Source organism: Bufo gargarizans, chromosome 9 (assembly GCF_014858855.1).
Source record: "Bufo gargarizans isolate SCDJY-AF-19 chromosome 9, ASM1485885v1, whole genome shotgun sequence".
NCBI lineage: Eukaryota > Metazoa > Chordata > Amphibia > Anura > Bufonidae > Bufo > Bufo gargarizans.
In genome coordinates this window covers 24,237,292-24,380,784 of record NC_058088.1, presented here as the reverse complement: position 1 = coordinate 24,380,784, position 143,493 = coordinate 24,237,292, and the positions used below count along the sequence as shown (strand labels likewise).

The window sequence follows — 143,493 nt, the reverse complement described above, 5'->3', positions numbered from 1 at the left end:
ACCCATATAGGTTTTCAATATCTGATCAAAGAGGATCCGACTACTAGTCCCCCCACCGATCAGCTGTTGGACTGCTGCCGCCGCTTCATCCTATACCAAGTACAGCGCCTTACATTATATAGTGGTTGTACTTGGTATTGCAGTTTAACCCCATTACCTTGAATAAAACTGAGCTGCTCAGAGGCCATGTGACTGATGGACGTGATGTCACAGGCCAAGGCGGCCTCTTCAAACAGCTTATCGGCAGGGGGTGCCAGTAGTCAGACCCCCATCAATCAGATATTGACCAATAGGCCATCAATATTTAAAACCTCTTCAACATTTTAAAGTATAAGTCCAAAGAGGTAAAATATGGTCTAATGACAGTATAATCTTCAGGCATGTTTATGGATTCCGATTTTTAAAATATCTATGGAGGCAATATTTTTTTACATTGCATGTTACTCATTTTTGGCTAATATACATTTTTTCAATTGGCCGTTATTAAAAATATTGAGCTGTTCTGTCACAAAGGGTTAACTGTTTTTCTAGCTGTGTGACTGGTACTTTCACTTTGTGCCGGTCATCTAATACCCCTTATCTCTAAACTACTAAGGGGTCATAAACAGGTATCGGTAAGATAAGAACTGAGCTATAATGAGTGTTTAGGAGGTCAGAGAACAGAGATAAGGAGTCTGTCAGCTCCTGGTCTGACGGAAGAGACAGGAAATCCAAAGGGTGCTACTAGAGCATCTCGGCTCTGTACAGAAAAAAGGAAGCCGTATTTCTAATAAAGACCTATGAAAAACATTTTTTACCCCAAAATAAGTTCAATGCAATAATAAAAAAAAATTACCCCCAAAGGTGTACATAGCCTTTAAATCTACTTGAATCTATTCCTTTATGATAGTTGGTGGATATATAATAGTGAGGAAAACATATGAATAATGGCTGCAGGTCTGGTTTTGGAGTTAGGCCCCAGCAGACGGTACCATACATCATAAATTATTAGGAAATAATGAAGCTAAAATAGAATAAGCCCTTGATTCCCCTCTCCCTTTCTATGCAGATTGTTCTAATGAGCTGAAGGACATCCTGTGTGCCTGCTCAGGTGCTTCCTCTCGTACCCCCGCTGCTTCCCTGGAGTTCTGGAAATGAGAAAACCAGTGAAGGGTTGGGGGCGGCGGAAAAGCTTTCTGTTTTTGCCAAAAGTCTTAATGGGTTTAAGGCTCAGCTTGACAGGGAAGGCTGATCTGCACACAAAATCCATTAGGAAGTGAATTGTTTTATATGTGAAAATTGATATCCCAGTGAAGAGTACTGATTTCTTCATTGCTTGTATAACTGTCAGCGGCCTTAGAGACTTTAAAGTCAAAGGGGTTGTCCTACGAAAAATATTTTACATTTTACAAACCAGCACCTGGAACTTAAAACTTCTGTAATAGCATGAAATAAAAAAAAATTGTATAGCCACTGAGTTATCCAATTCAATGCATCTATATAGCGCCACCTGCTGTTTGTTCCTTTCCTTATTTCTCTCCATCTCGCTTAGGTCAGAAGCTGTGATAGTTACATGAAGAGAGCTGCAGCAGAAAGGGCATTCTCCCTAAGAAAGGACACACCCACAGAGCCACCAGCCTGAAGAAAATCTATCAGAACAACTGGACTAAGGAATGGATTCCATGTGAAGTACAGGGCTGGTTCTAGCTTTGTTAAAAAGAGATTGTCATGTACTATATGATGTCTGATTTTCATGTTTTACATTAAAATTGGGATGGGATAACCCCTTTAAATTAACACAATGATTATATACAGTGGATATAAAAAGTCTACACACCCCCTGTTAAAATGTCAGGTTTCTGTGCTGTAAAAAAATTAGACAAAGATAAATAATTTCAGAACTTTTTCCACCTTTAATATGACCTATAAACTGTACCACTCAATTGAAAAACAAACTGGAATCTTTTAGGTGGAGGGAAGAAAACAAAAACTAAAATCATGTGGTTGCATAAGTGTGCACGCCCTCTTATAACTGGGGATGTAGCTGTGTTCAGAATTAAGCAATCACATTCAAAATCCTGTTAAATAGGAGTCAGCATACACCTGCCATCATTTAAAGTGCCTCTGATTAACCCCAAATAAAGTTCAGCTGCTCTAGTTGGTCTTTCCTGAAATTAGGGCTCTTTCACACTTGCGTTCTTTTCTTCCGGCATAGAGTTCCGTCGTCGGGGCTCTATGCCAGAAGAATCCTGATCAGGTTTATCCCAATGCATTCTGAATGGAGTGAAATCCGTTCAGGATGCATCAGGATGTCTTCAGTTCCGGACCGGAACGTTTTTGGGCCGGAGAAAATACTGCAGCATGCTGCGCTTTTTGCTCCGGCCAAAAATCCTGAACACTTGCCGCAAGGCCGGATCCGGAATTAATGCCCATTGAAAGGCATTAATCCGGATCTGGCCTTAAGCTAAACGTCGTTTCGGCGCATTACCGGATCCGACGTTTAGCTTTTTCTGAATGGTTACCATGGCTGCCAGGACGCTAAAGTCCTGGCAGCCATGGTAAAGTGTAGTGGGGAACGGGGGAGCAGTATACTTACCGTCCGTGCGGCTCCCGGGGCGCTTCAGGGTGACGTCAGGGCGCCCCAAGCTCATGGATCACGTGATCGCATGGCACGTCATCCATGCGCATGGGGCGCTCTGACGTCACTCTGGAGCGCCCCGGGAGCCGCACGGACGGTAAGTATACTGCTCCCCCGCTCCCAACTACTACTATGGCAACCAGGACTTTAATAGCGTCCTGGCTGCCATAGTAACACTGAACGCATTTTGAAGACGGATCCGGCATTCCGGTATTTTAAATGCCGGATCCGGCACTAATACATTCCTATGGAAAAAAATGCCTGATCCGGCATTCAGGCAAGTCTTCAGTTTTTTTCGCTGGAGATAAAACCGTAGCATGCTACGGTTTTCTCTTTTGCCTGATCAGTCAAAATGACTGAACTGAAGACATCCTGATGCATCCTTAACGGATTACTCTCCATTCAGAATGCATGGGGATGAAACTGATCAGTTATTTTCCGGTATAGAGCCCCTGTGACGGAACTCTATGCCGGAAAAGAAAAACGCTAATGTGAAAGTAGCCTAAGACGATGAACCATTTGAGTGTTGGATAATGCTGAGGGAGTGTATAGGAAATACTTATCCAGGGCAAATAAGTTGTATGTTCCCCCAAATCCTTTAAATTCCTCCACTGCTGTTCTCAGCTGTGGGGTCAGCCATGGGTCTGTCACACACTATGTATAACCTGCAGCAAACAGACTCTCCCCTACAGCCTAAGGCCCCATGCACACGGCCGTGTTTCACGGCCGTGTGCGGGCCGTGGAACCGCGGCCTGGATCCCTCCTGAGAGCAGGAGCGCACGGCGTCACTGGTTGCTATGACGCCGTGCGCTCCCTGCTGCCGGCACAGTACAGTAATACACTGGTATAGATCATACCAGTGTATTACTGTACTGTGCTGTGCCGGCAGCAGGGAGCGCACGGCGTCATAGCAACCAGTGACGCCGTGCGCTCCTGCTCTCAGGAGGGATCCAGGCCGCGGTTCCACGGCCCGCACACGGCCGTGAAACACGGCCGTGTGCATGGGGCCTCAAGTGGTGAAACTATTAGGCGCTAGAAAAGGAGACATGAACATTTATTATCCTGCAGAAAGTACAGTGTGGGAAAGTCTCAGGTAGCTAAAAAGAATGATTAATTGAATGGCGGGCTGGGCATTAAAAAGCGAATCCACAGTTTTTTGTAGTTTAAATTTACGACGCTCAGTATGTGATATAATGAGCTTGTTATTTTTATTGTATGTTTCAGTACAATGATGATGATACCAAATATGTATAGTTTTAGGCTACTTTCACACTTGCGTTTGATCGGATCCGTTCTAAACGGATCCGATCATATTAATACAGACGGAGGCTCCGTTCAGTACGGATCCGTCTGCATTAATAACTTAGAAAAATTTCTAAGTGCGAAAGTAGCCTGAGCGGATCAGTTCAGACTTTCAATGTAAAGTCAATGGGGGACGGATCCGCTTGAAGATTGAGCCATATGGTGTCATCTTCAAGCGGATCCGTTCCCATTGACTTACATTGTAAGTCTGGACGGATCCGCACGCCTCCGCACGGCCAGACGGACAGCTGAACGCTGCAAGCAGCGTTCAGCTGTCCGCCTGGCTGTGCGGAGGCGAGCGGAGCGGAGGCTGAACGCCGCCAGACTGATGCAGTCTGAGCGGATCCGCATCCATTCAGACTGCATCAGGGCTGGACGGAAGCGTTTTGCTCCGCTCGTGAGCTCCTTCAAACGGAGCTCACGAGCGGACAGCAGAACGCTAGTGTGAAAGTAGCCTAACTTGTTTTTTTTAACTACTTTTGGATAATAATAGCACAGCTCACGCAAAAGCAATCGTGTTTTAAGTCTTTAGTCATTTAAGATGCCACCGGTAGTATTTACGGTTCCTGTCCTAACGAGATCTCCTTGACGCTGGCGGACAGGCACAAATAATTTTGTACAAAATGTATTTGCCAAGAATCTCACATTTACAATGTAGCATTAGTACATTTTCTGCAGTGAGTACGGCACTGTTGTATTTACTTTATTATTTGTGTTTGCAGAGTGCTATTGCATTCTGTTTGCTTTCGCTTTTGCGCTTTCAGCCATGGTGACCTGCACCTGCTCTTTGGGATGTGTTGACTAACCCCCATTTCTTTCTTTCGAAATATAATTTCCCCCCAATAACTTTTCTTTTTATTGTCTAACAACTAATAGTACTTCCTTTTATTGTCATTATGACACCTATCATTCATTCTATCCTGATTATTCTAAAGTGTTATCCAGGAATTTGATATTGATTGTCTACCCTCAGGATATTGCAGCTCTGGCCCATTCTCTTGAATTGAACTGAGCTGTGTCTTGGCCACTTGACCAATGTTCAGTGACTTCACTGGCCTAGGAAGAGGCCTTAGCAGTTACAGAGCTCTGAGGCCTCTTCACACAGCTGATCGGCCAGGTTGTCGTGAGTCAGACCCCAGCCGATCAACTGTTTGAAGTAGCTCCGTGAGTGCTTAGGCCAGTGACGTCACTGTATATTGGTCACATGTCCTAGGTGCGGCTCAATTCCATTCAAGTGAATGGGGCTGAGCTGTAATACCAAGTACAGCCACTATAGTGAGACTCCCACCAATCTGATATTGATGACCTATCCCGAGGACAGAACATCAGTATCAAATTCCCAGAGAACCTCTTTAAAGGGTTTCTACCACTTTGTTTTCACATAATTAGGTGTCAGACACTAGCGATCCGCTAGTGTCTGCTCTGCCAAACAATCCTAATATAATAGCTTTTGGGGCAGCCGTTTCGCTAAAAAAAAGAACTTATATTGATATGCTAATGACCCTCTAGGTGCTATGGGGGCGTCATTAGCACCTAGAGGATCGGTCTACCTTCACAAGATGCCGCCGCCCAGCGCGTCCCTCCAGCCCGCCCATCTCCTCCGGAATGCGATCAAGCGGACGAATTCTCTGTATTCGGCGCATGCGCAGTGAATGTCCGACTGCTTCCCTGCTCAGACATCTCCACTGAGCCTGTTCCTTGGAGCACTATGACGTCATCGGCGCAGGCGCAGTGGAGATGTCTGAGCAGGGAAGCGGTCGGACATTCACTGAGCATGCGCCGAATACAGATGCGCACGGCGCATGCGCGAGAATTCGTCCGCTTGATCGCATTCCGGAGGAGATGGGCGGGCTGGAGGGACGCGCTGGGCGGCGGCATCTTGTGAAGGTAGACCGATCCTCTAGGTGCTAATGACGCCCCCATAGCACCTAGAGGGTCATTAGCATATCAATATAAGTTCTTTTTTTAGCGAAACGGCTGCCCCAAAAGCTATTATATTAGGATTGTTTGGCAGAGCAGACACTAGCGGATCGCTAGTGTCTGACACCTAATTATGTGAAAACAAAGTGGTAGAAACCCTTTAAAGATCTACCATTTCACAGAATCAGTCTATAACTTTGCATTCTCTAGGACTTTTCCTACTATCCCTTAAAATCTCCACACGTGGCCATACCAAGCATCGCTGGTTCTTGTAGGATAATTCTAATTTTGTGGCTCCATAAAGACCTCAACCTATAAAAAAATTAAATGTGATATGTGTGGTTAGGTAGGAGTCGGTGTTCTGTTATTCACTGTGCCAAGATCTAGACAAAATTGCAGAAATGTTAACGACGTGTCAGTTTTTAGCATAAGGAGTAGGGAGTAAGAACACCCAAGACATCCAGATAACATGTCAGTAATGTGGTTACGTGTTTCAAGCTTTAAAAGGATTAGGATTTTTTTGACAATTAGGATATTACTTCATAGGGGTCCAGTCATGTGCCAGGATATTCAGGCTAATTAAATCTAGTCTCGGTTTAACTAAGTGCACGAGAGCCTTGAGGGACAGAGCAGGGTCAGCACAACTGTAACTGTGTGATGTCTGGAAGTCCACACAATCCTACACCAGTCCAGAACCATCAAAATCGCATACTCTGCCATCAAGCCTCAGAACTCCATACTTGTCATTTATTTGTACCCATATCTGAACCCAAAACTATGTAACAGCATGTCATCTAAACAGTGATATGAAATATAACATTAAGGGTCCATTCACACATCCGCAAAATGGGTCGGCATCCGTTCTGCAATTTTGCGGAATGGGTGCAGACCCATTCATTTTCAAAAGATGCGGACAGCACACTGTGTGCTGTCCGCATCCGCACTTTCGTTCTGCGGCCCCTCAAAAAAAAAAAGAACATGTCCTATTCTTGTCCGCATCCACGGACAAGAAAAGGAATTTCTATTATATAGGCATTGCCAGTGTCCGTGTTTTGCGGATCCGCAAAACAGTTGCGGACGTGTGAATGGACCCTAAAAGGACATCTGTCAGCAGTTTTGTACCTATGACACTGGCTGACCTGTTACATGTGCACTTGGCAGCTGAAGGCATCTGTGTTGGTCCCATGTTCATATGTGCCCGCATTGCTGAGAAAAATGATGTTTTAATATATGCAAATCAGCCTCTAGGAGCAAAGGGGGCGTTACCGTTACACTTAGAGGCCCTGCTCTTTCTGCAACTGCCATGTCCTCTCCGCTTTGATTGAAATTCAATCAAAGTGCAGAGAGCGTGGAAGTTGCAGAGAGAACAGAGCCTCTAGGAGTATTGTAAACCTCCCTGTTGCTCCTTGAGTTGGAGGTGTATGAGGTTGAATAAGTATAACGTCTAGTATGGAGGTCTTCAGTTCACAACATTGTGACATTTTGTGCAAATACCTTTAAAGGGGTTATCCTATGATTAATGTAAAAATGAAAATCATCTAGTACATGACGGTCTCTTTCTAACAAAGCTAGAACCAGCCCTGTACCTCACATGGATCCCAAGATCTCCTCATTCATTACTCCAATTGCTAGATTTATTTCTAGCTGGCAGCTTTGGGGGCGTGCACTTTTTCAGGAGGCGTGTCCTTTCTACCGCAGCTGGTGGCAGTTGAAGGATGCAACTGAGCATGTGCTTCCATCCCAGTGAGCAGGACAGTGAAATTAGAAAAAAAGCAAACAGCAGGTGGCGCTATACAGATAATGAATAACTCAGTGGCTATATTAAATTTTTAATGACATACAATTATAACTCCTCAGGATAGGTCATCAGTATCTGATCAGTGAGGGTCTGACACCCGGGAACCCCGCTGATCAGCTGTTTGAGAAGGCACTGGCGCTTCTGTGATCGCCACGGCCTTCTCTCAGCTCACCAAGCACAGCGCCGTACATAGTATAGTGGCTGTGTTTGGTATTGCAGCTCAGCCTCATTCACATCTATGGGGCTGAGCTGCGCCTGGGTCATGTGATCGATGAATGTGACATCACATGGCCTAGGGAAAGCTACAAGAAGACCGTGGTGCTACTGCGAGCATCGGTGTCTTTTTAAACAGCTGATCAGTGGGGGTTCCGCGCGTTGGACCCCCACCGATCACACATTGGAATGCCCCTTTAAGCCTCCTTTCCAGCAGAATAGCCTATTTTCTGTACATTACACTGACAGTTCTCATCTGTTGGTTTAATGCCGTCGTCCTTGAGATATTTCCATAGCGGTATGAGGTTTAACTAGTGCCGGTCTGTCAACAAGCCTGGATTATACGAGAAATAATGCCGCTTATCAGTCTCAATATCTCCTGCGTGGGGTGAACTTGTGGCTAATATCAATACTTGGCTTTTATGGCGGTGGTATTTATTATGTCAGTGGGTTTATACAGTCAGGAATAAGAAGTACAGGTCAGATCTTTGTGTATTGTGTGCACGGCTTGGAAAGTATTTTATAAGCTGTGACTGTGACGGGTGTTATAGTAGAGCTGCCAGTATAAACAGACACTCCGCGGCTAGAGGGGCGACTGTATACAGATAGAGTAAACTGCGCACCAAGATGGATATCTCTGCATGGGTGTAACTGCAAGATTTACTAGGAGGAAGAGGGGGAAAGGGTGAGTGTGCTAATATGGAAAATATGGGGGTTTTATTTTATTTATTAGGGTCAGGTCATAGCTATAGGGACTTCAGAGCTAGAAACATACCCAGACCTTGGTTCTTAAAGGGGTTATCATCATGATTCATGTAAAAAAATGAAAATCGGACATCACATAAAACACTACAATACCTTTCTAACAAAGCTAGAACCAGCCCTGTACCTCACATGGGTCCAGAGATCTCCACTCACTGCTCCAGTGGTTCTGCTACATTCTGTTCAGCCTGGCAGCTCAGGGGGTGTTTCCTTTCTGCTGCAGTTCTCTTCCTGTAACTGCCACAGCTTCTAACAGAACATATGGCTGGCAGAATTTGAAGATTCCAACTCAGCACGTTCGACCAGCTCAGTGAGCAGGACAAAAAAGTAAGGAAAAGAACAAACAGCAGGTGGCTGTCACGCTCTTGTGTCGGAGGGAAAGCCCGCACCGAACATAGGAGGGAAAAGGGAAAGAAAATAAGGCCTGAAAACTAGGGAAGGAAGATGGACACCTCCTAGTGAAAACCGTAATTAAAGCCCTGACTGACTAACAGTATGAAGAGACACCAGAGGTAGGTGAGTTCATACACAGGAATACCTAAAGTCCTAGCTAACCCTAAAGGACCCTGGTACTAAGGACAGGAATGAGACAATCTGTTCCTCCAAAAGGAAGGATGAACAGGAGTCTCCCTAAGGCCTAATAGAGAAACGACAAGGAAATGCAACACACAGAAAAGCCAAAATACAAAGGGAAAGATAACACTTAACTTCCAAGAAGCTATGGCAGCACCAGGAAACCAGCCAAGATACAAACACCAGCTATCCACAGGTCCAACTGAAGCTATAAACCGCACAGCATTGTGGGAGAAACAACTATAAATAGGGAAAGTTAAATGACCACAACAGCAACACCTGGAGGTTAAGGGTGTGGCCAGTACCAGAAACAACACAGACGTTTATTGATCCACAAGGTAGACATGTCAAATCAAACCACGTGTTGCCAGTCTCAAAGATCTCCTGCCACTCATTGTCGCGGGGACGTCCGTATATGTCTCGGTACGTCCGTGACAGGGGCGCTATACAGATACATTTTTTGGAATAGCTTACTGGCTTTACTAAATTTTTAAAAAGTATTCATATCCAGGTACTGGTTTGAAAAAATGTAGAATATGTTTTGTGACACAACCCCTTTAAAGGGGTTGTCCAGGATTTTCCTATTAATGGCCTATCCTATCTTAACGCCAGGGGTTTAGCACCTCACATCAGCTGGAATTGACTTCAATGGGAAGTCAGCTCTGTCCTCTACACACTGCCACTTCCGGCATTGCAGCTATCTGTGTTTTTTATAGGAAAAAAGTAGGGGCAAGTCCTCCATGAAGACAATCCCTGTCCATTATGTCCTAATGGGGCATATGGATATAATAGAGGAGGCCCCCCACTGTATCAGCCAGAGTGGAGAGTCGCTCTAACCTCCATGTAATACTACTACTAAACCTGTCGGACATTTATGGCATATCCTATCATGTCCCAGATGGGACTACCCCTTCAAGTGACCATGTATTATTTCTGTGACCACTGACAGCATGGTCCAGGGCATGTAGTGTTTCCTATAAAAATAAGTGCAACCAGCAAACAGCTCAGTTAGAAACAATGAAAAGCCACTAACACATGTATTATATGGTTGCCTATTATATATTTAGTTTAAAAAAGCTTCAGGGGAGGTGACTATCCATCCCACCTACTTCTCTACAATCATGAGGTTTATAAATGAATATACTTTAGGCCCCAGGCACATGGCCGTATCCGCTTTGCAGGCCGCAAATGGCCAATCCGCAAAATACAGATGCGGTCTGTGTTGCATCTGCATTTTTCACGGACCCATTGACAGACAAGTATTGGATATTGGAGTTCCTAAATACGCATTTTTACCCACATAAGGAAAATTTGGGGTCTGCGTCTTTCAATGTGTCCTAGAACATTGTACTAAGGCTCTGTTGACCTCATGTTAGGGCCTTCAGTCAGACTTATACGTATGAAAAAAACACATACCGTACCACTGATAGAAGGCTCTGATGTATGCAGCTATATATGTATAGAGCATAGTATTCCTTTTCCTGGTTACATCGGCATAGAATTCTCTACTACACTTTTCTATACAGTTAAAATGTGATATTGAAGCATACCGGCCTGCACAACATTTCTTTTGGCCTCCATCAGGTGAATGGATAAGCTTGGCCTATACGCCGAGTGCTTTGCATATCAGATATGCCAAATGTGGGGCTTTTAAGAGAACCTGTTTGCAGTGCAGGAGCTGAGCTGAGCAGATTGATATATAAATTTGTGGGAAAATATTTAGTATAACTAGTAATTTATCCATTTATATTCCTGGTCATTCTGAGCTTAGGAGTCCTGTGGGCGGTCCGAATTAGGATTGACAGCTAAAACTGTCTGCACATTGACTGATAGGACTGCCCACATGACTCCTAAACTTAGAATGATCAGGAACTGAAATTAATAAATTCTTACTAAATGTTTACAGTCTTTCTAAATGTTTTCCTACAAAACTATACATCCATCTACTCAGGTACTCCTGCAGATTGCATTGCATGTTCATGGGGACATCTTTAACCTGCTCTGAAGACATATGGCATGGACTTCTTATACACAATGAATACAAATCAGGAGCCCAAATTCTTAAACCTTATATACATGTTTAGTTATAAACCTGTGTCACGATATACCAGTCACCATGCACAAACCTCTCACCTCCTCCTGTGGTACAGACTGGAGGACATAGACCTCTCATCTCCTGATGTAAAGCCATCAGACATCACTTTCTGGAATGGGTATTTCTCTTACCTGACATTTTGTAGTCTTCTCTGATGTGACTTTCTCCTGTTATTCACTTTTTTCATTAGGACTTTCTCCTTATTCCCACCAGGATTCAGATGACTTGTCTGATTATTGATCCTTTGGATTGTAGAACTAATTGCATCATGAAGTGACACATTGGTTTTAAGAATCAATAAACCATTTTCCAAAGTAACACCTGAGTCCCTTTCAGCTTGTTGTGCCAGGGGCCAGAGATACGAATGTCCAGCCAACCACAGAAGAAAAGTCATAGTGATAGAAGTCATGGTGCAAATTCATACAGAAGTCACAGACAAGTTGGCAGCAGGAAGAAGAGGGTGATGGCTAAAGAGAACTTAGAGAAATAGCAGAGCAAGAATGCAGAGAGATCTTGTAGTGAGTAACCAAGACACAAGAGACCTTACATCAGAATCAATCCAAGCAAGAAAGGATTTGCATTAGGTTGGAGTGACTAGAACCCAAGGCAAAGGGTTACTACTGAAGGATTAAGGCAAGTAGAAGGCATAATATAATGTCTAGAGTTAATACTGAAGGATGTAGAGAGGATGACAAAAGAAAACTCACTGGAATGTGAAGAGTTAACACTCAAAACAAGGATGAAGACATGGGAGCTTGATAAAGAACGGACTGTTGAGAGTTAATTCTGAAGAGAAGGATGAAGCCAGGGCTACACAGGAATTTAAGAAACATGAAGACAAGAAGACAAATAACATTCAGGAGAAGCATAAAGATGGAAGAACACGAATTTAAGAAGGGTAAAGCCAAAAAAAAAAAAAAAAGAACTTCCAAAACTGAGGACTGACAAGAGTTATTACTCAGGAGTAGGATGAAGACAAGGAAGAGAGATAATAAGACACACAAAGACAGAGGACTAAAAGAGCTTGCAGAAGAATGGACTGACAAAAGTTAATACTCAAGAGAAGAATGAAGACAAGAGAGGCAGAACATCAAACAAGGATGAAGACAAGAGAGAATTTTTTCTTGCAAAAGGATGAAGACAAGGAGAAGACAGAACTTGCACATGAATGAAAACAACAGGAGGACAGAGAACTTACAGGATGATGAAGACAAGAGGAAGACAGAGAACTTGAAGAGCAATGAGGAGGACAGAGAACTTACAGGATGATGAAGACAAGAGGAAGACAGAGAACTTGAAGAGCAATAACTTAAAGAAGGATGAAAAGGACGGAGAGAACTTACAGAAGAATGAAGACAAGAGGAAACCAGAGAACTTGCAGAAGGATGAAGAGAAGACAAGAGAGAGACAACCTGATGCAGTATGAAGACTAGAAAAAAAATATGTAGAACAATGAAGACTGGAAAGGATTAACCTGTAGAAGAAGGAAACTTGCAGATATGTGATCCACCAAGAACAACTATGCAAAACTCTGAGACAATGAAAAGTCAAGGCAGGAACTAAATCCTGAAGAAGGATTACTTATAGGAGCTTGTAAAAAGCTGTGTAAAGAATAAAGCCAGGGATTATTAGGGATAATGGTGAGAGTTGTGAGGGAGGAAATGTGTCCAAAAAGGGGGATTTAATATACCGAAAGAAAACATCAGATCCCAATGCCTACTCCTCCTGGTCCTCCCTCTCCCAGAGACTAAGTACAGAAATCTCTTTTATTCCTTCTCCCCTTACACTGGGGCTTTCACTGCCCACCAATGGCTGACTAGCTCTACCCCCGTCCCCCTCCTCTGTTCTCACCCTATCAGCACCATCAAAGGGGGCTCAGGATTACAGGTGCTTAAAAAGGAAGGGGACTCAAGTCTATGGCACAGAATAAGGCACCTAGCTGTACGCACATGTAAAAATATACCCTTTTACAATTAACCCGTTTAAGGTTCTAGCTAACACAGATATCATTTAAGGGGTTCTAAAACGTTTAATAAGGCCCAAATTCTGACTTCAGGCACTATGGCGGTGTCCAAATATGCATATAGATGGGATGGTAAATTTATTAGATGGATACATAAATCTGATACATAGATGAGATTCTACATACCTCATTCATACAGCATCAGATACAGTACATACATCATATAAATAAGTCAGATTTTTTATACCCCATCAAAATGCCACCGGATACATACATCAGAGTCTGTGCCTTCTTATGGCATTGGATACATACATGAGATTTTATGTATCCCCTCCGTAGATATAATCATCATATACATACATAAGTTTTCACGTACATCACTCATACGGCATTGGATACATTCTTCTGATCCACAAAGATTTTTTGTTTTCTGTATGACATCAGATACATAGATGAGATTTTGTGCATCCAATCCATATAGCATCAGGTACACATGCATGAAATTATAGGTATCCAGTCCATATGGATACCTATAATTGTGCACATAGATAATCCCAAATGTACAGGATCAGATACACACATTAGAGAAAAACATGAAATTCTACGTATCCCATCCGTACAGCATCAAAAAACACACAAGAATCTATATATTCCATTAATCTGGCACTGGATATATACATGCGCGTATGAGTATCCCATCCATATGGCACCAGATACATAGATTTAATACATATGAGATTCTGTATATCCCATTTATATGACATAGGACCCATACATATGGCAACAGATAGATTAAATCCATGTATGAGATTCTATGTTTCCCCTAACTACAGCATCAGATACATACGGCAGATTCTATGCTTACTGTATGTATTACAAATATATATATATATATATATATATATATATATACGTGAGATTCTATATATTCCATTCATTTGGCACTGGATATATACATGCCAGTATTAGTATCCCATCCAAATGGCATTAGATACATAGATCAAATACGAACAGTATGTGAGGTTCTGTATATCCCATTCATATGGCATTGGATCCATACATATGGCAACATATAGATTGCATACATGTATGAGATCCTACTGTATGTATTGCATTACATGTAGCATGGGAAACACACATGAAATTCTATACATTCCATTCATTTGGAATTGGATATATACATGAGAATATAAGTATCCCATCCACATGGTAACAGATACACAGGGGTGCACCTAGCCTTTCTGCTGCCTGAGGCGAAAAATTAAAATGGTGCCCCCCCCCTCCGAATGCCAATTTCTTAACCTAACCCCTTTGCCACAATGAAAGCACTCATTGCCCATGGCCCTTCCGCTGCCCCCCTCTTTCCCCTACCTGGTGCTGCCTGAGGTGATGGCCTCATCGGTGGTGCACCCCTGCAGATACATAGATCTAATACATATATGATATTCTGTATATACCTTTCATATGACATTGGATCCATACATATGGCAACAGATACATGTAGATCAAATATATATATATATATATATATATATATATATAAACATGCAGGGCCAGTTCTAGAGAATTTTACCAACAGGGCGAACATTAAAATAGCGCCCCACTCCTTAAGGGGGTTGTCTCACTTTAGTAAGTTGCATTTATCATGTATCAGTATTACACATGATAAGCTCTGATACAGTAGCTCAGTCGGCGGTATCATACACTGCCTTTGGCTGCTATCAGTAATATTTTCCTTAATCTACCAGTGCATTTCCAGTAACAGCCTTCCCAGCACACGATGACATCACACAGATATGCTATTATGGCCGATCTTTGCAGACAGGTTTAGCTTTGCAGGAAGTAGCCGCTAAGCCTGCCGGTCTATCAACCACCTAGGACATGACGTCACTTTCTGCTGCTGAGATGCCAGTCACGGCGTCCGTGGGCGGGGCGTAGTGGAATGGGTGGAGGTCAGAGGCGTTGCTAGGGCCAAAAAATATCCGGGGCCCAAGCCCCAATGAATATGGCCCAATTCTCTAAGCGCCACATACCTCTTACATCCAGTGACGTCTCCGTTGATGTAGATGTTCTCTTTCCTCATCTTCTCCATTCAGACCAGACCATAATTTTTCAGCCATTTTTCGTCTCTGCAGTTTGACAAAAAAAAATCTTAGTTTACTACTTTTCCATCATCCTCCCATCTTCTGGACAAATCATCCTACTACCCCCAATACTGTGCAGCTGTGCTCCCCAATACTATACTGCAGAAACAGATAAACCCCCTGATAATAGTAGTACCACACAGAGCCCCCCATATAAAAAAAAAACCTTCTTTGTGGCCTCAGTAGAAGCCCCATAGTGTTCCTCTCCCCCTTCCCCAATATAAAATACCCCTTCTTTGTGGCCTCAGTAGATGCCCGCATAGTGCCCCCCAATAATGTGCCAGTAAGAAGTGTCCCCATAGATTCCCCCAATAATGTGCCAGTAAGAAGTGCCCCTATAGATGCCAATAACATGTGCCAATAACAAATGCCTCTCCATGCCCCCCAATCATGTGCCAATAACAAGTGCCTCTCCATGCCCCCCAATCATGTGCCAATAACAAGTGCCTCTCCATGCCCCCCAATCATGTGACAGTAACAAGTGCCTCTCCATGCCCCCCCAATCATGTGCCAACAACAAGTGCCTCTCCATGACCCCGCAATCATGTGCCATTAACAAGTGCCTCTCCATGCCCCCCCAATCATGTGCCAGTAACAAATGCCTCTCCATGCCCCCCAATCATGTGCCAATAACAAGTGCCTCTCCATGCCCCCCAATCATGTGCCAATAACAAGTGCCTCTCCATGCCCCCCAATCATGTGACAGTAACAAGTGCCTCTCCATGCCCCCCCAATCATGTGCCAACAACAAGTGCCTCTCCATGACCCCGCAATCATGTGCCAGTAACAAGTGCCTCTCCATGCCCCCCCAATCATGTGCCAGTAACAAGTGCCTCTCCATGACCCCGCAATCATGTGCCAGTAACAAGTGCCTCTCCATGCCCCCCCAATCATGTGCCAGTAACAAGTGCCTCTCCGTGCCCCCCAATCATGTGCAAGTAACAAGTGCCTTTCCATGCCCCCCAATCATGTGCCAGTAACAAGTGCCTCTCCATGCCCCCCTAATCAAGTGCCGATAACAAGTGCCTCTCCATACCCCCCCAATCATGTGCCAGTAACAAGTGCCTCTTCATGCCCCCCCATTATGTGCCAGTAACAAGTGCCTCTCCATGACCCCCCCCCCAAATCATGTGCTACAAGTATTGTCCTGTATAAAAATAAAAAACACTTAGGCCCCTTGCAGACAAGCGTGTCCGGATTAGGTCCGGATGCGTCCTGGTGCATTGCAGCAAACCCGCGCGAGTAGGTACGCAATTGCAGTCAGTTTTGACTGCGATTGCGTTCCGTTGTTCAGTTTTTATTGCGCTGGTGCAATGCGTTTTGCATGCGCGTGATAAAAAACTGAATGTGGTACCCAGACCCGAACTTCTTCACAGAAGTTCAGGTTTTTGGTTCAAGGTTGTGTAGATTGTATTATTTTCCCTTATAACATGGTTATAAGGGAAAATAATAGCATTCTGAATACAGAATGCATAGTACAATAGCGCTGGAGGGGTTAAAAAAAAATAAAAATAAAATTTAACTGACCTTAATCCACTGGTTCGCGCAGCCGGCATCTCTTCTGTCTTCTTTTGTGAGGAATAGGACCTTTGATAGCGTCACTACGTTCATCACATGGTCCGTCACATGATCTTTTGCCATGGTGATGGATCATGTGACGGACCATGTGATGAGCGTAGTGACGTAATTTAAAGGTCCTATTCCTCAAAGAAGAAGACAGAAGAGATGCCGGCTGCACGAACAAGTGGATTAAGGTGAGTCAAATATATTTTTTTTTAAATGTAACCCCTCCAGCCCTATTGTACTATGCATTCTGTATTCAGAATGCTATTATTTTCCCTTATAACCGTGTTATAAGGGAAAATAATACAATCTACACAACCTTGAACCCAAACCTGAACTTCTGTAAAGAAGTTTGGGTCTGGGTACCACATTCAGTTTTTTATCACGCGTGTGCAAAACGCATTGCACCCGCACAATAAAAACGGAACGCAATCGCAGTCAAAACTGACTGCAATTGCGTACCTACTCATGCGGGTTTGCCGCAATGCATCGGGATGCATCCGGACCTAATCCGGACACACTCGTCTGCAAGGGGCCTTATACTTACCTCCATGGCACCGATGCAGGCCTCTTCCAGCCTGTGCCCCGCAATGTACGGCACAGGCGGCGCGATGACGCACCGGCCTCAATTGACCCAGGCGCCCCGTGCGGTCGCACCCCTCGCCCGGCTGTAGAAACAGCCCTGTGTATATATATATATATATATATACAGTATATAACATACATACAGCATGGGAAACACACTCTATATTGTATATCCCATTCATATGGTATTGGATCCATACCTGAATTTATAAGTCTCCTATCCATATGGCAACATATACATAGATCAAATCCATGTATGAGATTCTATGTATCCCCTACCTACAGCATCGGATACATACGGCAGATTCTATGTATCCCACCCATATGGATAATACATATGTAATAAGCTCCCCCCATCTACAGCCATAGTGGGGTGATTTCTGCCGTTTCAATGTTTTTCAGCATTTTACATGAAGCCTCCCTAACGAACTGCATGATCCACGAAAGGTTTAACGCAGTTGTCTAGATGCAGGATTTCAGCGTGATGAAATGTACTGTGGCTTTGAGACTGGTTTGCATGTGGTTGCCATAACAGTACCACGGTAAAGACTGTTTGCTGGTCCCCTGCCAGGCTGTGCCATGCTGGGAGGGGGGCGCCCACCGTCCTTGCTTCAGATGCCTGTGATGTGGCATACAGACACAAAGGATATTGCTGAAATGTGAACCTCTCCATCTCTTTTCAGCCGCGCTGCATTTAAACAAAAGCTTCGGAGCCAGAATGAATGAGAGAGAGAAATCAGGGCACAGAAGGAGAGCGCGAGGGACAGACGGGAAGGCGGGAAAAGGGAGCAGAGACGCGGACAAGAAGAAAGAGAACAGGAATAATGCAGATAGATTCTGATCAAGTGGTGGAAATCACTATCGGACTATCGGAAGGTGAAGGCTCCGAATTTATTTCACATTTTAGTGAATTTCGGTGAGCGGGATAAGTGGTAGGCCCGAAAACAGAGCAACAGAAAATCTTACAGAATTGCTTAAATATCCAATGCAAACAGAAAACACTGCAAGAATTCCCAGACAGACCATGGAACGCCATTGTAATTCGTAAGGGGGTCCAGAAGACCCAGTAAACTGTATGTGTTGAAGGATAGCAGCATAACCAGTGGGGTTTTGGAATACCCCTGTAAATCTAAAATTAAAGGGGTTGTCAACAAACAGCGCCGTTCTTGTCCATGGGTTGTGTCTGGTACTGCATCTCAGTCCCATTCACTTGACTAGAACTACCATTGAATAGGTGATGATTGATTCCATATATAATATTAAGGGTCCATTCACACGTCCGTGTGTGTTTTGCGGATCCACGTTTCCATGGATCCGCAAAACACGGACATCGGCAATGTGCGTTCCGCATTTTGTGGACCGCACATAGCCGGCACTTAATAGAAAATGCCTATTATTGTCCGCAATTGCAGACAAGAATAGGACATGTTCTATTTTTTTCGGGATTGGAATTGCGGACCCGGAAGTGCGGGTCTGCAATTCCGGATCCGGGCCGCACCTCGTGCGGCCCCATAGATATGAATAGGTACGCAAAATGCGGAACTAAATTGCGGACGTGTGAATGGACCCTAAAGGGGGCTTCTAAAAATAGGGCAATAGTTCTGCTTTTCCTACAGAAATAGCACTACTTAACTTGTGTAACTGCTAGATTGGAGGGGGTCTGACAACTGACTGCCAAAACATAGATACCCCAAAAATCTTATTAATGTTCACTGCACATCCTCTCAAGTTTCTCTTAACTGCGCACTCTGGAACGCATGGTCGGTTCGTACTAAACTACCCACAATCCACAATTTCTTCCTCTCACGCTCTCTGAACTTGCTAGCCCTTACAGAAACCTGGCTTCAACCCTCGGACACTGCTTCCCCTGCTGCCCTATTCTATGGTGAACTTCACTTCTCCCATACCCCCAAACCTGATGACAGGTACGATGGAGGAGTAGGCATACTACTTTCTCCACAGTGCACGTTTCAGGTCATTTCCCCTGTACCCTCTCTCATATTCCCCTCTTTTGAGGTTCACACCATCAGACTCTTCCATCCATTCCCCCTGAGAGTTGCAGTTGTCTACCGTCCCCCAGGCTCCCACCACCAATTCCTGGATCACTTTGCAGCTTGGCTTCCTCACTTCCTATCTTCTGAATCACCAACTCTTATTATGGGTGATTTTAATATCCCCATTGATGATCCTATCTTCCCATCAGCCGCTCACTTTCTCTCTTTAACCTCTTCTCTTGGCCTATCACAACTTCCTTCCTCTGCCACGCATAAACAGGGCAATATACTTGATCTAGTCTTCTTCCGTCACTGCTGAGTCTCAAACATTAGTAACCCATCCTTCCCACTTTCTGACCACAATCTTCTTTCATTTACTATTAGGACCTCTCACTTTTCACATGACAATCCTACTTTTCACACTTACAGAAACTTACACACCATTAACTGCCAGCAACTCATGAACACTTTACAATTAGCTTTTACCCCAATCTCTTCCCTCTCCGGTCCAGACCTGGCTGCCAATCATTACAACCAGACCCTCAAAACCACCCTTGATGAAGTTGCTCCAATATCAATCCAACCCTCCTGACATAGAACACAAAAACCCTGGCACACATCTGAAACACGTTTTCTTCAGCGCTGCTCCAGATGTGCAGAACGCTTATGGAGAAAATTGCGAATATCTCAACATTGCCGAACAAAAGTACTTCACCTCTCTTATCTCCTCACGACTCTAACACTTTTCCTTTCTAAGCCCTAAAGTTCCAGAACCTGTTACTGACCGCTGCATGGCCACCTACTTCAGAGACAAGGTTGGCAGTATCCATCAGGAAATAATCTCCCAGTCCCCAAATAATTTCAATCCTCCCCCCTCCCATTCCTCCACATGCTCTCTCTCCTCTTTTGACCCTATAACAGACAATTAAGTCTCCAGGCTTCTCTCTTCTTCTCGACCCACGACCTGTAGCAGTGATCCTATTCCATCACACCTCCTCTAGTCCCTCTCCCCGGCTGTCATCACTCGCCTAACTACAAATTTTAACCTCTCTCTCTCTTCTGGTATCTTTCCCTCCTCTTTCAAACATTCTGTTATAACCCCTCTACTAAAAAAAACATCTCGACACGACCTGTGCTGCTAACTACCGACATTCTCGTTGTGACGAATACCGTACCCCGACGGACGTCAAATACGTAAAGCCAGAGAGATACAGTATAGTCACTGGTTACGCCGTAACGCCGTCCCTGAGGAGCAGGTAAGGTCAGCTTGGTACAGTGATCACAGACTCCTCCTGTCCACACAGGCACAGAGAGGCAACAAGCTGAGGGAGCCTTTTTACTGCCCCAATGAAACAGCGCTTCCTCAGCCCGGGAAGACTGCCAACAGCTTCTCGTTTGATATAAGCCCGGTCCGCTAACAGGATTATATAGGGTGAGAACCAACCCGCAGTAGCTTATAACTAGGCTGAAACACGGACGTGGAGATTCGTGATCAACCAGAACAGCACAAGATTAAATGATATATTTATTACCTTAAGGGCTCACTAGACATAAAACAATATACACAGAAAATATATACAGTGGTCTGAGTGGTAAATACCGATGGCGTGGTACAACAGGGTTAAGCAGAACAAAAAGGTCAGTTTACCAGTTATATGAGTCCTTTGGGTTGTGATGAGTTCTTAGCTGTAGTCACATGGAAGGTGGTGATGTCAGCCGGTTGCAGGTCCCACTAAACACATGGCACGATGTGACCTCCCTTCAGAGAAAAGACCCGCCCGCTTGCTGGCACAAATCTTTTAACCTGTAGCTGGCCCCTCCCCTTCCAACTTCTGGGAGGGGTCCCCTCCCTGTCTGCTGGGGCTGGCAGCAAATGAGCCACAAAACCGATTAGGGCTCATGGCTCCAGACCAGAATGGTACTGTTATTTGGTTTATGTTAGAAGATATGTATATCTCCCCTCCCTGGCATCCCACCACCAAACTATGACCACGGGCCTGTTCATCGTAGCCACAGGGACACAAATATGTATCTGGTTTATGTCTGTGATGGATAGCGATTCATAATTCGTTATGAATCGCCGGTTCCATGATATCTGAAAATGTTCATCGAACTGGGTAATGGCCTAGACCCCCTGCAGGGAAGCTTTCCTGCAGGATCCATGCTATCTGAATGGTGGTGAGAAATTGTAAACAAAGGTGGCATGCTAGAAGTTATCTGCCATTTGGCTGGGCTTTGAAACAGGGCCCTTCTGTGGAGTTCACTACCTCTGCTAGCTGACAGCAGATGGCTGGTGTGGGAACATGGCTGACAGTAAATAATAATCCATATTCCTCACACTCGTCTTCACTACTGCAACGCATTACTAATCGGTCTGCCTCTAACTAAACTCTCCCCCCTTCAGTCTGTCCTAAATGCTGCAGATATAATATAACAAAAACAAAGACAGGTGCTCTCTGCGGTCTTACTAAGCCCTCAAACTGGTGTTAAAATTGAGAGATTAGCCAACATGTCCTAAGTGAGGACATGTCTGAGCCCGAGCACCGCACCAAGGTTTCTCAAGTAGCTCGGGACCTAACGCTAAACCTACCTGGGCCATGTGGGCAATACCAGGAGCCAGTGGGTTTATCAATCCACACATTTGCTATCCTGTGTAGGATGTCCATTGTGGTACTTGTGGTCCACTGCAGGCATCCTCCATTGTATGCATTTTTGCTGGGGATTGCCATTAGCAGCGGACCACAAGTGCAGGATCTGCCACCCCCCATTATAGATGCACCACTGCATATAGGGTTAAGCACTTCCTGCTTTTTAATACCACGCCAATTTGTAGTTTGTATCCTAAATGCTGAAGCCAGACTCATCTATCCATCCAACCGCTACACTGATGCTACTACTCTGTGCCAGTCACCTCATTGGTTTCCCATCCACCACAGAATACAGTTGTAACTTCTCACCCACAAAGCTCTCCCCAGTGCTGCACCTCCATACATCTCCTCCCTCATTTTCGTCTACCACCCTACTCGTCCTCTCCGTTCTGTTAGCGACCTTAGATTAATATCCTCCATAATTCGTACCTCTCACTCCCGTCTTCAAGACTTTTCTCGAGCTGCACCTACTCTCTGGAATACTCTGCCCCGGAATGTTAGGTCAATCCACAACTTCTCCACCTTCAAACGTGCCTTAAAAACACATCTTTTCAGCCAGGCTTATCAAGCTGCCTAAAATTGCTTTTCTCAACTAAACCTCTCCCCCACCAACTCCTCTGGCCTGAACTCGATCCTCTAGTAGTCCCAAACCCGAAGCAGATCGGCCGACACCACTCCTTTCAGCTCAAATCCTACTTATCACAATCAACTACCTTATGTGTCACCCCCAATTCCTCATCGATTGTAAGCTCTTGCGAGCAGGGCCCTGACTCCTAGTGTTTCAGTTATATATTAGCCAGTTACTTTTGTTTTGTGCAAAGAGAATTGTAAAGAGCTGCGGAATATGGTGGCGCTATATAAAAAAATATTGTTATTATTAAGTAGAACTGGCTTACTTGCCCATGGCAACCAATCAGATTCCACCTTTCATTTTCCAAAGGAGCTGTGAAAAATGAAAGGTGGAATCTGATTGGTTGCTATGGGCAACTAAGCCAGTTCTACTTTACACCAGTTTTGATAATGTTCCCCCTATAGCTACATGGAGTTTAAATGGAGTGGTTTCAAGTAGAGAAGAGCGAAGTATTTGAAAATTCGATTCGGCAGCTTCACGGAATTAAAAAAATAATAATTTGGTTTGTGACAAATTACTTCATCACGAAGTACATTTCTTTGTAAGTAGTAGGAGCGGCAATTGCGCTTATCCGCGTCAGTGTCCCCCTCAGATGCCGCTTTCATACATGATCGTAGCATATGATAGCAATAATCAGGTGCAAAATAAATCAAAAAATCATATTTACCCTCATCCATTTGCTTGCAACGAGCCAGCCGCCGCCATCTTGATTGAAGATCTAGAGTGAAAACTCGTGCAAGCCCAAGATGATGTTATCACGCCGGGCGGTGTAGTGACGTCATATGTGACCAAGCACGGGATTTCATGCAAGATCTTTAATTTGTTTTTTACACTATTTCAGGTTAAATCTATTTGCTACCACAAAGCACAAGGAAATTGGGCTTCGCGGCAAATCTAATTTATCCTGAAATTCGTTCCCACTTCTTGGACTTGGATTCGCTCATCACTAGTGTCAAGCATGGACCAGCCGCTCAGTTCAAAGTCTATGGACTGAAGACTAAAGTCAAGCACAGCGCCCCAGACCTATCCAGTGAAGGGCGATGATTGCTTGTGGCTAGAATACCCCTTTATCTAGAAAGGAAGTACAGGGTGGTACAAAAGTATGGAGACACCTGAAAAAATGTAACAGGGTGGCTGGAAACGCCAGGTGTGGCATAGTACTAAGGGGAAGGGGGAAAATCTGTGAGGGGAGGTGTCCAACACGGTGGCCATTTTGAAAGCTGCCATCTTGGAACCAAGTCTATATTTTCAAATGGGCAAGGGTGCATGTGATATATGTATCTGAGAATTTGGTGAGGAATCCAAATCTGTGCTAAAATGTGGCGCACCTTTATTCCTGCCAAAGTTTTTAACAATTTTGTCTTTGTTACAGACACAGATATGGCTGCGAAATAACACATTAGAAGAGGACAGCTGATTTCCAGGAGTGCACCCTAATAGACCACCCATTTGCCATAACACAGTTGGCAATTTTCGACAAACGGGTTCTGTGTTGGGTCCGTCAAAAAGTGGACGTGACAAAACTGCCCCAGAAGAAGCAACAACAGTGGACGTCATTGTAGCACCTGGTGTCTGTCAAAGGAGGGCAGGGTGAGTCAAACCGCCATTGAGCAGGTACTGGCTACACCTAAATGGCACCCACACACGACTCAGTCGCTGCATCATCTCAATGTGAACAATGCCAATCGGTGTGTTCAATTTGCGGAATGGGTGTCACAGCAGTGGCAATGGGACCCACATTTGGCAGGCCCAACACAGGACCTGTTTGGAGAAATTGGTAGATAGGTGGTCCACTAGGGTGCCATGCGTTGAAACTGCCGCAATCACTCGGGAGTGGTATTGCACTCTTCGCATATCATATATCATGTATGTGTTAATCTGTGTCTGTAACAAAGAGAAAAGTTTTGATAATTTTTGCAGGATTAAAGGTTGACCACATTTAAGCACAGATTTGGATTCCCCGTCAAATTCTATGTCAGATACATATGTCACATGCACCACTTTCCATTTACAAATATCGACTTGGTTCCAAGATGGCACGTTGCAAAACGGCCACCGTGTTGGACACTGCCCCTCACAGATTTTCCCCTTCTTCTTAGCAACATGCCACATACAGGATGGCATTCCCAACCACCGTTTTACGTTTAAGTATTTCTCCCGACTTTTGGACCACCCTGTACATTGTTTCATAGAGGGTCAACTGCTATGGGGTCCATGCAGAAAGGGGGCCTATTCCAGGTTGGTATCACCCTTTAATGGGTGGTGAAAACCTTCACCGGTTGTCTCCATAGGTTCCACAATATTAGTAAAAGGGAAGTGTCAGATGGAGTCTCTATGGCCTCCTGTTCTGGAAGTTATGAATTGGTGTCAAGCAGCACCTGAAAGAGGCCTCATTTTTATCTTTGCTTTGAGTCCCTCCATGTATCCCACTGATTACAGGCTTAGCAATTCTCAAAAAGTAAATTCTCCAATAAAACTGAACTATGGACATGTAAAGTCTGTAATCCATGACAAGCATCTGTTTCTTCACTAGGTGGCAGTATAGTTCACAGACCCAGTTTTTTTGTTCTGCTTGTATACACACTCCAGTAGATCCTGAATAACCATATTTATATAGGAATAGCAGAAGGACCCGGCTTCGCACGGGTATATTTTATCTATTTCATTTAACAGTGGAACAGTGACTTCCACAGTACCCCGCTCCCTTAACAGTGACCTCACAGTACCCTGCTGCCTTAACAGTGACCTCCACAGCAGCTTCCCCTTTAATAGTGGCCTGCACAGTCCCCTGCCCCCTTAACAGTGACCTCCACAGTGCCCGTCCCTTTAACAGTGACCTAAACAGCAGCCTACCCCCTTAGCAGTAACATCCACAGTGAACGCCCCTTTAACTGTGACCTCCACAGTGGCCGTCCCTTTCTTAGTGACCTCCACTGTACCCCGTCTCCTTAACAGTGATTTCCACAATAACCCGCCCCTTTAAGAGTGACCTCCACAGCGGTCCGCCCTTTATTTGTGACCTCCACAGTACCCTGTCTCGTTAGCAGTGATTTCCATAATAACCAGCCCCTTAACAGTGACCTCCACAGAGCTCCACCCCCTTAACAATGACCTCTACAGCACCCGCCCCTTAACACTGACCTCCATAGCAGACTGTCCCCTTAACTGTGACCTCCACTGTGCCCTGCTCCCTTAACAGTAACCTCCACAGTGCCTGCCCCTTTAACAGTGACCTCCACAGCATCCCGCCCCTTTAACAGTGACCTCCACAGCATCCCGCCCCTTTAACAGTGACCTCCACAGCGGCTGCCCTTTTATTAGTGACCTCCACAGTATCCATCTCCTTAACAGTGATTACCACAATAATCCACCCCCTTAACAGTGACCTCTACAGCAATCTACCCCTTAACACTGAGCTCCATAGCGGGCTGTCCCCTTAACTGTGACCTCCACAGCAGCCTGCCTGCTTAACTGTGACCTCCTCCGCTCCCTCAACAGTGTCATCCACAGTGCCCTGCTCCTTTAAAGGTGACCTACAGCAGTGAAGAAAAATGGCTGGGTTGTTATGGAAACCTGTTGTAAAACTGTGTGCATGTCGAAACTGAAGGACCTACGAGTTTCTATTGGCTGATAAGGGTCATGTGACCGTGTGTATGGCAGTTGGGATATGAGGAGAAAGACCTGTAGGCTTCTATTGGCTAATGCAGGTCATGTGATGTGCCATATTTGCATTTTTTGGGGAATATCTCAGGAACGGTACGTCCTAGAGAGCTGAGACCCATCTAAAACCTTCCCGGACACCTGATGTACCTGTGTGCCAAATGTGGTGCAGATCAGTCCAGTCGTTTGGTCGCACATAAAGAACAGACAGACAGAAACTCATTTTTATATATATAAGAGATGAGATGTGGATTTCTTATCATCATAGGACACAATTACCTGCATGTAAGGTGGGTGGGGTCAACATATAGGTAAGAATTGTGCCATGTAATAATGAATATGAAGATAAATTACACACCGGGATTTTCAGATTGATGGCTTCAGGATAGGTCATTAATATGAGATCGGTGGGGGTCTGGCTCCCGCCACCCCCGCCAATCAGCTGTTTGAGGAAACCATGCCACCCACTGGAGCTCCAGTGAACATTATGACTCTTCACAGTCCTAGACCCGAAAGAGGACTTGTCACCACTTCTGCCATGTCTGTTTCAGTAAATAATTTTATTCCCCATAACTCTTTTCTGTTCCTCAGTTATTGTTACTAGATGTTTGTGAATAAGTGTACAACTGGAAGTTACTAGATAGGGGTGTGACCCTGCACAGTCTGACACTGACAGGATCGTGTCAGACTAGTTGTTCCTTTATTCATAAACGTCTAGCAGGAATAATAGAGGAATGGCTAACAGAGACATAAGAATAAATGCACCAAAATGTATTTCAGTGATTAGGGGTTGTCTCAGGAACCAGACCCCCACCAAACATCTCAAAACTTCTAATATGATATGTTAAAACTTTTTAAAAATGTTAAGTACCTTTAAAGGACATCTGTCACCAGCGTTTTTGGCCCTTTTTCATGGCAGCATAAACTAGTTACAGAGACCCTGAATCAGGGATGTACAGGAATCTCATAGGGCCCCATAGCAAAACGTAGTATGGGCCCCCCTGCCCTACCCAGTTTTTGACTGCATGCGTCAAACACTCCAGGCAACACAGAGCGCAACTTCCTGATTTTAAATGAAAAAAAATAAAAATAAATATGTCATAAAAAAATCGCCCTCTGCCTCACCCACTTTATCCAACTTCTATGTCAGCAAAAGTGGAACAGTTACTTTATAAATATGGTGCTTATTCTGGCCATTCATAGTTCTCAATCACTTTACACCAGACAACTGGCATAAATAGATTGATAAATCTTCCCCATAAAGCTCCAAATCACAGCTTCCTTTCAGATAATATATTACAAAACTGTCTGTCTGCAGCCACCAGTAGGGGGAGCTCAGTGCATAGGAATATTTACAGTTACCATTGTCTGCAATGGAAGCTGTAAAATACCTTTGCACTGAGCTCCCCCTAGTGGTGGCTTCATGAAAATGCATTTTTTCCCCCGTCAGGAACAGAAGAAGGAGTTTTCCCGTAGCAATCACGTGGTCTGCCTACATGGAAGTTACGCCACCTCCCTGAATCCTGGGTCACTTACTTTCTTGTTGGACTTTTATAAAATCAGTTTCCCTGTAGAAATCCCAGAGATGTAGTCCTCTCGTATCTGTGTGCATGTGCAGATGAGCTGCGGTTCCCTCTCACCACTGATTGCCAGCTTTCTTCCAACTGGTTTATCATTGTATAATATTGTCACCAACGTCACGTCCTCTGCCTGCTGCCATTGAATGGAAATATCCATGAGACTTAAGGGGGTACTCCAGTTACATCAAGTTATCACCCACCCCTAGGATAGCAATACAGTGCTCGGCTATTTGTCTTAGTCCCATAGAGATGAATTTAGCGGCAGTACACGTGCTTGACCTGCCCTTCCAATCATTCCGTGGGACCCCATACCCTGTACTGACAGCAAGCACAGGTCTTGTTGTGGAATTGAAACATAAAGTATATTAGTTACCCGATAATGATTCCATTATTAAAGGGGTTGCCCAGTGGGACAAAATTTTTAGCAAAGTTCACAGAGTGGTTTTAAAAAATTAAAGAATCCATGCTAATTCCCTAATTTTAGCGCTTTCTGGGTCCCCGTTTGTCTTCATTTCCTGTTCCCTGTTCTTGATGTCCCCTCAGCCAGTCACTGGCTGCATCAGTGATTGACTAAGCAAGCATTTTCTGGCATTGTTGAAACCAGACCAGGGAAGGGAGACCAATAGGAACCCCGGGAATCAGAACAGTAGCCGCAGGGGATCAGTGAGGGTGAGTATGGATTTTTTTTTACACCACTCTGAGCACTTTACTTTCTCCCTATAGACAACCCCTTTATATAAAACAGGATTAACCCTAATCAATGATGATTTTGAAAGCAGAATATTTTTTTTTGGTTGAAAGACAAACAAGTTGGGTGTACACAAATCTCATAGCAAAACTCAGTATGGGCCCACCTGCTGCAGCGGCCAGGTACGGGTGGATAATATTCTGTGTCGTGACGCCAATTGCAGCGTGCGCAGGGCCCTTCCAACGTGTTATAATGCACGTCCCAGATTAGGAATGCCAGAGTGGTGTAATGGCCTATAATGTCTCTGTAGGGTGGTGATAATTGTGTCAACGGTGTCTCCTACCTGGGTACGGCCGGACTCCTGGCTCCTGGCTCACTTGCAATAAATTTGAGTGTAGTGATAGTAGGAGTAATAGAGGAATTTTGCAGAAGAAAAGATGTCCAGACCTTTAGAAGAAGTTCAAACTTTGCCATTACTTGAAATGACTTGCTTCCAAGCAGTATACAGCTTTGGTCTCTTGGTCCCTGCAAGTTTTGGCAATGATTGGCAGGAATGAGTACTTCTGCTTTAAATGTGGAGCTTGCAGGATAAAATGTCTGCTTGGTAGCTCTGTAACTATGGCAGGGTTAGCTTCTGCACTTATCTGGTAACTTCTGTTTGGTGGGGACAGACTACCTGAGGAGGAATTGGCTTATCCTAGGACTCTGGACTTATCTCACAGATGGATTCTCAGGGGATGCTTTCTTCCTGGAACTCTGGAGTTTGTCTGTAGTTTCTGCTTTCCTCGTTCAGCATAGCCGAAGGTGCTCAGACTGGGTATATGGCCAAGTCTCAGCTGAGACTCGGTCCTTGCTGTCTTCCCTATGCAGGGGGTCTCCTCACACACACCCTACCCCTAGCAGGGGGTGGGCTACACTGACTCTAACTTCCTTCTCCACCCATGCTGCAGGATGTGGGAACTGCCCACCCTCTCCACAGAGGGTGAGCCAAGCTGGAATAAACCATTCCAGCTCAGATACACTAAACTGGGACTTGTACTTGCCAATGTGTTGCTGCTACCTACTGGTAACCAGACAAATTACATGAACAATTGCATTTAACATAGGTTTATGCACAGTTCTGGAGGACATAAGCAAAATCACATCTGATTTCATTATAAAGGCTCTTAGGAGACCGTAGCGGGGTAGAGGCATGTAGTAACACAACTCCGGGGTGTTACACTGCCCCACCCAGTTTCCCAGTATGCATGTGTCACGGTCTCTTCTGTGACAGAGGTTAAAAGATCTGAGAGACTGGCTGCATGTTAGGTTATCTTGTTGCAGTGTTGTTGTTGGTAATGACCACGCCTCTTGTCTAAGGTGTAGCTTGTGGTCATTACTGCTCCTCTATTTAGTCTGGACTCACACTTCATACCATGCGGTTGATATTATCTGCCTGGAGTTGGAAGAGCTTGTGTGAGTTCCTCATCTGTGTTCCTTCTCATCCATTTTCTATTGAAGATAAGTGTACTTCCCTTTTTATTTTGTTGTTCCCATTTGCTCGGTGTTTACTAAGCCTCAGAGAGACGCTGGTTTGTTTATCTGGGAAGGAACCAGTGGTCTCAGACCCAGTCACTACTCCTAGGGCTTTTCAGGGTTTCTAGGGCCTAGGTTTACGGTGTATGAATACTCCCACCTTCAGGGTCTATTCATACTGACAGGAGTCAGGGCTAGGTTTAGGGTTTCCTAGGTGGTGACCTCTTCCCTTTGCCTAGCCGTGAGGCCTAGTTTCTGGTCATTTTCCTTCTGTTGTCATTCTGGTGGTCCTCTCCTCCCCCCACTTTGTGACAGCATGCTTCAAACACACTCAAGCAAAGTACAATTTATGATTTTTTTTATTAAGTGGGAAAAAAAATAATTAAAGAATAAATATAAAAAAATATAATAATTGTATCTCTACCTCACCCACTTCTATGTCAGCAAAAGTGGAATAGGTGTTTCACAAATATGGCTGTCATTCTGAACACAATATTTCTGATAGAGCTCTAAATCACTGCTTCCCTTCAGATAAAATATTACAAAACTGTCTGTCTGCAGCCATCACTAGGGGGAGCTCAGTGCATAGGAATATATACAGTTATCATTGACTGTATCTCTTTGCACTTTCCCCCTAGTGGCTTCATGAAAATGCTGTTTTGTGTACACCCTGGTTCAGGGTCTCTGTGGGGGCAAATTGACAAAAATGTCTAAAAGTGTAGTAGAATTAGGGCAACACTATTGCATGTCCTGGGATTTATTTTCTGTTATATCCCAGTCTCATTATTAATGACACAGTCATGCAGAAACACTTTGTTGCCCATAGTATCCAATCAGAGCGCAGTTTTTATTTTTCAAGAGCAGGATACTCTGCAATGTGTGAATGGGAATCTCTAAAAATCTGTTCTTGTTGACCTCAGCCTAAACGATAACCCCCTTCCCCACCACCATTCCTCCCTACAGCTAGACCTGTCTTAAAAAGACTCTTGTTAATGAAGAAGGTCTATTAAAATAATGTATTGGTGTAAATTACAGTATTAGCTCTATTTGGCAGTATACAGTGCCTTGCAAAAGTATTCACCCCTTGTATGTGATTGATCAGAACACAATAGTCTAAGTTGGTGAAGCGAAATGAGAAAAATATATAAATAAAACTATTGTTTAGAAATAGAAAACAGAAAATTGGCATGTGCGTATGTATTCACCCCCTTTGTTAGGAAGCCCATAAAAAGCTCTGGTGCAACCAATTACCTTCAGAAGTCACATAATTAGTGAAATGATGTCCACCTGTGTGCAATATAAGTGTCACATGATCTGTCATTACATATACACACCTTATTTGAAAGGCCCCAGAGGCTGTAACACCTAAGCAAGAGGCATCACTAACCAACCACTGCCATGAAGACCAAGGAACTCTCCAAACAAGTAAGGGACAATGTTCTTGAGAAGTACAAGTCAGGGTTAGTGTAATGACCGGCAACACGCACAGGGAGGAAAACAGGGAAAGCCCTGCCCAAGGGAGAGGGAAAGGTGGTGACCCCTAACTCACCTTGCAGCTGGCACCTGACTGCCCTGACGTCCCTAGACGGGTTCCTCACCCGTGCGGCGATCACGTGCCTAAACCCTGGCTTTCCCTGAAATGAGCCCTAGATAATGAACGGGCCGGTGGGATCGCTAGTCCTCACCACTGCACTAAGAGGGAAACACCAGGGAGAGGACAGACAAACACAGACAAACACAAACACCCAGGTGGACGGCAACAATTGTCCACAAAGGTCCAACAGGGATCCGGAGGGTAGCGTTCTAAGGCAACACTCAGAGAACGCAGCAACACAGCTCCAGTGGGTCAGAATAGATGTCCAGGCAGGAAGCTCTATATCTGGCAACCAGAGAAGTGTGAGAGGGGAATATAAGGAGGATTGGGAGTGCTGGACAAGGAACAGCTGAGAGAAGGAGCTACGGATCCCTGAGTGAGCCAAAAGGGTTTGTAAAGCAAACCCAGAAAGCTACAATAAGGAAACTTCCCTATCTGACATAGAGCGCGCAGCCAACCGCTGCGACCTCCTGACCCCGGGTACAACGGAGTCAGGCGTGGCTCTTGACACCCTCGTGACAGTTAGTCTATAAAAAAATATCCAAATCTTTGATGATCCCTAGGAGCACCATCAAATCTATCATAACCAAATGGAAAGAACATGGCACAACAGCAAACCTGCCAAGAGACGGCCACCCACCAAAACTCACGGACCGGGCAAGGAGGGCATTAATCAGAGAGGCAGCACAGAGACCTAAGGTAACCCTGGAGGTGCTGCAGAGTTCCACAGCAGAGACTGGAGTATCTGTACATAGGACGACAATAAGCCGTACGCTCCATAACGTTAGGCTTTATAGCAGAGTGGCCAGAAGAAAGCCATTATTTTCAGCTAAAAACAATAAGGCACGTTGTGAGTTTGTGAAAAGGCATGTGGGAGACTCGCAAAATGTATGGAGGAAGGTGTTCTGGTCTGATGAGACTAAAATTGAACTTTTCGGCCATCAAAAAAAACGCTATGTCTGGTGCAAACCCAACACATCACATCACCCAAAGAATACCATCCCCACAGTGAGACCTGGTGGTGGCAGCATCATGCTGGGGGGATGTTTTTCAGCAGCCGTGACTGGGAAACTGGTCAGAGTTTAGGGAAAGATGGATGGTGCTAAATACAGGGATATTCTTGAGCAGAACCTGTCCCACTCTGTGCGTGATCTGAGGCTAGGACGGAGGTTCACCTTCCAGCAGGACAATGACCCCAAACACACGGCTAAAGCAACACTTGAGTGGTTTAAGGGAAAACATGTAAATGTGTTGGAATGGCCGAGTCACAGCCCAGATCTCAATCCAATAGAAAATCTGTGGTCAGACTTAAAGATTGCTGTTCACAAGCGCAAACCATCCAATTGGAAGGCGCTGGAGAAGTTTTGCAAGAAGGAATGGGCAGAAACCCCAGTGGTAAGATGTGAGAAGCTCATAGAGACTTATCCAAAGCTATGATTGCCGCAAAAGGCTGCTCTACAAAGTGTTGAATAGGGTGAATAGTTATGCACATTGACTTTTTCAGCTATTTTGTCCTATTTGTTGTTTTCTTCACAATAAAAAAAAAAAAAAAACATCTTTAAAGTTGTGGACATGTTATGTAAATTATATGATGCAAATCCTAAAACAATCCATGTTAATTTTAGGTTGTGAGGCACCAAAATGCGAGAAAACTCAAGGGGGTGATTACTTTTGCAAGGCACTGTATTTTAATATTAAACAGTGGGATATACCACAATGTACAACAGGGAAGGGGGGTAAGACACCCTACTACACAACATACAGAAAACGGCCTGTCTATTGACCGACTGCGGTTTTCTTCTTCCAGTAAAAATCAATCTTTGCTGTTTTCTCCGAAGTGAGTGATCACCCCCCAGGAATGTGATAGATATTGCTGACATCTATGAGTTATGGTGACGAGGGCAGCGCAGCTTCCAGCCTGTCGGCTTGATTTAAAAGGGTCCCTTTGTGTACGGAGAGCTGTAACAAGACAATGCTTGATTGGACTGCATTGATTTCTCTAAGAAAAGGTGTATCAGTTCCTTTTTTAATGGGTGGGAGGTTACAGAAGGCCCAGCTGTTAAATTACTCCCCTCTTCCTAACCATCTATAGCCTGTTAGAAATAGAAAGTTAATTGACTGGGACCAAGCTTCTGCTTTCATGTGTCATATCCTTCATTCCATTTGTCAGAAAAGGATCTGGGTAGTGTAAAACGCCCCTAATCCGGAGTCTGGAGATCATGCTGGGCCACGACATATAGTACCAGTGGATATTTTAGACTGGAGATCATGCTGCGCCCACGGCACTTAGTCTGGAATTGATATGTAAGGTGGAATTTATCGGGTACAAATCAGGGGTGTATAGGAGTGTAGAAGGCCTAGACAGGAGCAGACTGGCAACTTAAAATGGCCCTGGAAAAAAAAAACTAAAAGTGGCCTATTCAAATTGACTGAAGGTGGGAGCAACACAAGTAGGTGGGCTCAGCCATACCATATGTAGTGCAGGTCACAAGCCTCTTCCAGCCTTGGTGCCTTAGTTGCCTGGGTTCCTGTGCCGGTTGTACACTGTTTCATAGGCTTCAAGTCTAGTGGCTTGATTCCTGTGAGGGTGAACAGTGGGGCAGGAAGTCATTGGCAACTTAAAGTGGCCCTGGAAAAAAAAACTAAAAGTGTCACATTTGATTTGAAAGAAGGTGGGAGCTGAGGTGGGCTCAGTCATTCAATATGCAGTGCAGGCCACAGGCCTCTTCTAGCCTTGAAGCCTGAGAAGCCTGGGTTCCTGTGCCGTTTGTCTCATAGGCTTCAAGTCTTGTGGCCTGTTCCTGTGCCGTTTGTCTCATAGGCTTCAAGTCTAGTGGCCTGTTTCCCATGAGGGTGAGTGGTGGGGTAGAAAGCAATGGACAACTTAAAGTGGCCCTGGAAAAAAAACTAAAAGTGACCCATCCAAATCGACAGAAGGTGGGAGAAACACAAGTAGGTGGGCTCAGCCATACCATATGTAGTGCAGGCCACAGGCCTATTCCAGCCTTGGTGCCTTAGTTGCCCGGGTTCCTGTGCCGTTCGTACACTGTTTCATAGGCTTTAAGTCTAGTGGTTTGTTTCCTGTGAGGTTGAACAGCGGGGCAGGGAGTCATTGGGCCACTTAAAGTGGCCCTGGAAAAAAACTAAAAGTGTCACAACTGATTTGAAAGAATGTGGGAGCTGAGGTGAGCTCACAGCCATACAATATGCAGTGCTGGCCACAAACCTCTTCCAGCCTTGGAGCCTGAGTTGCCTGGGTTCCTGTGCCGTTTATACACTGTCTCATAGGCTTTAAGTCTAGTGGCCTGTTTCCCATGAGGGTGAGCAGCGGGGCAGAAAGCCATGGGCAACTTAAAGCTGCCGTGAAAAAAAACTAAAAGTGGCCCATCCAAATTGACAGAAGGTGGGAGTAACCTGAGTAGGTGGGCTTAGCCATACCATATGTAGTGCAGGCCACAGGCCTCTTCCAGCCTTGGAGCCTGAGTTCCTATGACGTTTGTACACTGTTTCATAGGCTTTAAGTCTAGTGGCTTGTTTCCTATGAGGGTGAACAGCAGGGCAGGAAGTCATGAGCAATTTCAAATGGCCCTGAAAAAAAAAACTTAATGTCACATCCGATTTGAAAGAAGGTGGGAGCAACACAAGTAGGTGAGTTCAACCATGCAATATGCAGTGCAAGCCACAGGCCTCTTCCAGCCTTGGAGCCTGAGATGCCTGGACTCCTGTGCCATCTGTACACCATCTCATAGGCTTCAAGTCTAGTGGTCTGTTTGCTATGATGGTAAATGGTAGGGTAGGAAGCCATGGGCTCCTGTGCCGCCATAGTGTTAAACTGTTTTACTGTCCTGTTAATGGTGATACATTTGAATTCAGGAGGCATCTGTGGTACCCGGCTGGGTATACACTGTAGATACCTGATGCTCCTATCGTTAATGTTGAGATCATCAGATTGTTATGTAACTGGCGTCTTGAGGGAGGCTCGAGTGGCCCCCCTGGGCATCAGCCCACTGGGAAATTCCCCTGTAGGGTCTATGGCCACTCCATTCCTGGGCCTAGAAGAAAAATGAATGGGTTCTGCTTGAGGGTGCATGATCCACAACTTGCAAAATCAATAGAGGAAAGTTGTGAATATGATGTAAATTACAGGGGTTTTCCAAGAGTTTGCTATTTATGGCCTATCCTCATCAATATCTGATCAGTGGGGAGCTGACACCCAAAACACCCGCCAATCAGCTGAAGAGGCCCACCTTTGCACAGCGCTGTACGTTGGATAGTGGCTGTGCTTGGTATTGCAGCCCAAACCCAATCACTTGATTTGGACAGAACTGCAAATAGGCCGTGTGACTTCACTGGCCTAAGAAGAGGCTGTGGCACTCACCTCAGTGACATGGCCTCTTCAGATAGCCAATCCAGGACAGGACATCAATATTCTACTCCCGGAAAACTGCTTTAACAGATAATATGACTGGTAGATGATGACAATGGTTACATTAATTTAAGAGAACATAGAGGGTTCTCAGCTACTTCTTTAAAGGGGCGGTCTCATCAGGATGAGATCCCTGGGGCAATCCGTTGATCACCCCAGGTTCTACTCCCGACACACCTGGGGTGATTTTGCTGGGGGGAAATTAAACTGCAGGTGAAACATAGTATTACATGGCAGCCAAGGATGCCCATCCTTGTGAAACAAGGATGGTTTTGGTCCACCAGGGCAGAAGCTTGTATCTGGGTATAGGTTTGTATCACCTAGAACCTAAAAGGATACTAAACCTAGTCTACTAGATGAGTATTTTTTTAAACCATTTATTGCTCCCTCCAGGCTGGGGGGAGGTGGACCGTCGTGTTTGTGAATGAGTTTAGTGACATGACATAGAGAAAAAAGTCATCTTCCAAGATCACAATTGTACCGTATATACCGTACCTCCAGATCTGAGGCCTTCTAAAAGGATGTTCATGTGGTCCTGTCATATAGGCTTTGCAATTATCAGCTTTGTTCTAGCACTGTTAGGCTTACTGGCCCTTTAAGAAGCAATCCTTGAATTACCAGACGTCACCAGCACTTTGTTTCTTACAGTGGACCCTCGGCGTACAGAATGAGGTGCCTTCTCCCAGTTTTTGAATGGGTTAAACCAATCACTACTGCGTAACAGAAAGCAGAGGGAGGTGGGAGAGGTACCAGAGTTGGCATAAATCATTTAACAGCCAATCTATCCATTTTACACATGGCTTCTCTTGCTTTTACCCAGGGGACCAAAGACGTAAGACTCAAACTGCTCCCATTCCGCATGGTGGACTATGAAGAAAGACACCAGAGAGCATTTAAAGGGACATGTTCATGATATATTATTTTATATGTCCATTCTGTCTAATATTTAGGACAATATTTTAGTTTTTTTCCTCAATGATCAATATAGATAAGTGAGGAAAAGATAAATGAGCAGCACATGGACAAGGCATTGTATAGTCAGATGGACTATCCAACCATGGTCTGCACAGTAAAAAACAAAAAAAACAGGGTGTAAAATTAACCTGTAGCTGTCACCTGAGACCTAAAGTGAAATGGTGCCCCTCATCATCCTAGGGTGGGTAGCAGTGGTGTAACTAGAAATAGCTAGGCCCTACAGCAAATTTTTGAAACCTCGCCCCCCCCCCCTCCCGAAACTTCTTCGTAGCGCTCTCAGACCAGGCCCAGTAGCTGCTCTGTCAATTTCCTACAGTTTCACTCAGTGGCGTAACTAGAAAGATAATTTTTGCACCGGGCCCCCCACCCCAGCAAATTCTTTGTAACCCCCACTCCTGTGGCTAGTCAAGATCGTTCTTTCAGACTAGGCCAGGCAGCAGCTCAGTCCGCTTCCTACAGTGTCTGTATATATTGTCACTGTATAATCCTGTCAGGGTGCCCGGACAATAAAATATTTTAGTCCTCCTCCTGGGTGGGCCCTTTCTGAGTTTGGGCCCCAAAGCAGCGGCTTCCCCTGCTTCTCCTATAGCCATGCCCCTGGTGGGTAGGTCTAGTAAGATAATTTGTAGGAATGGACACAATTGTAGTATATTACCTCTACAAAAGGGAACAGAATATGGTGGGAGCTGTTGTCCCTTCCTACAAGGTAAGATCTCAAGTTTATAGTCTCAGAATTTCTAGTATGACGCAATTCAGAACTACCGCTTAATAATTCTGGTCGGTCTTATTAACCTATTTTTCACATTATACTTTGGTGTGCAAACTTCTTTTGTCTTCACATACCTCAAACCTTTCACAACAAGGGTTCATTGTCCCTAAGGGCCTACTAGATCTCAAAAGACCAATCAGATGGATAACATTTCATACATTTATCCCAAGTAACAAAAAAAACTAAAAACAATTCACCCAAATAAATAATAATTTATTAATCGTTTTATTTATCATGAAATACATAGAAAATACATTTCATCTGAGGACAACCTTCAGAATTAAAGTACCTCATCCACCTCTTATGGAGTACAAAGTTTTTTTCCCTTGTTTTTTGTACAAGTCCTGTGGAAGACCAACATTGGAAGTTTTGTAACGTACTTATTATAACGTGTTATTTGCGTCACGCTAAAAAATTATTGTTGTCTCACCACCAGTACACTCAGAAATATATGGAAGAAAGAAATGTTTTAGCACTTATAGGATAATGTCGCAGAGGAAAAGATATATAGATTATGTTTTTTTGTTTTTTTTTTCCTCTGTGATTTGTCCTCGTGTACTTTCAAAAATCCTGAGCAAATTTCGTGAGGGAACTTGTGACCCGAACATTCCTGCAATGGAAACTTTCATTGATGTAAACAGTTGCCCTCTATGGTAAGAGACAATATAAAATGATTCCACTTTCTCAATCTCTGAGACCTTATCATTAAACACATGTGACCTGAATCTCTAGTTCAATACCGTAACACCAAGGACCATCCATTATTGTCTTCATAGGAGACAGTAGCAACCTCTCACCGGGGGCTTGACACCTTGGATCTGCAGTAGTAGGCATTAACGAAATGGCAGGTGCCCATACTAATGCTGTGGAGGACAAATGGTGTCTTAAATACCTTCTAGCTAAAAAAAAAAAGACTACTATCGGCCAAGTTTGGAGAATAGTTTGAGCATGTACACAAAATGGCTGATACACTCTAGATAGTATTACAATGCAGCATCGTCTTGCCGAACGTTTATGAACTGTCATAGGTACTGATGTTGGTTCCTTAACATATACCTTAATAAAATAAGCAGTATGGCAGCTTTCATTTCTTATCTCCCCCTAAAAGTTCCACCACCTTGTTGGCTTACAAGGATTATATTAGACCTGATGGTTTCATAGACTTCATATACAGATATACAATATAGTCCAGAAAGACCAGGTGCCCTCAATGTTTCATTTCCATCTAAAACTGCAAGAAAGCCAAACAGTTTTGTAATGGATCCTCTCATTACCTGTACATCTTGGGATCAATTTCTATTCTGAAATGTGACCATACATTGGAGGCGCATTCTCTTTTTTTTCCAAAAACCTCCATCCACTGTGAAGGATTACATAGAGCACAATGGTACACACCTGTAATACAGGCTACATCACCGCTACAAGAACATTTTGTTTCCCAAGTTCCCCTGAGACTCCTTGCAGTTTGGCACAAGAGCTGCACTGAATTACAGAATACGAGAATCACTGAAACTAAAAATCAGGCCTGGCATTGCGAAATATATATGGTCACTAATGGCACCCAAGAACTGAAGAAGAACAGAACCAAGAGGCAGACTGAAGCTAAGAAGAAGTTTTGGACACCAGACCACATTATTGGACGCCAAAGTAAACTCCAGAACTTCCATAATTCCAGCCCAGGCGTCATTAGAACCTTTATATATCCACTAATAATGCAATTTTTCTCGGAAACCATGGTGAATGGCCTGGACATTCATCTAGTTGCCTGAGCAGAAAGTGGCTACAAAGACAGTCTCTTGTTTTGGAGGATTTGGCATGTCCATGCATTACATGGCCAGCTCATTGATTTCAATTGAGAGCTTTGTAATGCTTAAATTCTCCTGCGGAGGTGCTGCATGGAAATTGAAAGCTTGCTGCAACATGTCCCCCAGATGACAACTGATCATTGGGAGTACCGGCAGAAGAAGGACAATCAAATTTTGTTGTGGGACCTTTCTAATAAAACCATTTTGTCCAAAAGTGGACAACCCCTTCCATGAGTGGCCAAATCTGATGGTATTAGGCTTTGAAGATAAGGTTAGGCTTTTTATCATCATCACAAAGAATCCCTTCTGTTTTTAGCCTACGCAAGGATCGTAAGGTGACCTATTTCCCATTAATGCTACAGTATTGCTCTCACGTGGGCGGCTTATAGACCTAAAATGACCCCCGTTCCTCTTTCAGTGCAGATTCTGGTTGAATTTATTGAATCCAAATTGGAACCGATCCACCGTATGTAAAAATCACTCATTGCTTAGTGGAAGCTGGTTAAAACTGGAAATCTGCTGCTACCCAGGAGGCTGCTGAGCTATCGGAGAATGCGAAACTACAGGGAACTACGGCTGGCATTAAACGCTGAGCATTTGGAAATAACAAGATGCGACCACTGCTCTGTGCTAGACATTGAGTCACATAACACAGGGGTGGGCGCCTGGAGGGGCTGCATGACTAAACTGTGGCCTAGATAAATGCCGTTGTTTTAAAGGGTAAAATGCAGCAGAATTATAACCAAAGGTTATAACGTGATTAAATCGGAAAATTTGTAAGTGAACATTCTGCGATCGCCCTAATGTATCATCAGCCGTCGTCATCCATTCCCATGATCTCGGCGTACACTAGTCAGTAATAATCATATTCCCAATTTATAGATATCTAGAAGAAGTAGGGAAAAAAACACAGCATTTATTCTTCATCTTTCTTTGATCCCATGTTCACCATTATGTAGGTCCTTCTCAGTTAAGACGACCTTCCCATGACAATACCTGTAGGTGATGATTACCAGCATTTTTTTCCTTAGATCTTGTTTTATGTCACCTTTTAGCTTAGCTTTATTCGGGACCATTCACACAATAGTTTTTTTTATGCTGTTCACGCGTTTTCCACGCCAAAAGATGCCTCTAAAAAGCCTCCCGTTTATTTCAATGGGATCCAGAACATGCTTCTATTTTTATTCTGCGCTGAAAACAAGAAGCAGCATGGAACAGAATCTGCGCTGATTCCCTCCTTGAAATAAATGGGAAGCTGAAAAAAACGAGGCAAAAACTGAACCAAAACCGCACAGAAAATCCGTAAATCCATTGTGTAAACATACCCTTAGGGCTGGGATCTGTGACTACCGTTTAGCTCCAGTGCCTACAGGGAGTTCTGAGGTAGTCTGAGACACACCTCCTATCTCATCATTGGTTTAGGCTGCTGCTTTCTCCCGCCCCCCTGCAGCTCTGCCTCCTCAGATTGGCTTCTGTGTATAAACAGGAAGTCAGTGCAGGGAGAGATGACTTCCACTGCAGCAAGCACAGAATGAATAAAAAATACAGATTACTAAGTAAAAAAAATTGATTATCAGGTAATTGAAATATTGAGGCAAAAAAGCTTCAGTGAAGGGGAGTACGGATGGTTGCTTTAATAGATTTTTCATGTACTAAGTCCCAGAGGAGAAGTGTCTATTACTCTGGAGGACTTGGCATCTCTGTGCATTACAAAGACAAGTCATGGATTTCCATGGCCAACTTGTAATGCTCTATTTCCCCTCCGGTGGAGCTGCAGGGGAATTGAACACTTACTGCAAGGTTCCTTTACAGATTACAGCTGATATATAGGTTCCCAACAGTATAATACTCTGCCATTGTCTTATTTAAAGGGGGTCCTTTTAGCAAAATGGGATTGCCCAAAGCCGGCAAGCCCTTTAAGTCCTATGTAATCATCAGTGCTCGTAGTTAATATATAAAACACTACATGAAGTACTGAGGTTCTGCAATTTTACTACCCACCATGATATTGACATCTATGTCTGATGATAATTAAACCCTTTACAATGGACTTTTCATGATGTGAGATCCCTGGTGTCCTTATGGTCAGTTCATGTAAATGAAGCTCAACGACGAGTGAAAAATTCCTATTTCATGACCACATCCATCAAGTACAGTTGTCAGGTTGTCCCTGGTTTCTTGCCTCTGGTTCTTCATGGAGATGGAATGGTGCCCATGAATTGTAAGAGTCCTATAACCATATACTAGTAGATGGAGGACAATCTGCATACCAATATTTTGCACTACAGAAGGTGCAAGAAATTTGAGACGGTCAATGGGAGACCACATATTCCATCCCACTTGTGCTTTTTCTAATTACCTGTAGCAGTATATGTTTGCTCCTTATTGTAAGAACCGGATGCCGAAGGCTGTGAGTAGTGGTGACCGGAGAGCACCATGGCAGCACCTTTCCAAAAATGTCAACAGAGCTTTATAATCCGGTACTAGGCTCAAAAAATTGGTATCCAAACAAAGACTTTGTAGGCATGATATCGTAAATTGCCAGGCTTTCTTCAAGGCTCTTTGTGCCAATTATTTGAATGGAGAAATACTATGGTTCTATATTGTTGTATATATATACACAAAGATAATAACCAGAAGATTTAAGATGGTTCCGATAATACCCAACATGGCTAAAATACGTTCCTCGCGGTCTTCCTTGGGTTCTCCTGTCTGCTCAGGATTCATTCCTTCTCTTCGACCCCCTGGAATCATTTTCACTTAGACCTGTTCTTTTTGTAGCCTTATCACTCCCTGAAAGAAACGAAAATATGTGTAAGTGACGGCCCAGAGGTGAACAGAGCCTAAGGGAATATTATTTGGATGCTATATAGTAGTGTTATGTGAGCTGAATATGGCAGCATTGTCTTGGAACTATATGGTGGCATTATGTCGACTGTATATTACAGTACTGTCTAGGCAAGCTGGTCAGTGGTTGAGCCCTGCTTGGCTTGTTGTATAGGCCCTCTTAGGGTCCAAATACTTGAGCGGATACACTGGCCAATGATCGTAATGAACCATTAGTTCCCAGTCATTGCCCATTCGTTAAAGGCGTTTTCTGGTTGTTTAAAGGCTATGGACACCTTCAGGGCAGTTTTGTTTTAATGACTGCATATTACTCATTTTAGGCTAAAAAATTTTTTTCATTTGGTCTTTATTAAAAGTTTTCAGCAGTTTTTGTGATACTTGAGGTTATTTGCAGACTATCCCTTCTGAGTTTCGTCAGCTGACGGCTCATGTGAAGCTTTATCTCTGTTTTCCTGATCTTATAAACACTCATTTAAACAATATTGTTATCAGTTTAAGTGTTTATGAGGTCAGGAGATCAGAGAGAAGGCATCACATAAGCCGTCAGCTATTGAAAATCATAAAAAAACTGCTCTGAAGGTTTCCATAGCCTTTAAAAGGCATCTTTCAGCAGATTAGTACCAATTACACAGGCTGACCTGTTACATGTGCACTTGGCAGCTGAAGGCATCTGTGTTGCTCCCATGTTCATATGTGCCCGCATTGCTGAGAAAATTTCAATATTTAGTCCCCTTTTACACTGGCGAGATTTCCACGCGGCAAAGGGTGAACGCATTGCACCCGCACTGAATCCGGACCCATTCATTTCTATGGGGCTGTGCACGTGAGCGGTGATTTTCACGCATCACTTGTGCGTTGCGTGAAAATCGCAGCATGTTCTATATTCTGCGTTTTTCTATAGAATTGAATGGGTCTGCGTGAAAATCGCAAGCATCCGCAAGCAAGTGCGGTTGCGGTGCGATTTTCACGCACGGTTGCTAGGAGACGATCAGGATGGGAACCCGATCATTATTATTTTCTCTTATACCATGGTTATAAGGAAAAATAATAGCATTCTTAATACAGAATGCATAATACAATAGGGCTGGAGGGGTTAAAAAAATATAAATAAATAATATAACTCACCTTAATCCACTTGATCGCACAGCCCGGCTTCTCTTCTGTCTTCTTCTTTGCTGTGCACATGAAAAGAACCTTTAATGACGTCACTGTGCTCATCACATGGTCCGTCACATGATCCATCACCATGGTAAAAGATCATGTAATGGACCATGTGATGAGCGCAGTGACGTCATCAAAGGTCCTATTCCTCAAAGAAGACGACAGAAGAGATGCCGGCTGCGCGAACAAGTGGATTAAGGTAAGTTTTTTTTGTTTGTTTTTTAACCCCTCCAGCCCTATTGTACTATGCATTCTGTATTCAGAATGCTATTATTTTCCCTTATAACCATGTTTCAGTAGTTTCATGTGTTGCCGACACATAATGATAGGTGCTGCATAAGTGTTTTACTTGTATGTGGGAGTGATCGGCAGCCCATTTACACCGAGTAATTAACGGGATTGACTGCTCATAGAAAAATTAGTAATTGTCCAGATCTGATCATGTAAATGGCTCTTATAAAACCAGAGAGAGGACAGATTTTAAAGGCCTTTTACACAGGCCGAGAATCCCAAAGATAATCGCTAAAGAGTGTTCATAGGAAAGCTTGTTAGCGATTATCTGGTGGTGTAAATGTGCAGCTGATTTACCAGATGAATGAACGAAACGTTTATGTGGACAAAAAAATTATCGTTTACTGCCGGCAAACAACGAGTCAGTACGGGGATCGAGCGATGTCATTAGTGATCGCTCCTCCTCATACTGTGAAGAAGATCTCTGCATGTTATAGTAGTGGTCTCCTCCATTAACAACCAAGCGATTGTCCTTCCCGACAATCTGCTGCTCTGTCGTCCCGTGCAAGACGAGATTTAAACAAGCCGACTGAGCGGCCGATTGTCGGGAAGAAAGCACTCCTTTCCAACAGTCGGCTGCTCATTTAGTAAAGTAGACCTCTGTATTTACATGCAGCGATCTCCTTCACAGTATGAGGACGAGGGATGGCTATAGTGACCTCCCGTCCTCATACAGAATCATGGCTTCTGAGCAGCAGATCTCTGTTTAGACCACACGATCTGCTGCCCAGAAATGGTGATCGGTGGGCCTGCACGAGCGACAGGATCGCCCGATGAACAAGCATTTTGATCGTTCATCGGGTGATTGGCCATAGACCCTACAGCGAAATTTCCTGTTGGACCAATGCCTAGGCGGGTCACCCAAGCCCTCCTCACGATCATCAGCTGGGTACATAATGATCTGATTCTCTCTTACGCACCTGACCAGCAGCCCCAGGTGCCCTCCTGAATTCAACTGTATCGACGATCTCAGGACAGCGATACAGTTGAATACCGTGGAGCAGATGGCAGTATTTTGTGTGGTTCAGCTGGGGTGGTATATTGCTCTGCCCTATAGTATTGCTGGCCTGCCTACTTCTGTTGTCCCTGCCTAATAATGTTGCCCCGCTTTCTGTCAATTTAGACCTGCCTGCAACATGGGGCCACTTTTACCTTTTTTTTGTCCAGGGACACTTTTAGTTCCCAGTCCGCCCCTGGTGATCGGCCACACATTTAGACGGCCAGGTGATGGGTCTAAAAGCACCTTAGGGACCTTTAGTATGCTTGATCATTTGTTCTCCAGGGTATAAGCGACACCTGAGGTGTATGACAGCCACTTATTTCCCTGCGTCTATGAATGAGATAACTATATAAGTCTGAAATGCCAGTGCGCCACCTCTATCACCCACCCTTCTGAAATCACCCAAGCATAAGATTCACACTTTTAAGCGGCTCTTTTTACGGATACATCACATATTCTTGCTACTATGCAGTATCACCTCAGCGCTCAGTAGTTCGGAAAACACCGCAACTTGATGCTGTAGCGCTTAAAGGGGCGCTCCGATAGTTTGGCATATTTGCATAAACCAGGGATGCTCATAAACCAGCCCTCCAGCTGTTGTAAAACTACAACTCCCATCATGCCCTGCTGTAGGCTGTCTTGGCATGCTGGGAGTTTTAGTTTTGCAACAGCTGGAGGGCCGCAGGTTAGGCATCCCTGGCATAAACAAATTTTCTATAGGGATTTTCTATAGGATATTTAAATTTATATAAAAACGTTGAATTCTGTCTATACATACATCTTTATTTAGATTTCCTTCAATATGTCAGGCTATACGGGTCTTCAATGACCAAGCCCAGATTTTAAAGGGCAGTTTCACCCACATGGTATGTATAATCCACCCGCATTTATACAAAGCAGTCTACAAGCTTAGTGTATCCTCAAATTGGGTTAGGATATTTGCACCGTAACAAAAGGTAAGTGAATGCCAGAAAATGGCTACCCTACCGCCAGCGATATGGGTGGAATGGAAGGAGGTAGGTGAGTATATTGCTGTGCGGGGTATTCTGGGGGCTTTTTCCTTTGTGGGTCAGGATTAGAGAAAATAATCTGCTTCCAGAAACAGCCCCACTCTTATCCATAGGCTGTGCCTGGTATTGCAGCTGAGGCTAATTGACTGCAATACCAGATGCAGCTTATTGACAAGAGGGGCGCTGTTTCTTTTCATCTAATCCTGTATGATGCCATCAAAGTTGCAGCTGTTCTTTGGTACTGCACGTATTATTGATTCATATGGTGCTGTCATCTGCTAGCAGAGAGGGTAAATACCATTTATATAATTGTGATCTGATGCCAGGTGTCATGGCTGACACTGAGACATATCACCATGCCTTTAAATAAGGCTACATTAACAAGACCATGCCGTGTTTTGCGGTCAGCAAATTGCGGATCCACAAAAAACATGAATACCGACCGTGTGCTTTCCGCATTTTGCACAGGGCTGGCGCTATATGGAAAATGCCAATTCTTGTGTGCTGTCCACATCTTTTGCAGCCCCATTGAAATGAATGGTCCACACCCGTTCCGCAAAATTGCAGAACGGATGCGTACCCATTCATACAATCGTGTGAATGAGCCCTAAAAGTGTGAGGATAAAAGTACTAAAATAGGAACACTACCCTTAATGGCCCATGCACGTTACCAGTGATAACACTGGGCCGTATGCTATGACTGCCTCTTATGCCAGCACTAAAGAAGTTTTGCCACTAATAACATTTATCCCCTATCCATAAGCGTTTCATCTCTGGAGGTCCAATCTCTAGGACCCCCAATGATCACAAAAATAGGGCTCTGCAAGTGTCGCTGAACTGCCTCATGGGAATGGAACAGAGTGATGCATGCGCGTCTTCCATTCACTTCACTTATATGGGACTGCCAAGTCCAAGCTTGCAGCTGTCCGAAAGAAGTGGATGGAGCAGAGGATGCATGTGTGCAGCACCGCTCCATTTCATGATTATCACATTATATATGCTCATTGAGATTGACACCCTAATTACATCATTAATGATTGATTGTCATTGGTGGAAGCTCTTGGCTACAGATGTTGATTCCCTCTCCTCAGGATAGGTCATCAATATCAGATTGGTGGGGTCTAACACCCACCACTTCCACCGATCCCGCTGTGGCACCGGAAACTATACTATGTACAGAGCTGGAGGCAGACAGATCCGTACATAGTGCAGTGGCACTGCCGGTGTCAGTTAGAGGGTATGGAAGCCTAGCTTCAGTAGGCTGGAGCCACAACCTACCCATTGTACGGAGCCTTCTGCTTTTGTTTTGTACATTGCATTAGTTCTGGCCCAAAACAGCTGGTGCCGGATATCAGACCTCCACCGATCTGATATTGACCTATCCTGAGGATAGGTCATCAATATCTTTAACCGGAGAAACCATTTAAGATGGCTATACACATTAGATCTGTATCAACTTAACCTGTCAATTTTAGTGGGTTCACCCTACCATTTAAAGTGTATGGCTTCCTCCCGATTCTCCCCCCATGGCAAATGGTGGGGCAGATAAGGATCGGGCATGTTGGATCTAAATGTCACAGCGGGGCATGGGGGAAACACCCCGCTGTGCAATGGCGGTGGCTGCTAGCCAGGTAGCAGGGAACAGAGAGCAAGTCACCTCCTAATGCAACCCTAGGTTCTCCCTAGACTCCTAGCGCATGAGCCGCCTCAGATGGTAAGGGGGCTCATGCTCACCGACCTAGGACCCTGGGAATCCCAGCTGTGCCCTAATCCTGAAGACAGGGCAGAGACCACCCATTCATCCTTCACCACGGATGAATGGTGTCTCCTGAAGCCCAGCAACTGACCACCAACTAGACAGGGCCACAGCCGAACGACAGGTAAGTACATAAGACAACAGACAACAAAAGTTATCAGGACTTACCTGTCGCCGACGAGATGGACCAGAAACTCACAGTCTAGCAGTTTGCTTAAACCCCTCCAGGAAAGCAAGCCCCATAAGGAGCACACACACCAGCAAACAAGGCCCACACCATACACATCATACACCACAGGTGGGGAAGGGTAAACAGAAGCAAGCAGGAGGGAATGCAAGGGAAAACACAGACATAATCTCAACAGCCCAGGAGCAGAGCTCCACACCAAGCTGACAACAAAATACAAACTGACCTCAGGCTCCACCACGCCAACATATAAGGCCTGAGGTCACACCCACCACACCTACCAAACACACCTTAACCCCGTGCACACCAAAGCAGGGAAAACACCATAACAAATACACGTTGCCGGAGGCAACAACATGCAAGGCAACCATGTCACGGCACACACCACAAAGGCCGTGACACTGCCCCCGCATGCAGACACAGCAACACGTTGCCGCAAGCGTGGCCAAGTATCACAGCGCACACCAAAGGCCATGACACTGAACTGTCGATTCTTTTGTTCTTGTGGAGATACAGTATGTCCCTGCCAGAGGAAACTGGCCACGGCTTCCTACAACTCTCCCCATTCACTACATCTACATGGTCGGCCGAGTAAAACATGCATACGGGAGGATCGGGAGAGAGATAGCAGTCAAATGAATGAGCATCCAGCTAACAACTATCTCATATGTAGGCCAGGCTTTGGTATGGATGTGTGAATTATAATGTATGGACCAGTAAGTATGAGTTCTAATTGTGTATGTTACTTTTAAAGGACGCCTCCCCCAACAATCAATGGATCACCACAGATTCTGCTTTTGAAACCCATGGTGATCACCTTTGTTTTCTGAGGGAAGTTTCGGCTAGACAGGTTACTCCTTGAAAGGCTGCTACTAGAAAAATGTAGGATTTCATGGCATCAATTCAAATGAATGGGTGACAGTATACTACGTCGCCTGGACAAGTCCACCAGAATGGGAGACAGTCTCCCACTGGCTTGTAAAGGGAGAACATCCCACTATGATGTCCATGTCCTAATAAGCCATACGGGGAGGGGTTGTCCCAACTAAATAAAACAGCATTAATGCAGACTCTAAAGATGCATGCCTCCTTCTGTTCTGTGCATGGACGGAGCAGATTTGCCTGACGGGTGTTGGAGTTGTACACTGACACGTGAATACTTGTATACCACAAGATGCAAAGCCATCAATTTTCCGCATAAAGTTGAGGGTGACAAATAATCTACATTTTTGGATCACCAGCTGTTACATGGAATTTATGGATTGTGGAGGATTCTTTTGCATGGGCAGATTTTAAACGAGGTCACTCGTTTATACATACAAGACCATTTTAATGCTGGCATACAAGATCCAAGAGCCATTTGGTCATTTGTGGCTAATCATCAGGACTTTCCCAAAGGCCAATGATTGGGAACAAACCTTCTTTTTGGCAGATAATCGGCCTTTGTAAAAGGCCCTTAAGTCTCTCTATGTAATGTATATGTCAATTGTTATATTAGTTAGACAAGTCAAAAGGTCACAACAGTAATTGTTGGGACCTCCTTTTACATCCTAAAAGAACAGATATCAAAGCTTATTTGCAGAGGCATAGCTTGAAGCTCCTGGGCCCCAAGGCAAAACCTGTAAAAGGCCCCTCTTCTATATGACATTTCTAATACTAGTGCCTTCAGGATTTTTCTGAAACTTCCCCTTTTTCCATTGGATAGATGGTGGACAATGTGAGGCCAACTCTGCTGAAAGTAAGTAGTGGGACCCGTTCAATCAGGACCTTGGTGGAGCACACCGGTCAAGAAATTCTACCAGTGTGGCCTTACCTTTGACATCTCAGCAGGTTTTACAAATGCATATGAAAACCTGCGACATGCAGCATGCAAGAAAAGACAAATGAATTAAAATATACATGTCCACAAGGATATAAATGCAGCGCTGAAAAGCATGGAAAGATATGGAAATATTTTCAGAAAGACTGCATACTCAAGCACATTGTAGAAAATGTCCTAAAGGCAGAAAGCCCTGTCTTGCATTACACCCCTGGTTCCTACTGTAGATAATGGTTAAGGATTTGCATATCATCATTGCCCTAAAATCCTTGATGTATATAACTGTATTAACAGGATTTGGGTCATATCTGCCACTTATGACCATGCCTTATGTCAGGAATGACTACCTACCAAGCTAAGCATCACTTTCTGGGAACAGATTCCAGTAGAGTAGCTGCTTTCCTCCACAACCTCCTCCCTTTCGAAAAAGATCTGGCCAGGAAACTTCCCCAATCCTCTTCTTTTGTTTAGTAACTCTTTAAAGAATGCACAGATAATCTTCTAATACTGAGCCAGATATCAGAACATCTGGATAGGGGGCAGTGCTAGGTATCTTCATTGTGAGGGTCCTTACAAGGCGACTTCTTCATATCTTCTCCAGATGTGCTGCAGTAGATGGCTCGATTTCAAGGCCTGAAGCTTCTATCATCTCTTGTGAGACGGTAACGCAAGGAAGATGTAAACAGATTTCACATTAAGCCTGGGTAATCCCTTGTTAAAGTAGAGACTATAGCTCTAATCTTGTAGAAACCAGGATACAGATGTGGGTACAGGCTTCTTCTCCCGTGTACCTAGTACAACCACCGCTTGAGAATGAAATTTTCTTGGCTTTTATTGAACACCGTGGATATGGAAACAACTGAGAAAACAATTGTAAATCTATCGTACTGGATGAAAAATGCTGTCAATGTATTGTCCAGACAAATCCTACGATGCAACTAAGTCAAGTCGTGTTATCTCTCCACACATGCTGCAAGTTGTTGAAGTCTGGTACATGCAGAATCGTCACGTACTCGCAGGAGACACACAGGGACAAATGGCCCTTCATGTATGACATAAAGTCATTGTTTTAGCTCCCACGAATAGGCCAGGTTGGGGTTACTACATCCACACAAAGCAATCACTGGAATCCTAATACTGATGTATGGTGAGCCTACCTACTTTCTCCCACCCTGGTCCAAGACATCTTCCATGGAGACAGTGATTTCTGCTTAATGCTTCAATTAGACTATCACCTGATTATTGCCCTTGTAACGTGGTAAAGATTCCTGTTGAGAGATCCAAGGGTTAAGGATGGATACGGGTGCAATAAATGGAGTGTCTCTTTGTGTAAATCCAGTCTCCGTACTTCACCGCGAGGTACGTTGGATAGCTCTCGGCTCCACAGTGGCACAGGTGGTCGTTTCTCAATCGCCTGCAAGGCTCTTTCCAGACTGCAAGAATGGAGACTCTGCACTCACTGATGTCCACCAATCTCCTCTCGGTTATCTTTTATCATCTATCCAGCAGAACGTGTCTTTTACATTAATGTCCATTTTCCTCTTCTCCCTGAATCGTTCCTTGTTCTTCTATAAATGATTCCTCTCACCCTCTTCATTCAATATCTTCCCCCCCTGCTCCTCAGCCAAAATTCCCCTCCTCTCTCTACTCACATGCTGCCAATTCCTCTCTCCCTTTCCCCAAATCTCCTCTTCTTCCTTCTCATCCTCTTCAGTATTGCACCTCTCTCCTTCTTCCCAACCTGGATAATGAGACTGCCCACCCCTCCTGTTTCATATCCTCCCTCGCCCTCCTCCTCTGTCTCTTCCACCCACCTCTCTGTCCATCTTCCCATTATACTACTCATTAGATGATGGTCTTAAATTCCCTTATCATGCCTGCAAAAAACCCTGAATATGATCTACACCCTGCTACTGTGTCAGAAGCCCTCGGCTTGAGGCTTGATATGAGAGGAGCAGGGCTTATGGGATGACCGACCCTTAGTTCTTAAATATTTGAAGGTCTGCAGGCATAAAGTTATCCTAACATGATGCACGCATATACGGTAAGACAGAATCTCTGGATTCCATATGACACTGTACAATGTAGGACTTCTATACAATTCTATCATGATCTTTACCTTCTCTTTCAGTTTTACTATGCATGGACCATACCACTTGACTTACTGCATCTTTCTTTGCAGCCTCTTTTTTTAACCCCACCAGAATCCTCATGCCCTTTTTTTTTTTTATAAGTTCTCCTTGCTTAAAGGGGTTGTTGTATGAAAAATATTCTACATTTTTCAAACCAGCACCTGGATCTGAATACTTTTATATTTGCATGTAATTACAAATTTAGTATAGTCATTGTATAGTGCCACCTGCTGTTTGCTCTTTTTCTAATTTCTCTGTCCTGCTCACTGTGATGGACACACATGCTCAGTTCCATCCTTCAACAGCCACCAGCTGCAGCAGAAAGGACACGTCCCCCTGAGCTGCCAGCCTGAAATAAATCTAGCAGAACAATTGGAGCAATGAATGGGGAGATCGCTGGATCCATGTGAGGTACAGGGCTGGTTCTAGCTTTGTTAGAAAGAGATTGCCATGGACTATATAATGACTGATTCATGGGATAACCCCTTTAAGCAATATCCCATTTAAAAGGACCCACAAGAACTAATGTGGCACACTAGCCCTTCTTGGACATTTCTGCCAAGATGTCCTCAAAGATGGCTTATTAAGATTTTGCAAAAACATCAAGGACAGAAAGTGTTCTCGGTTTGTATAGAAGTGTATTCACATAAGGGACATCCTTAGACTAAAGCTGTAGGAACTTAATACACCATAGGTAGATGTAGATGTGATCATGGACTCGATAGAGCCATCACATGTAGCATGATGCCCTGCAGATATTATAGGAAGATCATGTAACATTATACAAAATAGGTATCTATATAATGATATATGGATTATTGGGAGACCTTAATTATCCTGTCATGCAATGGTGAACGTGAAGGCAGCAGTGAAAGAGTTATATTGCCTTGCCGTTAAATAATGAGGTAATGACACATATTCTAGGATGGGCGTCAATAGGGGGATTTACAATATTTACTTGCTAGAACGTAGAAGACCCTGGGATTTCCTTATCCTGCAGGATACCCCCCCTCTACAGCATTCCCTCCCCCCATCCCATCCATGTCAGCTTATTGCATCTGGTTGGGATGTGATGAGGGGACCTTGTTGCTTAGCAACCGCCTCCTGGGAACAATGCTCTGAATTTCAACTAGGCCTCAAAACACAAAAATACCACCAGCACACGGCAAACACGTATGTATGTATGTGCTAGTGACACCCTGGAAACAGGTATGTGGGACGTGTGTCATCTGCCCCATATCAAGGCAAAAAATGTGAACCGAACCCCAACACTTTAATGTATGGTAAAGATATGTCCCCAAATCTAGAATATTAACATATATATATATATACATTTCATCGACCATGTTATTAAGTGCAGGCCATACTGCCACATAGTCATAAAATCTGAGAGATTAAAGAGAAAATCATTAACATATATAGTTTTTAAGATATCATATAGAAAAATAGAAAGATAGAAATGAAATAGATATATATGAATTAGATAAATAGATATAAGAGATAGATATGAGATAGATAGATATGAGAAGGATAGATATGAGATAGATAGATAGATAAATAGATATGAGATAGATAGATAGATATGAGATAGATAGATAGATAGATAGATAGAAACAGAGAAATCCACAGCACATCCAAATAGTAAAAAGTAAAAAAGCGACTTTATTCACCAAACACGCAACGTTTCGATCCACTCAATGGGATCTTTTTCAAGCAGTGACTGCTTGAAAAAGATCCCATTGAGTGGATCGAAACGTCGCGTGTTTGGTGAATAAAGTCGCTTTTTTACTTTTTACTATTTGGATGTGCTGTGGATTTCTCTGTTTCTATATTTTTGGAGGTAGATCGCCTCCTCAGCCGCTGGCACTCCGACCGTACCGTCCAGACAGCTGTGCTGCCCACACCCCTCTACCTGTGTTAGATAGATAGATAGATAGATATGAGATAGATAGATAGATAGATAGATAGATAGATAGATAGATATGAGATAGATAGATAGATAGATAGATAGATAGATAGATATGAGATAGATAGATAGATAGATAGATAGATAGATAGATAGATAGATAGATATGAGATGGATATATAAATGGATAGATAGATTAGATAGATAAATGAGGAAATTATTACTGTATATATTTTTTAAGAAAATGGTTATGATATAGAAAAATAGAAAGTTAGATAGAAATGAAATTGATAGGCAGATAGATACACAGATGGCTAGATATGAAGTAGATAAACGGATAAATATATAAGATAGATAGATATGAATTAGATAAATGGATAGATAGACAGCTAGCTAAAAAATTAAGTTAACGTATGCAGCAATTCTCATACCTTACCTTGACCATGGTATTCAGTAAAAGTCATACTTTCAGATATATCCATGAAATCACGTCTAAAAAATTATTATCATCATTAATGTATATAGTTTTCAAGAGAAATAGATATGATACAGAAAACCAGATAGATAGATATCTTGCTGCATTATTTTTTCTGGTAAAACTGACAGATCTGTTATAGTTAATGGGATCTGTTGAATGCCATTCGTTTCCGGCATTGACAGCTCTGGCATTTCTGTTATTGGTTCTGCTTATATAACTGAGCAGAACCATGGAAATAAAAGCACTAGTGTGAATCCATCCTAAGATAGATAAATATGAGATAGATAGATAGATATGAGATAGATAGATAGATAGATAGATAGATAGATAGATAGGAGATAGATATGAGATATATAGATATGAGATAGGAGATAGATAGATATGAGATAGAGAGATAGATATGAGATAGAGAGATAGAGAGATAGATAGATAGATAGATAGATAGATAGATAGATAGATATGAGATAGATATGAGATAGATAGATAGATAGATAGATATGAGATAGATAGATAGATAGATATGAGATAGATAGATATGAGATAGATAGATAGATAGATATGAGATAGATATGAGATAGATAGATAGATAGATATGAGATAGATAGATATGAGATAGATAGATATGAGATGGATAGATAGATAATAGATATATAATAGATAGATAGATATGAGATAGATAGATAGATATGAGATAGATAGATAGATATTAGATAGATAGAGTCCAAAAGTTGTGAGCAGCACAGCAAAAAATGTAGAAGGCGGGTGCCAGCGGTTATAGGAGCGATTCAATCTCCAAAATACAAAGCCAAAAATGACCACGGCACTTCCAGAAGTAAAAAAGAAGTGTTTATTCACCAAACGGCCACGTTTCAGCCCTCTTCCTGGGACCTTTCTCAAGCAGTGATATATAACACTCATCAAACAGTGAAAGAAAATGTGAACACAAAAAAATGTAAAACCAGCATGGATCCTATAACATTATGAAATATATTTTTTGTATTATCTGTAGGTAATTACGGTGTATATCTTTTTGACATGGTCTGTTATAGATAGGAATCGTTTATATAGGCATTTTTTGCCCCATTAGGAGATCGTAATTATAGGGTATTAGCAAGTTATATATGGAAATACATTTGGGGACTAGCTGACATGGTTGTGGGCCGATGATCCATTTGTGGGCCGTCGGACACACTATGTCAATTTGTTGGGGTTACTGGGTTTTTGGATTGATTCCATCTACTTTGAACTTCGATTCTTTCCAATTATTACTCCAGTGCCTCCCCTTATAATGTATATACTTTTCTCAAAAGGGTGATTTGGAAGTGTGGCTGGCACAGTTAGATTCTCTGTCTGGGTTCCAGATAATGAATGACTAGTGCTGCCCCCGAAACACCATGGCCGCATCCGATGATGAGACTGGGTGTTAAGGATTCCATAATTCACCTGTATTCTACAAATAGGTCTTGCTACCCGACAACCCGATGGTCTCTATATTTCTGAGTTTCTATGATTACAATAACCGGACTTTGCCAAATATGATACTATGTAATTCTACATGCCGTTACTACCGTACAGCTTGCGGCTTGGGATGAGTGTCACGAACTAGCCGATCATGTGATCGGCTCCTGAGAAGTCATGTGTGCGTTCCAAACATGCATTCCACGATAGGAATGGAAGTGGAAATACATGCCGCGCATGCGCAGTTTACTGAGGATCGCGCTAGAACCACCTGTTGAACTGAGATCCACGCCGGTTAAGTGTTTACATGTTTGTTTCTTTTAATAACTTGTTTTTAATCCGCACCTGTGCACAATGCTAAAAAGTCAGACATGCAGTACTTTTAGTCCGGCGGCCTCTCGCCGTGCACTACTGTGCTGCGCTTGAGCTCCGCCCCCCGTCCCCATTATAGTCAATGGGGCCGGAGCAGCGGCACGGAGAAATAGCGGCAGGACGGATCCGAAAGGGTGAACATCCTGTCAGATCCGTCCTTCCGCTAGTGTAAAAGTACCCTTAGTTTTCTTCCTTTTAATAATTCTGGTTATTTTAATATATTTACACATAATTATGTTAATTAATGAATTATATTGTTAACTCTATTTATATGCACTGAGCACCTTTGTTATATATCACTGAGTGAGAAAGGTCCCAGGAAGAGGACTGAAAGGTTGCTGTTTGGTGAATAAACACGCTTTCACACTTTTAGGCTACTTTCACACTTGCGGCAGAGTGATCCGGCAAGCAGTTCCGTCGCCGATACTGCCTGCCGGATCCGTCAAAACGTATGCCAACTGATGGCATTTGTCAGACTGATCAGGATTCTGATCCGCCTTACAAATGCATTGAAATGCCGGATCCGTCTTTCCGGTGTCAACCGGAAAAACGGATCCGGCAATTATTTTTGTCACCTTTTTTTCGGTCTGCGCATGCGCAGATCGGAAGGACGGATCCGGCATTCCGGTATTTTGAATGCTGGATCCGGCACTAATACATTACTATAGAAAAAAATGCTGGATCCGGAATTCAGGCAAGCTGCGGTATTATCTCCGTCCTGAGCAGTCAAAAAGACTGAACTGATGACATCCTGATGTATCCTGAACGGATTGCTCTCCATTCAGAATGCATTAGGATAAAACTGATCCGGTATAGAACCCCTAGGACGGAACTCTGTGCCGGAAAAGAAAAACTCTAGTGCGAAAAGTAGCCTTACTTCTGGAAGTGCCGTGATAATTTTGGGCTTTAGATAGATAGATAGATATGAGATAGATAGATAGATACATTTGAGATATATAGATAGATATATAGATAATAGATAGATATATAGATAGATAGATAGATAGATAGATAGTAGATAGATAGGACATAGATAGATAGATAGATAGATAGATAGTAGATAGATAGGACATAGATAGATAGATAGATAGATAGATAGTAGATAGATAGGACATAGATAGATAGATAAATAGATAGTAGATAGATAGATAGATAATGTGCCAGATACCTTCCTAACATATATAAGGGGTGACCATGATGAGATTAATAGCCCCCGATATATAATCCTCCTTTCAAATCAATTAGCCATGTACATCCACACTACAGAAGAGGCTTCTATCATAGCTCCTGATCGATACTGGAGTTTTTTTCTCATTTTAATGAGGTTAACCCCGTAGATACAATTACATAGGTAGAATTAGCAAGTCCTGCTCGTTAAACCTGAAGTTTGTTGTGGATCTGTAGACCGGACTCCTGGAGGTGTACCATTCAGTTCTAAGGTTCCCCCCACCCTGGATGTTGTAGACGAGCCTCGCTAATTAGCAGGAGCTGAGATGTGGAATTTTTTCATCATAACTGGTATTCGAATTCTTGAAGCATGGTTGTAAGTTCCTCAAGGTCAAAGGTTTAATGGTGACATGTATCTGTACGGACAATACCATGAATGACTTCTCCATGATCATTGCTCAAGTCATCGAACATATTTTCCATATTTCAGGGTCATGTTATTATAGAAGAGGGTCTTCCCTGTTGTAGTGGATAAGCTCATTAGATAAAATAGATAGTGTTTCATGTAGGTCCCCAGAGACTGCAATGTTTGTGGCTAATTTTATACAGCTAAATATTGGCCTCCATTGTAAGGATGAGGAACACACTTGGCCAGTGTGGATATTTAATTGGATGTAAGCTAGGGTTTACAATGGGTCCTTCTAAAGTAAAATCGGTTGATCTTAAAGTGATTCTTTGGTTCAAGAAAAAAAGTTCAAACTGGGGAACAAACAGAGCACTTACCTGGTGACCTTCCCTTTTTTCAGCTGCAAATCCACCAGTTCCCAGGCTTCTTCACTGCCATCCAAGAGGGTGGCACCGCTTCTCAGACTACCTGGTACATACTGTGCATTTGGTAGCCCAAGAAACTTCCTGCTGCCCTTAGATTGGCTAATACGGCTCACATGAGCAGTGCTGGCCAATCCAAGAGCGGGGCAGATGATGTCGGGGCAACAATGTGTCTCAGGAAGTCTGAGAGGCAAAGCGGCCATCTTGAATGGCAGAAGAGGAGTCTGAGAGTTGGCAGATCTGCAGATGAAAATATAAAAATTAAAAAATCAGGTAAGAGTTCTACCCATTCCGCAGTTAATGTGAAGTTTAGGGTGCCCATACACCTTCAATAAATATTGGCCCAAACCAACAGATATTATTTTTCCCGACGACCCAGACACACATGCACACTCAGCCAAACCTGGAGAGGTAACAGGCCGCTGCCAGACACCTCCAGCCACGGCTTACCTCCCCAAAAAAAACAAGTATAGTGAATATCAAAATTCACCATGTCCGATCCTTCGTTGCCCCGACATCATCTGTCAATGAGAGTCATTACATCCCCATACAAGTTGCCCATTACTGCCCACTCTGCTCTTATGTGTATGGCAACCTTAACTCTGTGATCAATCCTCTCTAATTCTGCCCACAGATGACTCTATTTATCTTAACAATATAATAGTTTATGGGGTTGTCCTATAAAAAAATAGTCTACATTTTTCAAACCAGCACCTGGATCTGAATACTTTCGTAATTGCATGTACTTAAAAATAACTTATAGCCACTGAGTTATTCAATAAAATGCATCTTAACAGCGCCACCTGCTGTTTGTTCTTTTTTTTTAATATTTCTGCCCTGCTCACTGAGACGGAAGCACATGCTCAGTTCCATCCTTCAACTGCCCCCAGCTGCAGCAGACAGGACACGCCCCCTGAGAAATGACACATCCTCCTGAGCTGCCAGCATGAAATAAATGTAGCAGGGCAATTGGAGCAATGAATGTGGAGATCTCTGGATCCATGTGAGGTACAGGGCTGGTTCTAGCATTGATAGAATGAGGTTGTCATGTGCTATAATATGATGTCTGATTTTTATATTTTACATTATTCAAAGGGACAACCCCTTTAAGGAAAAATTGGCAACGTTCAAGGGCAATAATACATGCTTCCAACAATCTAGGTTCTAAAATGTTTGAATAACCCAGTTTGGTTGCACAAGTACATAAATGGAGGATTCGAGATAGACAGATCTCTCGAGATCAGTCAGTATTGGCAAGACGCTTGGCTGTGGTCAGCGCCCTCTGCAGGGCACATCTGGTACTGCATGCTCACCATGCAGAATGCATACAAGCAGTGCTTACTTCAGTTACTTCTATCTATGTGTACACCTGGAGATCCCCTAGTGTAATTTAGCAAATAGAAACAGACGTCTAATTGGTTGTTACACACGATACGACTACATATACAGTACAGGCCAAAAGTTTGGACACACCTTCTCATTCAAAGAGTTTTCTTTATTTTCATGACTATAAAAATTGTAGATTCACACTGAAGGCATCAAAACTATGAATTAACACATGTGGAATTATATACATAACAAAAAAGTGTGAAACAACTGAAAATATGTCATATTCTAGGTTCTTCAAAGTAGCCACCTTTTGCTTTGATTACTGCTTTGCACACTCTTGGCAGTCTCTTGATGAGCTTCAAGAGGAAATGGTTTTCACTTCACAGGTGTGCCCTGTCAGGTTTAATAAGTGGGATTTCTTGCCTTATAAATGGGGTTGGGACCATCAGTTGCGTTGTGGAGAAGTCAGGTGGATACACAGCTGATAGTCCTACTGAATAGACTGTTAGAATTTGTATTATGGCAAGAAAAAAGCAGCTAAGTAAAGAAAAACGAGTGGCCATCATTACTTTAAGAAATGAAGGTCAGTCAGTCCGAAAAATTGGGAAAACTTTGAAAGTAAGGGCTATTTGACCATGAAGGAGAGTGATGGGGTGCTGCGCCAGATGACCTGGCCTCCACAGTCACCGGACCTGAACCCAATCGAGATGTTTTGGGGTGAGCTGGACCGCAGAGTGAAGGCAAAAGGGCCAACAAGTGCTAAGCATCTCTGGGAACTCCTTCAAGACTGTTAGAAGACCATTTCAGGTGACTACCTCTTGAAGCTCATCAAGAGAATGCCAAGAGTGTGCAAAGCAGTAATCAAAGCAAAAGGTGGCTACTTTGAAGAACCTAGAATATGACATATTTTCAGTTGTTTCACACTTTTTTGTTATGTATATAATTCCACATGTGTTAATTCATAGTTTTGATGCCTTCAGTGTGAATCTACAATTTTTATAGTCATGAAAATAAAGAAAACTCTTTGAATGAGAAGGTGTGTCCAAACTTTTGGTCTGTACTGTATATATATAATTTTAGCTCCATGTATTTAGTTTGCAAACACTGGTCATACACATAATAAAATAAAGCTGTGCCAACTGCATACACGATTCTGTTCCAATATGACCGTCACCATAAGAATAGCAAAAAGTGTTTTCCCTGAAAAAGCGCAACATCTGCTCATAGGTTGTGTCTGGTATTGCAGCTCATCCCCTATTCAGGCCTAGTTCACACGAACGTATGGCTTTTTCAGTATTTTGCGGTCCGTTTTTCACGGATCCGTTTTTCCGTATGCCATGTACATTATACAGTAATTACATAGGAAAAATTGGGCTGGGCATAACATTTTCAATAAATGGCTCAGAAAAAACGGAACGGATACGGAAGACATACAGATGTATTTTCGTATGTGTTCCGTTTTTTTTTGCGGACCCATTGACTTGAATGGAGCCACGGAACGTGATTTGCGGGCAATAATAGGACATGTTCTATCTTTGAACGGAACCATTGAAATGAATGGTTCCGTATACGGAACACAAAAAAACGGCCCGTACACTCGCAAAAAAAACTTTCGTGTGAACTAGGCCTCAAGTAAATGGGGCTACTAGGCAAAGCTAATAGAGGAGATCTTAAAGAGGGGGGGGGGGGGGGGGGAGACAGTAGACCTATAGTATTTCTCTAATATACTGTGCATGTACCTGTACCTAATTACTTTGGTCCCATTATATTGATGGTTTGGGACCTCCCCCTTGTTGTGAGATCCAAGGACTATGAAATATGGCTACGTCTGCAATACCTGCTCTCCTAAACACATTAGGGGCAGGTAGTGCTCAGTAATGAGGAGGCGCGGAGCTTATAGACTTTAGCCTCGCTTCCAATAAGTCCTGGTACTAATTAGCGGAAAAGCCGGGTCTCAGGGTTTATGGCCTATTTTAAGAAGCTTCCATCTCTGGATATCTCAGAGGAGCCTAGAAGATAAATTGCCTGCCCATTTCTGTGCTATTAAATGGTCCCTGACTCTTCTTCCTTTGTATGAAAATCTCTGGAGAAATTAAAGGGGATGTGAGGGGTTATTATGGGTCATGAGGGCAACAAGAGAAGAATCCTCTGTATCCACCGTGTGCCGATTCCATTTTTTTGCTTTGGTTTGATTATACCTGAGGCCGACCATAGCCGGCGGTTTCATCTTATATTAGAGCTTATAGCGCCTGTCTCTTATTTTCATCCTTTTTTCAGTCTTCACTTTAGACTCCAGGTTACTCTAGGGCAGTGTTTCCCAACCAGTGTGCCTCCAGCTGTTGCAAAACTACAACTCCCAGCATGCCCGCACAGCCAAAGGCTGTCCAGGCATGCTGGGAGTTGTAGTTTTGCAACAGCTGGAGGCACACTGGTTGGGAAACACTGCTCTAGGGCAGGCATGTGTAAGAGGCAGCCCTGATCATCCAGCAACATTTCCAACACATATATATATAGCAGACTGTCATGTTTCCCTCCAGCCACCAGAGGCCACTGTGGCTGAGTAGGACAGTGTGAGGAGTTGTTTCCAGAGGACAAGGAGTTAAGTGTTTTTCCCGGGCTGAGCAGAGAGCCTGGGGTGCAGGTGTCTGAGTACACAGGAAGAAGGACGCTGTGCACTGAGAGGGAGATCCACAGGGAAGATTAGAGTGATTGCTCCCTGCCTGCTGACACAGTATCTGGGACATTAGAGTGTGTTTGCTCTCTGACTGAGCTGATGTGTCCTGGTGTAGAAGAGAGACTGCTGTAGTGTGAGGCACTTACCAGAGGAACTGTGAGAGAATTCCAGGCCCTGCCTGATTACACGTCCAGAGCTGCTGATTATCTCTAACCAGAGTTACAGAGACTACAAAGAGAGGCCAGAGCTGAGCCACGCTGAAGCAAGCAAGCAAGCAACTAGATCGGGACCCAGACTGTATCTGCCTGCATGTGCCGGACACCGAACTGTGAGTGCACTGATGCTAACCGGAGCTAGGACATAGTGGAATAGGATTTAGTTTAGTGCACCGTAGAGGTGCACCCCGGGTAGCGGGGACAGATAGGACTACCTAGAAGAGAGTAGCCTGCTATTGTCTGTACTTGTGTTTGTGATTCATTTGTGTTCTTTATGCAAATTTCCATTATCTTTGTTGTGAATTCTCAAGCTGTTCATATTGTAAATCTGCTTCTCCGGCAGTTAGAGTTCTCCTTTAATAAAGCCGGTTTCTACTTCAGCCTCCTTGTCTGCTGCACTGTACTTGAGTCCTGCTCTACGGTCTCTTCCTCTGCTGACCGTTACAAGTGGCGCTGCGAGCAGGGTACAGTCACAGAGATGGAGGCGGCTGAAGGCAATGTGCATGATGTTAATGTGAGTGCCTCAGGCAATGGTGGAACCCTTGCAAGGGCCCTTCCTATTGGCACGTTGTTCAACTTGCTACCCAAATTTGATGGCCAGAACATGACACTGTCAGACTGGGTGACAAGGTTACAGAGTGCTGTTAGGATTTACAATGTCAGCCCAGATCTACAAGTAGAAATTGCTTTGGCCGCTCTCGAGGGTGAGGCCCGAAGAAATGTTCTCCTACAACCAGAAGCCACGCGCAATACATTGCAAGAGATGGTGAGATTCCTGGAAGAAATATATGGGGAAACAGCCAGTGCAGGGCACCTCCGGGCGAAGTTTTTTTACCGGATTCAACGGGAAGACGAAGGTGTCTCTCAGTACGCTACAGCCCTACAGGAAGTGTTGGCCGAGGTACAAAAAAAAGAGGCAGATGGGGTTACTGGCATGGGACCCATAGACCGGATACTGCGGGAACAATTTATTCTGGGGCTCTACAGCAATCCCCTGAAACAGGCTCTGCGGGAACGAGTCAGAGTAGACCCTACCCTAACCTTTCGACAAATTTTGGCAGAGGCCGTGACGCGAAACAAAGAAGACGGCTATGCTTCTGGAGTAATACGGACCCAGACCGTTACACCCCCCGGGGTTACAAGAAATGAGGAAGCCCTGGTCAGAGTGGTACAAGACTTGCAGAGCTCCCTGAGTGCCATGCACGAAAAGTTGACACACCTGGAGAAACGGATAGAGTCGCGCCATACTACTGAGGCTGCCTATCCAGCCCGACAACAAACCTATCAGGTGACTCCGTGGGTTCCTACACCCGAATGCCCTTATGCTAGTTTACCATACCATCAAGCCCCTCATTACCCTTCAGTGGGGCCATCCAGCCAAGCTCTGAGGGCACCTCCCACTCGCAGGCAAAAAGTGGGCCGTCAAGGGGCACAGTGTTGGCGGTGTGGAGATCTAGGACATTTCGCCAGAGAGTGTCGGAATAATCCAGCTGGACGCCAAGAGCCGCCGTTAAACTACCGACCCCTGCAGTAGTGGGGCGTACTGCAGGGGAGGTGGAGAGCCAAGTTACCCAGCAAAGCTCCGAACACCTGGTCGCAGGGTGCCCCACTATACGAGCTGAGTTCGAAGGTGTTCCTGTCGACTGCTTAGTGGATACTGGGTCTCAAGTGACAACTATGCCCGAGTCATTCTTCTACCGTTACTTTCAAGCGCTGGCCAAGCCAGAACGAGAGACACTGGTCCGGGTTACAGCGGCTAACCAACAACAGATTCCTGTCACAGGGGTCGTGTGGATGAATGTACGGCTATGTGGACAGGAAGTGGGGCGGAAAGGTATCTTGTTGGTCCCCGAAACGTTCAAAGAAGATGTGCCGGTGATAATGGGCATGAATATCCTGCGAGAATTGGATCAGATCATGTTCACCAAACGGGGGCCGGGTTACTGGAAACAAGCCACCCCGCACAAACCTACCCAGAAAGCATTTCAACGGCTAATCCGTTTTTGTGGAACACAGAAAAGTGTACCAGCACACCAGGCGGTGGGAACGATCCGAGCGCCAGGAAAGGCTACCTTCACCCTTCCCCCTGGTCGGGAGACCGTGCTGACGTTACCCGTGGGAACTTTCCGTAATCTTGAAGGCATGGAGGTGTTCGTTGAACCAACAGGCCTAGGAGAGCTGGGTCAGGACGTCCTGGTGGCCCGGACACTGGGAGTGGTCCAGAATGGACGAGTACCCATAAGAGCTGTGAATGTGGGATATCTAGAAGTTCCCTTGACGCCAGGGGTGGAACTGGCTCGTGTGTACCTACATCAGGGAGAAATCCTGAGTCAGAGAGAAGTGACTCTAGCTCCGGTAGGGGATGCTGGTTGGACCCTGGCAGTTACTGCCAGTGAAGAAGAGGCGCCGACCCCAGAATGGAATGGGGGAACCATCTTGGATCAAATGGAGATAGATGTTAAGGCTCTCAGTTTAGACCAACAGCGAGCAGTTGAAACCATGCTGTGGGAGAATCAGGCTGCGTTTGCCCGCCACGCCGATGACTTTGGCTGCACGAATGCTATCACACATGATATACCGACGGGGGACACTCCACCAATTCGGGAGAGATATCGACAGATTCCGCCCAAGTTGTACCAGGAAGTGAAGACGCTATTGAAACAGATGATAGATTCCGGAGTGGTGCGGGGAAGCCAGAGCCCTTGGGCAGCCCCAGTGGTGCTTGTCAAGAAGAAGGACGGCACTATTCGATTTTGTGTGGATTACCGGCGGTTGAATGCTTGCACTGCGCGAGACTCATATCCTCTGCCACGCATCGAGGAGTCTCTGACGGCTCTAGGACGAGCCAAATACTTCTCCACCCTGGATCTAGCAAGTGGGTACTGGCAAGTACCAGTGGCTGAGCAGGACAAGGCAAAGACAGCATTCATACTCCCCATGGGGTTATTTGAATTCAACAGGATGCCATTCGGACTGACTAATGCCCCTGGAACCTTCCAGCGGCTGATGGAGAGATGCCTGGGAGACCTGAATTTTGAAGCCACTCTGATATACCTAGACGATATCATCGTATACTCTGCTACTTTTCAAGAACACTTGAATCGGCTAGGGCAGGTACTCGAGCGACTGCGATCGCATGGCCTGAAGGTAAAGCCAAAGAAGTGTCATCTCTTCAAGAGGGAGATCGAGTACCTGGGCCATAGGGTGTCCCAAGACGGAGTGCTACCGTCCCAAGACAAAGTGGCTGCAATACGACAATGGCTAGTGCCGAGAACACTGCGTGAGTTGAAGGCCTTCCTGGGACTGACTGGGTACTACCGGCGGTTCATCAAAGACTACGCAAAAATAGCGGGCCCTCTGAATGAGTTGTTGAGAGGAACGGCTGGGCAACCCAAGGGCCAAAGTATCCCCTGGGGACAGAAACAGGAAGAGGCCTTCCAGGCCCTGAAAGAAGCCCTGACATCGGCCCCCATCTTGGCTTATGCCGATTTTGATAAACCATTCATCTTAGCTACTGATGGCAGCCTCTACGGACTTGGGGCAGTCCTGTCGCAGGTACAAGATGGACATGAGAGAGTGATCGCTTATGCCAGTAGATCCTTGCGAGATACGGAGCGAAACCCCCATAACTACAGTTCCTTCCGGCTGGAACTCCTTGCCCTGGTGTGGGCTATGACGGAGAAATTTGCAGGATATCTGACAGGAGCTAAGATCTTCGTACGGACGGATAACGATCCCCTGGCCCATCTGGGTACTGCCAAGTTGGGAGCCCTGGAGCAACGCTGGGCGGCTCGCCTCGCAAAGTATGACTTCTCAATTCGCTACCGCTCCGCTACAGAGAACACTAATGCTGATGGTCTCTCGAGGGTTACTTTTGAAACTCCAGTAGGGGATATGGATGAACAAAAGGAAGAAGATGAAACTCCTGACTTCCGCAAGTTTGCTCCCCCAACAGTCGCGGCCCAGACAAGTGGGGAGGCCCGTAAGCTACCCAAATCATTGGGGAGAACTAATGAAGAATGGGGCAGATTGCAAGATGAAGACATTGGACTGCAGCAAATGAAAAGCTGGGTAACCCAGTGCAGGAAACCCAACAAAGAAGAAAGGACTGATCTGGATGCCGAGATGAAGTCCGTTCTACATCAATGGGACAGACTGGAAGTGCATAGAGCTGTTTTGTTCCGCAAGTGGCAACAGCCTGCCGACCTAGAGGCGAGGTGGCAGGTAGTGATACCCAGAAGAATGGCACGGGAGATAGCCAAAGAGGCTCATGAGTTTGGAGCTCACTTCGGGCCAGTCAAGACATACCAGTGGCTGCAGCGTTATGTGTATTGTCCTCGACTGGAGGCCACAGTTGAAGAAGTTTGCCGACAGTGTCGAGTGTGTGAACTCACGAAGAGTACAGAACAGAGAGCACCCCTACAGTCCATCCAGACCACAGAACCGCTGGAAGTGTTGATGATAGACTATCTTCTTGTGGGACAATCGTCAATAGGTCCACAGTATTGCCTGGTCATGATCGACCACTTCTCCAAGTTTGCAGTAGTCACCCCAACTCGGGACCAGACGGCCGAGTCCGCGGCACGAGCCATTTGTCAAGACTTCATTCGGGTCTATGGGTGTCCAAAGCGGATCCATTCAGATCAAGGGGCGTGCTTTCAAGGAAAAGTGATGGAAGAGCTACATCGACTGTACGGCATTGAAAAATCCAGGACAACTCCTTATCATCCCCAAGGAAACGGAGCCTGTGAGCGCTTTAACCGCACATTGCTGCAAATGCTGAGGACGCTAGAGGAAGACAAGAGGGCACACTGGCCTGACTACCTGCCAGAATTAGTCTGGGCTTACAATAATCGTGTCCACACCACCACCGGTTACACCCCATACATGTTACTGTTCGGTAGGGCTGGTCGAGAGATCGTGGAATTAAACCTAGAACAGCCAGAAGACCTAATAGAGCGATCAACCACCTCATGGGTGAAAGAACACCGTCGGCGTCTCCAGACCATTCGCCGGTTGGCAGGTCAGCGGTTACAGGAGAGAGCTCATACAGACCGTCCTCCAGTTCAGGAGGTTCCATTGCAGCCTGGGGATCGGGTACTGGTACGAGAGAAACGTCCCAGAGGCAAATTGAGTGAGCGTTGGGAAGTACAGCCGTATAAAGTGATCAAGAGAGTGTACCCTAATGGTCCGGTCTACGAAGTGCAGGTTGAGAATGAGGAATTTGCTTCACGGACTCTACATAGGAATATGTTACGGCCATGCCGGTCCAAAGATCCCGCACCTGTTCAGAGGACACCTCCTCCTGCCTCATACTCAGAACTTGTTATCTCTGATGGAGATTATGGTGAAGACTGGTGGACTGATCCCAACACTGAAGGAGCCTCCCAGGTTACAGGTGATGAAGGCACTGTCACAGAACCATTGCCAGCCCGTAATGGAGAGGGGCCCTCGGACACACCCAAACCTCCTATTGTGGTGGATGAATCCAGACTGGCAGTTCCTAGTGGAGAGAGTCAGGTCGTAACAGATAGCCAGGACCTCCGGAGATCCAGTAGGCTTACTGCAGGGGTTCCACCAAACAGGTACGCTGCTGATGAGTTCATTTGGTCCACCTGTATATATTGTGGACAATGTTGTACTGCTGTATAAAAAGTTACATTAACCATTATTTCTATGGACTATATAGCAAGGCCGAGGACGGCCACCTTTAAGTGGGGAGGCATGTAAGAGGCAGCCCTGATCATCCAGCAACATTTCCAACACATATATATATAGCAGACTGTCATGTTTCCCTCCAGCCACCAGAGGCCACTGTGGCTGAGTAGGACAGTGTGAGGAGTTGTTTCCAGAGGACAAGGAGTTAAGTGTTTTTCCCGGGCTGAGCAGAGAGCCTGGGGTGCAGGTGTCTGAGTACACAGGAAGAAGGACGCTGTGCACTGAGAGGGAGATCCACAGGGAAGATTAGAGTGATTGCTCCCTGCCTGCTGACACAGTATCTGGGACATTAGAGTGTGTTTGCTCTCTGACTGAGCTGATGTGTCCTGGTGTAGAAGAGAGACTGCTGTAGTGTGAGGCACTTACCAGAGGAACTGTGAGAGAATTCCAGGCCCTGCCTGATTACACGTCCAGAGCTGCTGATTATCTCTAACCAGAGTTACAGAGACTACAAAGAGAGGCCAGAGCTGAGCCACGCTGAAGCAAGCAAGCAAGCAACTAGATCGGGACCCAGACTGTATCTGCCTGCATGTGCCGGACACCGAACTGTGAGTGCACTGATGCTAACCGGAGCTAGGACATAGTGGAATAGGATTTAGTTTAGTGCACCGTAGAGGTGCACCCCGGGTAGCGGGGACAGATAGGACTACCTAGAAGAGAGTAGCCTGCTATTGTCTGTACTTGTGTTTGTGATTCATTTGTGTTCTTTATGCAAATTTCCATTATCTTTGTTGTGAATTCTCAAGCTGTTCATATTGTAAATCTGCTTCTCCGGCAGTTAGAGTTCTCCTTTAATAAAGCCGGTTTCTACTTCAGCCTCCTTGTCTGCTGCACTGTACTTGAGTCCTGCTCTACGGTCTCTTCCTCTGCTGACCGTTACACATGCTCAACCTGCTGCCCTCCAGCTGTTTCAAAACTACAACTCCCACAATGCCCTGCTGTAGGTTGATGTAGGCTGTTCGAGAATGCTGGGAGTTGTAGTTTTGCAACAGTTGGAGGGCCGCAGGTTGAGCATGCCTGCTCTAGGGGAACACTTACCTATCACCATGTAAATGCAGCGCAATCTTCCGGCATTATGTTAGAGAGCAGGAGAAGCTGAGCAGATTTATATATAGGTTAATGGGGAAAAGATTCCAGAGAACTTGTATTTATTCATTCATTAAAAAAGGGGGTCTGTCAGCAGTTTTGACCATAGTCAACTGCTGAAAACACTAGGTAGGGGCTGGGGACAGCAGGACAAACATACATTTTGTGGGGCTTTTATCAGGAATAGTGGAAATGTGAAGTTTTATTCTAGCAGATTCTGCTCCTGCCAGTGCCCAGGAGGCGGAGCTTCACAGTAAAATGCTCTCTGCATTCAGATGCTTCATAGCCCCTCTTCTCTGCTCTGAGTGACAGCTGTAGCATCCAATCAGGAGACCACTGCAGCTGTCACTCAGTTCAGAGGGGCTGTGAAGCAGCTCAATGCAGAGAGCACTTCACAGTGAAGCTCCGCCTCCTGGCCACTCACAGGAGTAGAATCTAGTAGAATAAAACTTCAGATTCTCACCACTCCTTATAAAAGTTCCATAAAAGGTATGTTTGTCTTACTCTTCCCAGCAGTTTAGCATGGCCAATAAAACTTGATTATTTGGGCTTTGGAGTGCAGTAGTCGGTACTATCAGTGATTGAAAGCTATCTGATTTCATAGAACCCCATAGCAAAACTCAGGGTAGCTTCCATTCACTTCGGCTGTTTCCGTATCACTTCCCATCCCTGGCGATGCCGTGTCAGGGTTATTCCAATCTCAGTTCAGCTCAGATGGCTAATAAGCCTTTATTACTGATTCACTAGAATTTCTGTATACCATATTTATCAATGTATTATATTAGACAGCTAGTATAAGGCTAGGTCTACACGACGACATTTGTCGTGCGACAATAAGTCGCAACATTTGTCGCACGACATTTTGTTGCACTAATGTCGCGCGACAATTTTTATAATGGCAGTCTATGGTGTCGCACTGCAACATGCGACATGCTGCGACTGCGACGCAACAGTCGCTGAAAAATCCATCTCGCATGGATTTTCTGCGACTGCTGCGTCGCAGTCGCAGCATGTTGCAGTGCGACACCATAGACTGCCATTATAAAAATTGTTGCGCGACATTAGTGCAACAAAATGTCGCGCAACAAATGTCGTCGTGTAGACCTAGCCTAAAGCTCCCCTGCACTGCTAGAAATCTGATTTCCTTCACATAGTATATTATAAAACTGCCTGCAACCACCACTAGAGGGAGCTCAGTGCATAGGAATTTATAGTTACCATTAAACTCAAAGGAAGCTGTAAAATCCCTTTGCACTGAACTCGCCCTAGTGGTGGCTGCAGGAACATATAGTGAATCTGTGTCAGGAAGCAGGGGAAGTTCAGAGCCAGACCCCTCTCAATAGGGGCCCCAAACCAGTGCCGTGGCTTGCTTCATGGTAAATACGCCGCTTACAGCTATCTCTGTGTGCACAGTCAGTTACTGATAGGACCATGCACTGCAGTCTCCAAAATCATTACTGTATAAATCTTGTTGGTCATGTGCAAATCATTAGAAACGTGTCCCCCACAATGGGCTATAACTGTAGGGGGTGCAGAGATTGCAGCCAGTGGCAAAAAGGTCCACTGGCCCATATGATGAGATCACTACTATAAAGGGTATGTTCACATGAGGCAGATTTATTAGCAAAAAATAGTTCCACACAGTCTGAATGAAGCTATTTGGAGTCAAGTCATGGATTTCTGCAGGCCTAATTCAGATGAATGGGACAGTTGCCAAAAATTTCTCCTAGAAACCTGCTGCATGTTAAGATGGAAATCCACCGTCACCCGTAATACTCTTCCAAACCAAAGGTGAAGTGGGGCCGACCCCAGAGCTCATCCCAGGATATACTACAAAATCATCTGTATCCGGCTTCTCTACAAAGAGCGCATAATATTATCTCTGCCACCTGGTGGACATTGGTGGTACTGCACGTTTTATTTTTCGGTTTCCCTGCTAATCAATTTCTCTATGATTATTCCAGGTTTCTAACACTAAGGCTACATGCACACGAACGTTGTTTGTTTCCGTGTCCGTTCCATTTTTTTTTTTCTTTTTGCAGATAGGATGTGGAGCCATTCATTTCAATGGGTCCGCAAAAAATGTGGACAGCACACCGTGTGCTGTCCGCATCAGTATGTTCGTTCCATAGCCCAGCAAAAAAAATAGAACATGTCCTATTCTTGTCCGTTTTAGGCATTGTTACAATGGATCCGCAAAAAAAAAACAAAAAAAAAAAACGGATGGCATATGGATGTCACCCGTTTTCTTTTTTTGCGGAACGCAAATCACATACGGTCATCTGCATGTAGCCTTAATCACAGCCGCACCTCTACAGATAAAGCATGGGGCACTCAATAACTGGACATATGTCAGATAAAGGAGTGATTACGAGATCAGACCCTTTTCTCAGCTTCTCAATCCCTGCCTGAAGTAGCTGATTAACCGAGAACAAAAGCTTGTAGTAGATTACAATAGATGGAGATATGAGTTTGGGGAAATTAATTAATATTGATTAGCAGGCCTGGGTGTACACGGCACGGTGCGATATAGTCTCCGGCTCCTTTTAGGTCATTTCGGGCTGCGGACAGCTAACGTTCGGGTTGTCTCTTTTCATTTCCCTTCTTCTGCCTCAGTCACTTTTTCAGTTGGAAAATGTCTGTTTTCAGCAGTTACAGACACTAATGCTGAGAATATATCACACCCTTTGCTATAATTTGACTTTTACCAACCACAGGCCATAGATACAGACCAGTATTTGCATTCTCAGCAGGCCAGTAATGTGGAACCTACCTGCTGACTTTCAGGCTTGGCCACCCACCTTCACCCTGGGTCTGTGATCAAACCGTGCCAAAGCTGAATCAAGACATCGTGGCTGCTCAAGCATTGCCGCCTCCAGATATACGGGCAACACACTTTCTTTTTCAATGTTATAGCAATATTGCTTTTTCTTATATCGGATCATTGCAACATTTAGGTGAAAGAGGGACCTCAATGGCGAACTTAAAATGTTCGGGAACTGTAATTCCTGCACCCTATAGGTTTAGTGGTGTACCTCTCATAGCAACAAGGAACACAACTGCTATAAGGTCTGGCTGTGGATTGCTATTCCTTGCTGTGACACTGTCATAGTGGCTTCCTGCAGCCACCACTAGGGGGAGCTCACTGCATACAGATTTGTACAGTTCCCTTTAAGCTCTGTATATACCCATATAATGCTCGCTTCCCCAGCTGGAGAATTATTATCTAGGTATTATTTATCAAGCTAGTAATATACCGCTCTTCTAAATTAATGAGCTCAACATGGTGGATTATCCCGTTCAGTTTTTCATGACCCCTTACAAACAAACTGTTTGAGTTGTTGGGCCCCATAGTAGCTGCTATGTCTGCTACCCGGGTAGTTACACCCATGTGATGTTAACAGCAGTGGCCAGGCTTCTCCCGGCAACCACGGAACATATCTGATTATGATGCAGCAGAGTTCTAAAGACATCCGGCAGGTTCGTGATGACAGTTGACATTTTCTACCGGCACAGAGCGGAAATCTGTCATGACTCTACTTCAGTCAAAAACCGACTGCTACCATGTAATTGAAGAGCTTGGTAGAGGGACGTTTGGAAAAGTACTGAAAGCTCGGAAAAAGGGAACTGGCCAACTGGTGGCCATTAAGGTGATCAAGAATGATCAGAAGAGGAGCAACGTCATCAAGAATGAGATCAAGCTACTTAATGTGATCAGGCAGGTCGATCTAGATGCATCCCATCTTGTTTGCTTCTATGAACATTTTCGTGTCCAGGATACATTTTGCTTGGTTTTTGAGCTTTTACACAAGAACTTGTATGAATATCAGAAAGAGATCAGATTTGCTCCGATTCCCCTAAGACACATAAGGACCATCACCGCTCAAGTCTTAGAAGCCCTTTCCAAATTAAAAGAGCTCTCTATTATCCACTCAGACCTAAAGCCAGAGAACATAGTTCTGGTTGATCAAGTAAGATATCCATTTAGAGTAAAAATCATTGATTTTGGTTCAGCAAGCATTTTGAGTGATGTGAAACATGTGAAGGAACCATACATACAATCACGTTTCTATAGAGCTCCAGAAATTCTTCTTGGTCTGCCTTTCTGTGAGAAGTTGGATATGTGGTCTCTTGGTTGCATTATCGCTGAGCTTCACTTTGGTTATCCTCTTTTTCCTGGAAACAGCGAGTATGACCAGATCAAATACATCTGCGAGACACAAGGGTTGCCGGACAACTATTTGCTGAATGCGGCTAGTAAAGCCCTCTTCTTCTTCAAGTACACGGTGGACAACCAAAGAAAAATCAGATGGAGGATGAAAACGGAAGAATACCAACTGGCACCCAAAGTGAAACCTGTGGAAAGAAGGAAATATATCTTGAAATCTCTCGACCAAATAGAGCTATTGTATGAAACTAATTCCTATTACCCAGAGCTAGAAGTCCTGGCCGAACGTTATGACCTGAGGAACATGGTAGAGCTTATGAAGAGAATGCTGACCTGGGACTCCAACAAGAGGATAAACCCTAACACGGCTCTTAGGCATCCATTTATTTCTCTCCAGCATTTGAAGGTACACTATAGGAACTCAAGATATTACCAGCTGTCGAGGCAGTGCCAATATGATGCCACAGACCATCTTGGTCTTTGGTCTCTCAACTATTACCAAGGTCTGATAAATGACATTACTGGTGGAGAGGTCGAAAAGATGACAGAGCAGATGAACGAGCTCCACATTGAAAAGGCTGCTGAAGAAGCTCACTTGAAGATGACAGATGAAGCAGGCCATGCAGACATACAGCTATGTGATTTATCATGTTTCGCTGAACCCCTTCCCCCAGATTCAAGAAGGGAGATTGTAGCAGAACAGTTGGATAATTATTACACCTCAACAACGTCTAAGGCTCCTCAGTACTTAAAGTCAGCGGTGTGTTTTTCAAATCTAGTTTTCATTGGAAAGCAAACCCCAGAACCTGCAATCACATATGATAACATCAACATCTCCATCGCCAACACTCTTCATTTATCTCCATGCAATTCAAACGTAGAAGCCCATACTACTGCACGGAAACCAGAGGTGAGCACAACGTGAAGATTTATGTATTCATTTACTCTGCGTTAGCCCTAATCCGTTCATTCTGAGGTTTAATCTCAACATCTTGGTCGTAAAATCTGATAGATATCATGGGAAAGAGATGGCTTTGAGAAACCAGTTTTAGCTAAGTGTTCCCTGCAGTACTAAGCTATATTTCCCTAAGGGTGCATGGTGTAAATTGAATTATTTCCTACCAAGGTATGGAAATAACAGTATGAGGAAACAGGCCAAAACGATGCGATTATGAAAACTATCATGTTGACATCATTAATAAATTGTAGTTACCTTGTCCAGCTGTTCTGGAGACAACTGGGGTCTTTCTGCAGCATTTCCATGTCCATAAGTTCCGGTCCTAGGCTTTTGGGAACCTGTCCGTTTTTTGTACAAACCAGGAGCTGTCTGTTAACAAGAGTTGTTCAGGACCTCAACCTGCAGCCATGGTGAAAGACCCACACATGTAAAGACCCTCATAAGGAGGTTTTCTTCTTCCTCTCAGGGGAAAGTAGGATTTTTAGCTTTAATTTTGGTGCAGTTACCTGGCATTATGGATAGGGGGTTAAATCATCTATAGCAGTGATGGCTAACCTATGGCACGGGTGCCAGAGGCGGCACTCAGAGCCCTCTCTGTGGGCACTTGCACCCTGGAAAAGTCTATGGTGTACCAATATGCCTCCTGCACACGAACCCCGTGGCCGTGCTGCGGGCCGCAATGCAAGAACACTGACCATGGGGCAGCCGCAGTGGATCACGGACCCATTCACTTTAATGGGTCCACGATCTGCAAAAAGATAGGACATGTTCTATCTTTTTTCGGAACGGAAGTACGGGATGAAACCCCATGGAACCTCTCCGTAGGGTTCCGTTGTGTGCTTCCGTTCCGCACCATTCCGCATCTCCGGATTTGGCGGACCCATTAAAGTGAAAGCTTCCGCATCCGTGATGCGGAATGCACGTGGAACGGTGCCCATGTATTGCGGATCCGCAAATGCGATCCTCAATATGGCAACGGGACACCTACAGTTATGTGCAGGAGGCCTTAGACTTTTCCTGCCATTCATCAGCGCAGGCGTACTATGAACACCACAGGCAGCGCACTGAGTGTAAACAGGCTTTTATAGCGAAAAGTACATGGAAGATATACTATACTGGACTGTAGTATTCAGGGGAAATTCCCATGTTGGCACTTTGTGATAAATATGTGGGTTTTGGGGTGCAGTTTGGGCACTCGGTCTCTAAAAGGTTTGCCATCACTGATCTATAGGCATATGTCATTTTAATGAGACATTTTTAATCTGCAGACAGAAACGGAGCAGCACAGCACAGGTCCACTCATGGACAGGGTCTGCCACAGCACGGACAAGTGGAAGACTGGCATAGAAATGTGGGGAGACCACGTCGACCCTCCATTGTGTGGCACTGCAAGTCACATAATGGCCTGCATGACCTACATCGGCCAGCAAGCAGACCAGATGACATCATAGGAGCTCTCCATCTGCTGGACCATCCAATGTACCTAAAAAAACTAAACATTTGATATATTAATTTAACAAGGATGAGAATATTCCTATTTTGTGCACATTAAAATAGCAGAAAGAAAAAAACCACCTGTGACGTTTCTTGGTTATTATGTTTTTTTTCATACAAGCTCAAGGTGCTGTCTGCCAATCATCAGGTGGATTCATTTGTACAGTAAAACCACGTTATTACTCTTCTCAGGCTGCACCTCTTCAAAAGGGGATTATGCTTTGAATCTTCAGTGACTAGGCCGGAAATAACAGAACACAGATGTCCATGTGGACAGTTTAGGCTACTTTCACACTGGCGCTTTGTCTTTCCGTTTGTGAGATCCGTTCAGGGCTCTCACAAGCGGTCCACAACCGATCAGTTTTGCCCTAATCCATCCTGAATGGAAAAGGATCCGCTCAGAATGCATCAGTTTACCTCTGATCAGTCTCTATTCCGCTCAGCTGCCTGCTGCGTTTTGCTGTCCGCTTGATGAAACTGAGCCAAACGGCACACAATGTAAGTCAATGGGGACGGATCCGTTTTCTCTGACACAATCTAAAACAGATCCGTCTCCCATTGACTTTCAATGGAGTTCATGACGGATCCGTCTTGGCCATGTTACAGATAATACAAACGGATCCGTTCATGACTGATGCATGAGGTTGTATTATGGTAACTGATCCGTTTTTGCAGATCCATGACGGATCCGCCCAAAACGCGAGTGTGAAAGTAGCCTTAAAATGGACAGTATGCAGGATATGGAGAAAGAGCCATGGACATATCCCATCCATAGAGCCAGTGGCTGCGGCTCATCTGGTTTCCCATCCACAGCCACTGAAGTGGAAAGGTGGCACTTATTAAAATGAATAGGCAAATATGTTAAATATGTGTTATACGGCCAAGCCCTCTATGGCAGTATCCACTGTTTGCATAGGTTCTAGCACTCAACTCATCCAGACCATGGATGCCAGCTGACTAGCCCCGCAGACCTGCCATACCTCATCCAGTGCACCTATGATGGCAGGTCTGCAGTCATGAGTAAAAGTACCACCCAGTACATACGGTTTGGTTTCAGTACTGTGAGAGAGACCCAGAAAGAACCACCATGTTTTCTGAGTCAGAGGAGATGCAAGAGTCCAGTATGCCCCCTGCCTTATACCGGGCTGTGGGTTGCCCAGCTCTGTGTGGCCCCTGGTGATCAGCTCAATATTTCACTTTCCCCTCTTTGAATAGTTGGAGGAGTCTGTTTAGGGCCTAAATGACTTTAGGGGTCTGTCCTGAGGTCTGATTAATGTTTCAGAATAATTTCGAGGGCTGGTTTGGTACTTTTAAAGGGCATCTGTCAGCAGATTTGTACCCATGACACTGGCTGGCCTGTTACATGTGCGCTTGGCATCTGAAGGCATCTTTATCGGTTCCATGTTAATATGTGTCCACATTGCTGAGAAAGATTATGTTTTAATAAATGCAAACAAGCCTCTAGGAGCAACGGGGGCGTTGCTGTTACACCTAAAGGCTCTGCTCTCTCTGCAACTGTCAAACCCTCTGCACTTTGATTGACAGTGCCAGGTGTCATCACATTTATACTGCCTGGCATTGACGATCAAAGTGCAGAGGGTGCCGCAGTTGCAGGGAGAGCAGAGCCTCTAAGGTGTAACGGCAACGCCCCCGTTGCTCCTAGAGGCTCATTTGCATATATTAAAACATGTTTTTTCTCAGCAATGCGGGTACATATGAGCAGATGCCTTCAGCTGCCAAACACACGCAGTAGACCCCAAAATGAATTATGCATCGGATCTGCTCTAGTTTTCCTAACAATAATAATGCTTGATGTAAATTGTTTGCACCACCATCATACTCTGTATGGTACAGCAACAAAGTCATTATTGTATTTATTATTTTCATGGAAATGTGGCATTCACTCTACCAGTGCACTACAAGAGACCAGGTCAGTCATACTTCAAACACCACATTAACTTTATTCCAATATCAACAAATTAATTGATCCCCCACCCCAATAAAAAGTCTCAAATGCATCAAGTTCAGGGGTCTCCAGTAAGTCGGAGGTATATTTGTTCTTGCAGAGAAGCTCAGCACCCTCCAGTACATGACTGGAAAAGGAAGAGAACCCATAATGCTCTCATACTAAACACGAGAGGGTGCTGGTCTTGCAGTGGTAACAGAAAAAAATTCTTCAACAACTGCTGCAGGGGTTACTGCTGACAACCCACTGATGGTAACGGATGGCAGAGTGATCGGTGTTCCGCAGTGGGTATAATACCTGGGCTTTCAGTTTGATCGGAAGGTTTGACAGAGCTTATTCTCTGCAATGTCAGAAGTCTCTGCTGTATGGAAGCTCCTAGGGTGTAGTCCTCAGAAGATGCACTTTTCCTTGTAGGATGTCAGGGAGTGCAGTACTTTGGTATAATTGGAGTTCCAGTCTCTCAGAAACACATCTTTCAGCTGTTCCTGCATGGTGTTTGTGGCATTCGCTGCAATGGTCTGATTTACCACTATTGCAGATCCGGCTGTACGGATGAAATAATCTCCAGCCCAGTTGGAGGTACCTGAGGGAACAGAGCGTTCGTCAGTAATGGAGGGAACAAACTGAAAGCACAAGACAACCAAAGCCTAAAGGGATTTCAATATTGATGACCTCAATACTACTATCTGATCAGTAAGGGGGGGGGGGGGTCTGACTACTGGCACCTCCACCGATCAGCTGTTTGATGGGGCTATGGCCCTTAGGTGAGCACCAAGACCTTTTCCTTCGGCCTGTGACATTAAAGGGAAGGGGTCATCAGAAAATGGCCTAATGTTTAAATCACGTTTTTATGTTTGACATAATTTTAAAGAATTTTTGATTATTTTTAATTTTTCATGTCAATATCAATATTTCAAACAAAAGCCATAAAATCCTGCAGTTTTCATACCGGCCACCAAGCCTGATAATAGGTGCCACTTCTTGGTCTGTACAGATCACATAACTGCAGTTACCTGCTTATCTCTCATTCTACTCCTGCCTGTAATGATATCACCTCTGTGTATAGATAAGACAGGATCCACCATTCACAATAGGTGACTGTCAGAGCTCATCTACTCTTTCCTTGTACAATGACCTCTTGTCTAGAAAACTCTTCCACAGAAGTCAGTGTGGTCAGCTCATTGCATGGCCACCCTCTATTCACTTCTATGGGACTGCTGGAAATCCATGCCACTCATCTTAATAGCTAAAAAAAATGTTAATGCAGTTGTCCTAGAATCAAAGAAAGGCTCTTGTCTATGTGCTGTGTCTGGTATTTTAGTTCCAGACTACACCTCCAATAAAAGGAAAAAAACAAAAAAAAAAAAAAAAGGCCATTACGCAAAAAATAGAACATGTCCTCTTAGGGTCCATTCACACGTCCGTTGTTTCTTTCCTGATCTGTTCCGTTTTTTGCGGAACAGATCTGGACCAGATCTGGACCCATTCATTTTCAATGGGTCCTGAAAAAAAACGGACAGCACAATGTCTGATTTTTTTTCAGGACCCATTGAAAATGAATGGGTCCAGATCTGGTCCAGATCTGTTCCGCAAAAAACGGAACAGATCAGGAAAGAAACAACGGACGTGTGAATGGACCCTTATTGTCCGCATTACAGACAAGTATAGGACTGTTCTATTAGGGGTCACCTGTTCAGTTCCGCAAAATGCAGAATGCATACGACCTGTATCCGTGCTTTGTGGATCCGCAATTTGCAGACCACAAAACACCCAACGGTCGTGTGCATGAGCCCTTACATCAAGCTAGTATCCACTGTCTGTGCAGATTTCAGCCCTTTTAGGACTTTGTGCACAGTAGCAGGAACTGACGGGATGCTTTGCACTGAGACGTATACTTGCCTATGTAAGCTACTCTGTCAGTCACCATATACTTGTTGTGATTTACACGGGCAAAGGGGATGTGCTTCTGCTCCGGCGATACTGGAACTATGAAAATTTTCTTAACAGAAAATAGAAGGAAAAAAAACAACACAGAACAGGTTAAACAAAAAATAAAAATAAAAAATTCGACATTACAACATCCATAAAATGCGCAAAATTACAGTGAGAAAAATATGAAAACCACCGGAGTTTACAGCTGAAGAAACAAGCAATGTGATGGGAGTAGTGCTGACCCACAATAATAAGTCTGGCACCGCCACGTTAGGTAGAGCCCTATACACACACTGGATTTTCTCAGCCGCCAGTATCCACTGCGCTTACAACCTGCACGGCTCACGTAGACACTTCTGCTTCTTTGTATCACAGTTCCAGTGCAAACAGTCTCCACCAATGTGGAAGTCCATTTAGTCCAGTGGCCTCAATGAACATGGCTGGAACTAGTCCAAAGGAGAGTCCGTGTCTGCACACCTGAGCACCATTTCAGGGACGTGCACTACACCGACCACTCACAAACACTGACGGAGAAAGACAGATGAGAGGTAAAGTTAAACAATCTTGTGGTGGGTGCTCATGCTTATTATTTCACTGAGATTTTAACACCCTGCCACCAAGATCGCAAGTGCTATGGAGGCAGTTACTTCATGTGCAGTGTCCTGAATGATTGCTCTAAGTGATGGCTGTAGCGTTCAATCAGGAGACCACTAGAGCAGAGGGGTTGGGAATCACTTGGCGCAGACAGCCTGGGACACTACACATAAAAGGACCACCTCCATGGCACTTGTGATTGCAGCAAGGAGGGAGCATTAAAACGTCTCCTACTCGATAACGAATAAGCATGAGCACCCGCTGAGGTTATTCACCCATTGGTGACGCAACGTTTCGGCTCCAACATGAAGCCTATCTCAAGCCCTTAAGATAGGCTTCATGTTGGAGCCGAAACGTTGTGTCACTATTGGGTGAATAAACCACTATTTTCCACATTATCCTGGAGTGCTGCTCTATTTTTTTTGCACTGGACTTTTAAGAGACCAGCACAGTCCCAAAATACAAAAAAGTAAAAACCGGGCAGCACAAGCTTGAGAAAGGCTCTAGTGTTGAGCCGAAATGTCGCTTTCTTTCCACATGGGTGAATAAAAGTTTTTTTTTACTTTTTCACTACTGGAGTGCTGCCCGGTTTTTATAATAAATATATATATTTATTTTTTACTTTTTTTTGTAATTGAAATGGCAAAAAAAAACACATTTGTCTGTAGGAAGAAGTGCAAATTATGTCCCTTTCCAAAGAAAAGAAAAGTAAGCTGCGCCTATAGCGTCACCTGTTGGAAGGCAGCTAGCCTATAAGTCAACGTTCAACCTTTTACGCGGGCCTTGAGACCTTAGGACTATAGCCAAGCCAGTACCTCATCTGCAGACTGCTTTTTCGGGAGGATTGTCCATCATCAGTGCAGAGCAAAGAGAACTGGCTTAGTAGGGTGAGAGGCCTAGGTCAGGATCCAGGGGGTACTATTTCTCTTTGCGGAGAGCAGATAAGAGGCATTCGTAGTAAGGTATGCAATACATAGGACACATGAGAAGACCTACCACTTCTATTTTATAGTGTGTTTTTTCACTATGCAGAGCAGCAAGGGAGTTCAGGAAGGCAAACATATTAGGATTAGAATTTGCCCAGCAGCTGATCAGCAGCCGGACAGTCACATGTCTCTCGTAAACGGCTTTTCTCAGATGATTGTCAATTGCTGGCCAGTACCTACAAAACAAGGAAGGGAAACATATGGTAACGCAAACTGAAAAGGAAGTCATGACATGTATTACAACTAGCTACACAGCACAGAAATATCACATTATTCACAAATACAGGAAATCCCTCAAAATTATCTCTCAGTTTACCACTACTGACCATGCTGGTCTAGCTTTTTTTTTTTTAAGACAGTATGTCACTTCCTCTATACAGCAGTATGGGGAAATGACATTGCTCCAAGTCATACCATGCAAAAACACATCAACCAAAAAGCTTGTGTGTTCCGAGTTGACCATGTCCCATAGACTTTCATGCAACACCTGGCATTTTTTGCATGAAAGATGTTGTAAAAAGCACCAGGGAAAAAAAAAAGCAAAGACTGCAAAGTCCTCAAAACATAAAAAAAAGGGCTAAGAGCTCATGCACACAGCTATTGGCCGGCCGTGCCTGTATTGCGGCCCACAAACAGCAGGAAAGTCCGGTGCGGAACAGAGGCAAGGAACCCCACGGAAGCACCACAGAGTTGTACTGTGGGATTTCTGTCCGTGCCTCCGCACCACAAAAAAGTAGTGCATACTACTTTTTTTCGGTGCGGACAGACCACGGACCCATTCAAGTTGAATGGGTCTGGATCAGTCTGCAGAATCCACACGGATGTCGCCCCGAAATTGCGGTCCTCAATGCACGGAAAGCCCGAGCAATGGCCGCATGCATGAGCCCTAACACATCAAATGTAGCCCTTTACTCCATCAGATGGCTTCCATATTACCTGCGTGGTCTAGAAAACTCCTCAGTGGGAGTATAATCCATGACAGAGATATACACAAACTTCTTGGCGTCATCTATAATGCTCAGGATGGAGTCTATATCGTCTGTTCTCCCCTTTGCAGACAGTGGTGGAGGAGAGCTCTAGAGAAGAGGTAGAAGTGTATTGGTGAATCCTACAGTCCACACTTACAGCCATCATCTACCAGGTCGATGGCACTCAAATCTGGAGGGCTACATGTGAACAGTAATGTTGTACTTACAGACAGATACACGAGAGAGGCCGTGTTGTTTAGAGACACTTCCATGGGAGTTTCCTTGTTATAAACAGTGGAGAATTTGTCTGGCCATGGAGAAGGAATAGTAGTATTGGCTTCGCCAAGTACCCAATAGGCCTCAAAGATTTTTCCCAAATCTTCAGCAAGACAAGTACAGTTATAGATGGTGGTGCCCAATTCTTTAACCTGTCAGGAAAATTCATCAACTCATTACAACGGAATGGGCCTAAAGCTGGCCATACACAATGGACAAAAGCTGTCTGAACCTGCTGATTTTTCCTGGATCGGTTGGTGATCTGGTGATGTTTATGCGGGGAATCCCCACTGCCTCCAATGGTATATGTCAGATAAAAGATGAGACATGTTGGATTTCAATCCTTTGATGTCACAGGAGAAAAGCTACATCTTGTTCGCCTCTCCCCCCTTAAGTCAAATACTCTTAACTAGGTGAAGTCATTCCAGCTCAATCCCTTCCAGACATCGCACAATGTTCTGACAACTTTTGGCAGAATCCACCAAAACTGGACTAGGGTTATGAGAGATTACTAAATTACCTGTGTTAATGACCTCCAGTCCATGTTGGCACTACCAATATATAAGTGCTTTCCATCCACCACCCAGAATTTGGTGTGCAGCACGCCGTTAGTCAAGCTTGGCAGGTTTACAACCCGAACCTCCGCTCCTGGGTCATGACAAAGATGGGAGATGATACATTGTCACAAACGCGTCCAGCACATACAAGGACAATGTGTTCATTGTTGCAAAGTGACCATAAAAAGTAGGAAAGTTAAAAAAAAATATATATATATATATATATATATATATATATATATATATATATATATATATATATTATAATAATAATAATAATAATAATAATAATTCACAGTGTCCTGGTTCCAGAGCTGCTTCACAGCCACATTGGAAGTCATAAGGTGCAATAAACACGCATGTGGCCGCTGCTGGCCAATCAATAATGGCTTCAACAGTGCCGTGTATGAATGGCACATTACCAGTGAGGCTCAGGGGAGTGCTGTTTATTCTGTTCAGCTGCCCTGCAATTTTTTTCGGACAACCCCTTACACCCCTTGTGGGCCAAAACAGTAATTTATTTATTTTTTTATATCGTATAACTATTGCTACATTGATATACCTTTATATAACGTATAACTATTGCTACATTTATTTTACATTGTTACAGACTTGACAATACATAATATGTACCGTATATACTATTTTATGTTTGGTGAATTTTAATAAAGTTTACTTATTGTAAATAATTGGATTTTTGTACTTACCATAAAATCCCTTTCTCGTTCAAATCATTGGGGGACACAGCACCATGGGTATATGCCTAGCTACCACTAGGAGGCGACACTAGATATTAAAAAGGTTGGCTCAGGAACAGGTGGGCTATACCCTCTCCACAGACACTAGGCCAGGGATGGCCAACCTGAGGCTCTCCAGCTGTTGCAAAACTACAACTCCCAGCTTGCCCAGGCTGGAGAGCCTCAGGTTGGCCATGCCTGCACTAGGCTAATCAGTTTGTACCAATAGCAGTAGGAGAGAGAAACAAAAGCAAAGAACCAACATGTCCTGGACCGGGGAAGGAAGAACAGCAGCAGCCCGGTGACAGAAATGAAAACAAAGGGTGGGATCTGTGTCCCCCAATGAATTGAACGAGAAAGGCATTTAACGGCAAGTACAAAAATCCAATTTTCTCGTTAATGTCATTGGGGGAGCACCAGGGGACGTCCCAAAGAAGTCCCCGAGGGTGGGAAGGAAATCTCATGCAAAAGGTTGGGTGCACAGGTGCAGGAGAACCATGCGACCCAACAGGACCAGGAGAGGCCATAGCATGAAATGGTAGATAGAAAACTAAGGAAGTGAGCCGAGAGGCTCCAGGACCAGAAAGAGTCCAAATAAAAAAATTGTTCGAGACCGCCAGGATCCCAAGGACAAGTACCTGGGAAAAAGGCCAGATGCAAGACGAAACAAAGGGAAACACTCAGCTGCACCCAAGGTGGGAACAAATGAAGATTACTTTTACTGGTAATTGGATTTTCCTGAACCCACGACAGCCCCACAGAGAAAAAGGCTTCACCCCCATAGACAGGAAACCTGAAGTACAAAAAGGCGGAGGTTCTCCTCCCACTTCAGTATGTCTTTCCAAAGATGAGGAACTCCGTCCGTAATTATTACAACCAACTCAACACCTTTTTTTTTTGCTACACCCACACGTGCACCACTCACCAATAAATAGGGAAGGGAAATAAGGGTGCTGTCGTGGGTTCAGGAAAATCCAATTACCGGTAAGAGCAATCTTCATTTTTCCCCTCACCCACGACAGCACCACGAGAGTGAGAACCAAGGAACCATTAGGGTGGGTTGACAGCCGAAAGCACCTTAGTAGCAAAGGTTACATCCGAAGAAGAGTCTAACTGTAGACGGTAATGTTTAAAGAAGGTGGTCGAAGAAGACCAGACAGCCATCTTACAGATATCCTCTATAGATACAGCAGCCCTCTCAGCCCAAGAAGTGGAAATAGCCCTATTAGAGTGAGCTCTAAGGCTTTCTGGAGGAGACTTTCCTGAGGAAGAGGAAGCCAATGATATGAAGTAATCCATCTGGCCAAAATATTCTTTGATGCTGCATGGCCTTTTCTTCTTCCCTGAAAAACATTGAGAAAGACTTCCTCCAGTCTTTAGTCCTGGACAAATACGGAGTTAAACACCTAACGTCGAGACAATGACAAGCTTTTTCTTCTTCAGTAGATGGAGACCGATAGAAGGTTGGGAGTACAATCACTTGAGAATTGTGAAACTTGGAAGCCACCTTAGGGAGAAAGGCTCGATCAGGTTGAATGATCACCCCATCTTCTAGTATGGTGGTATAGGGAGGATTGATGGAAATACTGTGAAGTTCACTAATTCTACACGCTGAAGTCAGAGCTACTAAAAGACATAGCTTAAAAGATACATGCTTTAAGGAAACCTCCTCAATAAGCTCAAAGGGATGTCTTATTAAGGCGTTTAGGACCAAATTTAAATCCCAAGGTGCTATCTTGGGTGCAAGATTAAGAGAAGAATGGGAGACGGATCTAAAAAAATCTAGATATCCACGGATCTGATCACAAGTTTTCATTAAACAAAGCAGAGAGAGCCGAAACCTGAACTTTTAGGCCCCTTTCACACGGGCGAGTTTTCCGCGCGGGTGCAATGCGTGAGGTGAACGCATTGCACCCGCACTGAATCCGGACCCATTCATTTCTATGGGGGCTGTTCACATGAGCGGCGATTTTCACGCATTACTTGTGTGTTGCGTGAAAATCGCAGCAAGCTCTATACTGTGCGTTTTTCACGCAACGCAGGCCCCATAAAAGTGAATGGGGCTGCGTGAAAATCGCATCATCCGCAAGCAAGTGCGGATGCGGTGCGATTTTTACGCACGGTTGCTAGGAGACGATCGGGACCGATCATTCTAAATTTATAATAATGTATTCAGAATGCTATTATTTTCCCTTATAACCATGTTATAAGGGGAAATAATACAATCTACACAACCTTGAACCCAAACCTGAACTTCTGTGAAGAAGTTCGGGTCTGGGTACCACATTCATTTTATTTATTACACGCGTGCAAAATGCATTGCACCCGCGCGATAAAAACTGAACAACGGAACACAATCGCAGACAAAACTAACTGCAATTGCGTACCTACTTGCGCGGGTTTGCCGCAACGCATCCGGACCTTATCCGGACATGCTCGTGTAAAGAGGCCTTAAGGTGCTAGGAGATAACCCTAACTGCAACCCCTTTTGAAGGAATTCTAACACCTGGAAAACCGGAACCTGGGAAGGGATGTCCCCAAAATCAATTTCAGCAAAACTCCATTTTTTTCCCCAAACTCTAGCATAAATGGAATTTGTCACCGTCTTTCTACATTTCAAGAGGGTACCGTATTTACTAAGTTGGACGAGAAACCCTTCTTGGCTAGCAGAAACCTTTCAAATTCCATGCCGTCAGATGGAGGCTCCTTATCTGTGGATGGAAAATTGGTCCTTGAGACAGAAGGTTGTGGATCTCCGGAAGGACCAACGGGTCCGACACAGACATCTTTCTTAGCCAAGTAAGTCACGTTCTTCTGGGCCAAAAGGGAGCTATTAAAATCACCCGAGCACAATCTTCCCTTGTCTTCTGCAATACTCTAGGAGTCATGGGAAAGGGAGGTAAGGCATACCCCAAGGGAAATTCCAACTGTGCAGGGAGGCATCTAGACCACAGGGGGATCCCTCTGGAGACAGAGAAAATAAATCCTTTACTTTCTATTCTGACTAGTAGCAAACAGGTCTACTGATGGAACCCCCCAAAGCTTAGAAATCCCATAAAAAATTATCTGGTTTAGACTCCATTCCCCCTGGGAGATAACATCATGACTTAAAAAATCTGCCTGAATATTATCTGTGCCTTTAACGTGAACTGCAGAGATGGAACTACAATTTTTTTCAGCCAACTGAAGGATCTCGCTTGTCATTACCATTAAGGCCTTGCTCCTGGTAACCCCGTTTGTTTAAATAGGAAACTACAGTGCTATTGTCCAACATAATTCTGAGAGGTCTGTTAGATATTAACGGAAGAACCTTTAACATAGCGAATGTCACTGCCATAAGTTCCTTCACATCTGATGAAGCCGACTTTTGACCACCTTGCCATAAGCCCTCTAGTCTTCCTCCTACAGGCAACCTGGAGTCATTGCTGGTCCCCTGACTTTTTCTTATCAGTAAAGGACTGGCCGAAGAAAAAAAAAAAACCTCTTCTGCTTTTCCTCTGATCTGTATTTAAACTCTGTCTTTTTTGTCTCCTTCTTTATTACCTCGGAAGGAGCGAAAGGGACTATCAGATCTTCCTCTAGCAGAAAAGGTTTGGATAGGAAATTTATTTTTCTTATCTGCCACCATTTCTAACAGCTCGTCTAAAGCAGAACCAAACATGAACTCTCCCTCACAAGGGACAGCACACAGCCTCTTAGACAGCAAATCCCCACTCCAACCCTTAAGCCACAACGTCTTATGGGCAGAGTTAGCGAGAGCAGAAGATCTAGAAGCCAGCCTAATAGAATCTGCAGAGGCGTCTGCTAAAAAAATATAATTTAAAAAAAAAAAAAAATCTGCAGCTTTTTTAATGGTAGGGAGGCCTGCTAGAATTTCCTCCCTATGGCACTTGTTTTTTACTTGATCTTATAGTTCAGAGAGCCCGAAAGAGGAGGTGGCCACCTCCCATGCACCCTTCAAAAACCCATCAGCTTTTTTATCTAATGGGTCCTTAAGGGAGCCCATATCCTCAAAAGGGAGACACGATCTCTTAGTTACTTTAGAAATGGCAACATCTATCTTGGGCACTTTGTTTCAATCTGCTTCTGAAAAGGGGTATTTTCTTTTAAAAAAATTTTTAAAATATAATCTCTCCTACCTGGCTTATTCCACTCCCCTTTAATTAAAGACGCTACATTTTTATGTACAGGAAAACATCTCTGATGTCTGATTTCAAGCCCCCCAAATATCATATCTTGTACGGACTTCGGCTCTTTAGAATCTTCAAAGCCCATGGCCGAAAAAAGGGCCTTCCAATCTCTTTCTCCTCTTCATCAGAAGAATAAGATGATCTGTCAGAACCTGGATCTTCCACAGAAAAAAAAACTGCTCCTGTTCTGAATCAGAGGAGTCTCCCAAATCTACCTGCTGAACTCGCTGAGATCTTTGCTCCTTCTGACCCCCGGACTTTTTCAAGGAAGAGCTGACCTCAGACCTAACTAACATCTGAAGTTTTTTTTTTATAAAAGGACAGCAATTCCTCCGCTACTGTTTTAATCGATGCAACCCTGAAACAACCTCTTCATATATTTTGGAAGACAAAAGGGCATCTGCATAGGGACCATTCCTTATTCTTCCTTTTAGATATAGCCTTCTTGGGTTTACCCCGTAATGTATATACACATATACAATTAGCACCGGACCATTCATTGGCGAAAAATAGGGCCAGAAGCCGCTCACCCCCTTCAGGTACTGGAGCTGGAGTGGAGGGAGGATCATCAGGCATATCTTTCTAGTCTTCCTCCGTAGTAGCTTGCCACAGGCTGCAATACTCCCCTGTCAGGAGATATTCCTTATACGAGGACAGCTGACACCACTTCCTCCGATTCCCATATCACCCGTCGGCAGCTACATTCGGGTTACGCGCATTATAAGCGCCTTCCCTGACGTCATTACAGATCGCCCGCACATCCGGCGCTTGGATTCCAGGCCTCCCTTCCAGACGTCTTCCGCTTGCTGTTAAGCCACTCAGGCTTCCGGAAGCTAACGTTCCTCCCCTCGTAACCATGCCATCAAGCAGGCAAGCCCCATAGCGCTCTTGATCTCTCCACGCCGGCTATCACGACTCTGCACGCCCGTAGGCGCATAAATAATGCCGCCATCTGCAGAAAGGGACCGCAGGTAACTGGGGCACCCAAGGGAGAAGCCACTTAGAGAGAACTTCAGCCTTCCCTCAGAGACCGGAAACCATACTAAAGTGGGAAGAGAGCCTCTGCCTTTTTGTACTTCAGGTTTGCTGTCTGTGCGGGCAGAGCCTCTCTCGTGGTGCTGTTGTGGGTGAGGGAAAAATAAGGAGGTAGAGGATAGGGAGCAGGGCTAGATGTCCTGCGCAAGAACAGAGAGTTGAAGAAGTGCGCACTAGAGAGCGAGAGGAAGGATCTGGAAGAACCAGGACTCCCTCTTAAAGAAACAGGGGAGCAGCACAACCAAAAGGCGCTCTGCATATAGAAGGATGCTACAGGAGGATGATCTAAGGGGACAGACCCAACCAGAAAAATTAGCCCATGAGGGGAACCCGGTAGAAGAGAAAATGCCTGGAAAGGACAGGAGCAGTCCCGAATCAAGGAAGAAACTTTCTGGAGACAAACTAAAAGGAAGACCCTCTGGACCACCCCTCGGCAAAAGGAAGACTATTCCATAAGGCCTGGAAACAAGGGACCCGACCAGTAAGAGGACCCGGCAAGGAAAAAACTCCAAATTGTCTCAAGCCAAAAACATTGTCTGTCCGAGGCAAACACCATGTGAAGGCGAGGGTAGAGGGGAAACAAGGAAGCACTGGAGGCTGAACGATTGAGAGAAAGAAAGCAAAGACACACCATGGGAAGGGAGCAAGTCTCCTTTCACTGCAAGGCAGGTGGGAAAGGAGAAACACCATATGAGAAGGTGGAAACCCCATCCTGCCAGAGAAAGCAGCCAACCTCTGGGGTAGAAGGGGGTCCTTGGTAATGGCTAGGAGAAGGGAACGTAAAGACATGGTACCCATACAAAGGAGGCGAGAATCAGAAAAAAAATGGAACAAAATATTACTGTGAAACGTAAGACCAGAGAAATCCCTGGCCACATGAAGTCTCAGGAAACCAGGGAACCAGTTGCAGGCCCTGGTAATACAAGTGGAGACACACTCTTCTGAGATATCAGAGTAGAAGAGAGAGAACTCCAAACAGCCTAAGGGTACTTTCACACTAGCGTTTTTCTTTTCCGGCATAGAGTTCCGTCACAGGGGCTCTATACCGGAAAAGAACTGATCAGGCATATCCCCATGCATTCTGAATGGAGAGTAATCCGTTCAGTTTGCATCAGGATGTCTTCAGTTCAGTCGTTTTGACTGATCAGGCAAAAGAGAAAACCGTAGCATGCTACGGTTTTTTCTCCGGCGAAAAAAACTGAAGACATGCCTGAACGCCGGATCCGGCATTTTTTCCCGTAGGAATGTATTAGCGCCGGATCCGGCATTCAGAATACCGGATCCGTCGTTCCGGCATGCGCATGCGCAGATCGGTAAAAATGCGAAAAATGTACAAGACGGATCCGTCGGTCCGCATGACAAGCGGAGAGACGGATCCGTCCTTGCAATGCATTTGTGAGACGGATCTGCATCCGGATCCGTCTCACAAATGCTTTCAGGCAGCAGCAGATCGGCGGATCCGGCGGCCAGTTCCGACGACGGAACTGCCCGCCGGATCACACTGCCGCAAGTGTGAAAGTAGCCTAAGGAGGAACAGTTCTCAACTAGAGGGAAAACTCCATCCCAGAAGTGGCCAATATGGATGTAAGATAAACAAAAATGACCCAGGGTATCCCCAGGGCGGGTAAGGAACAGTGCCCACCCTTGATAGCCACAGGGGATACACCTAAAGTGTAACTCGGTAAAAGCTCCCGAGTGAAATAGCAGAAACAAATGGAGAGAGAGCTCATATTACCAAAAATATATAACTTTTATTACAATATGTTAAAAATAACAGAAAAAAGAGAGAGGTAGGTTAATACATGAGATGCCGTGAAGCAAGGTGATGAGAGCGGAGAACAAAAAGAGCGCCACCCTGGGAGGAAAAAGCACACGGATATAAAAATAGAAAGATCTAATATACAATGATATCTAACATGGGAAAAAAGAATCTTGGGTACAGTGCCCAACCCATGAAATAAGTAGATGGATAATAAAACCATACAATATCAGGTAAAGCGAGGTCAGCTCATGCACCCCCACTGGGAACAAATGCAGACGCATAAAGATGGAAGTATATAGCATAAGAGGCAAAGTGCAGGTGGACAAAAAAGACCACACAGCCAGCGGGGGGCAATGGGGGACCAGAGCTCACCTGAATGAACCGAGTGCAAAGAAACCCAGGGTGGCGCTACCCCAACGCGCGTTTCGGCGTGCCTTCGTCAGGGGGTGCCCTGACGAAGGCACGCCGAAACGCGCGTTGGGGTAGCTCTCTCTCCATTTGTTTCTGCAATATGAATGTAAGTTGCAACCAGAGCAACTAACTCCCAGGCACCAGGACCTGAACCTGGGGAGACGGGAAGAGAGGTTAAATTCTCAAGAGGGGAACAAGCCTATGGGGACCCAGGAGGGAAAAGAACCAAACCGGGCCCAAAGAAGCAGCTGTCATACAGAGCATGTGTGGTCATAGATAGCATGAGTAGCTTCCCCAAAAGGAACTGGCCAGCTAGTTGGTCTAAGAATCATTGGGGGAGGGACTCCAAGCAGGATTACCCAGTCAGAGGCTCAAGTAGGTTCCACATGACTGGACTACATGAGGACAATAACAGCCAGATTATCAAAAGAAAAATGAAATGTAGCAACCATAGGGAAAAAACATCAGCCATGGTTAGCCAACCATCCTAAGTGTAGTGACTAGCATACTGTATAACACTGCCCCGGAATGGGCAAGTACAGCAGCCTGGATTTTGTAAAAGAATCGCCAGACATCCATATGTCAGAAAAGGATGCAGAATTGGACAGGGGAAGCCGGGAGAGACTACACTGACCTGTAGAAACCAGCTACCAGCAGAGCACAATGACACCCCCAAGGAAGGGGGGAAGAAATAGACAGATGCAGACACTGGCAAAGGCCTAAGGGAATGGCACTTCTGTCATGTAGCACCACTAATCAGAGAACATAAGGGAGTACCAAGATCACCCCGACCATGGACGAACTATGGGACCATTTCCGATACCAGAGCGAGCAGCGGAAAATTCCACCCACCAAGTAGGTGAGTTGCGCTCACTAGTCCTGTCACAGCCATATCAGAGAGGACGTCCAGCGATGACCCGAACACTGCAGTAGCGGCTGGTGCTCAACATGCTGCATATCCCTGCAGGATAGAGCATCCACTGAAGATCCAGGTACTCTGCCAGGACTGGGCCATGCAACTCTGTGGAAACTAAGCAGAGAAGCCGTAATAACGCGAGTACTCTATCCATGAGATGGGGTAACGCAGCTGTGCAGAATACAGTAGTACTTTAGAGGGTTGACAAAGAACAAACCTAGCATAATAGCCAACAACCTGCCCATGGCGGAGGGAGTGTGGTTGTCTGGTGCATAACAGGACTGAAGTCCTGTTTAAGTGGTGCGTCAAGCAATAAAGTAAAAATCATGCCTGGTACAGGGGCAATGAGAAGACTTGGTGCACTCAGAGGGACCGGTTCAGGAGGTACTGCACCGGGTGTCAGATCTGAACAGGCCAGCCATATACTGGATCTAACAATTGCAACTCTACTCCGCAGAAGGAGGGGAACATATGGTTAGGAGGGGAACACCAGGATGGTTTGTCAGATACAGCGCCTTGAGATAGTAGAAGTACACGGCCGAGGACAGCGGTAATGGGGTGCCAGATGCATACTAGAACCAGCAAAGAGTGATGATCACAGTGACTGGGGATGGTACCATCACTCTGCATGAAGAGGGGCCACAGGATTGCCAAGCACACATCAGAGCCAGGAGCAGGAGCTGTATGAGCCACAGATTGTACCAATAGGGCACAGCATTTGGAGATACTACAAATACTCAGCCTGAGAATAGGAGTAATCTGACTGCATGGTGCACACTATAATGAGAGTGGAAACATGGCTACACCATCTGGAAATGGTATAGGTACTCCGCTTGATAAAGAAGTAATATGACTGCGTGATGCACACTAGAACCAGACAGGTGTGATGACTACAGCATTTGGAGATGGTACAGGTACTCTACCTAATAAATGAGCAATGTGGCTGCATGGTGCACACTAGAACCAGACAGGTATAAAGGCTACAGCCTCTGGAGATGGTACAGGTACTCCACCCAATAATGGAGTAATATGGGGCACATTAGAACCAGACAGAACCCAGAAATATAGGAAATCCATTCCTGGCCAGGAAAGGGGGGCTAAGCTGGGGGACCCCATGGGTCAGGGACACAGGGGAGATACTCACCGTCCGGCATCTTCAGGCGCCGCAGGGGCACCCTTTCGGCAAACTCGTCACAGATGTGGGATTGCTGGCATGCCACTGCGGATGCAGTTGGGGGACTGGGTGACCGACGAGGTACTCCGAGTACGTGCCCGCAGGGGGTGCAACTAAAGTGGATATCCACGATGGAGCCCCATCCTGCAGCGAGCCGAGGCCTGCAGAAGAGAAGAAAAAAAAAAAGCAGCAAGACCTGCAAAAAAACAGAGCAGGTCATGTCTGCCTCCTACGGACACTAGACTAAAACTGATTAGCCTTGTGTCTGTGGAGAGGGTATAGCCCTCCTGGAGCGGAGCCAACCTTTTTCATATCTAGTGTCGCCTCCTAGTGGTAGCTGGGCATATACCCATGGTGCTGTGCCATTGACGAGAAAAGGTATTGTACTTTTTTTTATTATTCATTTAACTTTTTTTTTTTATCTGAAATGTGCGGAAATATATCTATATCCTGTGCACGGATAGTACTCCAGCAGTTGTTAGCACATAAATACTATAAGTATGCCATCAGCACTGGATTAGAACATCAGGATGTAAGACTAGAAGAATGACGGTTACTTATCTTGTATTCAGTTACAGAGTTGTGCAACTGATTATGCAGATCACAGAGATATATAAACTGTAAAACTGGAGTTAAAGGTTATCCGGGTAATTATAGTGATGACCTATCCTCAGGATAGGTCATCATTATCAAACTGGCGGGGATCCGCGTGCCGGCACCCCTGGCAATCGGTTGTTTTAGGTTGCCGCGCTGCAGCCTTCCAGCAGGCCACCAAGCACAGCTTTGTACATTGTATTGCGGCTGTGCTTGTAATTGCAGCTCAGCCCCATTGACTTGAATTGAGGTTTTCAATTGAGGTTTTCCTAGGCCATGTGACCAACATACAGTGATGCGTTTCAGCTTGAAAAGTAATGTGATAATAAAGAATACATAATAGCAGCGATAAGTGAGTGCCGGTCTGTTCTTCATATGTAAGCGGAGTGCCTCTCCTAGACACGAGCACCACATCCTATTGATACCGGAGTGCCGACCTATGAATGCTACCAACATACAGTGACGTCACTGGCCGAGGAAGAGGCGGCACTGTTCACTGAGCGCCCGGCCTCTAACAGCTGATCAGCGGGGGCGCCAGGTGTGGGACTCCCACCAATCTGATATTTATGACCTATCCTGAGGCTAGTTCATCAATGTCTTTTACCAGATTTTTCTTTTAGAGGATTTTTCCATTGCTCCCAATTCAATTCATTTTTACAAACCGACAGCAATCCCTACTTCGATTATCCAGCTACAGCCAGACTCTTACCGCTGCCTCTCAGTGCATTAACATCTGCGTCTTTCGCTGGGGATCCTGATGGATTGACCGCCACTCTTAGACTGATCCCTCGCTGCTTTAATTTTAGCATTTCTTGCAGGATTAATTCCCCCTGTAAGCAAAATCATTTGTATGGTGAAATGTTTTAATCAATAACACAAAAATGTTATAATAGCAAAGAATATGAAAAGCTCAACACTGACTATAGATCTGCTGTCTCCTCTAAAAGGTGGAAATAGACATCAGATATTTGTAGGTCACCAACATCGACAAGAGCTGCCAAAAATCCAATGCTCAGGCCACCTAAAGAGCAACACTTATGGTACTGCCAGTTGTTAGATATATCAATGCAATCGTTACATAAAGTTGTAAAAATATTTATATTGCAGTTCTTCACCATCTTCAAGATCTCTGCTTGCTGTGAATGGAACATGAACATCCCTGTTGCCCTTCAGAAACGGAAAACCTATCAATCACAACCTACTCACAAAGCCTCACTGGAAAATGGCGGCATCGAAACACAAAGGGGTAAATTTATCCAAGGCTGTACACCAGAAACTTAAAAATGTGCAAAAACCCCCACAATTTTTACATGACTTACCACTTTTGAAATAAAGGTGGAGCTCAGTAGAAGGGGCAGAGTCTCTGACATTCCAACATATTTATTATAATTTACCCCAGAAACTGCAGTTTATGATATTGCGAATGAATGTCAGCTCATAGTTGGTGTAGATTTGCTTTTTCTCGTGCAAGGACTGCCAGAAGATGAACCAAATGTGCCTCATCTGAAATTTGGAGCATCTTATGCCAGTGCTCAACTTACTAAGACTAGCATATGGAGTGCCGGTCTCACCACCTAACTTGCGCATATATTTTGGGAGTAGTCTATTTTCAAGCTTTAATTTTCATAAAAATCAAAAAGCTCTTTAGCCTTCGAAAAAACCCAAATAGCCACAAAAAGCAACCAATAAAAATTACCACTACTTAACCCATTAAGGACCCAGCCATTTTTCACCTTAAGGACCAGGACATGTGTCACTTTATGTGGTAATAACTTTAATACACCTTAAAGGGAACCTGTCACCAGTTTTATGGTGTCCTAACTAAGGGCAACATAAATAAGTGACTGATTCTCTTAGCAAAATGCTGGGTCACTTTCTTTAATTGACCCAGTCAATCTGCCAACATCTTGTATTGAAAAGCTCCAGCTGATAATGATGAGTCATGAATATTCATGAGCTCATGACTCTCCCCGCCCACCTGCTGCTGAATGACAGTTTGTTTCCATAGGAATCAGCAGCAGGTGGGCAGGGGAGTGGCTATAGCTCTGAATTAAATATACGCTAGACTCGATGACATCACGCCCGACTCGAATCAGCTCATTAGCATGCGGCATCTTTCAGTGCTCCAGACTAAAAAAAATACCTGGTAGCCATTGGCTCCTGAACTGAAAAATGTAGGAGCCAAATTAAATTTTTAGTCGCCAAATCGAAACCGAATCAAAATTTTGGTATCGTGACAACGCTACTCCGATCAGATCGGCATAGGGTTGTTTTGATACCAAAATTTTGATTCGCTTTAGTCACCATTGCGATACTCAATACCGCGCAAAAAAAAAACAAAAAAAAACGACAACACCAAAAAAATCTGCGTGCATTTCGCATTTTATGAAATGTTCGGCCCATAATAGAACAGTCCTATCCTATTTTTTGGGGTGACAAGGTGACTAAAAAATGGTGAATGCTCACCGGATAGGAGATATTTTTTAATAATTTAATAGTTTGGACAGCGCTATGTAATATATTTATTTATTCTTTATATATTTTATATGTAAAATTGGGAAAGGGGGGGATTTAAACTTAATATTTTAGGGTACTTTCACACTAGTGTTTTTCTTTTCCGGCATAGAGTTCCGTCACAGGGGCTCTATACCAGAAAAGAACTGATCAGGCATATCACCATGCATTCTGAATGGAGAGCAATCCGTTCAGGATGCATCAGGATGTCTTCAGTTCAGTCATTTTGACTGATCAGGCAAAAGATAAAACCGCAGCATGCTACGGTTATATCTCCGGCGAAAAAAAACCCGGTAGATTTGCCTGAATGCCGGATCCAGCATTTTTTCCCATAGGAATGTATTAGTGCCGAATCTGGCATTCAAAATACCGGAATGCACCCGCACTAAATCCGGACCCATTCACTTCTATGGGGCTGTGCACATGAGGGGTGATTTTCACACATCACTTGTGCGTTGCGTGAAAATCGCAGCATGCTCTATGTTGTGCGTTTTTCACGCAACGCAGGCCCCATAGAAGCTAATGGGGCTACGTGAAAATCGCAAGCATCCGCAAGCAAGTGCAGATGCGGTGCGATTTTCACTCATGGTTGCTAGGATGACAGTCTATTCACTGTATTATTTTCCCTTATAACATGGTTCTAAGGGAAAATAATAGCATTCTTTAATACAGAATGCATAGTAGAAGGTCAATATAATTAACATTGGCGGCGCAGTGCGCCCCCCAACACCCCAGTATAATAAACATTGGGGGGCGCAGTGTGCCCCCCTCAATATAATAAACATTGGTGGCGCAGTGGGCAGTGCCAATGAGGGTTAACAAAATAAATAAAAAATTATTAACACCTCCTCCAATTGATCGTCTCCTGTTCTTTCTTCAGGACCTGTCAAAGGACCTGTGGTGACATCACTGTGCTCATCACATGATACATCACATGATACATCACCATGGTAATGGACCATGTGATGAGCTCAGTGACATCACCACAGGTCCTGAAGAAAGAACAGGAGACCGGCAGCTACGCGATCAAATGGAGGAGGTGAGTTAATTTTTTGAAATTATTTTTTAACCCTCATTGGCACTTCCCACTGTGCCACCAATGTTTCTTATACTGGGGTGTTGGGGGGGCACACTGTGCCACCAATGTTTCTTATACTGGGGTGTTGGGGGGGGGGGGCACACTGTACAGGGAGTCTACGAAAGAATCGAATGAGTCACTAACTAAGTCGGATCTTTAGTTCTTTTCACCTGTGACTCATTCGATTCTTTCTCCATGTACTTGTCAGTGACTCAGAGCTGCTAGTGCTTGCCTTGCCTTGCCTCAGCTCCGATTGGTTGGTGGGCGGGGAGGGGAGGGGCTGGCAGAAGCAGCTTCCACTCTAGGATCAGATTACACTCCTCCCTGTACTGTGTGTGACTCAGACTCAGAGCTGCTAGTGCTTGCCTTGCCTCAGCTCTGATTGGTTGGTTGGTGGGTGGGGAGGGGAGGGGCTGGCAGAAGCAGCTTCCACTCTAGGATCAGATTACACTCCTCCCGAACCCCTCGCCTCCCTGCTGCCAGCGGCTCTGCTATTGTCTGTGTGCTGTGACTCACTGCCTCAGACTGAGAAGAACATCCGCGGCGGCGGGGCAGAGAACTATCAGCTCCTGTGCCCGCCGCTGTTCAACTGCAGAGCTGCCGTGGAGGGTCTAGTCGCAAATGGCAACAAGACTAAATAGTCTTGTCGCCATTTGTAAATTCTAAGTCGCATTGGCGACCATTTTGGTCGCCATCTGGAGCCCTGTCTTTGTGTGTATATTATGAGGTAACCATCTGTCACACCAGTAAGTGAATACATCTAAGGTACTTTTTAGTAGTTAATGATTGTATATAATTAGTTAGATTATAATCAAATATCCGCATGACAGGTTCCCTTTTTACTTATCCGGGCCATTCTGAGATTGTTTTCTCATTACATATTGTACTTCATGACACTGGTAAAATGCAGTCAAAATATTTCATATTTATTTGTAAAAAAATTGCAAATTTACAAAAAAAATAGCAAATTTACATTTCTCAACTTTTATAATAGATAGTAATACCTCCAAAAATAGTTATTACTTTACATTTCCCATATGTCTACTTCATGTTTGGATCATTTTGTGAATGCCATTTTATTTTTTGGGGACGTTACAAGGCTTAGAAGTTTAGAAGCAAATCTTGAAAATTTTCTGAAAATTTCCAAAACCCACTTTTTAAGACCAGTTCAGGTCTGAGGTCATTTTGTGAGGCTTACATAATAGAAACCACCCAAAAATTACCCCATTTTAGAAACTACACCCCTCAAGGTATTCAAAACTGATTTGACAAACTTTGTTAACCCTTTAGGTGTTCCACAAGAATTAATGGAAAATGGAGATGAAATTTCAGAATTTCACTTTTTTGGCAGATTTTCCATTTTAATCAATTTGTTTCCACTAACAAAGCAAGGGTTAACAGCCAAACAAAACTCAATATTTATTGCCCTGATTCTGTAGTTTACAGAAACACGCCATATGTGGTCGTAAACCGCTGTACGGACACAGGGCAGGGCGCAGAAGGAAAGGAACGCCATATGGTTTTTGGAAAGCAGATTTCACTGGGATAATTTTAAAGCTGCCATTTGAAGCCCCCCTGATGCACCCCTAGAGTAGAAACTCCCAAAAAATTACCCCATTTTGGAAACTACGGGATAATTTTAAAGCTGCCATTTGAAGCCCCCCTGATGCACCCCTAGAGTAGAAACTCCCAAAAAATTACCCCATTTTGGAAACTACGGGATAAGGTAGCAGTTTTGTTGGTACTATTTTAGGGTACATATGATTTTTGGTTGCTCTATATTAGACTTTTTGTGAGGCAAGGTAACAAAAAATAGCTGTTTAGGCAGTTTTTATTTTTTGTTATTTACAATGTTTTTCTGACAGGTAAGATCATGTGATATTTTTATAGAGCAGGTTGTTACGGACGCAACAACACCAAATATGACAACTTTTTTTATTTATTTATGTTTTACACAATAACATTTTTTAAACAAAAAAAATATAAAAATCATGTTTTAGTGTCTCCATATTCTGAGAGCCATAGTTTTTTTATTTTTAGGGCGATTGTCTTAGTTAGGGTCTCATTTTTTACGGAATGAGATGAAGGTTTAATTAGTATGATTTTGGGGTGCGTAAGACTTTTTGATCGTTTGGTATTACACTTTGTGTTTTTTTTTTTTTTTTTTTTACACAGTTTTTTTTATGGTGTTCACCTGAGAGGTTAGGTCATGTGATATTTTTTATAGAGCAGGTCGTTATGGACGTGAAAATACCTAATATATATACACTTTTTTTTATTTAAGTTTTACATAATAATAATAATATCATTTTTTGGGCAATTGGTACTATTTTGGGGGGCATACGCTTTTTTTAGTGATGTAAGGTGACACCCAAAATATTTTTTTACAGTGTTCATCTGAGGTGTTAAGTCATGTGATATTTTGATAGAGCCGGTTGATAATGGACGCAGCGATACCCAATATGTCTACTTTTTTTCCCTATTTTTTTACTTTATTTTGGGAAAAAGGCGTTTTACTTGAAATGTAAAAAAACTTTTGTAAAACTATGCGACTTCAAGATTTTAGGGTCTGATCCCTGTTTCAATACATCTGTATTGTGCTATATTGAACTGTCAGTGTCTGGCTGGATCTCCTGGGCTTCCATAGCTGGCAGTCCCGATCCCCGTCACCACAGCCTGGGGATGTACAGGCTGCCGCAAACCCCCTGTATGCCGCGGTCAGCGTGACCGCAGTATACAGGGGGTTTATTCACTGGCATCTGTGTTTTCACCAATGCTGGTGGATACAGCAGGGGCCCGGCTGTCAGTATCAGCCGGGCTCCTACTGCTGATTGTGGCAGCGCGTTAACTCTAGGACGAGAATGCTCATCCTAGTGCGTTAAGTACCTGCAAGTTAGGATGAGCATTTTCGTCCAAGGTCCTTAACGTGTTAAAAAGGGGTTATTCCATGATTGATTTAAAAAATGAAAATCAGACATCATATAGGACATAACAATCACTTTCTAACAACGACAGAACCAGCCCTGTACCTCACATGGAATCAGAGAGCTCCCACTCATTGCTCTGCTAGATTTATTTCAAACTGGCAGCTCAGGGGGACGTGTCCTTTCTGCTGATACTCTTTCCCTGTAACCACCACAGCTTCTAACAGAAGATATGGCTGGTGACAGTTGAAGATTTAAACTGAGCATGTGCGACCAGCTCAGTGAGGTGGACAGAGAAAAGAGGACAAGAACAAACAGCAGGTGGCGCTATACAGATTTTATTGAATAACTAAGAATGGAAAATAAAAAGGAGATGGGAACTCTCCCTAACAATTTTTTTTTTAAAAGTGGTGTGGAGGGGGCAGAATGCTGAATTATAGAAATCATGAGTAGCCATTTTAGGAGTGTTGAGAGGGACCAGTTGGAAATCTGTGAAATTTGTTTATTAAAAAAAAATAAAAAAAGTTTTTTATTGTCCGTACAACTAAACTTAAAGACAATAAATGACTAGAGGAGAGAATCGCTTTAACCCTCCTCTTATGTTAGGGTCAGAACCGACCCGTTTTCAGGTTTTGAATGTCTATAAGTATTGCATAAATTTATTTATTGCATCAAGATTTTTTTACTTTGTCAGGAACCTCTATTTAAACAATGTAATAGAAAAATAATCCTTTTCACTCAATTATAAAATACTGTGGTGAAAATTAAGACGTTTATGGTGTTAGGGTCAATTCTGACCCAGTTATAATATAGGATTATAGGACACTAATAAACCCTCCCTCTGCTTAGTAACACTGACAGCCAATCACCTCTCAGCCCTGGGAGCTGTAGTTAGCGAGGGGCCCATCTCTTTGCCTGCTTGTCTGCTTCTCTAAATAAAGTAAAGAAACATAGGACCAATACATTTCAGAGTTGCTGACTTGCAGAGTAATCATCTCCAATATGCAGCATGCAAGAGTGAGAAGATTTACAGGAAGCCAAATACTGGATTATATCTTGGATGAAAATGAGGCAGAGGACACAGAGCAGCATAGCGATATGGATGAGCAGGTTTCTGAGGCAGAAGATAAAGTAGAGTATCAACCAGAATACACAGACACATCTGATGAGTCTGATGAGGAGGCCACCAGTGCTGAACCTGCTGCTGTTCCTGCTGAAACATTCAAATCCAAAAGTGGTAAGATCTGTTGGAGTTCAGAACCTCCTGACTTACATGGCAGGGCAGCTGCTGCAGATGTAATCAAAATGACCCCTGGGATCACAAGGTTTGCTGTGACGAGAGTAAGTGACATCAAAACATGTTTTGAACTGTTCATGCCATTGTCACTAAAAAAAGTGATCATTGCAATGACAAACCTTGAAGGAAAAAAAGTCCATGGCAACATGTGGAATGACATAAATGAGGAATGCCTAGATGCTTATATTGGTGTTCTTCTTCTCGCTGGAGTGTACAGATCCTATAATGAGGCCACTGATAGTCTTTGGGACAAGTCAAGAGGCAGATATATCTTCCCAGCAACAATGTCACTTCACACCTTTCGAATGATATCAAGAGTTTTCAGATTTGACAACAGAGATACTAGAGCAAAATCTGACAAGCTTACTCCCATAAGGGATGTCTGGGAGAAATGGGTTCAGCTCCTTCCACTAATGTTTAACCCTGGGCCTCAGGTAACAGTAGATGAACGTTTGATCCCTTTCCGTGGAAATTGCCCCTTCCGGCAGTATATGCCCAGTAAGCCAGGCAAATACGGCATAAAAATCTGGGCAGCCTGTGATGCAAAAACAAGCTATGCATGGAACCTACAGATTTACAACGGCAAACCCGAAAGTGGCATCCCTGAGAAAAAACAAGGACAACGTGTAATCCTTGATTTGACTACTGGACTGCGGGGTTCACAATATCACGTGTGAGAATTTTTTTACTAGCTATGACCTTGGACAAGAACTTCTCAGGAGGAAAATAGTAAATATATATGGGTCAAAATTGACCCTAACACCATCAATGTTATTATAGTTAATGTTATTAAAATAAAATAAAAAATATAAAAAAAAAAGTTAAGAGATGTGTTCAAATACTCCTCAGCAACATTCTGGTGACATAACAACCTTTTATTTACTAATAATATTCTATTGAGGTTTATTTTACCATTTTTTTAATTTGAAAATGAGAGGTATGCTAAGGTCTAGGACACAGAGCAGCATAGGTCTAATCACACAATAGGTCTAAGGGGTCACACCAAAAATATTAAAACCAATCTTTTCAAGGATAAAGAAGCCTAACAAGGTAACCAAGAGGTAAGAAACAAATTGGATGATAAATAATTGTTCAGAGAGTATTTTATGGCTGATTTAAGACACGGGTCAAAACCGACCCGTTAACATCATGGATAGTAACAGAAAGCTAACATAAGAGGAGGGTTAAAAAGGGTTATCTGAGGTTTCTAAAACTGAAATGATTGAGGCTGAGCTGTAATACCAAGCACAGTGTTATACAATGTACGGTGCTGTGCTTGGGGAGCTGCGAAAAAAGGCTACGGTGCTAACAGAAGCACCACTGCCTTCTCAAACAGGTGATCGGCAGGTGTCCTGGGTGTCGGACCCCCACCGATCAGATACTGATGACTTATCCTGAGAATAGGTCATCAGTATGAAAAGCTCTGAAAACCCCTTTAAAGAATGTCGACCACATCTTACCTCGTTAGCTGTGGGGTGCTGGGTGTGGGTGTCATTATTGGTCAGAGTCCAGTAGAAAGATGCAATATCAACACTGCTCTTAGCTTGGCTCAGAAGGTTCATCCAGCTATCAAATACGGTTGGATTGAAGGTAGAGTTCGGAGCATATTCCAGCCCTTCGGGCATGCTTTCTACTAGAACGATACTAACATAGAAAGGATAGAGGTTATAACCGCCCCAGCTCAGCAAGTCTACCACTGTAAGATCCTATAAGCGGTCTCCTCAAGCCTCATATAAACCTGCATGTCTGGCATAACTGAACATACACGTGTATTTGAAAGAAGGAGGAGGCATTAAAGGGGTTGACCAAAATTAGAAAAAAAACAAAAAATAAATAACATCTTATTTAAGTGTAAAAGTGTGAACTGCAATACTAGATACTACCCTTGGACCTACATGATGGTGTTTCCGTATATAAAAAAAAAAAAATTATCATGGACAGCCGCTATAAACTCTTCCAAGTCCAGATAATGAGCTCACTTACCTGCAAGAGTCATTACAGCTGTTGTCCTGCTTGACCGAGTTCTCTGTCTTCTCAGTCGAGCTTGTACAGAGCAGTGGAAACAAGAGAAGCTGGGCGGCCATGAGACAGAACAGCACCGTGACCGCAGTGGCAATGACCAATGCACACTGATAGTACTGCGGGGAAAAAAAAACTATATATTACTATTCTCATCATACCGTACCTATGACACGCAAGCTTGAAATACCAGAAAGTGGTAAGAAGGAACCCACAGGCAGACAAATAAAAATGCTACCTGATCTGCATACACACTTTAAAGGGTTTAGTAAGATCTTTTTACTGATGACATCCTCAGGTGAAGTAACCGGATCGGTGGGGGTACCCCGCTTATCAGCTGTTTGAGAAGGCACCGGTGCTCGCAGTAGCGCTGCGTCCTTCTGTCACTCAACAAGCACAACGTCATTCATTTCATAGCGGCTGTGCTTGATATCGCACTCAGCACCATTCACTTCAATAGGGCTGAGCTGAGCCTAGGCCATATATACGATGAACGTGACATCACATGGCGTAGGGAAAGCTATAAGAAGGCCACGGAGCTACTGTGAGCACCAGTGCCTTCTCAAGCCGATCGGTGGGGGTGCTGGGTGTCAGACCGAAACCCGATCAGATACTGATGACCTATCTAGAGGCTAGGTCATCAGTAAAAAGATCTCAGAAAAACCCTTTAAGTTCCTTTTACATGGGCCAATGCACAGCTAACTGCCTTATTGTAGAGTGTAGGGGATAGCTGCAATCATCTCCTCAGTGTGGGGATGAACGATCTTCGCTGTGAGCATTCATCCCCATACAGATTCACAGCTTTGCCAGCAGCACATCCCCATTTACCAAGGACGACTTGCTGCCAGCAAATGATGGTTTTATGTGCCACAGAATAGATACCATCACAAGCGTTTGCTCCTCTGTGGATGATCGGCGGAACCTTTACACGGGACAGTTATCGAGAATGTGCATTCTTACAAATGCTCCTACCTGATAATTGCCCTGACTTGGCCCATGTTAAATGACCTTCATACAGGAAAGACTGAGTCAGTGGCTGAGAACTGGAAATCACCCTCCAGACTGGCAGGATGATAAGAAGCATGGACACTGCAGAACATCAGACTCCACATCTCTACTGTATACAGCGCTGAGCAGCACAAAGTTCTCACAGGAAACTTTCCATAGGAGGCACATGCCTAGTGAATGTATATCTCATCTATGATGCAAGATACAGGGCACCTACTGTTATAAACCCAGAGAGAAGCTCTAGCTCCGTTGCTGGCATTAGTGCCTGTGTCACGGGTAGGTAGGCTCTGCTCAAATCTGCATTGTGGCTTCCATTTGTAACACAGCACAGCGACAGATCCAAACAGTGGCACCTGACGGGCACCATTCACTTGCATTGGGGGGTGTCCATCATCATTTTGATGGCAAGAATATTGCTGCATGCTGCAGTTTTCCTGCTGTCAAACTGATGGAATTGCCAAAGCCTCAGTCACAGATGTGAGCTTGTCCAAAGAAGGACCTGTTTAAAATAAGATCTTACATGGGTTTCTATATGCAGTCATACATCCGTATAACAATAGATTGAAACTTGCGCTTAACTCTCTCGCTACCAGCGGTGTACATGTACGATGCTGGGTGATGGGCAAACATGGCGCCCGCTCGCTAGTGCAGCGGGCGTCATGGCTGGTGGGTCTCCACTGTTTCAAACAGCAGAAACCCACGGCTAATTACCGCGACCGGCAATATTGCTGATCGATGGTAATTAGATGCCGTGATCAAGTAAGAGCTTGCGGGCTTCTTTCCTCTGCGGATGCCGGTAATTGCACTAGTTCTCGCTGAAGAGACCCATGGCATTTAAGCTGCAATTCTGACTCTGGCCAGCAGGCGATTTTGGTCAACATAAGAAATGAGCAATTCTGATTAAATGGATGTAAAAAAAAAAAAAAAAAAAAAAAAAAAAAAATCTATGAATGTTCAGAATTAAAAAAAAATATTGGGATTTTGTAGGCTTAAACACAAGCTTCAAAATCATAATGAAAAAAATAAAAAAAAATAAACAGTATGAACAAACCCGTAAAACGGTGGCAGAATTTTTTTTTTTTTCCCGCTTTCCACTAGACTGTATGCCAAATTAAATGGTCACATTAGAAAGTATAACTTGTCCTGCAAAAAATAAGCCCTCATACAGCTATGTGAACGGAAAAATTGAAAAGTTATGGCTCAAGGAAGATAGGGAAGAAAAATGAACGAAAAACACTCCAGTATCCTAAGGGTTAAAGAACATTAGTGAGTCTACAGTTCACTAATATTTGCTGAAGCAAATGTCTAGCAAAGGAAAGATCTGTAAGGCTGGCTGCTGATGTCACATGCAAGTCAGATCCCTGAAGGTGGTGTGTGCATGGAAAATCTACCGCCACTCTTCCGAGCACCAGGTTGGAGAATAGTAAGCTCTCTGGTTATCTCAACGGACCTGGCATTTTTTTTTCTTTACCAAACCCACAGCTACAGGAGACTTACCCTGCGAGCATTGTTCTGTAAACGGCCCATGTATATGAGATGATCTTCTGCCTCCACTGGGGAGGAAATCTGAGGGGGGGAGCACAAAAATAAGGATTTAAAGACATATATTGTGATATCTAGCATTCAGGAATCCGAAATGTCTGTGCCCCTAGTGACTGATGCACGAATAACAGAAACAGTCACTAGAGGGTGTGAGAACAGCACCCCACAGTGGACTCATAGCAGCATTCTTTGCAAATGTCATACTATTGTTATCTGGGCTCATAGTATGAAGAATCTGTCCCCAAAAACAGGACAGCATGTTAGGAGATGTCCTCACTTTATTAGGTTTATATGATATGTTTCTTAAATGTTCTATTTTTCATGGGGGGGGGGGGGAAATCACATGCAGCGTGATACTAATGTCTGTAAAATGCTGCAGAATATAGTAGAGCTATATAAATGCATAAATTAAATGTGTGACTCATACAAAAGAATGAAGGGTCCCTTTACATGATCAGATATTCTGTGCAGTAATGAGCGCTGATCAACAATAACAGCGTGCTGATCTGCGCTTACCTGCAGCAATCACTGCACGGAGGCAAACAATCATTAAAGTTTTTTATTTATTTTTTTGTTTTGTTTTTAGACAGATGACTTAGCCTCTGGATAGGTCATCAGTATCTGATTGGTGGAGGTCCGACACACATGATCCCCGCTGATCAGCTGTTTGAGGAGGCCATGGCACTCACCGCTCACAGCTTTTCCTAGCTGTTTATTGGTCACGTGTCCTAGCTGAAGTTCAGTCCCATTCAGGTGAATGGGGCTGAATTGTGATACCAAGTACAGCCACTATACAATTAACGCCGCAGAGCTTACCAGAGCTTCCTCAAACAGCTGATCGTTGGGGGCCCTGGGGGTCGGACCCCCACTGATCAGATACTGATGTCCTATCCTGAGGATAGGTCTTCAGTATACAAAAAAAAAAAAAAAAAAAAAAAAGTCACATGATTGTTTGCCCTCCTTCAGTTGCAAATTATTGGCGGCACATCCGCTGTCTACATAGAGACTGGCCGCATGAGCCTTCGTGCCTCGAAGGGTCCTGAACTGATAAATACTCACCGGTTTGTAGACCACTTTCGGTTTCATGGCTTCTTCAGATAGGATAGGTCACAACGTCAGAGTCCTGCTGACACAGAAACATGGTTAATCACTACTTATTCCCAATGCACTCCTCAGATCACATGACCGGCAGCTTAATCAGAGCATTACTCAATCAGTCCATGATCTAGCAGGAGCTATAACTATTGCTGCACCGTACAGTAGTATTTAGATGTGGCCTGGTGACTGATCAGCACTTGGCTCGTCATGTGCCATCCAGATGTGCAGGCACTGGTTTCGACACTTGTTCCCCTATCTTACTGATATTCTCGTTGCGATCCGACCCGGGCGTTACATATAGACCAAGAGACTGCAAAAAGTTCATATCCCATAGTGAGAAGTAATCAAGTTTCAGAAACCTGTCAAGTGACTGGTGAATGGGATTCATTTCCAAGACGAGCAATGACTAAGCATTTTTTATTATTTTTTTATGCATCTATGCATTTATGCTTCTTACTAGCCAGGAACTGGATTCTGATGGTCGATATTTTTTTTGCCAGCGAGAGCCATCAAGTCACAGCCCCTTCCTAAGCAGACACGGGGGACAGAATGGGGGCAAGCTCATGTGAGGTGTGCTTTTCTGCCATGGATTTCGCCGCAGGAGATGCCGCATGTCTTGCATGGAGGTTTGTAGTTGCTCCAGATATCACCGTTTGCAAACGGCGAAATCTGCAGCACATATCAAAATTCACAGGGTGACAATTTCAGCTTGATGTGGCAAATCCACATCAAAATCTGAGTGTAGCCTGTGCTGTGGACCAATTCACTTGAATGGGTCTGTGATCCCTCCGTACCGCAAAAAGATAGAGCATGTTCTATCTTTTTGCGGTGCAGAGGCATGGAACGGAACGGAACCCCAGGAAGCACTCCGTAGTGTTCCATTCCGCATCTCCGGATTTGCGGACCCATTGAAGTGAATGGGTCCGCATCGGTGATGCGGAATGCACAATGAACGGTGCCCGTGTATTGCGGATACGCAAATGCGGTCCGCAATAAGGAAACAGGCAGCACACGTTCGTGTGAACGAGCCCTAACACATTCTGCCGTCAAATCAGTAACAGAAAATGTTATGTGAGCGGCTGCCTGCTCCCATTCGGAACACAAACTTGATCTGAGCATGCATGCACACGGTGTTGAATAGGTCCGCAATCTGGAAGGTCGGTGCGAAACGAAAGCCCTACAGAGTGTATCCGTGGGGTTTATGCCCGTGCCTCCACACCGGAAAAAAGTAGTGCATGCAGTGCAGACCGTCAGATGCGGATCATGGACCCCATTCAAGTGGCGACCCTACGGTCGGTGCCTGTGCACTGTGGACCACAATTTGCGGCCCACAGCACGGGCCCGGCTGGCAGACGGTGGTGTGCATGAGGCCTAAGGAGGATAGCATTGGGCTGACAGCTACTAAAGATGTATGGGCGGCTTTAACAACGTTGAAGACTCTGACCCAGATGACTCAATGTCAGGAGTGCTTGACTTCTGCATTTGTATATTTGGGTCATGATCCTCTGACTAGTCTGGGAAGGAACTCGTGATACAGATAACATTGAGGACCTGTTGCATTTATCACACCCAGATAGAAATGTCAAAACTTGTCCTGCAGAGATGTCTCAGGCAGATATGTAAATGATTACAAGTATGATCTTACAAACTGGGTCTTGCCACAAGAGGGCGTAAAAGTGCTTCCCCCCCCCCCCCCCCCAACTGTCCTATAATATGGCTCTCTCTCAGAGGCTCCTTTTGGGTAGAGCACCTCTTGGTGAGAAATAGTTTACTGCTAGACATGCCTCTATGACACACTCGAAGACAGACTTTGACAGGGAGCGCATCATTGGGCTGAGAGAAGCAGGATGGTCATTTCAACAAATTGCCTGCCATCTAGGCAACTAATCCAGGTTGTTTTGGGGATCTGACGATGGTCGGGTTGAGTGTGGAGGCCTCGTGATTAGCACTTCAGTCCTGCCTTTGTGGATGACACACTTTCCCAACCGTTGGTGTGATGATCTGGGGGGGAGCCATCGCATACAACAGTCGGTCACCCCTAATAGTGATACGAGGGACACTAACAGCTCAGCGACGTGCCGCCACATGTGTTCCTCTCATGGCAGGGCTTCCAACTGGCATCTTTCAGCAGGATAATGGAATGTCTCTGCCAGATTGCCACCCTTCCTTGGCTGCCCGGTTGCCAGATTTATCACCATATATGGGACCAACTGGGATACCAGCTTCAGCAACCTACAAGTGTGCAGGATCTACAGGCCGAGCTGTAACATCTGTGGGCAAATGCCAACAGTATCTCATCTTGTATCTAGGCTAGAGGCCGTGTCTCATCTTGTATCCTGGCTAGAGGCGGCAGCAGGGTCCTAGAGCCTCCTTTCTATTGTACAATTTTGCCCAACAAACTTCTCCTTTTGTTCTATATACACACACACACACACTTGTTCAAGTCAACTCAAGTCACAAGATACAAATCACATTCAATCTCCTCGGTCACATGCCTTTTCCCTTGACCTACATTGCATAGATGTTATTCATATGGGCGAGGCATGTTTTATGGATTTCAGGTAGACCAGGGTTAGCACGGTACTATCTGTATTTTTCTGTGAATGTGTTGCAGATTTCGCCCTTTAACCTGTGGCACAAAATGCAGCATCTCTCTATATAATAGGCATGTTGTAGATCTGAAAATACATAGCATGCCATAGATTCACCATGGATAAATCCTCAACAAACCTGCACCGTCTGAACATGGTCTAATTGTGGACTTCTGATTTAACATCTGGTTGATGTCACTACATAAAATCACATTTAAATACACTGGAAACAACTCGCCCACCTATAAAGCCAAGTTACGCTGGTACCGGAGGATGGGTAGTTCCTGACGTGATGACAATCTACAGAAGCGGCGTGATCTAATCTATCAAGTTGTCAGTCAATATCCATGAGAATCCGGCCTATAAATTCACTGGGATCTCCTTGAACTCTATTCACTCGTTGTGGCCATCCCACTTTTAACTGCAACTTTGCAAATATAAGACCGCAAAGTGTGAACAGACCCTTACAATATGGCAGACAAGTCAAGTATCCGTAAGAAAAAATAAAGAAAAAATGCCTCCTGTAATTACATCTTTATAAGCGACTTCCATTCTCTGGAGCAGCACTACAACCTATTAACTGTAATTAACCCTTTAAGAACGCAGCAAATTTTTTTGTGTGTGTGTGTTTTTGAGAAAACACATTTTTTTAAAAGGCACAAGATATAGGTAGATTTAAAAGGGTTGATGCGCAGTGGAAATTTTTCCCCGTGCGGCTGTACCCATAGGCTTCAGGCCCAGGGAACAGAAGCTGTATGGTGGCACACAGTCCTGTATATCTCCTTAAAGGGAACCTGTCATCAACTTTGTGCTGCCCGTACTAACGGCAGAATAAAGTAGAGACAGGTGAGATGATTTCAGCGGTCTGTCATTTATAAGTTAAAAGTAATCATTGCAGACTGGGCCTGGAAAAGAGTCACGGACACCTGAGAAGAGTCCTGGTTATTCATAAATTCCTGCTCTCCTGCCCACCTGCTGATGACTGACAGGCTTCTACTTAGGCCTCTTTCACACGGGCATCGCATGTGAGGATAGGATCCGGGTGCGTTGCGGGAAAATGCACGATTTTTCCGCGCGAGGGCAAAACGTTTTATTGCGATTTTGCACGCGTGAGAAAAATCTGCATGTTTGGTACCCAGACCTGCACCCGGACTTCTTCACAGAAGTTCGGGTTTGGGTTAGGTGTTATGTAGATTTTATTATTTTCCCTTATAACATGGTTAGAAGGGAAAATAATACCATTCTTAATACAGAATGCTAAGTAAAATAGGGATGGAGGGGTTAAAAAAACCAAAACAATATATATAGAGCTTGCTGCAATAGGTCATCAGTATCAGACTGACGTTTGAAGAGAACGCAGAGCAATTTCTACAAAGAGCATGTAAATGGCTGATCGGCGCGTTGCAAGGAGCTGGAATTCACATTAGCAGGAGTCTCCTCCCCTGCATAACGGAAACGGGACGGATCCGTTTTGCAGCCCATAGACTTCTATTATGACAGAAAGAATAATGGAATGCCTCTAAAGGCATTCAGTCATAGAATTGTTTTATGGTCCGTAGTAACGGAATCCATAACGCAATTCACCTTTTACCAGTAAACGAAGCAAGAACGAATTTTATAATCTGAAATTTGCTCATCTCTAGGCAGCACTTAGATTACTGGGAATGAGCATTCGCAGGAACGGTCGTTCCTGATAATCTGGACGATTTTTAGTTTGTCTAAATCCACCTTTAGGGCTCATGCACACGAACATATTTTTCCTTTTTATTTTTTTATTTTTTTAGCCCGTATGCGGAACCATTTACTTCAATGGGTCAGTAAAAACAACGGAAATGACTCCATGTGCATTCCGTATGTCAGTTCCGCAAAAAAGACAGCACTTGTCCTATTCTTGTCCGTTTTGCAAGGACAAGGATAGGCATTGTTACAATGGATCACCCCCCCCCCCCCCCCCCAAAAAAAAAAATAAAAAAAAAAATGCAATACGGATGTCACACGGAAGTCATCCGTATTTTGCGGACCGATAAATACAAACAGTCCCGTGCATAAGCCTTTACACTCACAGACCTGTGCTTAAAACCACTTCTGATAGCTCAAGTATGTGTGCACATATCTCTGCAGTCTATCAGAATTCAGATATGTGAGGGAAAGTAGTGAATATGACAAACACTACAGTCACCTGCCCTAAAACAGCTGATAACACGGAACAACAGACCGCCTTCAACAACATAGGACATTGTTTTTAGAAAGGTAAAAATGAGGTTGAGAAACTGAAGTAAAGGGATCATCCCACAAAAGTGACCCCGAGTACAGAGGGTCCCCTGATCTCTTCTCTAAATGGATCACTAGTGCACCAGAAGGGGCGACCTGGTGAAGCCCAGCGATCCAACACTGATCACCTATCTCTGTGGGTAAACGCTTTAAAAAATAAAATATATATATATATAAAATAAAATACGCTTTAGGCCTCATGCACACTACTATGTAATATAAATCCTGCAGCAACCAAGCTGCACAAAGAATAGTAAAGTATGATGAACACTGACTAGAACACACCCGGTAAGCTCTTCTAGGCAGGGCTCAGGACTCTTTGTATTGTTTTAACCCTTTGTCCTTTTGGATGTTAAAGACTGATCCTTCACAATGCTGCAGTTTCTGATCTTTACATCTGACACAGAACACAGATGGAGACCATAAACAAGCAGGGCTGTGGTTTAGAAAGTAACCGGTGAAAGCAGAAGGACGGTAATAGAAAACCGATGACAGCTGGGACCTTACCAGTACCACAGTGGAGAGGGGCACAGGGGCTTCCTCCTTATACTGACACTGCATCCAGAAAAGTTTCTCCAAACTTTCAACAGAGTTTCAGGAAACTGCAGAGAGGCGACGACCCCACAGCTAGACCGTTGTGTCACAGGACTTACCACTAGACACCTACCTGGAGCTCACCTGGCAGTGTCCTCAGCCACGGTCATCTGTGGAACACACAGCAGCTGCCCAGGCAGGCCCGGCGTACACAAAGGGGCAGGATTTCAGTGTTCTCCAGGAGGGGCTGTGTGAAGCTGGGCTTCCTGATGTAGGGGTGGTTATTCCAGGCCAGTGTCATGCGTAGCGAGGTGCAGCTGCAGGAAAGGAGAAGACATGTGTGACTCAACAACGTCTATGTATACAAGTCCTATTTCTATAGCAGTGGATGATAGAAAATAAAATGATGGAAGCAGATGTCAGTTCACCAGCAGGACTTCCAATTGAATCTGTTGTGTGAACCAGGGCAGACAGACCCTCATTTTAGGCTTTGTTCACACTAGCAGCACAATGCCTCATGCACACGGCCGTAGGGGTTTTGCAGTCCCCAAATTGCAGATCTCAAAAACACGGATCCCAGCTGAGTGCAAGCTGACATTTTATTTAGTCCTGCAGAAATGTCCTATTCTAGTCCACAAAATGGACAAGAATAGGACATGTTCTATTATATTTTTGCAGAATGGACTCACAGATGTGCTGTCCGTAGCTTTTGCGGCCACGCTGAAATGAATAGGTTTGCATCTGATCCGCAAAAGATGTGGATCGGATGCGGACCCAAAACTACAGGCGTGTACATGAGCCCTAATACAGCAAGGCCTGTGAGATTTCACAAATCTCACATACGCTTTGCTTTTTCGTTCAGTGTGGACATGGACCTGCCGTGTGGATCTTTAAGGCCCCTTGCAGACGAGCGTGTGTCACCCTGCGAGTCCGCAGCGCAGCTCCCGGCCTGAACTCCTGGGGTCGCATAGCATTATAGACGCGTTTCGGGGGTATCACATTACCCCTTCCTCAGTTGTTTGTAAACCTTGCTAAATGGTGCGAGTTTCCATGAACGCATCTGGACCTAATCCGTCACGCTCGTGTGAAAGGGGCTTAAGTGTTTTTGTTCATTAGGTGGTGTTTTTTGTCTTTCTTTTCAAAAATGCAGCACGCTGGAGCTCTTTTTTTTAAATGCGCTTTTACATCTCATTGTGTGCCAGCTATGCCCGTGCTGCGGACACGGACCCATTCACTTGGGGTCCACAGTCCGCATCTGAAGGTCCGCACCGCAAAAATACAGTGCATGCAGTACTTTTTTGTGTTGCAGACACACAGACAGAAAACCCAAGGAAGCAACTCCATAGAGCTTCCGATCCGTGCCTCCATTCAGCTTCACATCTCCCGGATTGCGGACCCATTCAAGTAAACGGGTCTGGATCTGATACGATGCGCACTCGGCACGTGCTCGTATATTCCGGACCCACTGTTCACTGCTATCAGCCCTGCCTATAGGGATTAAGCTAATATCAATTTCACAATTCTGACAAAATCAGTAATTATAATAATCTTTATCAATAGCAAATGAAATGGCAACTGATCGAATACATCTGATAAATCACCCAGCCCTTAGCCAATGTGAACAGAGGCTTGAAACATAAGCGTGACCACCTACACTATCAGACTTGCCTCTCCTGGACCTAAGCCTACAAATTTCAAGGCAATGTAGGATCCAGCTATATAATATGCTCATATGGGGCAGTTTGTTTTGAGTCCCCTTAGACTCCAAGGCTGGGTACAACTGCACCCCTGCCCACAGGTACCCTGATTAAATGAAACGGCATCCAGTCTGTCCTACTGCTACTCCGATACCTCCACCCTGTGCCAGTCATTGCACTGGTTGCCCATACAATATACAGTAGAATTCAACTTATACTTCTCACCCACAAAGATCTCCACAGGGCTGTACCCTCCCCCCCATCCCAAAAATATACCATCTACCATCCTCTCCATTCTGCCAGTGACATCACATCCTCCAAAATCCAAAAATCTCACTCCCGTCTTCAAGACTTCCCCCGAGCTGCACCAGTCCGCAGAACTTGCATAATTAGGTTAACCCACAACGCCCACATTTTTTTGTTTTATCTTCTTAGGGTGGTCTGTCATCCCTCTCCCAGGCTACTTTCACATTAGCGTTTTTTGCGGATCAGTCATGGATCTGCAAAAACGCTTCTGTTACAATAATACAACCGCGTGCATCCGTCATGAACGGTTCCGGTTGTATTATGTCTTCTATAGCCATGACGGATCCGTCTTGGACACCATTGAAAGTCAATGGGGACGGATCCGTTTTCTATTGTGTCAGAGAAAACGGATCCGGATCCCCATTGACTTACATTGTGTGTCAGGACGGATCTGTCTTGCTCCGCACCACATCGCGGACATAAAAACGCAGCGTTATTCTGTCTGCAATGGGGAGCGAAACCAAACGGAACGGAAAGCATTTTGGTGCATTCCGTTTCGTTCAGTTTTGTCCCCATTGACAATGAATGGGGACAAAACTGAAGCGTTTTCATCCGCTATTGAGATCCTATGAGAGAGCTCAATCGTGGAATTGAAAACACAGATCTGAAAGTAGCCCAAGGGCTCATGCACACGACCATGCCGTTTTTTGCGGTCAACAAATTGCGGATCCGCAAAAAAACAGATGGCGCCCGTGTGCCTTCCGCAATTTGCGGAATGGAACAGGAAGCCCATTATAGAAATGCCTATTCTTGTCCGCAAAACAGACAAGAATAGGACATGACTCGGAGCGGAGCAACGGATGCGGACAGCACGTCCACATCTTTTGCAAACTCATTGAAATTAATGGTTCCATATACGGACCGTATATGGAATGCAAAAACAGCCCGTATACAAAACGCAAAAAAACGTTTGTGTGAATGAGCCCTAACTCTTCTCCATTCACCTCCCTTCATCAAACAGTGTCCACCACACCCCATGAAGTTCTCCATATATTGGCTGGTGGCTCATACAGCCCTATATGTACTCACATAAGATGTCTGGACCACTGTACACAACAGAGGCATGGGGGCATATTTACCAAGACTGGCTTTTTAGGCTGGTCTTAGTTCCCCCCTCTGCACTGCCATCTAATTCATGCAGAGGCGTGCGCCTTGTTATAAATTTGGCGCATGTGTAGCAGTCCTTGCGCCTGGTGTAAAAACTACACCAGCCTCTATTTCCAGGAGCAAGGCCTCCTGCACAAAAGTTTTTTTTTCCGTTCCGCATACAGGACCATTCATTTCAATGGATCCGCAAAAAAAAAAAAAAAAACGGAATGTACTCCTCATGTCTTCCATATTTCCGTTCAAACATACATGTCCCATTGGCCGCAAATCACGTTCCGTGGCTCCATTCAAGTCAATGGGTCCACAAAAAAAACAGAATGCATCCGTTTGTCTTCCGTATTGTTTTTGCGGAACAATCTATTGAAACGTTTATTCCCGGCCCAATTTTTTTATGTACTTACTGTTTTAAACATTATTGTATGCTTCCGTTTCCAATCTGCAAAAAAAACGGATCACAAAAGGAAACCAAACTGAAAAATTAAACGGCAAAACAGAACAAAAACTGAAACACCACTAAAACAAAAAAACGGATCAGTTTAAAATAGACCGCAAAACAATACGGTTGTGTTCAGGCCTAAATATTAGTAAATTTGCCGGGGCTGGAGTCCTGGCCCCAGCCTGCTCAACTGGTGGACGTGATGTAAAACCGGCCGTGCGACTAAATATTGCTGCATGGCCAGGTTAAAAATAAAAAAAAAGTGACTTGTGACTATGTTATGCCTAAAATAGTCACAAGCCCCTTAGTAAATGTGCCCCATTGTTTTTACCTTTTCCTGATATTTCCTCACAGATTTTAAAGGCTATGTGCACCTTTGGGGGCAATTTTTTTTTATTATTGCATGTGTACTCATTTTGAGCTAAAAATCATGAAGAAATTATTTATAGCCCAAAATGAGTAAAATGCAATTATAAAAAAATAATAATAATTCTCTTTGAAGGTGTACATAGCCTTTAAGCTCTTGCAAGCAGGGCCTTCATTATACGTCAGTCTGGGAGATGCGCCCAACACACGGGCAGTGTTTCCCGGACTACACAGAATCGTTTGCAGCCTAGGGCCTTATGCACCTTCGCCTTCAGTGCACTGGGGACCGCAATTTGCAGTCCCCAACACACGGGCAACATCCGTGGGGATTCTGCAGACGGATCCAGACCCATTCGACTTGGATGGGTCCGTCCGCACCACTAAAAAGTAGCGCATGCACTATTTTTTTGCGGTGCGGAAGTACTTCGTAGTGCTTCAGTGACTTTGTTCCGCACTGACCTTCAAGTGAATGGGTCACATCAGTGATGCACGGTGCACACGGCCGGTGCACGCATATTGCAGACCACAATACAGGCATGGCCGGGCAACAGCCGTGTGCATGAGGCCTAAGGCCTCATGCACACGACCATTTTCTTTCTATGTCCGTTCCGTTTTTTTGCGGACCGTATACGGAACAATTAATTTCAATTTTTCCGCAAAAGAATTGAAAGTTAATCCGTGTGCATTCCGTTTCGCAAAAATATAGAACTTGTCCTTTTATTCTCCGCATTACGGACAAGGATAGGACTGTTCTATTAGGGGCCAGCTGTTCCGTAAAATACAGAATGCACACGGACGTCATCTGTATTTTTTGCGGACCGCAAAATACATACAGTCGTGTGCATCAGGCCTAAGACTGAGTTCACACTTTAGTTATTTCCATCAGTTTTTGTGAGCCAAAACCTATAGTGAATCCTACTAGAGATCAGGTATAAGGGAAAGATCTTCTCCTGTTCCGTGTCTTTGCCTCACAATAAGGCCTCATGCACACGACCGTATGTATTTTGCGGTCCGCAAAAAATACGGATGACGTCCGTGTGCATTCTGTATTTTGCGGAACGGAACAGCTGGCCCCTAATAGAACAATCCTATCCTTGTCTGTAATGCGGACAATAAAAGGACAAGTTCTATTTTTTTGCGGAACGGAAACGCAATGCACACGGATTAACTTCCGTTTTTTTTGCGGACCCGTTGAAATAAATAGTTCCGCATACAGTCCGCAAAATAAACGGAATGGACATGGAAAGAAAATACGTTTCTGTGCATGATGCCTAACTGATGGAAATAACTGAGGTGTGAACTCAGCCTTTCGCTTACTTACCAAGTCTCCCTGATAGTTCGGAGAAATGTTGACTCCTGGAGAAGGCGGCAAATCTACCGCACATCACAGAGGGCTTCTTTCTCCCATAAAGCATCCCTCCATGCGCTCCAACTGTGTGTGGCGCCATTACTGACACCTTGTACGCTGAACTTATATTTAAAAAAAAATAAAAAAATAATAAATAATACTTGGCTTACTTTGAGACTCACTTTTATGCCAGTAAAATGGAGTAACTTGGGCCCCTCCCTTTAATGCAGAAACCCTAGATGCAGCAAATTGCGCCACTTTTTAGGCAGCCTTTTCGCGCACTCTCCTACAGCTTGAGGTTTTGATTAGTTACTGTCTGATTCTCTCTTTACACGTACCCTATTCATGTTTTAAGGTGACGCGGTAGACACTGGCGCTATATCACTAAAGATGGAGCAAAAAATAAAATATATTGCATGCCATTTTAATTGAAAAATCACATGCACATGTTGCGTAAAAAATACAATTATAAGACGTAACTGAGAGAAATTATAGTATGTGATATATAGGTGATCACATTAGCACAATAAATGGCCATAAAATTAAATAAAAATAATAACTTGACAACTACAACTCCCAACATGCACATCCATGCAACAAGTAGGTACACTGTATGGACGGAAGGTTTAAATTAATATTATGAGAAGGGGGAAAAAAAATAAAAAAATGGCGCCCGAACTCGTTTTCAGCCCGCCTTTACCAGGAATTCCCCACGCAGTGCGTGACGTCAGCACGTAAACAGCGCCTCGCACAAAACTGACACGAGAACTACCATTCCCAACAGACGTTGGGCTAAAAATAGGCGGTCACGTGCCCAGCTGTACCAATCAGCGTGTCCCGTGTGAGGGGAGCGCCGACTTGGTTGGCTGGGGGGAGTGGATGACGTAGAATCCGGGCGCGTACACACAGGAAGAAGGTCCCGGGACGGGGAGAGAGGGGCAGAGGAGGCTCAGGAGAGGGCAGAGGTGAGAGTTGTGGCCGTATCTGCTGTGGAGATAGATATGGCAGGTGTGGGCGGAGGGCGCCCTGCACGGTGGTGTCATTGTAGTGTCCGTCTCTGAGCTGGCAGCTGGTGTGACATGGCTGGTAGGGAGCATCACTGGAGGAATAGCTCTCAGCTTATAACCCCCTGCTATAGGACAAGGAGCGCCTCTCCTTAGAGGGTTTGATACAACTATGGACAACCCCTTTAATTCTGCGCCAGGCTGCAACTTTGATGCAAAGTGACTTTTCACTCTCCTTTGTTTCAATGCTTCCATCTTAGAACAGGGAATGGCAAAGGTTCTGCAGCAAAGTCCATGATGTGCAGCTGACGATCACTCATCAAATGTCACCGTGTAGCCCAAACTGTAGACGCGTCCGACTCCCAGGGGGGACAGTCCTTACTTTTGACCCAAGTCCCTCTTTACCCATTAAATGTCCCTCTTTTTGATGTGAGGTATAGCTTTGCATTATTGATCCAGAAGGGGCTTTGTATATTAGAGCATCTCTTCTATATTATTTCATTGGTTAATAGAAATTGGATGTTAGAAATTTCTAAATTTAGATAGCGCAAAAATTATGTAAAATAAATTGATTCAAGGTATAGATATGCAGGAAAAATGGATCTTTCACACAGCGTCCCTCTTTGACCAACCAAAAAACTGTGGGGGGGGGGGGGGGGGGGTCTGTATATCCCCGCCTGCAGGAAGGCAGGCTTAGTTCTGGTATATGTGGGGAAAAGGCCAGCTGGCATATATATATATATATATAATGTGTGTGTGTGTGCGCAATGACTGCAGCCCGATGTCTCATATGGGAAACAAAGATCCGATAATGAGGTATTTAAATACGCCCGATCCTTCGTTCCTATGAAGCTAAGCGTTACCAGATATGGCCACAGCCGCTTATCTGCCTGTCTAGACATAAACCTGCGCGGTCAGAAGATGAGGCTGCTGCCTGTGTATCGGTGGTTTATGTTGAGCAGGAAGCACTCTTCATGTATACATCCATGTGGCGGGGTGCAGACATACAGAGCTAAGCATTTCTGCATTTTGGGGGTCATTTATGACCTTATATACTCCATCTTTATGGTGTATAATCTGGCGCAGATTCTGTCACACGCTATAGTGTGGTAGAATCTGGCAGGTGTAAAAACAATGCATGTGGTCATTCATTTTCTGCTGCTGTTTTAGGTGTCGAAAATGGTCTAAATGTAAGACAGCAAGGAAGATGTCTTACCTTTTGGAAGGAGCGGTGAAGTTATGAAGAGGGTGGCGCCTATACATAACTCCGGCGCATCCACCGCCAGCTTAGGGACGGGTGTCTAAACCGACGGCCCCTTTGTGTGTATGTGATGTGATCTATTTGCTGCTGTGCACAGTTTTCATCTTGTGGATCACTTTCCGTTATCCTAGTGTCCGGCGCTGGAGTCTCCCCGGGCATTCCTGTCATGGAGTGTGATGTGTACACAGCACGTGAATAGTCGGGACTCCCTCCTGGCAGATTTTGGCTTCTGCTGTCCAGAGTTGAAGTCTGGCCGCCTCTGTGACCTGCCACGGCATCCCTGTGCTGGAGAACGCTGCGGCACCGAGCACACAAGCTGTAGGACGAATATTATAGATGAAAAGAAAAGCTAAGCAGGAGTACGGGCGGCACCATAAGGCCCCCTGCACATGAGGCAGATTACATGCAGGACTTTCGTCTCCGCTCAAAAATCATGTCCTGAGCGGACACCGAACGGACCCTATTATAGTCTATGGGGTCTTTAGGCTCCGTTACGCTCAGTAATCTGCAGAATCCGTTCTCCTGCTCCTTAACGGAGTCGGAGAACATAAAGGAGAAACGTTTGTGAACGAGGCCTAAAACACAGATGTGTGAATACACACATTAAAATTAATGGGTACATGTGCTGTCCGTGGAGAACACGGACAGCACACGTATGTGAATGAGGCATAAAGCCTAAGGCTGAGTTCGCATCACCGTTTAGCCTTTCCGCTCTTTCATCAGAAAAAGAGATAAAAAAAATGGATCCCTTATGTTGAGCATCCGTTTTTGTCACCTTCATCAGAGGTGACACAAACTGATCGTAACTAATGCTTGAAATAACGGGTCTTTTTTTGATGTCCCCTGTTCTGAAGAACGGACAGCTAAACAGTGATGTGAACCCCGCCTTACACATGCAGTATTTGGGGCATCAGGACACTAAACAAGATGCTGGCATGCAGTTGAAGGCTGCCAAGCCATGCTGAGGGTTGTAGTTTTGCAGCAGCTGGATTAAAGTATAGTGCACCAGCAGGTAGACTGGGGGCTCGCGATGTCTCCGACGCTCAGCGGTCCACAGGTCTGGAGATCACCGTACATGTGAGATGTTCGTCTGCTCCCCCACAAATGGGTGGGTTCGGCTGACGGTTATCTAATGTGCACGGCCAGGTTTGGTATTTAAAGGTAAAAGCCGATCACAGATCTAACCGATTGCATATGTTTTTGTAAGCGCTGCAGACAAGAGCCACAGTTGGGGGCCGAGGGCGACTAGTTGGGGAGCACTGCTGTACACGCATAGATCTATGGGCACTGAATTATGTGGCGTCATGCAGCCATGGCGCCCAGCGGATCATTTTTAGTAAATATACGGAACCAGATGTTTTCTATGTCTCAGGAAAAATGTCAGCATGGCGGGAAGTGTCCATGCAATGCATTCTTCTATTAAAGGAATATTCCTGCCCAAAGTATCTGTTCCCAGTCTTAGCCGTGTCCGTATCTCCCATAGAGATCACATGCTTGATCACCACTCCATGTAGACCCCTTTTCAACACAGTCGGGGGCCCCTGATCTAACAGGTATTATTTATCCAGTGGGTAGAGGTGATGTTTCTGGCAAGGGCCGTAGTGCAAAAACAACAACAAAAAAATGGTTGCTATTTTGCAAAGGGGACATGACGGCTGGAATCTGATTGTCTCCCGGGGCCGTGCACTTCTCTTGGGACAAGCTTCCCTCATTCTCGCCCTGCTCCATGTTCCTGGGAGTCTGGTTACAGGCTATGAAATTTGAGATCATTAAAATTTGAGGTTCCGTTGAGAGGACCGAAACGTAGCATCTGGTGAAATAAAATCTGCACGTTTTTGTTGGAAGTGCCGTGGTATTTTCTTTCTTATATATTTGGTGGATCGCTTCTACAGCCGCTGGCACTCCATTTCCCTACCTCGTCGGCAGTGCTGCCCAGTGTTATATTTTTTAATATTTATGTAAGATAGAGGTCCTGTTTTCTGCATTGTGTGTAAGCCCACCTCTGTTATCTGTGCAGGCGGTGGATGTGACGGCCCCGGACAGTCCTGGCCATAAATAGAGCGCAGGCCTTGTGTTTAGTCAGGAGCTATTTGTGGCTCCCAGCTGCTTCCCAGTGAGTGTGTTGGGAGCCCTCTCGCCCCACCGGCCGCGTCCTCTCTGATCTGGACACATAGGAAGTTACTGAACTGGTTTTGATTTCTTCTGCTGTCTCCGAGATGCACGCTCCCTGGTAGAGAATAATCCTGTGTGATTTCCTTGCAGCTGTCGGTCGTCTCTCAGGCTCCCACCATGGTGTCTGTAACATTGGGTAAGATGTTTTTGTGTATTTTACTCTTCCTTTCCTTACGTCGAGTGCGCTGGGTTACATTTAAAGTCATCCTTTCTCTTTTCAGCCACGTCTGAGTGGATCAGCTTCTTCAAAGAAGCCGGGATCCCCGCGGGTCCAGCTGTCAACTACGCTGTGACGTTTGTGGACAACAGGTGAGAAGGCGAGGGCATAAAAGCAAACACCACCCAGCATGGGACAGGGGCCGGCAGCTGCTCCTGCAGATCTCCTATTGTGTGCTTATAGTCTCATGAGGCCCATCATCTATATAGATCACCGTTTCTGGGAAATCGCTGGAATCCTCTGTATTAGAGCCTCTCGATATTGCTTATAGGTGCAAGTGTCGGTCCAGCTGGATACACAGTGTACTAACCCCCTGTGAGCACAAGCTCATTGAGGCCATCATCCTAAGTTATGCAGCTGTTGTGACCATAAGAAAACATACGGGACGTGCAACATTTACCATTGGTGTCCACTGCAGTGTGATGGTAACGTGACATCTATAGTTTATTTTTAAATGTGACTCACCGGGCATTGCAGTTTTCTCTGCTGGGCAGCACGGTGGCTCAGTGCTTATCCGACCATGAGCAACATCAATGTTTGCGTGGGTTTCCTCCCGCACTCCAAAGACCTACTGTGAGCACAGTGTGATGGTAATGTCTGTAAAGTGCTGCAGAATTAGGGTTGTCATGATACCAAAATTTTGATTCGATTTCGAAGCCACAAAAAAGTATTGCGATATTCGATACCACGCCAAAAAAGCCACGTGCATTCTGCATGCTATGGAACGTTCGGCCCATAATCAAACAGTTTAATCCTATTTTTTGGGGGGGGGGACAAGATGACAAAAAAATTGCGAATCACACGGTTTTTTTTTTTTCTGTTATAGCGTTCACCCCATTGGAGATATATTTTAATAGTTTGGGCTTTTTCTGACGTGGCAATATGTTTATTTATTGTTTATATATTTTATATGTAAAATTGGGAAATGGGGTAATTAATATAACCTAATAATACCTAATATTTTGGTGTTATTTTGTTTTTCAGTTTTTAACTATTTTTTCCCCTTGAGGGCTAGAACCTGGGATCTTTTAATCCCTTGTCCTATTCACCCTCATGCACACTGCCGTAGTGCAGCCGTTCAGTGCATTGGGGACCGCAATTTGCGCTCCCCGATGCACGGGCAATGTCCGTGCGGCAGTCGGGACGGATTGAGACCCATTCAACTTGAACAAGTCCGTGATCAGTCCGCACCCAAAAAAAAATAGAACATGTCCTATTATTGTCCGCATTACGGACAAGGATAGGACTGTTCTATTAGGGGCCAGCTGTTCCGTTCTGCAGCGCCCTGTCAGAGGTTGGGTGCTGGCTATATGTTGCTGCCGCCGGAACCCGCCCCCTGTGTTTGTATTAAACGTCAGTTATCTTCATTGGTGGCGCAGTGGCCACAGCCTCTCTCCTCTCATTGGTGGCAGTGGGTGCTGAGATCTCCACCGATCACAGCATTTTGTGCCATTCCGGCTCTTATGTGCATTTTTCAGCTGCATACAGACAATGTAAATGATACAACCGGTGGAGAGTGCAGATCGGGGGCACTTTTGCCCCTTTACTTCTACCGATCATTAGGTATTTAAAAGCGTAGACTCTGCATGATGCATTATGTATCTAGAGAGCAGACTCCATCCAGCGTTCCTGATTTTGATGGGTGGTGTGCAGCACAGAAAAGGAGGTCCGTGCTGCAGGGCTCCGTGACCAAGGCTATTGATGTATACTGTATAATGTGCAGTGACTAAGTGAGGAGTTGCCTAATTCTGACCAGTTTCTGTTAACTTGTTCTATCCAGGATCCAGAAGACCATGCTGATGGATCTGACCAAGGAGATCATCAATGAACTGGGCATAACAGCAGTCGGAGATGTCATCGCCATACTGAAACATGCCAAAATTGTCCACAGACAGGTATGTGGAATGATATATGGAGGTGTGCTATTAACTTATTTATATCCCGTGGCCTATAGCATCCCGATCATGCACCTGTCAATCATTGGGCGATGTTTTTTTTTTTTTTTTTTTTTTTTTTTTTTTTGCATTTTCTTTTTTCAATCCCCTGAGTCATAACTTTGTTATAACTTCTTATGAGGGCTTATTTAATTTTTATTTTTTGCAGGACAAGTTGTAATTTATAATGGCACTAGGTTTGCCACAATACCATAATTTTGATACCGTAAAAAAGTATTGCGATACTCGATACTACACGATTTCTGTTATGCGTTCACCACTTAGGATTTTTTTTTTTTTTTAATATATATATCTTAATACTTTTGACTTTTTTATTTTATTATTATTATTATTTTGTACGTAAAAATTGGAAAACTGGGTGTTTTTTTTTATTTTTTTACTTCAACTATTAGCTCTTAACAAGAACCCTTGTCCCATTCACCCTAATAGAGATCTATTTTACACTGTCCCTGCTGCAGTGTGCTATTTGCCACCAATGAGTATAACACTGAAGGTGGGGCTGTTTGCCACTGCGCCACCAAAGAATATAATTAACACTTTAATGCAAATGTATGCGGTGATTGCAGGCACCTGGCCTCAAAGATAGGGATCCCACTGAACCGCGTCAATTAACCTGAGGTGAGGGGTTAGTTGACGGGGTTCAGTGTAGGGCTGCAGTAAACGATTATTTTAGTAATCGAGTATTCTATCGATTATTTTTTACGATTAATCGAGTAATCTAATAAGAAAAAATAATACTGTTTTCCTTTATAAAAACTCAGACCCCCTGCCATTAGTCCCCAACACCCTTTGTTCCCCATTGTGCGATCAGCCCAAGTGCATCAGCTCCACTATCCCCCATTGTGCCATCAGCTCTGCCCCCATTGTGTCATGCTCCTCCTGACACCCGGATTGCACAGCGTCACTGGTTTCTATGACGCTGTGCACTCCAGGCGCCTGGCCTTAGTTGCGCCCCCACCCCCTCGGTTTCACCAACTTACCTTTCCAGCAGGGGCGCTGCCGACACTCCACCGTTCTGCGCTGCTCTGCTCCTGACGTCACACAATGCGTCAGGTCACGGCGTGCGTCATGAGGTCACACCAGCGCGGGACCATGGACGTACTGTGGAGTGTCCGGAGGCCGCCTGCTGGAAAGGTAAGTATTCAAAGCGCCGCGGGAGACCACGGAGCGGGAGTAATGGCAAGCGCTTCACTCCCGCTCCGTGGTCACATGACACAAACGAATCTTCGATGCAAAAAATTTGCACCCAGGATTTTTTTGTGTCGAATTACTCGATTTAATCGAGTAATCGTTTCAGCCCTAGTTCAGTGCTATTTTCATTGGTAGCTAGCAGCAGTCTCACATCCCCCTCCCCTAAATCTTTTCATTGGTGGCAGTGGCAGCCCAGTCACAGTGGGGAGTGTCGGCTTATGAGAACATGGTGCACGCCATGTTCTCCTAGAGATACTAGGCAGCCTAATATTGGAAAATAGCAAATCCTGTGATTGGATCCATCCGGGTGCAAAAGTATTGATTGGCTATCGAAAGCTCGATATCCGGCGCAACCCTAAATGGCACCATTTACAGTTGCATACACTGTACGGGGAAAGTGGGGAAAAAATTCCAAATGGGGTGGATTGGAAAAAAAACCTAAATTCTGCTACAGTTTTTTTATTTTTAATAAAGTACAGTTTTGTTTTTGTTTTTTACGGTGTTCAGAATGTTACCTGGAGAATGTTACCTTCATTCTCCAGGTCAGTACGATTACAATAGTAACACACTTATATAGCTTTTCTTGCATTTTAGTACTGATTTTTTTTTTTTTTTTTTTTTTTTTTTTTTTTATAAACCTTGACAAAAAATTATTTTTTTTTTTATCATCATACCCCTATACATTTTTGTAGTTGTGCGTATGGAGCTATATGAGGGCTTACTTTTTGCAGGGCGATTTGCACTTTTCAGTGATACCATTTTGAAGTGTGTATGACTTTTTTAACAATTTTTTTTTAAAACATTTCTTTGTTTTTTGGGGGGGGGAGTTAAAGTGACAGATTGGAATGCCAACTTTCAATCAAGACCAGGCCCATGTCTCTAGCTGCTACCAATCCAGAGATATGAGCCGCTAAAGCAGCCCACCCCTTCCCCTTTTTTGCCGTAGCTGGTGGGCAACAAGTTTATCAAAGAGGAAAATTAAGTGATGTATTTTGACCAGTAATGTGATGTTTCAAGCGTTTTCTGGTTGAGTCTGGCCTTAACATGTCATTACTGGATGAAGTACGTCACTCGGTTTTTCTCCTTTGATAGTGTGTGGCCTGGGATGGCTTTTTGTTTTTTGCTTTGGATTGTATATATGGGCAGTATTAACCTGCTCGTTGACTTATAGCTAGTGACTTCTTCCACTTCTCTGGCGAGTGCTGTCCATTGTTATATTAATGAGTGTGATTCTCTCTCGGTTAGGATATATGTAACGCCCTGACAGAGGTGCCCAGCCAGACGAGTATGCAGAGTGAACTGAGGAGAAACGCAAACAGCCGTAAGTACTCTTTTCACCCACATGGTATTTCACTTTTTCAACACTTTCCACAGCTACATCTTGGGACCATATTAAAGTCCACAATATTAGCTATTAAATTTTACTGGGTTCAGTATCCATATGACACCAGGTCCAATATTTGGGGCACAGCACTCATTGTAAGACCTTTTGCACACGATGATCGTGCGCACGGGAGTACACGGCATCATAGATTACAATGTTGTGTACTCCCATGCACACGATCAATGCTGCTCCGGGACATATGGCCCACTCGCGGACCGTATGTCTTGGAGGTAGGGCTGCAGTAAACGAATATTTTTGTAATCGAGTATTCTATCGATTATATTTCTCGGTTCATCGAGTAATCTAATAAGAAAAAGCTACTTAAAATAACGTACGTAATTAGGCATGTGGGGGGATTGGTTTGAAGGGGTTAATAACTTTATACATGCCTAATGCCAAGGTGCTTCCATTAACCCCTCCAAACCAATAACTTTATACATGCCCATTGGGTTTGGAGGGGTTAATGGAAGCACCTTGGCATTAGGCATGTATAAAGTTATTGGTTTGAAGGGGTTAATAACTTTATACATGCCTAATGCCAAGGTGCTTCCATTAACCCCTCCTAACCCAATGGGCATGTATAAAGTTATTGGTTTGAAGAGGTTAATGAAAGCACCTTGGAGGTGCCTTCATTAATCCCTCTCTAAACCAATAACTTTATACATGCCAAGGTGGTGCCTGCAGCCTCCATTAACCACTCTCTCTCCATCTGCCCCCCCCCAGCCTCTGATCTGCCCCCTCTGGTAACGCAACCCCCCCCCCCCCCCCCCTAGTATTAATCATTGGTGGCAGTGGCCACAGGGTCCCCCTCCTCCCCCCATCATTGGTGGCAGTTTGCAGTTCCGATCGGAGCCCCAGCAGTGTAATGCTGGGGCTCCGATCGGTTACCATGGCAGCCAGGAGTCACGCTGCTGAAGTCCTGGCTGCCATGGTATGTTAGTGAGCAGAGAGCAGCGCATTATACTCACGTGCGCTGTGGCCGCCGGTCGCTCCTTCTCATAGGTCTGTGCGGCGCATTGCTAATGAGCAGTTGCACATAACTGTATAATCACCCCTGTTCCTAACCTGACTATTTGTCAGCACGTTGACTGACATGTTTGCCGGTCTCTATGATTTTTGGCCTATTTGTGATTATGTGAAGATTCGTGCACGTAGGCATAAACTGGCCTTTATATGAATCCTGCACGTCTTTTGCTTTTATCTTTAGGAGACCTTGCACATGGCTGTGATTGAGTCAGACTTGTAGCCACTAATAAGGCATGGCATACGTAACGCTTTGACGCAAAAATTGCATGCAGGCGCCCATGATTGTAAAGGCCTGGGTGGCATTTTCACAGTATGCTATGGGGTTATAGTATGGCTTTTATTTTATAATTCTTGTTTTATTGTGTTGAAATGTGAAGATGGTCCAGGCAGCAATAAGGGTAAAGGGGATCAGTCACCAGGAAATTCACTGTTACACTAGGTGCAATGCCTAGTAGGACTAGCTCAGCTGAATGGAGTGATCCCTTTCACTTTTGCTTTATTTTGGAGAAAATCCTAAATTATAGAGAATTTTTTTTTAACTTAGTGTGTGATCCTTCATAAATAGTATTATTTTTTTCCTTCCAGCTGCCACAAGAATGATTGCCAATAGTCTCAGCCGGGATTCTCCCCCGTCCCCACCTCTCCGCAGGCCTGAGACCAGTACGTCTAAGATCTCTGTGACTGTGTCCAATAAAGTGGCTCTGAAGAAATCTCAAGCCGGTATTTCTTCTATCTCTGTATTAAATGGTCCTGTCCGCTCTTGCTGGTGATGACCCGAATTTTGGTGTCATTTAGCTTAGTAAACCTCCACAAATCATCTAGTTCGGAATTCAAAGGGGGAAAAAGTTGTCATGAGGGGAATTCTAAAGTAGTTTTTTTCAGGAGTCTGCATTACAGTAATTTGCGACAAATTTCTATTTGACGTTTGATAAATATGCTGTATCTTTAAGTGTAACGCTTCTCTTGAGTTTTCACACTACTTTCTTCACCACCCCTTTAGTTGAGTAATATTTCTACAATTTTTCTGACTCTTCTGGGACCCGCTCTTATCTCCAAAGTGAAGTGAGAGCTGCCGTGCATGTGTGGCCACCCTCCACTCACTGATATGGAAGTTCCAAAAATAACTGCGAATTGAGAGGTAGCCATGCTTGTTCGGGTTGCTGTCTATTCACTTCTGTGGGCACTTTTCTGAAGTCTCAGCAGTGAATGGAGAGGATGCCGTGTGGGCTCTCCTTTACTTCGGGGGGCCTGTTCTGGAGAGAGGAGTTGGTCCCAGAGGGTGGGACTCTCATCTGTCTGACATTTGTGGTGTATTCTAGATACATGCCACGAATGTTGAGATGGGTAAACCACTTTAAAGTTGATAAATCTGGAGTAAATAATCTTGACTGGCTAACCATTTTAATTTGCACCTTTTTGTAGTGTAGGGCTTGATAAATTTACCTTCCCGGGAGACCTATTCAGACCTGACATGGCTGTTTTAGTTCTCCATAAACCTGTATAAAATCAGCAACACACTGGTGCTCTTATGCGTTTTGGCATATGTGACTCACGTTTTGCCTCAAGCTCATCCTGTGGCTGCAGAACATGCTGGGAGTTGTAATATCACAACAGCATAGTTTGTAAACCACTGCCTGAGAAAAAACTGTGAGCCTCTGAGATTTTTACAGCCAAGACTACTAGGGGCCTGAAGGATCAGTCCTCTGTGCTGATAAATGATGGACCACCCTCTAATGAAGAACATTAGAGAAATTGTTCAGTGATGGGAATAGAGATGAGCAAATGTGCCTGTTCACCAGCCAGAGGACCCCCCAGTCTGGATAGGGATTGGACTTTTACAGTAAATTGTTTTAAATGGTGGTCGACACACAGGATTATTATTTTGCTCATTTCTAATACTGACTGGTTTGTAAAATAAAAATGCTTATTACCTGTCTAATGTATTTCTTATGCCCTCTGTGTCCCATGTTATAGCATTGTCTTCACCAGTAGATGACTCCGAGGCTGAGGTTCCAGTGAAACGGCGCAGGGTGACGGCTGAGATAGAGGGAAAGTACATAATTAATATGCCCAAGGGAACCACAGAGCGGACGAGGAAGATCCTGGAGGAACAAGCAGCAAAAGGTGGGTGGATAAAGGGAATTTACCGTATTAGGGAATCCTTATTTAATAGATGGAGCCCGTGTTCAGGATCCTCATATGTTGGCCAAAGTGGAGCATGATTACCAAGAGTGTCTCGTTTTTTGTAAATCGGGGCAGGTCCTCCAGACAATCCCATTAATTTCAACAGGAAACCTCTGCCAGGTTTCCTCACATCTAATTACTAGGGGTCCTATCACTGTGTGATTAACATATTATCAGGGGCCCTTCTACAAGATTGTCCACAGAGCAGCGTGAGTGGTCATACAGTGTGTGATACAATTATGGAGTAAGAATTAACATATACCCTCTTTTATTAATTCACACAGGTATGATCAGAACGTCCGTCTTTGACCGACTGGGGGCAGAAAGTAAAGTGGATACAACATTGGGTGCAAAGGTGAGTAAGGGGCATGTTGGCCTCTGAGTGCAGTAATGGTTTATGGCCGCTGCATACTGATCTCTCCAGCTTTCTGCTCTTACAGCCCACAGGAGTTTTTAGTCGATTAGGGGATGCCCATGTAGAAGAAAAATCTCCGGACAGTGATGACGACAGCAGTGTCTTGCAGTACGTGGGTGTTCTTAAAAGAATGAGCGCTTCAGTCCCCAGAGAGAAGTTAACCCCTGGGATCACCATCAAAGCCAAAGCCACAAGTTCGGAGAAGAAGCCGCGAATCACCACCATCAAGAGACTCGCTCTGAAACCTCCTGCCAGTGCTCCTGCTAAGCTAACCACGTCAAAGGTCACCCTGGCACAGAGGTTGGGCACTGCCCCACGGATAAACGTAGAGGAGGAAAGGAAAAGAAAAAAGCCATCAGCTGCCTTGGCACAGCGTCTGGGGAAGCAGCAGGTCATCGCTCAGGACAGCAAAGTGAGCAGCAGTAAGCCGCAAGTGGTGGCATTCAAGCCGTCGTTCACCATCAAGAGGACTGTAGGGAACACCCGTGTGACCAGCTCCAGCGACAACAGCAGTGCTCAGATGGACAACGCTGGAAACGTCAGTGTCTTTAAGAGACTGGGGAGAAAATCCCTATGAAGTCCAGTTGACTGTTTGGGGAGCCGCAACCCATTTTACCAGTTGGAATGCACGGTTCAGCCATCTTGCAGTTAACGCACCAGAACTTGCAGGGTTTTGTGTTTGGATACACAGACTTGTTTTACACCGCGTTGAAATACAGCCGTAGAGCCTCACTGCCACTGTATTTATTACTTCCGGGTAATAGCTGCAGTGATTAATTTTTATAATTAAATATTTTATTAGAACACATTAACGCGTTGGCATCTTTCGTCTTCATCTTGGTCAGGTTCTGAGGAATCTCGTTACACTTACAGAACCAAATGAGGGGGAACCCGGCCTATATACTGATCACCTGATATAAACTCTCTGCTGATCCTCTGCATCTTGTTAAACTGATCCCTCTGTAATCTCTGCTCATCTCGGCCTCCCCTTCCCGGAGTGTTTTGCATATTCTGACGAGCTGAGATATATCTGGATGTTGCATAAAAACGGGATCCCGCACCAGTCACCTTGACCCTGGGCTGACCGTGGGCCTTCAAGTGAATGTAATCAGCAGCTAATACTTTGGTGCTGTCTTTGCTGATGCCTGTTGTGGGCGTATGCCAATCTCTGGGGAATGTTCCTGCAGAAAGCAGTCTGCTGGAGTTTGCTAGATCTGGCATTGCTGGATTCTACAGATCACCGCCAGGTCCTTATTGACTATAAAGGGATCCGGCAGTGATCTGGCCACGTTACCACTGCATGCAGCATGTATGCCTGAACAGCCCGCAGGTTCAGGCATGCCGGAGATGTGAGCGTAGTCTTAGCGTGGGCGTTGGAAACTGGACCCCCCCCCATGTACTATCTGCTGAAATGTCAAAGCATAGACTTTCTTGTACACAGGCACTTTTAGGTTCCTTGGTTATAAGTAGAAAGTCTTTATAATATTCTTAATCCCCATTTTCTAGCAACCAAAAAATGGCTCCGCTCCGGTCTTTGTGCTGGTCTGCCGTTGCAGCTCACCCACCTTCAGGGTTTCATATGACCCCTTAAAGATGTCACTGAAGAAAGGGGTGCCCTTTATACACAATGTGATGTAATATATTATTTTAAGCCAGTCTCTGTGCATCAACTGCATAAAGTTATCAGGGGACACAGGGAGGATAAGTGTGCTTTAAGGAAATAGGCCACTAGGGCAAGATCTGTGGGATGTGAGCAGCTCCCGGTCACATGCCTGTTATACAGGTACATCCTTTAACAAGATAGAAGGGATTTGGTGTATACCATATGCCGCTCTGCAAGCGAGCCTGTAATCTGCTGGACTGTGGCTATGGTGTGCGGGGGCAGCAGACACAGATACTTGCAGATGATCCATACAGCACAAGAGCACTAAAAGAAGAAGGGACTGATGAAGACAAATCTACAAGGAGGTCCGGGAAGAAGCGGGTCCATTCCTACTCTGGAGCCGTCCTCGGTAGCACATATGTCTTTATGCACTCTTTTACTAGTGCTTCAGTAGATCTACGTGAACACACAAAAGGTTGTGAATTATTAATGCATTTTGCACCCATGCAAAAAAACTGCCTGCCCCTTAGTTATCCCTCTGCTGATCACATGCAGTTGATAATGACACTCCGGGCAAAATACAGTTTTATGCCTTCTGCAGGGCCTGAGAAGGTGGAGCATGACCCTGTATCATGATCGCAATGCCATTATTGCACAGGGGTGTTTCAGGACTAGTGTTGACCTATCCTAAGATGGTTGTGGGTCTGGTCACCTGCTCTGTTCTCTGTATGGTCGCCATGCACTGCAATACTGTAAGTGAATGGAAGCAGTTGAGCTGTAACCAGGCACGGCCACTACGCAGTGTACAGAGCTGTGCCTGGCAATGGTGAGCTCTGCAATCTGCTAATTAGTGGCGGTGCCGGCAGTCAGACCCCTGACCGTCCTATAAGGATAGGTCATCAGTATAAAAGTCCCTGGAAACCCCTTTACAGTTACTTGACGAATTACCTTGCAAGTATCACAAGACATCTGATCGTCTTGGAAATAAACGAGGCCACTTGTCACTTTATTCAAGGAAATATTGAAGTTGCGTGTTTATTACCACTAGGGGGCAGACTAGAAAGATAATGTGGCCCCATGTTGTGTGTGTGGGGTCCAAATTGATAGAAGGTGGGGAAATTGACGTGGGCAGGGTCAGCAATACCATAGCACAAAATACCGTCCAAGCAGAACCATATACCACAGAGCTGCACAATATACTGCCCCAAAAGCTGTCCCTCTGTGGTGGCCATCAATAGCTACCATCTTCTGTCCTCCTCCTCCAGTTGTCTATGGAGCAGGGGACTTACGAGGTGAGATACGGGCCACAGCAGTTCAATTCAGGAGGACATGTGTGGTCGCTGGCCGGGTACCTGAGTACCTCATTCTCACAGCATTAATTACCACTGAGAGCATTGGGGGGGCATTGAGCGGCCCACTGGGAGATATCCCTGTAAGGTCTATTGCCCGTCCTCCACTACAGTGCAACATGGTGTAGCCCAAGTATTGAGAGATTCATAAATGTTGTCCTCATATCAAGTTAGGTATGACAAGAACACTATATGGACAGGACGGTATAGAAAAACTGAAGAATGAGGGTTTCATTTATAAAACCTGTCGAACGATGGTCTTGCACTTTTTTTAACTCCCCTTTTTGTGATGTTTTTCCTAAGGTTTCCTTCTGCATTTTTTTATTTTTTGCTGCAGCCAGATGTTATCCCATGATTAATACTAAAGATAAAAATCTAATAGTATATGACAATTTCATTCTAACAAAGCTAGAACCAGCCCTGTACCTCTCATGGATCTCCCCATTTTTATATCAAGCTAGCAGCTCAAGGGGAGTGTCCTTTCTGCTGCAGCTCTCTCCGTATCACAGCTCAGGAGGCAGTTGAAGGATGAAACTGAGCATGTGCAGCCTTCTCAGTGAATTGGACAAAGAAATAAGGAAAAGAACAAACAAGCAGGTGGCGCTATACAGATATATTTTATTGAATAACTGTGGCTATGCTAAATTTTTAAATTACATGCAATTACAAAAGTATTCGGATCCAGAGGTTGGTTTGAAAACTAGAATATTTTTTTTGTAGAACAACCCTTTTAAACCGTAGTACAAGAGGCGATCATCATGTGGTAGAGCAAATTATTAAAGCATAACTTTTAATATGTCAATAGTAAAAAAAACTTCATCACGTAATTTCCCTTAAATAACCAATAATTGGAAAAAAAAAAAAAAGTGGCAGAGAACTGGTGCACGGCGGCACTCAACCAGCTTAGAGATGAAATAAACCAGGTGTCCTACCAGTCTGCAGCATGTTCTGGTCGTTGGGTATCCATCGTCGTATCCCTAGAACATGGATGAAAGACAGCTGTGACGGGGGAGACAGCTGACCCTAATAATGCCCTATTGGGGGTGCTAACTCTGGCCCTGTCAGCCTACCAACAGGGGCGACCCCGTCAGGAACCTTGCCCTGAATAAACAAGCCGTGTAGCCACCATTTGCCCACAGTACTTGCCAGGCCCCTGTGCATAAAGGTGCACGGCACTAACCAGCCGCCACCTGCCTCTACGCTGAACTATCCTCTACCCTTATAGTTTTCAGTCTAGTCCACTTGTCTGTCTGGTGGTCTGTCTTTACCACCATTTGACACTAGCTGGCAGATCTATCTATATATCTCCTCCGGCTGGACATGGGGTCTATTATCTAGATGACCATTGTCCCTGCCGTTTTGTACGCCCAGCTTGCACTCTTGTTTCCCCTGATGAGCACCGATTGGTTGTGAAACATGCATGTAGGGCAGGGGTAGGCAACCTCTGGCACTCCAGGTGTTGTGAAACTACAACTCCCAGCATGCATACAGTGACTTGCAAAACTATTCACCCCCCTTGACTTTTTTTTTTTTTTTGGTGCCTCACAACTTGCAATTAACATGGATTGTTTGAGGATTTGCATCATTTCATTTACAGAACATGCCCACAAATTTTTATTGTGAAGCAAACAACAAATAGGACAAAATAATAGAAAAAGTCAATGTGCATAACTATTCACCCCCCTAAAGTCAATGCTGCAAAAGGCGGCTCTACAAAGTAATCACAGCTCCAAGTCACTTTGGATAAGTCTCTATGATCTTCTCACATCTTACCACTGGGAGTTTTGCCCATTCCTGCTTGCAGAACTGCTCCAGCTCCTTCAGGTTGGATGGTTTGTGCTTGTGAACAGCAATCTGTAAGTCTGACCATAGATTTTCTATTGGATTGAGATCTGGGCTGTGACTCGGCCGTTCCAACACATTTACATGTTTCCCTTTTAAACCACCCAAGTGTTGCTGTAGCAGTGTGTTTGGGGTCATTGTCCTGCTGGAAGGTGAACCTCCGTCCTAGCCTCAGATCACGCACAGAGTGGGACAGGTTTTGCTCAAGTTTATCCCTGTATATAGCACCAGGGCTGCCATCAGAAATTTTGGGGCCCCTTACACAGCTCAAGGCCTGGGCCCCCCAACACCCCCCCAGGCGAAAGCTAATTTTGCCGCCCCCCTTGACTCAGCCCATTGACCACACCCTTTAACCCGTCCCTTTTTGTCGGCCACCTATTCAATGATTGTTTCATGCAACGTTTTACTTGACCAGCTAATTTTAGATATTCTATATATTCTTGGTGGTCATCTGTGCCATTTTGGCCTCAAAACATTACTTGGCCCTCTACACTACATTATTGACAACTGTAAGATTTTACCTTAACTGGTGGTGGCCTAGGTGTGTTTAACAGCAGGTCTGCTCCAGTCACTGTTGTGGGGGATCTGTGGATGACACACTGTTATGGGGGATCTGTGGATGACACACTGTTATGGGGGACCTGTGGATGACACACTGTTGTGGGGGATCTGTGGATGACACACTGTTGTGGGGGATCTGTGGATGACACACTGTTATGGGGGACCTGTGGATGACACACTGTTGTGGGGGATCTGTGGATGACACACTGTTGTGGGGGATCTGTGGATGACACACTGTTGTGGGGGATCTGTGGATGACACACTGTTGTGGGGGATCTGTGGATGACACACTGTTGTGGGGGATCTGTGGATGACACACTGTTGTGGGGGATCTGTGGATGACACATACCGTATATAGCATCTTATGCTATGTGTCATCCACAGATCCCCCTCCATAACAGTGTCATCCACAGATCCCCCATAACAGTGTCATCCACAGATAACCCCCCCATAACAGTGTCATCCACAGACACCAACCCCCCATAACAGTGTCATCCACAGACACCCCCCCCCATAACAGTGTCATCCACAGACACCCCCCCCATAACAGTCATCCACAGACACCCCCCCCATAACAGTGTCATCCACAGACACCCCCCCATAACAGTGTCATCCACAGACACCCCCCCCATAACAGTGTCATCCACAGACACCCCCCCCCATAACAGTGTCATCCACAGACACCCCCCCCCATAACAGTGTCATCCACAGACACCCCCCCCATAACAGTGTCATCCACAGACACCCCCCCATAACGTGTCATCCACAACACCCTTCCCCATAACGGTGTCATCCACAGACACCCCTTCCCCCCATAACGGTGTCATCCACAGACACCCCTTCCCCCCATAACGGTGTCATCCACAGACACCCCCCCCCCCATAACGGTGTCATCCACAGACACCCCCCCCCCCATAACGGTGTCATCCACAGACACCCCCCCCCCATAACGGTGTCATCCACAGACACCCCCCCCCCCATAACGGTGTCATCCACAGACACCCCCCCCCATAACGGTGTCATCCACAGACACCCCCCCCCATAACAGTGTCATCCACAGACACCCCCCCCCATAACAGTGTCATCCACAGACACCCCCCCCCATAACAGTGTCATCCACAGACACCCCCCCCATAACAGTGTCATCCACAGACACCCCCCCCCATAACAGTGTCATCCACAGACACCCCCCCATAACAGTGTCATCCACAGACACACCCCCCATAACAGTGTCATCCACAGACACCCCCCCCCATAACGGTGTCATCCACAGACACCCCCCCCCCCCATAACGGTGTCATCCACAGACACCCCCCCCCCCATAACGGTGTCATCCACAGACACACCCCCCCCATAACGGTGTCATCCACAGACACCCCCCCCCCCCATAACGTGTCATCCACAACACCCCCCCCCCCATAACGGTGTCATCCACAGACACCCCCCCCCCATAACGGTGTCATCCACAGACACCCCCCCCCATAACGTGTCATCCACAGACACCCCCCCCCCCATACCGGTGTCATCCACAGACACCCCCCCCCCATAACGGTGTCATCCACAGACACCCCCCCCCATAACGGTGTCATCACATACACCCCCCCCCATAACGGTGTCATCCACAGACCCCCACCCCATAACGGTGTCATCCACAGACACCCCCCCCCCATAACGGTGTCATCCACAGACACCCCCCCCCCATAACGGTGTCATCCACAGACCCCCCCCCCCATAACGGTGTCATCCACAGACCCCCCCCCCCATAACGGTGTCATCCACAGACACCCCCCCCCCATAACGGTGTCATCACAGACACCCCCCCCCCCATAACGGTGTCATCCACAGACACCCCCCCCCCATAACGGTGTCATCCCACAGACACCCCCCCCCCCATAACGGTGTCATCCACAGACACCCCCCCCCCCCATAACGGTGTCATCCACAGACACCCCCCCCCCCATAACGGTGTCATCCACAGACACCCCCCCCCATAACGGTGTCATCCACAGACACCCCCCCCCCATAACGGTGGTCATCCACAGACACCCCCCCCCATAACGGTGTCATCCACAGACACCCCCCCCCATAACGGTGTCATCCACAGACACCCCCCCCCCCATAACGGTGTCATCCACAGACACCCCCCCCATAACAGTGTCATCCACAGACACCCCCCCCCATAACGGTGTCATCCCAGACACCCCCCCCCCATAACAGTGTCATCCACAGACACCCCCCCCCCATACAGTGTCATCCACAGACACCCCCCCCCATATGTCATCCCAGACACCCCCCCCCCCATAAGTGTCATCCACAGACACCCCCCCCCCATAAGTGTCATCCACAGACACCCCCCCCCATAAAGTGTCATCCACAGACACCCCCCCCCCCATACAGTGTCATCCACAGACACCCCCCCATCATAAGTGTCATCCACAGACACCCCCCCCCATAAGTGTCATCCACAGACACCCCCCCCCCCATAAGTGTCATCCACAGACACCCCCCCCCCATAAAGTGTCATCCACAGACACCCCCCCCATAACAGTGTCATCCACAGACACCCCCCCCCATAACAGTGTCATCCACAGACACACCCCCCATAACAGTGTCATCCACAGACCCCCCCCCCATAACAGTGTCATCCACAGACACCCCCCCCCATAACAGTGTCATCCACAGACACCCCCCCCCCATAACAGTGTCATCCACAGACACCCCCCCCCATAACAGTGTCATCCACAGACACCCCCCCCCCATAACAGTGTCATCCACACACACACCCCCATAACAGTGTCATCCACGGATCCCCTCCCTATAACAGTGCCGTCATCCATAGATCCCTCTCCCCGCCGCTCACAGTAGTATACATTTATAAACTGTAATTGGTATCCTGCAGACAGTAGCTTTAACTTTAAAGGGACACTGTCAGGCCCAATAAGCATTTTTAGCTATATATATGCAGGCATAGGTCTTCTAATGTGTATTAAAAACATATAAGTATACCCCCTGTCCACCTTATAAATACAGTAAAATCATGTTTGATAACCTGATAGAATCGCTCTCCTTTGCGCCCAAGGGGCGGCGTTTCAGCTCCACTTGTGCCCAGCCTCGCCCCAACCGCCATTTTCAAGTGCCGCCCAGCTAATCAATATTAACTTCGCTGGGCGGCTTCTGCTGTCCCCGACGGCAGGCGCTTTTTCACACATATCTGCAGAAAGACATGTAGTGGCTGTGATCACAAAGCCGGCGCAGGCGCAGCTGAAGCCGCCACAGCAATGTTTATGGGACGCAGGCGCAGTATCATTGTGGCCAGGGCAAGGTATCCCGCGCATGCCCAGAAGCTGCAAGTGAGGCCAATGCCCAAAGCTTTCTATTGGGCATGCGCGGGATCTCGGAGCGTCGGGGATAGCAGAAGCCGCCCAGCGAAGTGAATATTGATGAGCTGGGCGGCGCTTGAAAACGCAAAGTTAACACACTGACAAAAAAATATATATATGGCTCGGGACCGGCCGGGCCCCCCCGGGGTCTGGGCCCCTTACTGGGGTATCGGCTTTACCCCCCTGATGGCGGCCCTGTAAAGCACCATCCATCTTTCCCTCAACTCTGACCAGTTTTCCAGTCCCATCCCCCCAGTATGATGCTGCCACCACCATGTCTCACTGTGGGGATGGTGTTCTTTAGGGGGTGATGTGTTGGGTTTGCGCCAGACATAGCGTTTTCTTTGATGGCCGAAAAGTTCAATTTTAGTCTCATCAGACCAGAGCACCTTCCTCCATACATTTTGCGAGTCTCCCACATGCCTTTTCGCAAACTCACAACGTGCCTTTGTTTTTTGCTGAAAGTAATGGCTTTCTTCTGGCCACTCTGCTATAAAGCCCAACTCTATGGACCGTACGGCTTATTGTCGTCCTATGTACAGATACTCCAGTCTCTGCTGTGGAACTCTGCAGCTCCTCCAGGGTTACCTTAGGTCTCTGTTCTGTCTCTCTGATTAATGCCCTCCTTGCCCGGTCCGGGAGTTATGGTGGGCGGCCGTCTCTTGGCAGGTTTGCTGTTGTGCCATGTTCTTTCCACTTGGTTATGATAGATTTGATGGTGCTCTTGGGGATCATCAAAGATTTGGATATTTTTTTTTATAACCTAACCCTGACTTGTACTTCTCAAGAACATTGTCCCTTACTTGTTTGGAGAGTTCCTTGGTCCTTCATGGCAGTGTTTGGTTAGTGATGCCTCTTGCTTAGGTGTTGCAGCCTCTGGGGCCTTTCAAAGAAAAGGTGTGTATATGTAATGACCGATCATGTGACACTTAGATTGCACACAGGTGACATCATTTCACTAATTATGTGACTTCTGAAGGTAATTGGTTGCACCAGAGCTTTTTATGGGCTTCCTAACAGAGGGGGTGAATACATACGCACAGGCCAATTTTCTGTTTTCTATTTCTAAACAATAGTTTTATTTATATATTTTTCTCATTTCACTTTACCAACTTAGACTATTGTGTTCTGATCCATCACAGAAAATTTTGATTAACAAAACATTGAACTTAAGGCTGTAATGTAACAAAATACGAAAAAGGTCAAGGGGGTGAATACTTTTGCAAGGCACTGTACTCTCTCTGCTCTTCTTAGAACTCACATAGAAATGAATGGAGCATGCTGGGAATTGTAGTTTCACAACACCTGGAGTGCCGAAGGTTGCTGACCCCTGATGTAGGGGATTAGAAGGACAGGGCTGTATAGGGCTTGTTTATTTAGGGCAAGGTTCCTAGTGGGGTCGCCCTTGTCAGGGCGGGTGCTCTGTGGCTAGGCTATCAGGGCCAGAGTTAGCACCCCCAATAGGGCATTATCAGGGTCATGTTTTAGGGTTACACGATGGAGACCCCATGACCAGTTGAACATGCCTGCGCAGTGGTAGGACACCTGGTTTATTATATCTCCATTCTGGTTGGGTGCCTCCGTGCCCCAGTTCTCTGCCACAATTTTTTTATTTTTTTTCTATTATTGGTTATTTAAGGGAAATTCTGATGAAGTTTTTTTTATTATTGACATATTAAAAGTTATGTTTTAATACTTTGCTCTCCCACATGATGATCGCCTCTGTTACTATGGTTTGATTTTCTGGTGATCGACCCGATTTTTTTAGCTATTGGTTATATTATTCGTGACAACCCCTTTAAAGCCAATAATAAATATAAAATCTACTACTTTTTTTGGGTGTGTCATTTCTACTCGGAACCCTTTTGTTACGTTCTGTCAGACTTAAGCTTTCCACATATTACTTGGATAGACATTCATCCTAATGGTGGCCGCTTTGTAATACTACACTACAGGGCTGCAGCAGGGAAAATTCCTGGCAGGCCATGACTTGCCCCAGCAAAATCAGCTGATAACTTAAAGGGGTTGTCTCTGATTAGACAATCCCTTTAAGTCAAAACGTATCATATATTCGAACAAACCCCATCAGATGTGGTAGAGAAGTGTACAATAAGTGAATGGGGACGGCGGAGTTGTAATTACGCCCGCTCGCCATTGCAATGTCGATGACGAGCGGGTGGAAAGAGAGGAAAAGGCTGCCTTTCCTTCATACGGCTGATTGGCGGGGGTCCTGGGTGTCGGACCCTCGCCAATCTGGGGATATTGATGTCCTATCCTGAGGAGAGGTCATCAATATTAAAAAGTGGACAACCCCTCTAAGCAGTAGTTGCTCAAACCAGACACCCCTGTACCCTTTTGCAATTGCCGCCATACATGTAGTCGGAAAGTCAGGTCTTTAAACATGGCGCTCGGTCACAAGCGCAGCAGGCACCATAGCCATCGGGTTTCTGCTGTTTTTAAACGGCAGATAGCCAGAGACCGTGTCTGCGATCGACGATAACTCCGATTTCAGACGTTTAACCCCTTAGATGCCATGGTCAGTTGTGAGGTGGTTTTCCCCGGGAGTGCTTCGCTCCTAGGTTCTAAACGTCTTCCCCCCCCCCACGTGTAGATCGGGAAAGCAGTTGGTTTCCTGTGGTAAGGCCTCATGCACACGACCGTTGTGTGCATCCGTGGCCGTTGTGCCGTTTTCCGTTTTTTTTCGCGGACCCATTGACTTTCAATGGGTCCATGGAAAAATCGGAAAATGCACCGTTTTGCAGCCGAGGCCGTGATCCGTGTATCCTGTCCGTCAAAAAAATATGACCTGTCCTATTTTTTTGACGGACAACGGTTCACGGACCCATTCAAGTCAATGGGTCCGTGAAAGAACACGGATGCACACAAGATTGGCATCCGTGTCCGTGATCCGTGGCCGTAGGTTGCTTTCATACAGACGGATCCGAAGATCCGTCTGCATAAAAGCTTTTTCTGATCTAAGTTTTCACTTCGTGAAAACTCATATCCGACAGCATATTCTAACACAGAAGCGTTCCCATGGTGATGGGGACGCTTCTAGTTAGAATACACTACAAACTTTGTACAAGACTGCCCCCTGCTGCCTGGCAGCACCCGATCTCTTACAGGGGGATATGATAGCACAATTAACCCCTTTAAGGTGCGGCACCTAAAGGGGTTAATTGTACTATCATATTCCCCTGTAAGAGATCAGGGCTGCCAGGCAGCAGGGGGCAGACCCCCCCCCTCCCCAGTTTGAATATCGTTGGTGGCACAGTGTGCCCCCACCATCGCCCCCCCTTCCTCCCTTTAATGTTAGAAATCGTTGGTGGCACAGTGTGCGCCCACCATCGCCCCCCCCCCTCCCTCCCTCTATTGTAATAAATTGTTGGTGGCACAGTGTGCGGCCCACCATCGGCCCCCCCTCCCTCTATAGCAGTAACAACATTGGTGGCAGTGTGCGGCCTCCCATTCCCCCCCCCCCATCATTGGTGGCAGCGGAGTTCCGATCGGAGTCCCAGTTTAATCGCTGGGGCTCCGATCGGTAACCATGGCAACCAGGAAGCTACTGCAGCCCTGGTTGCCATGGTTACTTAGCAATAGTACAACAGTAGAAGATTCATACTTACCTGCTTGCTGCTGCGATGTCTGTGAACGGCCGGGAGCTCCTCCTACTGGTAAGTGACAGTTCTTTAGCAATGCGCCGCACAGACCTTTCACTTACCAGTAGGTGGAGCTCCCGGCCGGACACGAACATCGCAGCAGCAAGCAGGTAACTATGAGTCTTCTACTATTGTACTATTGCTAAGTAACCATGGCAACCAGGACTGCAGTAGCGTCCTGG

The 143,493-nt window shown here is 44.9% G+C and overlaps 3 protein-coding genes across 6 annotated transcripts; 2 read left to right on the top strand and 1 right to left on the bottom strand.

Annotated features, from left to right (window-relative positions):
• Positions 1 to 72,784: 72,784 nt before the first annotated feature.
• On the top strand, positions 72,785 to 74,347 carry HIPK4 (homeodomain interacting protein kinase 4). The gene has a single exon (XM_044268924.1). It carries the CDS (start codon positions 72,785 to 72,787, stop codon positions 74,345 to 74,347), a length of 1,563 nt encoding a protein of 520 aa, XP_044124859.1.
• A 3,468-nt stretch (positions 74,348 to 77,815) lies between these two features.
• Positions 77,816 to 113,128, bottom strand: PLD3 (phospholipase D family member 3). 3 transcript variants are annotated; one of them, XM_044269104.1, is made up of 12 exons: positions 112,982 to 113,128; positions 107,414 to 107,477; positions 106,310 to 106,378; positions 103,769 to 103,923; positions 103,246 to 103,429; positions 94,682 to 94,802; positions 83,117 to 83,244; positions 82,548 to 82,748; positions 82,289 to 82,428; positions 81,363 to 81,528; positions 79,740 to 79,839; positions 77,816 to 78,423 (listed from the first exon to the last, which is right to left on the bottom strand). In XM_044269104.1, the coding sequence occupies exons 2-12, from the start codon at positions 107,438 to 107,440 to the stop codon at positions 78,230 to 78,232; spliced, it is 1,485 nt and encodes a 494-aa protein (XP_044125039.1). In that variant the 5' UTR covers positions 107,441 to 107,477; positions 112,982 to 113,128; the 3' UTR covers positions 77,816 to 78,229. The 3 variants fall into 3 exon arrangements, with proteins under 3 accessions (XP_044125039.1, XP_044125040.1, XP_044125041.1); XM_044269105.1 differs by having other exon boundaries at positions 107,414 to 107,480; positions 112,982 to 113,117; XM_044269106.1 differs by having other exon boundaries at positions 112,993 to 113,088.
• Positions 113,129 to 118,959: 5,831 nt separating this feature from the next.
• C9H19orf47 (chromosome 9 C19orf47 homolog) lies at positions 118,960 to 131,725 on the top strand. 2 transcript variants are annotated; one of them, XM_044269108.1, is made up of 9 exons: positions 118,960 to 119,073; positions 122,636 to 122,681; positions 122,767 to 122,854; positions 124,543 to 124,657; positions 127,154 to 127,229; positions 128,904 to 128,978; positions 130,293 to 130,442; positions 130,787 to 130,857; positions 130,943 to 131,725. In XM_044269108.1, exons 2-9 carry the CDS (start codon positions 122,663 to 122,665, stop codon positions 131,492 to 131,494), a joined length of 1,146 nt encoding a protein of 381 aa, XP_044125043.1. In that variant the 5' UTR covers positions 118,960 to 119,073; positions 122,636 to 122,662; the 3' UTR covers positions 131,495 to 131,725. The 2 variants fall into 2 exon arrangements, with proteins under 2 accessions (XP_044125043.1, XP_044125042.1); XM_044269107.1 differs by having other exon boundaries at positions 128,904 to 129,038.
• Positions 131,726 to 143,493: the final 11,768 nt, after the last annotated feature.

Bases quoted from the DNA above. Each gene is read 5' to 3' on its own strand.
- HIPK4 (XM_044268924.1), top strand. From the start codon at position 72,785: ATGACTCTACTTCAGTCAAAAACCGACTGCTACCATGTAATTGAAGAG.
- C9H19orf47 (XM_044269107.1), top strand. The intron at 122,855-124,542 runs GTGAGAAGGCGA...TGTTCTATCCAG, and splicing joins GTGACGTTTGTGGACAACAG to GATCCAGAAGACCATGCTGA. The intron at 130,443-130,786 runs GTGGGTGGATAA...TAATTCACACAG, and splicing joins GGAGGAACAAGCAGCAAAAG to GTATGATCAGAACGTCCGTC.
- PLD3 (XM_044269104.1), bottom strand. From the start codon at position 107,440: ATGAAACCGAAAGTGGTCTACAAACCG. The intron at 82,749-83,116 runs GTAATTTAGTAA...TTTTCCTGACAG, and splicing joins ACTGGAGGTCATTAACACAG to GTTAAAGAATTGGGCACCAC. The intron at 79,840-81,362 runs GTAGGTCTTCTC...TTTTCTGTTAAG, and splicing joins CACACTATAAAATAGAAGTG to AAAATTTTCATAGTTCCAGT.